The sequence below is a fragment of the Eleutherodactylus coqui genome, chromosome 12 (genome assembly GCF_035609145.1).
Source record: "Eleutherodactylus coqui strain aEleCoq1 chromosome 12, aEleCoq1.hap1, whole genome shotgun sequence".
NCBI classification, from domain to species: domain Eukaryota; kingdom Metazoa; phylum Chordata; class Amphibia; order Anura; family Eleutherodactylidae; genus Eleutherodactylus; species Eleutherodactylus coqui.
In genome coordinates, this window is record NC_089848.1 from 6,554,094 (window position 1) to 6,689,313 (window position 135,220).

Sequence of the window (135,220 nt, forward strand, 5' to 3'; positions counted from 1 at the left end):
GTGCGTCTTTTGTGCCAGTGTCTGTCCACCGTTCTAGATATCCCAGTAGGCAGGGCATCCTCTTCACTTCCTCCTCTAGTCCCGGATAGGGGGGTATTGACTTAAGCTACCACCCGTCACAGAGTCTTTTCTTTTTTCAGAGAAAGTGATGGTCATTCCACTTGTCTCTTGTTTTTCCTGCTAGTCGCCCTTCTCTATTCTGTAGTACAGCATCGGTGTTCTATTCTCTTTTTCAGAGGAAGTGATGTTTATTCCACTTGTCTCATATCTTTTGTCTTTGGGGAGAAAAGTCATGTACATGTCCTATACCTATGCTAATGTATTCTGAATTCAGTTCAGCCTAGCAGAAATCTATTCATGGTTTTGGCCAAAACCACTTCATACACATAATATAATGCCTTACTAAGAAAGTGATATTTTCAGGTGACTTAGAACACTAGAATGGGTTAATCTTCTGTATAAATTGCCGGAGGGTAGGGGCTGTGTTTATATATTTCGCCTTGCACACTCCAAGACTGAGCAGTGTTCCTAGAGGTGAACTGGATTAGTACACTGAGCTATCCTTACTCCACATATTACACTTCCTTGGTTTTTCCCCGTGTCCCACGCAGTGAGACACAGACTCCCTTCATACCCACTGCGCATAACATCTTAACCAGAGTCAAATATAGCGACCATCCAGAATTAACCAGTTCAGTGTCTCACAGGAGTTAAAGTAGTTCTATAGGCCTAGACCCGTGATGGCGTACCGCTGACACGCGTCCGCTCACCCCGTTAGTGAATACTGGCAGGGGCCGCAGCTCCCCTGCTAGTATTCACTAACCAGCGCTACTAGCAGCGCTGATCCCGGCGCACACTGTGATGTCAGTGTGCAGCCGGGATCCTCCTTCCCCCTGCCCTGACGTCTCCTACCTGTTGGTTCCCCGAGAGTGTCCAGGGGAGGAGGCGTCCAGCAGCACACTGACATCACAGTGTGCGCCGGAGATCATCGCTGCTGGAGGGTGCGGACTTCAGAGGAGGAGCGGAGCTTCCAGGACATGGAGGGGATAAGAGCATGGGTCTCGGGGGGCATTGTCACTGCTGGGGGGCACTATCATTGCTGTGCGCCACTGTGAGGTCACTGTGACTGACAAGGGCCGCTGTGAGGGGCACTATCACCGCTGGGGGCCACTGCTTGGGGCCACTGTCCCTGCTGGGGGGCACTGTGACTGCTAAGGGCCACTGTGAGGGGCACTATCACCACTGAGGGTCACTCCTGGGGGGCGCTGTCACATCTGGGGGGCGCTGTCAATACTGGGGACCGCTGTGGGGGGCGCTGTCACTGCTAAGGGCCCGCTGGGGGCCGCTGTCACTGCTGTGGGGGGGGGGGCGCTGTCACTGCTGGGGGCTGCTTTGGGGGGCGCTGTCGCTGCTGGAGGCCGCTATTGCTGCTGGGGTGGTGCTGTGGGGGGCGCTGTCGCTGCTGGGGGTGCTGTCACTACAGGGGGCCACTGTCACTGCTTGGGGCCACTGTGGGGGCACTGTCACTGCTGGGGGCAACTGTGGGGGGCACTGTCACTGCTGGGGGCAACTGTGGGAGGCCGCTGTCACTCCTGGGCGCCGCTGTGGGGGGGCCGCTGTCACTCCTGGGTGCCGCTATGGGGGCACTGTCACCACTGCAGGTTCACTCATCATTACTGAGATAAGTGAGGGGGAGGCAGCGAGAGGCGAGGGCCTGTGCTATGGGTGTTTTGGGTTTATTAAATACAGTTTTATATATTACAATTATACATTTTTGTTATTTAAACTATAAATATCGCAAATTTATGTTTTTTTTCTCAAAGTGACACACCACCCGAGTTATGCTCATTTTTGTGGTGAATTTTGACACACCGAGCTCAAAAGGTTGCCCATCACTGGCCTAGACAAATAAAATTATGCCATGCTGCTTCCCTGACTACCCAGTATGCATTGGTAGTCTAAGAGAGTAAGTACATGGTGCTGTGATTGCCCAGTGCTACTCGCATGGGCAGCACAGCCGAATCAAAGCAGCATGTAGTGTCTGATACTAATGATCCATAATAGTGCACAGTATGCACCAAGTAGTTAGTAAAGCAGGGCGGTCATCTTTGTTTGTCCAAGCCCAGAGGGTCACTTTACTGTTTCTCCTCCAGTTTTTGTGCCACCTTACTAAAAGTTGAATGTGGCTTGCAACCCACAAAAGGTTATGGACCTCTGAAGTAAGGTATGTAGTTAGGGTTGCCACCCGGCTGGTAATCCACCGGCCTGCCCGGTATTTTTTCTGCCAGGCCAGTGCCGATATTTTTTTAACGGCCCTATTACAGGCCGGTATTTTCAGAGCCTGCACTGCCCCCTAGCGTCAGTTAACTCTCCTCCGGCACTCCTGACATCAGGGGAAACACAGACCTGCAGAGCAGACAGCTTCCAGGGCCTCCGATGATGTCATGTCATGTGATACCCTGTGTAGGAGGAGTCGGGGATCAAATGACCACAGGGAGCATATTATCAATTTCGGCAACATTTTTGCCTTAGGAACCAATCAGGTTGAATCAGCCAACCCAAGCAACCAATCAGGTTGAATCAGTCAACCCAAACAGCCAATCAGGTTGCTGGAATTGTGAATCAGAACTAATCTGGTTGCTGGAATTGCTTAATACGGCAGAGGTGTTGCAAAAATTGATAATATACCCTTTGGGAGGCTAAGTAAATGTAGGACTCTGCAGCGTGGTGTGGTGAGTGGAGTGTAGCGGAGCTATGTGTGTGATGTGTGGGGATCAGGATGGATGTAGCGGAGCTGTGTGTGTGATGTGTGGGGATCAGGATGGATGTAGCGGAGCGGTGTGTGATGTTTGGGATTCAGGATGGATGTAGCGGAGCTGTGTGTGTGATGTGTGGGGATCAGGATGGATGTAGCGGAGCTGTGTGTGTGATGTGTGGGGATCAGGATGGATGTAGCGGAGCTGTGTGTGTGATGTGTGGGGATCAGGATGGATGTAGCAGGGCTGTGTGTGTGATGTGTGGGGATCAGGATGGATGTAGCAGGGCTGTGTGTGTGATGTGTGGGGGTCAGGATGGATGTAGCGGAGCTGTTTGTGTGATGTCTGGGGATCAAGATGGATGTAGTGGAACTGTATGATGTGTGGGGATCAGTATGGATGTAGTGGAGTTGTGTGTGTGTGTGTGTGTGATGGTCAGGATGGATGTAGTGGAGTTGTGTGTGTGATGTGTGGGGGTTAGGATGAATGTAGTGGAGCTGTGTGTGTGATGTCTGGGGATCAGGATGGATGTAGTGGAGCTGTATGTGTGATGGCTGGGGATCAGGATGGATGTAGCGGAGCTGTGCGTGTGATGTGTGGGGATCAGGATGGATGTTGTGGAGTTGTGTGTGTGATGTGTGGGGGTTAGAATGGATGTAGTGGAGCTGTGTGTGTGTGGAGTTGTGGGGTTCTGGATGGATGGATGGATTGAGTGAGTGGGTGGAGTTGCGTGTGTGATGTGTGGGGATCAGGATGGATGTAGTGGAGTTGTGTGTGATGTCTGGGGATCAGGATGGATATAGCGGAGTTGTGTGGGTGATGTGTGGGGGTCAGGATGGATGTCCAGGCCGGCCTTGCAGTGACAGTGTTGGGACTCGAGGAGGAGACCGGAGGAGCAGTACATGTGGTACGAGGTATGTACCATGTACTGCATGTAATCTTGTATGCTTAGGTGGTATATGTTATACCAGCTGTATATATAGTTACATACAGGACATATCTACCTTACATCAGCATCACTATATACATTATCACAAAGAATATTAAAAGTAAAAAAAAATTCCCAGTGGTTGCATCACAAAATTTAAAAGCAAAAATGTAAACATTGGTACTGCTACATCCTTAAAAATCCAATTTATTAAAATATCACATTATGGCCTCATGCACACCGCAGTTCCGGATTCCACCTGCAGAATCCCGCAAAGAATCCGGCACTGACCGTGGCAGGTGACTCTGCGTACCTGTATGTGAAGGCAGCCTTCTTTGCTGGCATTCACGCGGACCTGTCTTTTCCCGGCTTATCTGTACTGCGGATGGTCCGCACAGCTCGCTATCGGACATGCGCAGTGCAGATTTTTTTTCTTATTAAACTCCTGCTTTTCCCGGGGAATCCGTGGCCCATCCTCAATGTCAATTGCGGACGGGCCCCAGTCGGACGGCTTCCATTGACTTCAATAGAAACTGTCTCTGCAGGAACTGCAGGAAAATTGAGCATGCTTTTCATCCGTGAGCAGAGACCACAGTTGGTTTCCGCTCGTATGCATGAAGAATCATTTTTCCCTAGCGGACGCCTACTCCAGATTCCGCAGCAAAAATCCACCCGTGTGCATGAGGCCAAACAATCCTGCACAGTGAGTACCATCAGAAATAAGACAATGGATACATAGGAGAATTGCAATTTCTTTTCTTATTTTTGGTCCCCCTGTCTCCAAGAAAAAAACTGAATAGAAAGCGAACATAAAGTCATATGTACCACCAAATGTTACCAATAAAAGCTATAGGTCACGTCACAAAGAATAAGCCCTCACACAACTGCATCAACATAAAATGAATAAAAACCGGATAGTGAAACAGTCTCCATTTTTATAATCTGATTTTATTTTCTCAAAAGTGTGGAAGCAGCCATAGAGAATGAACATGGTTTGGCAGACTGAGATTTAATTTTATATACAAGCTGTAGGAGAAGAGGAAACTCTGTTAGGCCATGTCACCAAAATGACGGCCATTTTGGATTCAACTCTAATTTTTCCAATGGGGAGGTAGCTGTGTGATATATCAGACTAGCAAAGAATTTCACCAGAAAAACAATGCTGTGCTTCATTTTAACATAATTACTCGTTCTCATGCGAACACAATGACTTTTCTTCTGTCATCGTAGATTTCAATCAAGACCACCCAACCAGACCTCCCATTACCCACAGTGCAGTTGCCAAACTTCTTTCCAATTTGCACAAAATAGGTTCTGTTGCTGATAAACCAAACTCTGGATGACCAAAAACCATTACTGATGACGCATCTGCAACCCATGTTCTGGTCTCATTCAGTAAGAGCCCATGATGCAGCATTCATCATCTGTCCCAAGAATGTGAGGTTAGCTGTGCCTCCATAAATGGGATCCTTACAAATTGCAAATGCTGCAACACCTGACGGAGGATGTCCCAAACCGTTGGGTAGAATTAGCAGAATGGGTGACACACCAATGTCACTTAAATCTCATTTTGCCCATCAGGAGCCAATCAGTGATGAACCTAATTTCTTTATGAATGGTGAGGTCATCACACAGAATCACCACTATTTGTCAGACACAAACCCTCACTGGACTGATCCATCTAACATGGTTGCCTCACCAAAAGTGATGGTATGGTGTGGTGTATAGGGTACCCGAAATGTGGACCCTTTCTTCACTGAGAGAACATTAAAAGTGGACAATTAAATTTTCTTTATTGGATGGCACATTTTCTCAAATTCTTCTTATAAAATTGCACCTCGCCTCATTACATTCACGTTGTTAGAGACTATCTTGATGTGCAGTTTCCCCAAAAGTGGATTGGTCATAGGGGGCCACTCTAGTGGCCACCACGTTCTCCTGATTTGACACCTTTCAATCTCTATCTGTGGAGTTATGTCAAGACACTTGTTTGCTCTGAGTAAATATGGAATGTAGCTCATCTGAAACACAGAATTGCTGATTCTTGTGCTTAGCATTCAGATGATGTATTGGTGATAGCTCAGGAAGATTGGGTGAAAAGGTTAGGGTTAACATTCGAATATTGGCAGCATTTCGAACATATTCTGTAAAGGTTATGTTCACTTTTCTGATTTCATATAAAATCACTGTTAACCCCTTGATGATCAAACCTGTTGGCGCCTTAATGACCAGGTTAAATTTTGGAAATCTGACATGTGTCATTTTAACATAGAATAACTCTGTAAAGGTTTTGCATATCCAAGTAATTCTGACACTGTTTTTTCGCCACATATTGTACTTCATTTAGGCGGTAAAAATAGACCGATAGAATTTGTGTATATTTATTAAAAACACCAAAATTGGGAACATTTTGTAAAATTTTTTTTTTTTTTCACATTTTCAACTGCAATGTGTCAAATATGTGCAAACATACTGTACAAATTTTTGATGAGATATATATTTCTATCTGTTTACTTTATTCTGAAAGTACATTTAGTTTTTTTTAACCATTTAGGAGACGTACAAATTTAGCATTAATTATTAACATTTTGAGAAACATTTTGCTTTCCTGCACCAAGCCAACATTGTATAGGCTCATAGATGTCAGAAAGATAGATACCCCCACAAATGATCCCATTTTAAAAAATACATATCTTAATATATTCACTGAGGGGTGTTATGACTATTTTGACCACACAGTTTCTTTTCAGGAGTTAATGCAATTTAGAGTAAAAAAAAAAAAATCATATTTTCATTGTCAGGGTTTTTTTTTTACTATAATGCACCTTTGGTAGCTGGGAGCAAGAGGATTTTACATTTCCCAGGCCCTCCCCAGCTTCTAAGCATGTGTCTGGCAGTTTACTGGCGGGCGCATGCGCAGAAGCCAGGGAAGGTCCATGGAGGAGGATCGCGTTGGGGTTCAAATGTGGAGGCCGCCAATAAGAAGTTTCATCTCCCCTCACCAATTGCATTAGAGAGGTGAGATGAAACTTTAGAGAATCACAAAACTGCTTTTTTACTCTAACTTTGCTACTTGTGAAATAACAGAGAATGAGCTATCTGTTGATTGGCTGTTTCCTATGCTGTGGTGTGACCCAGCAGTTTTCGCAGAGCCTTGTGAGGAGTGAGCTGCCCCAGTGCTACCAGATAGCTGGGAGAGAAAGAGAGACTCGGATAGCTGGAGTAGTGCTACCTACCTGTTGCTCCCCCAGAGGGGAAGGTCTGCCAAAGAAACTGTCAGCAGTAATTACTAACCTCAAGTGGTGAGCTTTAATCGGGAGAGAGACAACTGGAGAGAACAGATAAACCGACAGCTAGTATCTGGATATTCAAGCTTGGTGGGGTGTAATCGTGAGTATCGTCACCCAGGCTTACCACTAATAAAACTGCTTGCTTTCACCTCACTACTATACAGCCTCCGCAAAGGTACTGCATTAATATTTTGTTCAGGGGACAAGGACTGTATATTTTAGTTAGCAGACTTAGGGCTCATTCACATCAGCATTGGAGGTTCCGTTCAGAACAAAATCACATGGACCCTATTGTAGTCAATGGAGGTCCATTCGGCAACGTACAGTTCCATCATAAGATGGAACCATCCAGACAGGGGGTGCCATTTTCCTGCTCCCTGAACGAAGCAGAAGATTAGAACTCCTAGACACTGATGTAAGTGAATCCTTAGCCATTTAGTTAATCCTCCTGCAAGAAAGTCTAAGTTACTTCAGGGGAGACTCCTATTTTCAAACAGCATCTGTGGAGCTACTTACCTCTGGCCAAGGTAAACCATTTATGGACTGTTATAATTCTATATTCTGTGCACAATATTAAGGACACCTTTTTCGTAGGGTACGTACCAGATGGATATAGTGTTAATCGAACGCTAGTAAACTCTTTGCATTGTATCCAAATAACTTTTGTATGTTCTTGCCGTATTATTCTCTATCATACATTCAGTAAAGCATTGTTTGTTTAACTGATCTGGTGTCAAGCCTCTCCATCGCCGGCGTCCTATTCCACACCTCTCACCTGTAACCATACAACGGGTCATTTGCTAATGACATTCACATTCTGGACGAGGATCTTGAACATTGGACCCCCTCTGTTGACTTGATTCCTTATTGGGTATTTCAAGATGGGTTCTGTAAACTGGAAACCTGTAGACTGGGTTCTCATGGGACCGAAATCCAGCGGCTTGGCCGCACCAAAAAAACTGGGGATTTCCGCGGGATAAGCGCACCTTAAAAACTCGCAGGTTTTGGAGTGTCTGCATCTCTGCTGCGACCGTCTCTCCCCATAGAGAGGAGAGAGGCCAACTGCGGAAATGAAAAAAATTGACATGCTGCACCTTTGTTTTCCACATGGCATGTCAATTTCCGTGCCACATGGCCGTTTCCGCATGGTTTGGCCGCAACGGATAGGCCGCAGCCTTTGGACGAGATATTTGCAAAATCTTTGTCCACTTAGCTGGCTAATCCCGGGATTAGGAGCCGCGGGTGGAATTGCCGCATGGCAATTCCATCCCATGTGAACCCAGGCTTAGACCCATTATTGGCAGGAATTGACGTGAGTGATTACATTCTTTGTACATAGCTGTTGATTAGTTGGTGCTATACGACTTTCAGAGATGTCAATTTATAAGAGCCCTCCACACGGTGATGCTTGAACAGCAGGTCAAGGCAAAATAAGAGTAGGCTTTCCAAGGCATGTGACTTATATAAAAGGGCAAAGCTAAATATGTACAGAACCCCTATAATAATATCAAACTCCATATCAGACTGCTACATTAGTTTCACACCTACTAAACTTATTCAGACTATCAGAGCTCTTAGATTAAAGTCACATCTGAGCTGGGGATTCCATTATGGGAGCAGGAAAACAATCCCCTGGATGAACGGATCTGTTTCACAACTGAACCGAACTGTGCTGAATAGACCCCTTAGACTAGAATGGTTACATTCCGTTCCTGCATCTGTCTAGCATTTTTACCGGGCGAAAAAGTCCTGTATGCACAACTTTTTCGCCCCAGCATTTCATACCAGATCTGTGCCGGAGATCTGAACGGAGCTTTCAACGCAGTTGTGAATAGAGTCTTACTGTATATTATCAGACCCCAGGCCAGACCCTCTGAATATAGTCAGACACCAAACCAGACTTTCTTCAAACCCCAGACCTAACACAAAATTGATATACATTTCCCAGACAGAACTATATATTTACTGTCCTCACACGTGTTCAGCTCTGGGAACTGCTGCACTGTCTTGATGCTGTCCATCTCCAAACACTACTGTACAGATTTACTATTCAAAATTGTGCCAGAAAACTGTTGCGGGTTTTGCGTCGCATTTATTATGTTTTTATACCCTTTTTAAAACTTGCACGAAGAAGGAGCATTGCCTAAATTGTGCTAAAATTTGCACCAAGTTCATGAAAAACTGCACTTAAAGGGGTTGTCCCGCGCCGAAACGTTTTTTGTTTTTTTTTCAACCCCCCCTCCCCCGTTCGGCACGAGACAACCCCGATGCAGGGGTTAAAAAAGAACACCGGACAGCGCTTACCTGAATCCCCGCGCTCCGGTGACTTCTTACTTACCCGGTGAAGATGGTCGCCGGCATCTTCTCCCTCGGTGGACCGCAGGGCTTCTGTGCGGTCCATTGCCGATTCCAGCCTCCTGATTGGCTGGAATCGGCACGTGGCGGGGCGGAGCTACACGGAGCCCCATTGAGAAAAGCAGAAGACCCGGACTGCGCAAGCGCGTCTAATTTGGCCATTAGACGGCGAAAATTAGACGGCAACCATGGAGACGAGGACGCCAGCAACGGAACAGGTAAGTGAAAAACTTTTTATAACTTCTGTATGGCTCATAATTAATGCACAATGTACATTACAAAGTGCATTAATATGGCCATACAGAAGTGTATAGACCCACTTGCTGCCGCTGGACAACCCCTTTAACTTTTGGCACAATTTTTGTCATAAACTAGCCAACTAATAGGTGGCATCACTTAAACTAGATAGTCTTAAAAGTCGACTGATTTACTATCCAGCTGTGATTTAACTTTTAAATAGTATTAGTGAATGCACTGCTTTGTCTTGATGATGGATGGCATCAGGAACCAGTGAAGCGGTGCCAAGAGCTGAGCAGAAGCTGGAAGAGAGAAGAGCAAGTATATAGGCAGGAGCGCTCCTACCATGAGACAGCCTGAACCTGTCGCCTCAGATGGCAGTTTGCAGAACCTCAGAGAGGCAGTGCTGGGTTTGCCACCCGGACGGTAAGTCACCTGTCCCGCAGGTAATTAAGTCCAAAGGCCAATGTCAATGAAAAAATAATGGTCAGAAGGCAGCCAGCCAGGCAGCAGCCCAATATCATTAGGAATTTAACTCACTCCGGCGGCGACTGTGACCCCTGACTTCTCCCCCCCTTCCCATCCCCCAGCATCTTTGTACCTGCATGCAGACACGGGTGGAGAGATTAGTGGTGACAGTCTGATTATAGCAGCGACCACCGTACGGGAGCTACAGGCGGAGTAAGGCTTTATTCACACGAGCGTATATCAGTCATGTTTTCACGCCCGACCGATATACACGGCCATCTGAGGCCTTGGTTTCCAAAGCATTCGCTCATACAGGCGAATATACGGAGCATAAAATTATTGCACCTTAAATAATGGAATGTACGTAACTGAAATACGTGCCGACGCTTATACAGTGGCTAAGAAGATAGTTCTGGAACTATCTTTTGACTGATATACGGCAGCAGCTCCCATAGACTCCTATGGGAGCTGGGGAAAAAAGGGAGAGGGAGGCATTTTAGGCACCGACGAGAGAACATAAAAGCACATACGCTCATGTGAAAGAGACCCGAGTTAAATGCCTGATGGTGTCAGGTTGCCATCAACTGCAGGTCCATCAAGGAGGTTATTATTATTACTGGGGCCACTATCACTACTAGAACCACTAAAAGGGCCACTATTACTACTGGGGTCACTATTACTTTTTTTGGGGGGAGCTGCCATTTCACACTTTGCCTCTGGTAGTATAAAGTTTTAGGGCACCACAGAATACAAACCACGATTTACTGGATAAATCCATTAGGTAATGGCTGATTTTGTGTTTTGCTTCTTTTCCTGCTGCTAAAAAATATAGGTCTTGCTCTATCTTTGGGCTGAAAAACGCTGGAGTCCACATAGACTCCTATAGGAGCTGGGAAAAAAGGGAGGGGGAGGGAGTTTAGGTGCGTGCAACACTGGAAAAAGATGGCAGGTGCCTCTATTAAAGTCATTTGGAGGATTTTTGTGACCGAGGGAATTCTGATCTGCAGTTCATTTTTTTTTGGCAAAACATCGCACCTGGCTGTGTGAATGGGCGAGAAAACACTAATTAAGCTCAGGACTTGTTTACGGAAAATCGTTCATTCATGCTATTTTCGGCAGAGATCGCTGCGATTTTATTGCCGGCTAACTTAGGCACAATATTGATGCCTAAGGCCTCTTTCACACCAGTGTCATTACATGGCAAAATTAGCTGTGCAATAAAATCATTACCATCAGAACCAATGGTTTCCTATGGATTCATTCAGACGAGCAATTTTTTGGCACGCAAAAAAAAATTGAACTAAAAGTATAGTACAGAGGCCTGACTTCAGTGACCGAAAATCCATGCTGCTGAAAAATATAGGTCTTGCCCTATCTTTGGACTGAAAAATGCTGGAGGCTCCATAGACCTCTATGGGAGCCATCAGAAAAAGGGAGGGGGAGGCAGTTTAGCAGTGGCTAGCGCTGCTAAGTACTGACGGGTACCTCTAGTGAGGCATTTAAAAGTGGTTACTAGTAGTTCTGCTGACTGAGGGATTTTGGGGCTGCTGCGTAATTTCCTTGCACTACGCCGCAGCCAGTTCCGTGACTGAACAGAAAAATCGTGAATGGGTATTTTTCGTTCAACTGATTTTCGCATCTGTCTGTAGCAACAATGTATCTGTCTGAAATGACTCTCGTGTGAAAGAGGCCTTAAAGTGAACGGAATTAAAGGAAATCCTTTTGACATATAGAAGACAAAAAAAGTTCCGGATTTTCTGCTGTAACTGTCGTTTTGCTGCAGAAATTCTGCAAAGCATGTGACGATTAGACTAAAAAAAAATCCCATGTGAATACACCTATTTAAACAAATGGGTTGAATTGTCATCTGATTTTCGGCCTGAAAAGTTGGTCCAAAAATCAGACTGAAAAATTGTGTACATAAACCTGAAGTTAACTTCACATGGGCGAGCACAGTATGGGGCCATGAATCCTGCCCTGATATCGCGCTTCCCACCATGTGACTTCCCAGGAAGGCGAGGAGTTTTCAAGGGAAAACAGCCTCGCATCACTTCGGGGATGCAGAGATGGGGGTTTGCAGAGTTTCTCCCATTGATTTCGCTGCTGCCACTGACCTCATTGAAGAGAATGCGGCTGTGATGCGAGATCCCACACAAGATAGAACGTTACGATTTGTTTCCCGCATCGCGGTGCCGTGCAGAAAGACATCGCTCATGTGCATGACCCCATTCAAAAGAATGGGGTTCATATTTGTGCCAGGAGTTGTGTGCCTCGCAATGCACATATCTCGCCCGTGTGAAGCCGGCCTTAATGACTCTTTTACACGGTACAATTATAGTTCAAAAGGGCTAAAATGAATTATAATCGTTCAGTGTGAACACAGACAGCAGATAATGAATAATAAATCATTTGCTTTTCGTACATTTCATGCAGGCATAGAAATCAGCGTTGCCTTGTTTGCTAATCGTTCGATTTAAATAGCGATTGTTCTGTTGTTTTTAGTCACAGGCCGTTTACACCAAACAATTTATCATTTGATGAGTGCGCTCCTGCAGCCTGATACATCGTTGGCTCGTTCACACGAGAAATCGTTCACTCATTATTGTTTGCTGTATAAGTGACAAAACGATCAATATTTAAACTGAGCAATTAGCGAACGAGCCAACGATGATTTTTATGCCTGTATAAAACGAAGGATGAGAGAAGAGTGTTCGGTCATTGGCTGCGGTTAGATTGAAAGATTATCTTTCACTTTTGCTACTTGGAATCATTTTTTGAACGCTCATTGTTTTGTGTAAAAGGACCTTTCAGTGAATGTGAACGATTGCGCAACCGTCTGCGGCAACAGCGCATCTGTCTGCGGCGACAATCCATCGGTCTGTAACAATAATGCATCTGTCTGTGGCAACAATGTATATATGTGTAACAACAAAGCATCTGTCCATAACAATAATGCATCTGTCTGTGGCAACAGCGCATCGGTCTGTGGCAACAGCGCATCGGTCTGTGGCAACAGCGCATCGGTCTGTGGCAACAGCGCTTCGGTCTGTGGCAACAGCGCTTCGGTCTGTGGCAACAGCGCTTCGGTCTGTGGCAACAGCGCTTCGGTCTGTGGCAACAGCGCTTCGGTCTGTGGCAACAGCGCTTCGGTCTGTGGCAACAGCGCTTCGGTCTGTGGCAACAGCGCTTCGGTCTGTGGCAACAGCGCTTCGGTCTGTGGCAACAGCGCTTCGGTCTGTGGCAACAGCACTTCGGTCTGTGGCAACAGCGCTTCGGTCTGTGGCAACAGCGCTTCGGTCTGTGGCAATAGCGCTTCGGTCTGTGGCAACAGCGGAACTGTCTGTAGCAGCAGCGGAACTGTCTGTGGCAGCAGCGGAACTGTCTGTGGCAGCAGCGGAACTGTCTGTGGCAGCAGCGGAACTGTCTGTGGCAGCAGCGGAACTGTCTGTGGCAGCAGCGGAACTGTCTGTGGCAGCAGCGGAACTGTCTGTGGCAACAAGGCATCTGTCGGTGGCAACAGCGCATCTGTCGGTGGCAACAGCGCATCTGTCGGTGGCAACAGCGCATCTGTCGGTGGCAACAGCGCATCTGTCGGTGGCAACAGCGCATCTGTCGGTGGCAACAGCGCATCTGTCGGTGGCAACAGCGCATCTGTCGGTGGCAACAGCGCATCTGTCGGTGGCAACAGCGCATCTGTCTGCGGCAACAATCCATCTGTCTGTAACAATAATGCATCTGTCTGTGGCAACAATCCATCTGTCTGCGGCAACAACGCATCTGTATGTAGCAACAGCGCATCTGTAGCAACAATGTATATATGTGTAACAACAAAGCATCTGTCCATAACAATAATGCATCTGTCTGTGGCAACAGCGGAACAGTCTGTGGCAACAGCGGAACAGTCTGTGGCAACAGCGGAACTCCCTGTGGCAACAGCGGAACAGTCTGTGGCAACAGCGCATCTGCCTGTGGCAACAGCGGAACTCCCTGTGGCAACAGCGGAACTCCCTGTGGCAACAGCGGAACTCCCTGTGGCAACAGCGGAACTCCCTGTGGCAACAGCGCATCTGTCTGTGGCAACAGCGCATCTGTCTGTGGCAACAGCGCATCTGTCTGTGGCAACAGCGCATCTGTCTGTGGCAACAGCGCATCTGTCTGTGGCAACAGCGCATCTGTCTGTGGCAAGAGCGGAACTCTCAGTGGCAACAATGTATCTATGTGTAACAACAATGCATCAGTCTGTAGCAATAGTGGAACTGTCTGTAGCAGCAGCGGAACTGTCTGTGGCAGCAGCGGAACTGTCTGCGGCAACAATCCATCTGTCTGTAACAATAATGCATCTGTCTGCGGCAACAATCCATCCGTCTGTGGCAGCAGCGGAACTATCTGTGGCAACAATGCATCTGTCTGTGGCAACAAAGCATCTGTATGTAGCAACAGCGGAACTGTCTGTGGCAACAATGCATCTGTAGCAACAATGTATATATGTGTAACAACAAAGCATTTGTCCATAACAATAATGCATCGGTCTGTGGCAACAGCGCATCGGTCTGTGGCAACAGCACATCGGTCTGTGGCAAGAGCGGAACTCTCAGTGGCAACAATGCATCAGTCTGTGGCAGCAGCGGAACTGTCTGTGGCAGCAGCGGAACTGTCTGTGGCAGCAGCGGAACTGTCTGTGGCAGCAGCGGAACTGTCTGTGGCAACAATGGATCGGTCTATAGCAACAGCTTAACTGTCTGCGGCAACAGCGCATTTGTCGAAAACAGCGCATCGGTCTATACCAAAAATGCATCTGTCTGTAGCAATAGCGGAACAGTCTGTGGCAACTGCGCATTGGTCTGTGGCAACAATGTATCTGTAGCAGCAGCAGAACTGTCTGTGGCAACAATGCATCTGTCCATGGCAACAGCGCGTCCGTCCGTGGCAACAGCGCATCCGTCCGTGGCAACAGCGCATCCGTCCGTGGCAACAGCGCATCCGTCCGTGGCAACAGCGCATCCGTCCGTGGCAACAGCGCATCTATGTGTAACAACAATGCATCTGTCTGTAGCAATAGCGGAACTGTCTGTAGCAGCAGCGGAACTGTCTGTGGCAACAATGTATCTGTGGCAACAATGCATCTGACTGTGGCAACAATGCATCTGTCTGTGGCAACAATGGATCGGTAGCAACAATGCATCTGTCCATAGCAACAGCGGAACTGTCTGTGGCAACAGCGCATTTGTCGCAAACAGCGCACCGGTCTATCCCAACAATGCATCTGTCTGTAGCAATAGCGGAACAGTCTGAGGCAACAGCGCATCTGTCTGCGGCCACAGCGCATCTGTCTGCGGCCACAGCGCATCCGTCTGCGGCAACAATCCATCCGTCTGCGGCAACAACGCATCCGTCTGCGGCAACAACGCATCCGTCTGCGGCAACAACGCATCCGTCTGCGGCAACAACGCATCCGTCTGCGGCAACAACGCATCCGTCTGCGGCAACAACGCATCCGTCTGTGGCAGCAGCAGAACTATCTGTGGCAACAATGCATCTGTCTGTGGCAACAAAGCATCTGTCTGTAGCAACAGCGGAACTCTCTGTGGCAACAATGTATCTATGTGTAACAACAATGCATCTGTCTGTAACAGTAATGCATCTGTCTGTAGCAGCAGCGGAACTGTCTGCGGCAACAATGCATCTGTCTGTGGCAACAATTGATCGGTAGCAACAATGCATCTGTCCATAGCAACAGCGGAACTGTCAGTGGCAACAGCGCGTTTGTCGGAAACAGCGCATCGGTCTATACCAACAATGCATCTGTCTGTAGCAATAGCAGAACAGTCTGTGGCAACAGCGCATCTGTCTGCGGCAACAGCGCATCTGTCTGCGGCAACAGCGTATCTGTCTGCGGCAACAGCGCATCCGTCTGTGGCAGCAGCGGGACTATCTGTGGCAACAATGCATCTGTCTGTGGCAACAAAGCATCTGTCTGTAGCAACAGTTGAACTGTTTGTGGCAACAGTGCATCTGTAACAACAATGTATCTATGTGTAACAACAAAGCATCTGTCTGTAGCTATAGCGGAACTGTCTGTGGCAACAGCGCATCGGTCTGTGGCAACAATGCATCTTTAGCAAAAATCTATCTATGTGTAACAACAATGCATCTGTCTGTAACAATAATGCATCTTTCTGTAGCAATAGCGGAACTGTCTGTGGCAACAATGCATCTGTCAGTAGCAACAGCGGGACTGTCTGTGGCAACAGCGCATCTGTCTGTGGCAATAATGCATATGTCTGTAGCAATAGCCGAACAGTCTGTGGCAACAGCGGAACTGCCTGTGGCAACAGCGCATCTGTCTGTGGCAACAGCGGAACTGTCTGTGGCAACAACGCATCTGTCTGTGGCAACAACGCATCTGTCTGTGGCAACAACGCATCTGTCTGTGGCCACAACGCATCTGTCTGTGGCAACAGCGGAACTGTCTGTGGCAACAGCGGAACTGTCTGTGGCCACAACGCATCTGTCTGTGGCCACAACGCATCTGTCTGTGGCCACAACGCATCTGTCTGTGGCCACAACGCATCTGTCTGTGGCCACAACGCATCTGTCTGTGGCCACAACGCATCTGTCTGTGGCAACAACGCATCTGTCTGTGGCAACAACGCATCTGTCTGTGGCAACAACGCATCTGTCTGTGGCAACAACGCATCTGTCTGTGGCAACAACGCATCTGTCTGTCGCAACAACGCATCTGCCTGTGGGAAGAACGCATCTGCCTGTGGGAAGAACGCATCTGCCTGTGGCAACAACGCATCTGCCTGTGACAACAACGCATCTGCCTGTGACAACAACGCATCTGCCTGTGACAACAACGCATCTGTCTGTGGCAACAACCCATCTGTCTGTCGCAACAGCGGAACAGTCTGTGGCAACAACGCATCTGCCTGTGGCAACAACGCATCTGCCTGTGGCAACAGCGGAACTGTCTGTGGCAACAATGTATCTATGTGCAACAACAAAGCATCTGTCTGTAACAATAATGCATCTGTCTGCAGCAATAGCAGAACTGTCTGTGGCAACAACGCATCTGTCTGTGACAACAACGCATCTGTCTGTGACAACAACGCATCTGTCTGTGGCAACAACCCATCTGTCTGTCGCAACAGCGGAACAGTCTGTGGCAACAACGCATCTGCCTGTGGCAACAGCGGAACTGTCTGTGGCAACAATGTATCTATGTGCAACAACAAAGCATCTGTCTGTAACAATAATGCATCTGTCTGCAGCAATAGCAGAACTGTCTGTGGCAACAATGCATCTGTCTGTGGCAACAATGCATCTGTAGCAACAATGCATCTGTCAGTAGCAACAGCGGGACTGTCTGTGGCAACAGCGCATCTGTCTGTGGCAACAGCGGAACTGTCTGTGGCAACAGCGGAACTGTCTGTGGCAACAGCGGAACTGTCTGTGGCAACAACGCATCTGTCTGTGGCAACAACGCATCTGTCTGTGGCAACAACGCATCTGTCTGTGGCCACAACGCATCTGTCTGTGGCCACAACGCATCTGTCTGTGGCCACAATGCATCTGTCTGTGGCCACAACGCATCTGTCTGTGGCCACAACGCATCTGTCTGTCGCAACAACGCATCTGTCTGTCGCAACAACGCATCTGTCTGTCGCAACAACGCATCTGCCTGTGGGAAGAACGCATCTGCCTGTGGCAACAACGCATCTGCCTGTGGCAACAACGCATCTGCCTGTGGCAACAACGCATCTGCCTGTGGCAACAACGCATCTGTCTGTGACAACAGTGCATCTGACTGTGACAACAACGCATCTGTCTGTGACAACAACGCATCTGTCTGTGACAACAACGCATCTGTCTGTGGCAACAACCCATCTGTCTGTTGCAACAGCGGAACAGTCTGTGGCAACAACGCATCTGCCTGTGGCAACAACGCATCTGCCTGTGGCAACAACGCATCTGCCTGTGGCAACAGCGGAACTGTCTGTGGCAACAATGTATCTATGTGCAACAACAAAGCATCTGTCTGTAACAATAATGCATCTGTCTGTAGCAATAGCGGAACTGTCTGTGGCAACAATGCATCTGTCTGTGGCAACAATGCATCTGTGGCAACAATGCATCTGTGGCAACAATGCATCTGTCTGTAGCAATAGCGGAACATTCTGTGGCAACAGCGTGTCTGTAACAATAGCGGAACAGTCTGTGGCAACAGCGCATCTGCCTGTGGCAACAGCACATCTGCCTGTGGCAACAACGCATCTGCCTGTGGCAACAACGCATCTGCCTGTGGCAGCAGCGCATCTGTCTGTAGCAATAGCGGAACTCTCTCTGGCAACAGCACATCTGTCTGAGACAACAATGCATCTGTCTGTGGCAACAGCGCATCTGTCTGTGGCAACAGCGCATCTGCGTGTAGTATTAATATATCTGCTGTAGTAACAATGTATTTGTAGGCGGTAACAATATCTGTTTGTAGTAACAATGTAGCTGTGTGTAATAACAATCCATCTGTCTGTGGCAACAACGTATTTAAGTGCAACAACAAAGCATCTGTCTGTAGCAATAGCGGAACTGTCTGTGGCAACAATGCATCTGTGGCAACAGCGGAACTGTCTCATCTGTCTGTGGCAACAATGGATCTGTAGCAACAATGCATGTCTGTAGCAACAGTGGAACTGTCTGTGGCAACAGCGCATCTGTCGCAAACAGCGCATCGATCTGTACCAACAATGCATCTGTCTGTAGCAATAGCGGAACATTCTGTGGCAACAGCGCATCTGTCTGTGGCAACAGCGTGTCTGTAACAATAGCGGAACCGTCTGTGGCAGCAGCGCATCTGTCTGTGGCAACAATGTATCTGTGTGTAGTATTAATATATCTGCGCCTAGTAACGATGTATCTGTGTGTAGTATTAATATATCTGCGCCTAGTAACAATGTAGCTGCGTGCAGTAACAATATAATCTGTGAGCAGTAACAATGTATCTTGTCTGTAGCAATAATGTATCTTGTCTGTAGCAATAATGTATCTTGTTTGTAGCAACAGGCTGCACGGTGACTCTACCCCTGATCGGCCGGTCTAGCAGCGCTAGTGGGGAGGCAGGTGGTCGTGCGATGCCTTGCAGGGGGAGTGCCGGCCGCCACCTCTCTCCTACCCCTTCTTCCTCGGAAGCCTAGACAATCGTGGACTACCCGCAGCGCCTGCCCCCTCCCCGCCATGTGCCGCGGTGGGCGGTGTGTGTGATAGGACCATGGAGCCGGCTCTACTTCCTTGTTTCGGGCCCGGGTGACTCCGCTTCCTGGTCCGCCGCCAATCAGCAGTCCGCGGCATGCTCGCACGTCTCCCGCAGCTCACATAGGAAGTTGGCGAAGTGCAGAGCGCCGAGTCGGAGGATTATCGTGCCGCCAGCGGGCGCCGACCATGGGCTGACAGGCGGCTACAAGGGCGCTGCCAACCGCTCGTAGAGGGCACCATCCGGCGAGCGAGCGCACAGCCACAGCACGTAGCAGAGCGGGGGGCGGCCGGCCGGGATGTTCTCCCCTCTATGCCCCCCGATGCAGGGGAGTTCCGCGCTCACCCAGCCGCCCGGCCCGGCGCTGTCCACCTCCTCCTCAGCGGCCTCGTCCGTGTCCGGGCAGCACCCGAGGCCCCGAGACTCCTCGTGGAGAAGGCGCCGAAGGGAGCAGCACAGGCGCAAGCGGCGCCGGCTGCGGGAGCAGGAGGCCGGCGGGGGCCTAGTGGAGGAGGGAGAGGTGCCGGTCGTGCCGCGGGTGGAGAGGCGCCGCAAGCCCAAGAAGAAGCGGCAGCGGGACCGGCGGAAGGACATGCTGCGCCGCATCGGGGCGCTCGCCGCCAGCACCGTGGAGTACGACGACGTCAGCTCCCTGTCCGAGGGCGCCCTGTCCGGGGCTGAGCCGGGGCCGCCGTTCCCCCCGGTGCTAGGCCTCATCCCGTCCCCGGCCTCCGACAGATGTCCTTCCTCGCCGGGGCTGCAGCAGGCGCCGCTCTCCCTACTACGCCAGGCCGGGGACGGCAGGAGGAAGCGGGGCGGCCGCCGGCAAGAGCCCGGGCCCCGGCGGAGGGAGGAGGCGCGGGGCGGCCGCAGCGATGACCGGCGGAGCCGGCTGGGGATCGGAAACCTGTTGCTGCCCGAGCCGCTGCTGCTCGCCCCGACCTGGAGGCCGCAGGAGGAGGCCAAGAGACCGGCGTACAGGCCGAAGGAGGCCGCGCAGCACGGCAAGCAGCCGCCCAAGGCCTACCGAGGGGAGCGGGCATACCGGGCGGCCTCCCCGGGCAACCACCGCAAGAAGTCCGTCAGCCCGGCGCGCTCGCCCAGTCCGGGCTACAGCGGGCACCGAGCCGGCCGCCGCTCGCCCAACTACGGAGAGACGTCCTCCCCGGCTGGCCGGCGCCGGTCCCGCAGCCCCTACAGCCCTGTCGGCAGGTAAGCAGCTGCGTTCACACAGTGCGGTACGAGGGGACGCGGCACGGAGCATTCGCCTGTGTGAGCGCCCCCTGCTGTAAATGGCGCGGTCACACAGTGCGGTACGAGGGGACGCGGCACAGGGAGCATTCGCCAGTGTGAGCGCCCCCTGCTGTAAATGGCGCGGTCAGGGAGCGTTCACACAGTGCGGTACGAGGGGACGCGGCACAGGGAGCATTTGCCTGTGTGAGCGCCCCCTGCTGTAAATGGCGCGGTCACACAGTGCGGTATGAGGGGACGCGGCACAGGGAGCATTCGCCAGTGTGAGCGCCCCCTGCTGTAAATGGCGCGGTCAGGGAGCGTTCACACAGTGCGGTATGAGGGGACGCGGCACAGGGAGCATTCGCCTGTGTGAGCGCCCCCTGCTGTAAATGGCGCGGTCACACAGTGCGGTACGAGGGGACGCGGCACAGGGAGCATTCGCCTGTGTGAGCGCCCCCTGCTGTAAATGGCGCGGTCACAGGATGAGGTATTACTAGGATGTGATATTACGTCACCGCCTCCATTGCACCGCGGGCGTTAGTGAAGTGGACGGCACTTTGGCGCCGGACAAGCGTTCGTTTCCATTATACATGGAGTGTAGAATTGCGCAGTTGCTGCTTTATTCTATACGCCAAATATAACGGAATGAAGCGTAATGCTCAGCGCACTAAGATGGCGCCCGTCTCCCTGCCGTTGGTGATTGGCCCCTTTTCCGTTTGAGGGCCCCATCATGGTGACGTGTCGCGGTAAAACCGCCGTGGGGACGCTTTTTCAGGGCTCTTTCGTCCGGCCTTATTGCGTGTTTTGGTCCGTGAATACACAGTGTAATACAACAATTCTCTGCCCGTCACTGGCGATTTCTATGCGTAAAACACACGGGGCGGGCGTCGGGGTTTTTTTTTTGTAAAGTTTTTCCCGGAAGGCCGTGTGAATAAACCCGGTGAATGAATGGCGCTGTCAGCTGGCTGGAAGAGCCGCTATACAGTGGTGGGGATGAGCTGGCAGCGGGGGCGTATTCGTACGAATGAGATTATTGCGCAGGTCTTGTGTGATGCGCGAATATGACATTCCGTTCCTTTAGATGCATTTGGTGACACAAGTGGCGATATACGTAGATTTTATTGCGCTCCCTCGTGGCGCCGCTGCGAAGAAGATAATCATAGATTTTCTATATTTTGCGTTCCCTTAGCGCATCGCTCGTTCTCAATAGGACCTTAACATAAATCTCATGGCGCTCGTGGGCCGCGCTGTGCACGTTTTTCCCATTGAAGACGATAGCACGCGGTCTCCATCTTTTCATGCACTTGCGAGCATGCGATTTTCACGGCAACGCGTTTTTGCGATGTACAGTATAAATAAAATTTGCATGGCTTCTGTGAATCCGCGATGTTTGCACGTGAAGGGATCGCAGGTGCGCCGCATCGACTTGAAAGGGAAAAATCCCGTCGCACTCACCTGCACATCTTGAGGTACGCGAGCGCCATGTGATATTTATTTACTTTGCAAGATCCCACAGGAAACAACGGGCGACTCCTCCCGCAGGAACCCCCAAAAATAGAATCTGCTCCGATGTAATTTTATCCACCCCCAAAAAAGAAGAAAAAAATGTCTGTGAATGAATTCATTAGAAAGAGTAAACCTCATACCCGTGCGGTTTTGTCTGCATCGCACCAAACTTGCGCAAGTTTCTCGTTTGTGTGAATAAGTCCTAAAGAGGCTGAAGAACCTCTCTGTTACCGCAGAGAACCAGTGGTGTGGATATATGGGTGCTATGTAAAGTAACATGGTGGCTCAGTGGTTAGCACAGTTGCCTTGCAGTGTTGGGCTTCTAGATTGAGACCTGCATGCAGTTTGTATGTTCTTGCCATGTTTACGTGGGTTTCCTTCGGGTTCTCCGGTTTTCTGCCACATTCCAAAAACCTAGTTGGGTGAATATAGACGTAACTCGATGATCCCCAGTGATGTAATGTGTGTGCGCTGTATAGAGGAGGCGATTGCTGCAGTGTGTGCCGGGTGTACCGTGATCCGCAGCACAGCCCCCTTCATGCCGCTTTTATATCAGGCAAGTAAGGAGAAGCGCGCCCGCTCTATACACCCATCCGGTGGAGTAGGGGTGTGTGCAAATATGGTGGATCTCCAGCTGATTTCACTCCTTCAACTTAAATTCAATTGAAGGGGTAAAATCCGCTGGAGATCAGCTGAGGTGAGCTAGCGGAGCTACTCCTAGTTGGCCTTGCACTCCCATTATACAGACTGGACAGTGTAGAGGCGAGTGGAGTAGCGGTGCAGGAAAGTATTGGTTTTCAGTTGTTCTTTTTTTTTTTGGCATTCTGGAATGTTGTTACTTGATTAATGTAAACTAGGCGTCGGAGTGTTGTGTAAGTAGTCCTTGTCTGATACAGTCCCGACTTCGCATACGGTGGCTTCTCCAGGAGGATGTAACTCGCTTGCTGTTTCCCCATCATTGTGTCAGTTGGCTTCTTACTTCAGAGAAGTAACCTTATGGTGTGTAAATGGTTAATGGGGCCGTCTGGGTACCAGACATTTCTTCTATGGGTCCAGCTGGACCTCATGATCGAGCGCTGCAGCCCCACTGTCCTCGTGGCATTTGCTGTGGGTGATGTCACCTGACTGCGGCGCCATCATTTTGAACTCTTGGCATCAGCGCTAACATCCCGGGCGCCATGATGCCAGGAGCTGAGGACTATGACACTGGTGGCGGACAGTGGGGCTGGATCGTGGGAGCGGAGGACAGGAAATTACAGTTTCTTGTTCGTTTGGCATAGCTGTACCCATAGAGGGAATGTCTGACAACTGGACAACCCCTTCCCGCCCCGGGACGTAAATGTACACCCTGGCTGGGAAGGGGTTCCCACGATTAGGCGTACACTTGTTTCCAATGGATGACATGCGCCCAGGAGCTGAGCGCGCTGCGACTGACAACCGGTCTCTTGCTGCAACTGCATGCATTGGCGACAGCGCTGATGAATGTTGATCACGGCATGTAAAAGGCTCACAGAGGGAGGGCGCTCTTTCTGATGTCGTTGGCCCTCCGCCATGTAATTGCAGCTGTGTTGCCGTGGCAGCCAGATACCAGTCAATGGCTTCCAGGTCTGCCATGGCCTGTGATCGCTATAATCCATAATACACTGCAGTACAAATGTAATGCAGTGCATTATCAAAGTGATCCCAGCATTACATGTTCAACTTATCTACCGGGACATAAAACTTAAACAAAAAGGGAAAGTTAAAAACATTTTTTTGCTTAAAGTTGTTTTTTTAAAACATTAAAAGAAACCCTCGCCTGGTATAGTTGCCTTTGTAATGACCCATACAATAAACTGAACGGATTTTTCATCCTGATGGGAGAGACTTTGAATGCCGTGATGCAAAAGAAAGGATTTGTATCCTGCAAAAGTGTGTGTGGGGGTGGGGGGGGGGGGGGGGGGGGGGTTAAATTTTGGTATAGTTATTGTATAACCAGAAATAGTATATCATGTCATTGAGGCTGCATGATTAACGCTGTGAAAAAAATGGCAGAATTGATGAGTTTTTTTTATTTGTTATTTGTAGTAATTTATAGAGTACTAGCTTACCCGTCGCGCGTTGCTGCGATGACAGACATACATACATTCGTTTTTATATATCTAGATAACCAATCACAGCACAGCTTTCATGTTACCTCAGCAGTATAAGAAATAGCAACCAATCACAGCGCAGCTTTCATGTTACCTCAGCATTCTCAACATCCAGCAATTGTCTTGTGATACGTTCGGCGGATGCATCATTTTGTAGTTGAACACGCATCCCGTTGCTCGTAATGGCTTTTGCTTTCGTGCTTGAGATGGAAATCAAACGATCTTTGTCTGGGGGGCATAACTGTCGACGACGCTCGCACGCGCGCCACCTATCGTAGGATAGATGTACTATGCCAGTAATCTTCCCAGGAGTGTACTCAACAACTTCCCAAAGTTTCATGGCGATTGGATGAATGGTGTAGTAATGCATGATGGACGAACGGACGGATATATATAGATGACATCAGGAAGTGAGAGAATTAGATTACGTACGTAAAATTTGGACGCTAATTCTTTTGCGCTTAGAATTGAATAATGGAGTTGGGACCCATTAACTTTTCCTATTTATGACATAATCAATGCTCGTGCCAAATTACAAATTTCTATGACACCGGAAAGTGAGAAAATTAGTGGCAATGATGGAAATCGAACGATCTACGTGGGGGGGGGACGTAACTGTCGACAATGCACGCGCGTGCGCCATTTATCGTAGGATATTTGTACTATGCCTATAATCATCCCAGGAGTGTACTCAACTTCCCAAAGTTTCATGGCGATCGGATGAATGGTGTAGTAACGCGCGCGCAGGCACGCACGCAGGCAGGCCCGCCCGCAGATAGACAGGCACGCACGCAGACACGCATACATTCAATTTTATATATATAAGTATCCAAAATAAATGGTAGGAATAAAACGGCAGCTCGCCACGCAAAAAAACAAGCCATCATACCGCCATGTTGACAGAAAAATGTTATGGCTTTTGAAAAGTGGGAATGAAACAACCCCCTGGGAGGTGGGGGGGGGGGTGGAGATTGCTGCTTCCTTTGGTCCATAGTAGGCAGCGTCACTAAGAGGTTAATAGCTTGAAGCGGTCACCTTTTGCTGGTATAGTAGCATATTGCAGTCAGATGCCCATACACATCGCGGTTGGTGAGCTGTGCTAACTGCCACGGATTGCACTAATTACTGTGGCTACACGTACAACACAGCGGTTGGCAGCAAACGGTGTGCAGTTATTGCACTTGGCACCAACATGTGATCATCCTCCTGGCGAATGCTGAATGTATATTTACCTTGGCAAGCTCGGCTTGTAGGCAAGAGCAGCCGCGCGTCTCCGAACAGCAAGAATACCGCAGTCGGTGTTATATGTTGAGGGGGGTACGTTCGTGGCCACCATGATGTCTGCTGATGGTGCCTTGAGAAGAGCAGCTGCAAGTAGTACTATTTCCTCTCAGCTGCTTCCTATTAGAATAAGAGTGACCGATAAGGGTTAAAAAGGAAAAAAAAAGGGGTTACAAAATTGCCCTCAATACGTCCATTTATGTAAGCGGTTATAAAGGTGGAGCTTCCAATTATATCCTTGTGTGAACCAGATGAGCCGGAAATACACGGAGTCATTAGATGCTTATTAAATGACTCGTCAAGCGCTGCTGCGAGGTGACCTGCGGAGATGTATGTGTCAGCGCGCTCTCCGTAGGACTTGGGTGTTGGGTCTGTGGGGTTCGAGTCCAATGTGGTGGAGAGTTGGCAGAAGCGTACCGACTCCGGCTTAGAAGATATATATAGATGACGTCATTTGACGCAGAACGTGTTGCTTATTTCTTTTGATAGGAATTTAGGACAGGTTGTTTTTTTTTCTTCGTGTTCTGAAGGTTTTCCGCCATTCTTTCTATAGCTCGATGCTTTTATCCTGTGGATGTCACCATATTAATATGGTTGGCTGCTTTCACATCTGCGTTGGGGAGTCCCCTTTCCTCCTATGTTCGGGGAGTCTATGGATGGAATCTTACAGCGCCGGATAGACTCCACTGACTATAATGGGGTCTGCCCACTTTCTGCCATCTGCCCAGTTTTGGACAAAAGGAAAAGCTGTGCATGCAACACTTTTTCTTCCGGTATTTTCAGCCGGATCTGTGAGCGAACCTCCAGCCGGAGGATCCAACGCAGCCCTATACGAGGGAGTCTGAAGTTTGGCTTACGGACCCTCTATTCGCGGTTAGGAGGGGAATTGTAAATCTTCAGTTTTCAGGCATTGTTGGGGCGGGCTCACATAAGTGTATTACGTGTATTACCACCGCATAATGGTGAATAGTCAGTGATGGGACATTATTTGTCATGGATCCATTCACATTTGCGTGCTTTGATTGCGTATTATACACGCTTAAGAAGAACGCAGCATCTCGTTAAAATATGCTGTAACGTGTTCAAAAACGCCGCTTGTGGGAGTGGCCTATTAGTACAATGCATAGCTCTAGGAAACGCTGCTTCAGAATTATTTAAACCCTTAATAACAAGGCTGTTTTGGTCCTAAACAGACACTTTTAGGGGAAATTGCCCATTGCTGCCTCCATGATTTATTTGGGTAAAAAGCTAAAAGAAACCAATCTTTTTAAATTTATAGTTTATTTTTAAAATTTGTATATTTACACTAAAATAAAGCACAGCAAGAAGTTCCTCATTTTGTTTTGGCCGTTTTCATATATAATTGGTGCAGTCTTGCAGTACAGAGCGCACACGCTGATGGTTTGGGTTGGCGGTTGGTTGTTTTCTTCTTTATACACATAGATTTAAAAAAAAATGTACACAAATTAACAGAACAAATGACACCATAAAATATATATGTCCCCATAACGTCACATCGGACAAATGTGAATGACCCTCAGGCATTGTTTTTGAATGCCACACTTTTCTACTGTAGCTGGGGCATCCACAGGAGCACAATCTTTAGGAGCCCCAGTCACAGGGGGAAACCTCCTCTGCAGGGACAGGAGTCACTAACAGAGCTGATCTGGGTCTTCTAGAACCCTGCAGCTCCACCGCGGAGCTGTCATCGCTGGGTCGAATAGCAGAAGTGGCACTTTCACTTTCTCTCTTCATTCCTTAGCACCCATTGAGCAATTTGTAGCATGTAAAAGAGGAGCAGTTAAATAGATATACTTGTGTTTTTGTTTTTTAATACTTTTGGACAATAAAAACTCGCTTTTAAAGAAAAGTTGGCTCTGCAATATCACATCCTAAGGCCTCATGCCCACGGCCGTGACTGACTCTGCCAGCAGAATATCACGGCGCCCCCCAAAGATCCCATACTCGCCCCTATCGCAGTACAGCGCATGACGCGGTGACGTGTAATCACGCGATACCGATGCTGTGCTCACAGTAGAAATATCGCATGACGGCCGGCTCCCATTGACTACAGTGGAAGTCGACCGTGCTTTTTTTTTCTGCGGCAATTAGAACATGCCACGGTTTCTTTCATGCTGCAGAATTCGGCAGCATGAACATCGAGCTATTAGGTTAAACAGAACCAAATAGCTGAGGGATAACGCCACAGGATAATTAGCCCTAAGGCCCATACTACATTTTCTGGCAGCGACGCTCTATGAGGCTTGTATTTTGCGGTAAGAGTTGTATTTTTTGTTGGTACCGTGTTAGATAACTTTTGGACAATTGGAATACTTTTTATTGCATTTTTTGGGAGGTGAACAATGTGCTTTGCGTATTTTATTTTTTCCCCCACATGGCGCTGCGGGAATCAATTCGCGACATGTTCTATCTTGTGTGTGCCAGCGCATTGCCCACTGTTAACAATGGGGCAGCGCGGCAGCATTGCACCACGTTAGGCGCACGCGATGTGATTCGAGGTCTTCCATTGAAAACGATCAGCAAACTTCAGCCATGGCCGACAGCCGCGCTGGAGGATCCCTACATGCCCGAAGGGATGCAAGGCTGTTTTCACATAAAAGCGCCTTGCATCCTCGGGGATTTCACATGGATTGCGAGGGCGATATGCCGGCGGGATTCACAGCTCGATATCGCCCTCACTCGTGTGAAGTTATACAACAAAATATTTTCATTGTCGGGTCGTTAGGAACGTGGTAATACCCATTATGTGTTGCTTTTTTAAACATTTTTTTCGTACTTTATGGATTTAAAACTTTGTATTTTTTTTTCTTTTTGTGGGTAAAAATGCATTTTTTTTTTTCTTTTTTGTAAACTACATTTATCTTTTTTCTTTCAATGAAACTTTTATTGAGCTTTTTAGATACAATTTTTTTTTTTTTTTTTGATCCCTGAAGCCAGCCACTAAATGAAGCGGTCACAAGGACCAGCGTCGTCCTGACAGCTGCTTCGGAATTATGGGCACGCCGACCTCAGATAGAATATCACCAGTCAAAATAAAGTGAGATCTCAAGCCTGATGTGCCAGTCGAGGGGCTCCCAATGATCTGCTTGTTATAGTCTCTAATTAAGTTGACATGTGTTGATATGGAACCAAGTGTTAACCCCATAGTGACCAATCCTGTTTGAGCATCAATGACTGAGCCAGAATTTGGACATCTGGTTGTGTTCCTTACTAGAATGACTTCAGAGTTCCTTCAGGCAGTTTTGAGACTTCTAAACAAAACTCCAGGAATCTCCTGCAATTTCTTTAATTTTTTTTTTTTTTTTTTAGAATTTCTCAATAAAGAAAATCTGGAAGCATATTTGCAAAACTTTAATTATAATTTTTTTTACACAGCAGGGATCAGAGTTCTCTCCGATCCCAGTTGCTGCGGACAGATATCGTCTGTCGGAGGCCGCGCACTTGTAAGGGGGGCATGTCCATAAAAGTACGTTTGCTAGGGAGACCGTCATCTGCACAGGCAAAGTACTTTTCCCCCACATTTGAGTCATCGTTGTTCTGCTAGAGGGCCACAGTATTAGTGTATCTTATCTCACCGGGCGCCCCACTGCAGCTGTTAGGTCCCCAGCGGTGTGTTCCCAGCCGCTGCTGCTTCTCACGAACGGTCTGGCCCTTCCGTTGTGTCCTGTGAGGCGCTTATGTCTGCGGACTGCCCACGTGACCTCTTCTGTCCCGGCTCACTTCGGCGGCTCCCTGGCCCTTACATCTGCTTGCCGCTTATGCTGCTTTATCCACGGCCGTTCGCCAATGCTACCTCCGATCAGCAGTGAGGCTGTCTGTTCTTTCACCTGCGCCGTGGCGGGGGAACAACGGCACTGCAAGAGAGGTAATCATGGCTCCTCTAGATATTGATTGTTTGCAACCGTGGCTGGTTAGGGATGATTTTCCTTTTAGCATAACATCATTAGTTGTAAATACTTCCATGTTACAACATGCAAGTATGTACAACTAATTATATAAGGCTAGGGGGAAAATAATCCGTAACGCTAACTGGCCACAGCTGGCAGCAATCAATATACAGTGTCCTGCTAGGACCTTTCTGACGTCAACTAATAGGTAGCTAGGGGTGTGACAAAGGCGTTACTCCTGTCAAACCCCTAGCTTCCTGGTGGCGTCAAGATACACTAATACCCAGGCCCACTCTGGGGAATTCATCTTTCATGCGTTATTTGATATTTACACCTGCAGAAACCGAACTAATTATCGTTCGTCATTCAGTCACTGCCGGCATTTACATTGCATCGTTATGGGTCAGAGTCTGCCCATCCAGCGAGAATCTGAAGAAGTATTGCTTGGTGTAAAAGGGCCGTGAGGCTGGTTCCACACGAATGATCATGATTTTGCTGCGAGAAAATTGCATCTTCGTTTCAGCCATTGTTGGTGCATCAGCACTGCCTTTTTTTTTTTTTTTTTTTGAATAAGCCCGCATTGCTGCCGCCAGCGTTAAAATCGCACTTTCTAATGTTAAAAACGCAACACAAGTTAGTTGCGATGCTATAAAGAGGAGGCTTCATAGGGAAACAAGGGAGATTTTAAAAAAATCACACATCGCAGAAAGATGGAGCATTCCGCCTTTTTTATTCTTTTTGCTCATCGCATGAGCGGGAACATCGGAAATCACGCGATGTTCTTGCCCATGTGAAACCAGCCTTGGAGCTGGACACAGACGCTCCTATCACAGTTGCTGTTGATGATTAGAGGCACCTGTCACACAGTTATCATGAAGGAGATCGCAGCTCATCCTCCTGACTGTTTATGGTTTGCGGAGAATATAATGGCAGTGTTTTCCCAGCAGGCAGAGATGGTACAGTCTCGAGCTGCTGTTGTAATGCTGTGCTGATACATTATGGGATTGCTGGCACAGAATAGGGAAAGCAGAAATCTCAGAATAAAGATGGTGCATGAGAAACATTAGACAAGGAAGTGGCTGCAGTATACAGAGGAGACCCCCAGAGTGACAGGCACTGGGGTGAGGGGGCCAACATGGAATAATGTCCTTTCACCGGAGTGGCCCTGCAACTGTATTCTGGCACCGTGTATAAGTTATAGTCTATACATTGTAGAGAAACAGAAGACTAGTGGGAATGAACATGCAGGCAATCTAGTCTGCGCTCTTACCATTTCCTATTTCACTTGGGGGTGTGAGCCCACCTGAATGCGTAAATCCCTGATGGAGTCATGCAGGGTCTTACCGCTGTGGAGTCGGCCTAGGGCTGCGTATATTAGCGATATTGTACTGCTTATGACAGCGTATCTCTCACACACTGTCATGCGCGGTTTAAATTTCTAGAGCAGTCGCTTCGCATCGGTGCATGTATACGCTGACCATAGAGAATAGGCTTTTGTGTGTAATATGCAGCAAAATACAACAGGCTGCGGTCTTTTTTTTTCACTTGTGTATTACGCAATGTATACACGCAAATGTGAGTGAAAAAGCGCAAGGCCATGTATTTGCCTGTGACTTTGCGCGTATTACATGGTAAACTTGCGCTAGTGTGAACCGGCCAGGTTGCATAGATGTAGGTTTATCCCAGGTGTTTAAAAGTTTGTTCTACTCAGCAAAATATTATTTTTCAACTAGGTGATATACCCGTTTGTGTAAATTTTATATATATATACACATACACATACACATACACGGTCAGTGGTGGCACACCTGCGGCACGCAGAGCTCTCCCTGCTTGCCGCTAACCACGTTAGTGAATACCGGCAGGGGCCGCGGCGCTGTGACGTCAGTGTGCAGTTGGGATCCTCCTCCCCTGACGACTCTTCTTAGGTTCTACGAGAGCAGGGAAGGAGGCGTCCGGGGTCAGCGCTGCTGGCAGTTGTGCTTTTGCGATTTTTATGCGATGTGATTTTAACATTAGAAAGGCCCATTGAAAAAAAACGCAGCAATATCACAGCATTTAAAAAAAAAAAAAAAAAAAAAAACCGCTAGTGGGTAAAAGCCCTCAGAGCTCATCTCCACGGCCTTATACACATTTTCCAGCATTCTGCGCTGCTGGCAGACATGGCGTATGACGCTGCACAGGCCTGCAAATCACACGCTCATGGACATACGCAATGTTTTTTTTTTTTTATTCCCTGTTCAGTGATGCGTATGGGAGCGCTTCCGTACATCATGTATTGCATATGGCCAGCATATAGCCCATGCAAGTATATAGCGCTCACGCGGCGTACGAAAGCTGAGAAATACATGCTGCGATTTATTTCTCTTGCGTATCAACATGCAGTGTCTAGTATAACAACGCCCATGGGGGGTACGGGTGGGGAACGGCTCGCCCAAAGAACAATTACGCCCCCATATAGGAATAGAAATAACCACTTTATGTGACCCGTTCCTAAGAAACAGCGATGATAAATGCAAGTTTTAATTACAGGGACACGTGGGGGTCTGTGGAATAGACAGATGGGCAGGGCTTCTGCACAATAAAAGTTGTTTGTGAGGGATCAACTCCCGGAATGAACTGCTGGGAAGAAGAAAAAAAAATAAAAAATATTTATAAATAAATATATATATATATATATATATATATATTCATATTCATTCAAGAGTTGGTTACATTTATTTCTCGGTCCAAAGCAAACACAAAAAAAAACTACAATTTACCGCAAAGAAAATTTCCCTGTAAACTAAAGGGTTAACGGGAAGAGACTCCCCACAAGGAACAGGCACGCTGCAACATCTAACGCTAGATCCCCAGCAGTGTCTGTGTGATCTGGTATATAGGACAGCTGCAGACTTAGCAATTAGCTGCACTTGTATAATGTAGTCTTGCATAATGGCCATTTCGAGCATAATCCCGGAATAATCTGGGTCACGGAGAGAAACGAGGTAATAATGGAGCTGATTATACTGGCTGACTTTACCTAGTGTGCAGCTCCCATTCCTCACTGTGATGCATCTCCTATAAGATATTGTGATTGCGGTTTATAACATAGTAAGTTAGACAGTATTAGTGTATCTTGACGCCACCAGGAAATCCTGGTGAAGACAAGTGACGGGGGGGGGGGGGGGGGGGACGCCCCCTGAACCTGATTGGCTGCATACAACTCTCCCCTGCAGGTTCTGGTAGCCCACTACAATTGTAATGTGCTGGCTGCCGTCCCGGCTCCAGGGGCTAATATGATCTGATCGATGCTGCCCGTCAGTCTGGGCCGGCTGCAGGGCGTTATTGATGGTCATCGCTGCTGGCGTCAGTAAGCAAGGCTCTCAGGCCTTACACTGGGGTTGCGGATGGTGGCGTTGGTTTCCCTGTACTTTTCCGCAGCTGCTCAACATCCCCGCTGCAACTACATGGAACATACGGCTAGTCTATAAGGCTCCCATTCCCTTTCCCAGCCTACCCGTTGCGTTTTTTCCAGCCTGTAGCGTGCCAGCTCTCCTCCTTATAGCAGCGCAACTTTGGCCGGTCAACCTCCTGAACCAAGGTAGCACTGACCGCAACCGGTCGCCACCTGTCTACGCTAATACACTCCGTGCGCCAAGTAAAGCACTGTGGGAGAAGGCAGGAGATACACCTGCCCGGTTAGCATTTTGGAAGAACACAGCCCATGCAACCGGCGGTGCCCACATGTGACAGCTGATTCCACAGCTTGCAACCCGTCTCTGGATTATCCCTTTAATAAGCTTAGCGCATGCCTGGCAAGTCCGTGGCTAATATCCATGTCCTCTACAAGCTGCTGCGGATGTAAATTATAGTTGAAACCTACATCTCGTGTAAATTAGACAAAATCCAATGGCCCACGAGGTCATCCCTTTAAGCCTCGCCCAAAAATGTCTGACTTTTTAAATGCCATAAAACTGGCTTGAGATTTAATTTTAAGTACTAAATCGCATGGTGATCGGTGGTCCGCACTGGGGTTCAAATCGGACCAAGGACAACATCTGCAGGGAGTTTTTTTATGTGTTCTCCCCATGTTTTGGAGGAAACTGGAGTACCCAGAGGAAACGCACACATTCCAAAAATATGCTGATAGGTAAATTTAACCCCTAAAGGATGCAGCAATTTTGGGGAGATTTTCATTTCTACCATTCAAAAGCCATAACTTTTTGCTTTTGTATAAGGCCCCATGTCCACTGGGAAATTCGGGCTCGCGCGGATTCTCCATGCGGGTGATTTACCGCAGGTGCAATCCGCGCGGCAGGGGAAAAAATACATCCGTAGGTATTTACTTACCTGCGGGTGTCCAATACATCCCTCTGGGCGCAGATCACGCGTGCGGGACACACGCGCAGATTTGGTAAATCAATTTAGCTAGTGGACATGAGGCCTAAGGGCTTGTTTGTTTTTTGTTTTTTTTTGTGGCAAACTTTAGTTTTCTATTCGTACCCTTTTAAAAGTAAGTATGGCTTTTTCAATCTTTTAGTGAGTTTTTTTGGGGGAGGCAAAAACGAACAAAATAAGCCTTTGCCTTTTTTAAAAGATGTATTTATTTTTACAGTTGTCATGGAGGATAAGTAGTGTGTTCAAATTATTGTAGAGGTCATTAGGCAATACAATGATGCCAAATATATGGGTTTTCTTTATACAAATAGAGGAAAGTGCACAAAAAGTTTTTGTTTACATGTAAAAAAAATAAGTGTTTTAAACCCCCCCCCCCCCCACCCCCCAAAAAACTGAACATTTTTTTATATCCCTGTAGAGGACTTGAACCATAACAGCTGTGATTGCAATAATGATGCATTGTCACTTACAATAGCAGTCATAGGCAATAGCAAGCTGAAACACCAGAATAAGGTGTCCTTTTGCCATGGCAACCCGCCAGCCATGATTACAAGGGCCATTTACGTAGCTCCCTCTGTGAACTTTTTACATGCCGCAATCTACATAATCTCAGCATTTAGGGGGTTAACAGCGCTGTTCTTGTATATCCCAGCAGTTGCAGTGGCTCCCACTGTGGGATGGCGGGGCTCTGCTTCTGATCTTGTGCCTTCCACAGGATGTAAGTATATGTCCGAAAGTTGATCTCCAGTAACAGAAACCAAGTAATTTTGTAGATATAATACCTTTTAAATGGCTAACAAAAAACCAGGATGATATTCTAGCAAGCTTTCCAACCTACTCGGAGATCTTCCTCAGGCTTAAATGGAATAGATCCGAAGAGGCAATATATACACACATAGATTTGACAAGCCACTGACAAGATGTGATTAATTTGCACTTAAGGCCTCCTTCCCACGGACGGATTTCCGCCGCGTTGCCCGCAGCTGTTAGGTTCTGTTGAACCTAATAGCTCAATGCTTACGGTGCGGAATTCCGCACCGTAAAATCTCCCGTCCTCATCCGCGGCATGCTCTATTTGCCGCAGGTGTACGCGCGGACGGCTTCCATTGCAGTCAATAGAAGCCGTCCGTTCACGCTATGATAGCGTGAAATCGCCTACTGCCGCCGCGTCATGTGACGCGGTGGGCGTGTCACATGACGCTGCGGCGCGTCATGCGGGAGCGAGGATGCCGGATCCGCAGGTAAGTTTGGGGTCTCGGGGGGGCGCCATGACGGGCTCCGCCGCGGAATTCACTGTCACGGCCGTGTGCAGCCGGCCTAAAACAATAACAGGATAAGCAGAGGAGTAAATACTTAATTAGTCCACTGATAAGGGATGTGAAAGTTTTATGGTCTCTAAATTGGTGTTAACACACTGGCCTGGTGACCCCCTTATCTCTGCTCCAGATTTCTCATATTCTCCAGTGATGCAAGAAGCCCCCTCAGAGGTTCATTCCAGTCCTGACAGCGTCAAAGGTTGTTATAAATTTGTACTCCCAAATTCTTCTGTGACATTATATTAAAAGGCAACTTCAAATCCCAACGTCACAAAAGAATTTGGGGGTACAGATTTATACCAACCTTTGACACTATCAGGACTGGAGTGATTCTCTGAGGGGGCTTCTTGCATCAGTGGTGAATGAGAAATGTATAGCAGAGATAACACACAGACCCGGTGACCCCCTAGCACAAATTCAGAGACCATAAAACTTTCACATCCCTTATCAGTGGACTAATTACATTTTTACTCCTCTGCTCATCCTGTTCTGGTATTAAGTGCAAATTAATCACACCATGTCTGTGCCTTATGTATGTGCGATATATATTTATTCTCTTCTGATCTATTCCATTTAAGCCTGAGGAAGAGCCCTGCGTGGGTTGGAAAGCTTGCTATAACATCATGTTTTTTTGTTAGCCATTAAAGAATATCATATCTACAAGATTACTTGGTTTCGCCTGCTAGGAACAATCACATTTTACTCTACTGGTTACAACTGTACCCAACTTTTCTCTTTGTTTTTTTTTTTTTCGTTTTACCTTATGAACTTTTTAAGTAACATCTGGCCATATCGTATCTTGTAGCATGTCTGCGGCGAGAGATACGCGTGAAGCACGCTGCGAGTACACAATGATACTGCACTGGCTACGTGCTGCCAGTCGCTATGTACTATCTTTGCGCGTGTGTGTGTGCACGCGTGTAATGCGCTCCAAGTTAAACATGTTGCGTTTATTCTTGCTTGCGTAGTTCATGCGAATTGTGTGAGCGCTAACATGGCTGCCTAGGAGAGATTACTACAGCGTATTCCTCACGCAAAACACGGCCTTAAGAAAAGAAAAAATGGCATAAGATGCTTTGTGTCAATCCAACCTTAGGGAAATGCTGTAAATACGAATAATACAAATGTTAGAGATTATGTTATAATTATATATGTATAGATTGGACTAACAACTTTTACTTATTGTTTCCCATCAGGCGTAATGCAAGATCCCGGAGTAGAAGTCCTTACAAGGCGCGGCGCTCGCGCTCTCGAAGCCGTCATCGAGTTTCAAGGTCCAGAAGCCGGCAGTCTAGCATTTCACCCAGTACTCTCACCCTAAAGAGCAGCCTAGCTGCAGAACTGAACAAGAACAAGAAGGCCCGGGAAGCGGAGGCCGCCAGAGCTCTAGCCAAGGCCTCCAGCACCTCCACTCCTACTAAAGGGCATTCAGATGCTGCCAGCAATGTCCAGCAGGCAAACCATGCTAAGGAGCAGAAGAAAACAAAAGTGGACAGTGCCGCCTCCCCTACTGCAAAAAGTGACAAAGGTAAAGTCAAAGCTTCGGCGCAGACATCCGCTGCAGATAACTCAACCGCAGATAAAGTAGCCAAGACAAGCGCAAAGCCGAGCAAGGCGGACGCGGCCAAAGAGGACGCATCTAGTCAAAAGGAGAAAAGTAAAGTCCCTAAGGTAGCATCAACAAGCGCTGAGAAGGCTAAAAGTTCAGGCTCGCCACCAGCAACTATGTCAGCACTACCTCTTCCCATCGTTCTCTCCAATGATGCCAACAGGTAAGTTTTAGGCTATGGTAATTTACAGTGTTTCCCCAAAAAGACCCTGTCTTATATTTATTTTTGCTCTAAAAGAGGCACTAGGTCTTATTTTCAGGGGAAGTCTTATACTTACCCAGCACGCTCGGTCCAGGGCCCACCCACTGCTCTCCGCAGCTCCGACGCGCTTCCTGCAGTCCTCGACCGCTCATACAACATCACTTCCTGGCTATGGTATTCATAAATCCCGCCTCCAGAAAGCGATTGCTGTGATTGGTTCATCCAGCACTGCATTGATTGGCTGAGTAGCGGTCAAAGAACCAATGCGATAGTTGTGATTCGTTTATCAAGTGCTGCATTGACTGGTTCTTCTACCACTGCTAAGCCAATCAACAGCAATTGCATTGTAGAGGTGGGATTTATGAATTGGCTGAGCCACAGCCATCGCATTGGTTCATCCAGCGCTTCTTAAAGGGAGGATTTATTTATGAATCTCGTAACCAGTAAGTAATGTACAAGCGTCGAGGACTGTGGGAACCGCGCCAAACCTATAGAGAGCAGCGGGAGGTACCTGGACTGAGCCTGCTAGGTAATGTATTTTTTTTTTAATGTAGTGTAACTAGGGCTTATTCTTAGGATAGGGCTTATTTCAAGCCTCTTTGAAAATTTGGCTAGGGCTGAAATCCGGGGTAAGCCTCATTTTCAGGAAAACGGCGTACCAAGCTTGGCCACGACCCATCACGTGGTCAAATATCACTGCATTTCCGTGCAACATCACGACCTAATGCCGTCACAAGTAAGAAATGTTGCATGTCTGTTGTAACGCCTAATAAATGTTAAAGGACGTTCTGCAGAAACTGCTGGCAGCCATGAATGTAGACTGTAGGTTGCCTTACAGCAGGGGGCACAACTCCCATCCTCGGGGCACCCCCACAGGTCGTGTGTCCTGGATCTTTACCGTAATGATTGTCAGCGCCTCAGACATTGATACTATAGGATATCCTGAAAACATGGCCTGATATCGCGCTTGTCAGTTGTGCGTTTCACCAGCAGATGTGACTCCTCACATCACTTCTCTGAAATTCCAATCTTCTGGGACTTGTTTCATGTGTGTTGGAGGATCGTCACGTGTTTCTCGTTGATTTCAAAGGAAAGTATCACTTCGCACGGCCAGCGTTGTGTTTGACTGTCTCATTGACAACAATGGGCGATGCTTTTTGAGTGACGTAAAAAAATAGGACATGCAGCAATTCTTTACCCACTGTGAGAGAAAACATCGCTCGTGTGAGGCTGTTATTCATGCGTCTTGCAATGCACAAAACACGCGTGAGATTCACTTCCTATGCATGTACCCTTAGCCCGGCTGCACACAGGTGGATTTTGCATTGTGGAAACTGGAGCCGGCGTCCCCGCCTATAGCATGTTATGGAAAAGGGATTCTCCTTGCACAATTAATTGTGATTTCCGCTTGCAGAGGAAAAATTGCAGCACGCTTCATTTTTCTCGGGATTCAACATTGGTATTATCGTATCTTGTCCGTGTGGGTGGTGACAAGATACAGGCTGATTGACAGCCCCGTCAGGCCCCCAGGATGTGATTTGGCTGTAATGTCTGCTGCAACCAGCAGACACCAGCCCTGCGGTGGGGGACGGAGCTGTAATTGGCCATAGCATGGCAGGAGGACGGAAGTGACAGCTGCCGGAAGGGAGCAGTGAGGCGGCGGTGGCAGCAGAGAGATGGCGGACATCGGGCTTGCAGAGTTATGCGCGCGTGGGATGGAGCTGTTGTTGGCAACACAGCGCGTGCTGTGTAAGGAGCTGGGGAGATGGTGGGGGGGACGGTGGCGGCCGGGGGGTTTAAACTGGTAGAGACGGTCTCTGACACCACTGCCGGCAGGATCGTGACGGCAGCGGCGGCGCCGGGAGTGCTTGCGGTGTGACCAGTGGAGGGAGCCTCTGAAACGGTTTATTCTGGGATGGAGGGTTAGGGTAAATTAAACTGTGAGGCTTACAGAGAGACAGAGGCACGAGCGGGTGGCTGAAGGGGACATAGGAGCAGCGCAGGGGCCGATACCGGCGTCGAAGCAGGTGCGGGGGCAGTAAGGTGAGACCGGAGCAGAGCAGTAGCCGTCGCCAAGAGGCCACCAGGAGTCCAGCGCCAGCAGCAGCGGAGGGGACCAGAACGGAGCAGCAGAGCAGCTGAGACAGGAGGGCAGAGTGAGCGGCAGCCGGGAGAGCGGGTGACGTCACCAGGAGGAGTGGAGGAGCCGCAGGAGCCGATAAGTATCTTCTGTGTGTGTTTGTGAGCTAAGTGTGTGTCTTCTGTGTATCTAGTGTGCCCTAGTTGTGTGTGTGTGTGTGTGTGTGTGTGTGTGTGTATGTGTGTGTCTAAGTGTCTGTAAGGGGGGGGGGGGATTTTTTTTGACTGGTTGCGCATAAGTGTCAGCGGGTAAGCGGTTGCGCGAGAGAGGCAGCGTGTGAGTGGTTGTACAGAGGCAGCAGCGTGGCAGGGGTTGAGCGGAGGCTGAACAAGTCTATCTTCACTACTTCCACAAGTAAATTGTAGATCCCCATTAGGATGAGCTCCATGCCTGGCAATGTCATCCAGTGTGCTACTTGTGCAATGTATGCGGTCCTTGATCAGCCGATCGAGGGTGCATACTGTTGCGCAAGATGCGTGCACGTCGCACATTTAGAAGCCCAAATTCTGGATCTAAATGAGCAACTGGCAACACGGAGAGCCATTGACAACATGGAAAGGAGATTGCTGCTCACCGAGCAGGCACTCGCTGGGGTAGAGGCGGGGGCGGATGGTAGTACGGAAGAGCAGGGGGAGCAGGCAGTAAGCTGGGTGACAGATAGAAGGAGGCGTAGAGGGAATAGATCCAGGGAGGCTAGTCCTGAACTGGCACAACCCAACATGTCTGCAATGTTGGCAGATGAGGGCGATGCCATAACAGAGCCAGCACCGCTGCAGCACGACATGCCCTCTGAACGCCAGGGGGATGACTGCTCCGGTGAGACGGGGACTGGGAGCGCAGGGCAGGCTAGACAGGTTCTAGTAGTGGGGGACTCAATTATTAGGGGGACAGAGAGGGCAATCTGCCATAAAGACCGGGATCGTCGAACGGTGTGTTGTCTTCTTGGCGCTCGAGTTCGACACATCGCGGATCGGATTGACAGATTACTGGGAGGGGCTGGTGATGATCCAGCGGTCATGGTGCACGTTGGCACCAATGAACAAGTTAGAGGTCAATGGAGGGCCCTCAAAAATGATTTCAGGGACTTGGGGTCCAAGCTTAGGGCGAGGACCTCCAGGGTAGTTTTCTCGGAAATACTACCTGTACCTAAAGCCACACTAAAAAGGCAGCAGGATCTTAGGGAGGTAAACAAGTGGCTCCGGAGTTGGTGTAAGAAGGAGGGATTTGGGTTCCTGAAGAACTGGGCTGACTTTGCTGTCGGCTACAGGCTCTACTGTAGGGACGGGCTGCATCTTAATGGGGAGGGTGCAGCTGTGCTGGGGGATAAGATGGCTAGAAGGCTGGAGGAGTATTTAAACTAGGGACTGGGGGGGAGGGTAAAATGAGAAATAGTTGGGTAGCCAGTGTAACTAGCGATCCGGGTCCAAGCAAAGGGAATAGGGGTCGAGCTGGGGGTGGGGTTAGTACAGTCAGAACTGATAGATCAGCCATAAGTACGAATAGCAACAAAACAAATTTAAAAAACAAAAAAATGATATAAATTGTATGACCACGAATGCAGGAAGTCTGATTGGTAAAGTAGGTGAGCTTGAAGCGAGAATGACTGATGAAAATTATGATATAGTCGGAATTACGGAAACATGGCTTGATAAGTGCGATTGGGCGGTGAATTTGCAGGGGTACAATCTCTTCAGAAGGGACCGAAGGAACCAGAAAGGGGGAGGAGTATGTCTGTACGTCAAATCGAACTTGAAGCCGAGGCTATGGGAGGATATAGGGGTAGGAGACGAACAGGTGGAATCTCTGTGGGTAGAACTACAGGGAGGAAAAAATAGCAAAATCCTGATAGGGGTCTTCTATAGACCACCAAAAGCAACACAAGAAACTGAAAACTTACTATTAAGGCAGATAGAAGAGGTGTCAAAGCGCAACAAAGTAATTATCATGGGGGACTTTAATTATCCAGATATAACATGGGAGAACGAAACCTGCAAATCTCACAGGGGTGATAAGTTCTTGAGAATAATTAAAGACAATTACCTGAACCAACTTGTGCAGGAACCAACAAGAGGGAGGGCCATTCTGGACCTAGTACTAACCAACAAACCGGAACGTATAAAGGGGGTGCAGGTTGAGGGGCACTTGGGGAACAGTGACCACAATATAATCAACTTCCAGCTTTCAATCAATAGGAAGCCTTATCAGGGAGCGACAAAGAAACTAAACTTTAGTAAAGCAAAATTTGATGAGCTTAGAACTACTATCGGTAACATTAATTGGGACAACATCCTCAAAAATATCAGTACGGAGGAAAAATGGGAAAAGTTCAAAAGGATCCTAATCGCCTCATGTGAGCAGTTCATTCCCTTTAAAAATAAAAGAAACTCAACTAAAAGGAAACCAATGTGGCTCGACAAGACGGTACGAGGGGCAATAAATGAAAAGAAGAAAGCGTTCAAACTACTAAAGCAACAAGGCAGCGAAGAAGTGCTAAAATCATACAGGGAAAAAAACAAAATATGCAAAGATCAGATCAAAACTGCCAAGGAGGAAGCAGAAAGACGGATCGCCAAAGAGAGCAAAAACAACCCGAAGCTATTTTCCAACTATATTAGCAGCAAAAGGATTTGCAGGGAGAGCACTGGCCCTTTAAAAAATAATGCAGGAGAAATCATTGATGATGACGAAGGGAAAGCAAATCTACTAAACAGTTTCTTCTCAAGTGTATTCACAAACGAAAAGGAAATGCCACACGAGATGCAGGGGAATAAAATGAACCCCTCACAAAATATCTCATACCTAACGCAGGAGGAGGTGCGGAAGCGACTAAAGAAGACTAAAATAGCTAGGCCGCTATATCTAATATTTCTAGACACTATCAAGACCGGTGTAGTACTATTGGATTGGCGCATTGCCAACGTGGTTCCAATTTACAAAAAAGGGAGCAAAAGTGAGCCTGGTAACTACAGGCCAGTAAGTCTCACTTTAGTAACGGGAAAAATTTTCGAGGGGATTCTGAGAGACGCCATCGATGAGTACCTCAAGGAGAATAAGGGAATAACTCCTCACCAGCATGGGTTCATGAAGGGTCGCTCATGTCAGACAAATCTGATCAGTTTCTACGATGAAGTAAGCTCTAAGCTGGACCAGGGAGAATCTATTGATGTCGTATATCTGGACTTCTCTAAAGCCTTTGACACCGTGCCACATAATAGGCTAATATACAAAATGAGGCAGCTCGGACTGGGCGAAAACGTGTGTAAGTGGGTAAAAAAATTGGCTCAATGATAGAAAGCAGAGGGTGGTAATAAATGGTTCGTACTCTGATTGGACCACAGTCGCTAGCGGGGGGCCACAGGGTTCAGTATTAGGCCCCACTCTGTTCAACATATTTATCAACGACCTGATAGGGGGGCTGCACAGCAAAATATCAATATTTGCAGATGACACAAAATTATACAATATAATTAATGCAACAGAGGACAATGTGCGGCTACAAATGGACCTGGATAAGCTGGGGGCTTGGGCAGAAAAATGGCAAATGAAGTTCAATGTTGATAAATGTAAGACTATGCACATGGGCAGGAGGAACGGATGTCACAAATATTCACTTAATGGGGTACCACTAGGGAAAAGTGATATGGAAAAGGATCTGGGGGTATTAGTGGATAGTAGACTAAACTGGAGTAACCAATGCCAGTCAGCTGCTGCAAAGGCAAATAAAGTCTTGGGGTGCATTAAAAGAGGTATAGGGGCGAAGGATGAGAACATTATCCTTCCATTATATAAGGCACTTGTCAGGCCTCACATGGAATACTGCGTACAATTCTGGTCACCGGTGCTCAGGAAAGATGTCACAGTGCTTGAGGGGGTTCAAAGAAGGGCAACTAAACTAATACATGGAATGAATGGACTGGAATACCCAGAGAGGCTATCCAAATTGGGACTATTTACTCTAGAAAAAAGACGGCTAAGGGGCGATCAAATAACTATGTATAAATACATGAGGGGACAACACATGGATCTCTCCCGCGATCTGTTTACACCCAGGACCACGACGGTAACAAGAGGACATCCGCTACGATTAGAGGAAAGTAGGTTTCATCACCAACATAGAAGGGGATTCTTTACTGTAAGAGCAGTTAGACTGTGGAACTCTCTGCCGGAGGAAGTGGTGATGGCAAAATCCATAGAGGAGTTTAAAAGGGGACTTGATGTCTTTCTGGAGAGGAAGGACATTATAGGATATAAATCTTAGGTTAATTGTTAATCCGGGTATACAGGCAGGTAGGAACTATTAGGGGTGGATCCAGGGAACAGTCTGATTGCCATTAGGGAGTCGGGAAGGAATTTTTCCCCCAAAAGGGCTAATTGGCTTCTGCCCTTGGGGTTTTTTTTTGCCTTCCTCTGGATCAACACAGGAGGATAGACAGGCTGGACTAGATGGACATTGTCTTCATTCGGCCTTACATACTATGTTACTATGTTAATGGGTGTACATGATTCCATGTGAGTGTCGGCTGGCACTCACATGGAAGCATTTACACCCATTAGGCCTCATGTCCACGGGGAAAATCAGATCCGCTGCAGATTCTCCATGGAGAATCTGCAGCGGGTCCCTCCTGCCCCGCGGACATGAGCGCTGAAAAGGAGAATAAATAAGAATTAACTCACCTCCCATCCGCTCCGTTTCTTCTCTTCGCTGTGGCGTCATCTTCTCTCGTCGCGGCCGGATCTTCTTTCTTCAGCTCGGCGGATGTGCATGATGACGTCGGTGACGTGCCCCGCGCATGCGCCGGGCCGAAGCAAAATGATCCGGCCGCGACTGAGAGAAGATGGCACCGCGCCGAAGAGAAGAACCGGAGCGGGTGAGTAAAATATGATTTTTGTCTCCCGCGGATCCGGACGGCTTCCATAGGCTTCAATAGAAGCCCGCGGGAGCCGACCCCGCGGGAGACCCGCATGAAAATGGAGCATGGTCCAGATTTTTCCATGCTCCATTTTTTTTAAAATCCCTTTTATTGACGATCCGCGGGTATTTATCTACCCCGCGGGTGGTCAATGCATCCCTATGGGGTGCGGATCCCCGTGCAGGAGAAGAGTTAAAATCCGCTGCGGATTTTAATTCTTATTTTGCCCGTGGACATGAGGCCTTAATGTAAGCCTCACAGTTTAAATACCCTAACCCTCCATCCCTGCACAAATTCCTTGTCCGTTGCTGTCGGCCTTAGAACTTTGGCTAGGGGTGTGGCAGGGCCGTCCCTCCATTCAAGCCCTGTCAAACCCCTAGCTTCTGGTGGTGGCGAGATAAAATAATACCTCCCATGTTAAATGCTTCCATTGAAGTAAATAAAAGCTCTTCAACACGCGGCCCTTCTGCAGTTAGCATTGCGGAAGGGTTGCAGGGCCTGTGTCCTTGCCTAGCGACAGCGCTGGAAAATCTGTACTGCGCATGTCCGACGGCGAGCCGTCAGGACCATCCGCAATACAGAGGATAATGGCCTTACACACTCGGATGCAACAGCAGCATGGAGGATATAGTAGAGGAATGGTGAGCAATCTAGATGTGATTCTGGTAGCAGGGAGACATGAAAACGCTCACACAGGTGCTGCAGCAGCGTAGGGCATCCATGCCTTGTCATCCTCCCCTCCCCCAATCTCCATGAATGTCTATGGGCTGTGGCTGTAATCTAATCCCTGGAAGGACTTTACTCACTGGGAATGTGCAGCAGGGAGGAGAAGTGGCTGATAAATGTAATCTGCGTATCTCTCTAATCAGATGTAAAGTTCTTACCTAGGCCTGCTAATATATGGGCATTGCTGCAGCTACTTCCCCACTAGTCCCACCCGCAGGAGCTAATAATAAAAGTGAGGATCATGTGGGATTAAGGGTCCTTTTACACGTGACGCCTATCTGATGCTGAAGAGCCCGACAGTCGTCCCAGCGATAATGACCCCATTGCCTTCATACAGGAGTGATGATCGCTCAGTGAATGGAGACGAAGTAGGCTGGAAATTATCCGTCCGCCTTCATTCACAGTAAACAAGCGGTCGCTGGATGAATGACTGCCTGCTTCCACGGGCCGATCATTGTTTGGATTTATGCCTGCTGAAATTGAATGATGAATAAATTACCATTGTCATTCGGTCACCACCGGCATTTACACCGAATATCGTTCAGATTCCTGCGAACCAGCGAGAATCTTTACAATAGTTGTTCCGTGTAAAGGGGCCCTAAAACAGTGAATTAATCCCATTACTTGGATTAGTCACTCAACCCTGGTTTACATTTTTGATAGTTTCTTCCTAAAACAATAGTATAATTAATCTTTTAAAGGGGTTTTGTCAGACTGTCAAAACTTCTCCAGCAGCTCCGTTATAAGATAACCACTCCTGGCATCATGGCGTCCAGGATGAGTGCTGATGCTAGGAGCTTCCACCAAGCAGTCTACCCAGAAGCTGGGGCAGTGATAGCCGCTTAGCTCCACTTCATTTTTACTCCTGTCTAGAAATGCTGCTTGGGTCATACCATATCTTTTGCTTTTCCCCCTGTGTTTGAGATCTGTACTTTCAGCTTGTGGTTAAAGTTCATCTAAATAATTCTTGCTATTATAGTTCTGGGTCATTCCAGGACAAATCGCCCCAAGTGGAACATCTCCAATTTTTACCCAACTTTGCACACTTGTTTGTTACTAGAATGTTGCGGTTATTTTTTTGAAGGTCGTAGAGAATCCTAATTGTTAGTCATTCATGTTTTGGAAGCTGTCAGGCGCAGAGAGATGTGCGAGTTATCATTCTCTTCGGAATAGGAAACCTCTTTTGTAAATCCACATAACGCTGTAATGTCAATACAAGTTGAAGTAAAATTGAAACCAAAAATTTAAATTTTTATTCTTTTGGAACTTAAAGGGGTTGTCCCGCGAAACAAAGTTGGGGTATACACTTCTGTATGGCCATATTAATGCACTTTGTAATGTACATTGTGCATTAATTATGAGCCATACAGAAGTTATTCACTTACCTGTTCCGTTGCTAGCGTCCCCGTCTCCATGGTGCCGTCTAATTAGACGCGCTTGCGCAGTCCGGTCTTCTCCGTGTTGAATGGGGCTGCTCGTGCCAGAGAGCGGCTCCTCGTAGCTCCGCCCCGTCACGTGTGCCGATTCCAGCCAATCAGGAGGCTGGAATCGGCAATGGACCGCACAGAAGACCTGCGGTCCACCGAGGGTGAAGATCCCGGCGGCCATCTTCGCAAGGTAAGTAAGAAGTCACCGGAGCGCGGGGATTCGGGTAAGTACTATCCGTTTTTTTTTTTTTTCAACACATGCATCGGGTTGGTCTCGCGCCGAACGGGGGGGGGGGGGGGGGGCTATTGAAAAAAAAAAAACCGTTTTGGCGCGGGACGACCCCTTTAACCATTAGAGAGAGAGAGGGAGAGAGCGGAAAACATACGTGTGTGTGTATATATATATGTGTGTGTGTAACTCGCGTACAGACTGGATATAAAAAGTCTACGCGGCCCTGTTACACTGCCACGTTTTTGTCCAACACAGAGGAATCGTTTCAGAATTATTGCCACCCTATGTGACCCATTATCTGGACAATTCCACTAAAAACAATCCTTGAAATCTGGTTGCATAAATCTGCACACCCTAAAACTAATACTTTGCTGATGCACCCTCTGACTTGATGACAACATTCAGTCTTTTTGGGCAGGCACATCCTGATTTGGCAATCCCTGTCCGCTCTTCCTTGCAAAATCACTCCAAGTCTGTCAGATTGCAAGGGCATCTTGTGTGTAGCGCCCTCTTTATGTCAACCCACAGACGTACAATCAAGTCTAGGCTCAAAAACCTAGATTCCCTTCTGCTGAAGCCATTCTCTTGGTGATTTGTCAGCTGCTTTGGGTCGTTGTCATGATGAAAGGTGAAATTCCCTTTTCATCTTCAGCTTTTTAGCCGAGGCCTGAAGGTTTTGTGCCAAAATGGACTCCCTACAGTTCCAGTAGCAGAACAGCCCCCGCATAATGCTGCCCCCACAATCTTCACTGGGGGTCTTCTGGCAGACTTGATGGAGTTTTTGACAGAACTGTTGACCAAAAAAGGAAAATGTTAGGGGTCTTTGAATGCAACGATAATCTGAAAAGGGAGGGGGGGGGGGATTATTTTAAACTGAGGGTAAAAATTGTAAGAGAAAACTTATAATCGGCCTGCAGAGTATAATTGTAACATTTAAGCTGCACTGTGGAAAAAACAACAAACTCCAGAATTGCAGATTTTGTGAATCTTCCCTCTATGGAAATAATAGAATAAAAAGCAACCAAAATGTTGTCCTTTACCCAATTTTTCGGACTATGATTTCATCCCCCCCGTACATTTCCCTACGCACAACAGTTGCCAAGATATGGATTATTAAAAATGTTTTTCTGACTTTTGGAAAATGTCACGCGCCGTACAATATCGCTGCCATACACATACGGCCTAATCATAGGATAACCTACACCAGACAGCGTTCCATCATGGAAGCGCTGCCTCATAACATCTACTGCATTACTGCGCTAACTGAACAGCATTACATGGGAATTCCTTTTTATTTGAGGGGGATTTTGCTACATACTTGCCAATTTCAGCTTATGTCTTTTAGTGATCCGAGCTCCATTTACACACAGTTTTATCCTTGAACCTATTTAATTTGCCACCCTTTTTGCTTTTTGTCTCCTAGTTTCCGAGTCTGTATACCAGGAAAGTCTGTGAAGGAGATGGAGAGAAAACTTCGGCACTTGCTCTCTGACTTGCCTCTCCCGCCCGTCCATACCGGTGGAGACCTGTCTTGTAGCCCCGAGGGAAAAAAATCCCAAGCGAAGAATAGAAAGAGACCCAGGTATGATAAAGTCAACAAATTGAGAAATAAAGTTTTTACAGCTATGAAAGTCATGTTTAATGCAAAACTAGTATGCCCAGTTGTGTGCCAGGAGTACTGCTGAAGGCTCCCGGCGGAGGTCACCATAATGCGTCTACAGGAATCATTGGCACCTACACAGGGAAATGTACACAGCGGCCTCATGCGTACTTGTACACGTGAGACTGAGCTGTGCCTAAGCACCGAAACTGATAATGGCCCCGCCCCTGAGAGCACAGATAGATGGCCCCGCCCCTGAGAGCACAGATAGATGGCCCCGCCCCTGAGAGCACGGATAGATGGCCCACGGGGAATGCGGGGCGCTTGGTCAGTGTAGGTGATGGGTGCGTCGAGAGACTGCGATACAATACACTGTAGAGCTGATATAAAGGTCTGCGATGTTGTTGGTGGCTGCTGTGCGGCGCTTCCATGGGAGTTCTAGCAGAAGTCTGGACTGTCCTACAGATTGGGGTCTCCGTCGCTGACTGCCGTGGTAGGGATGAATAGGGACCTGATCCTCCACATCAGTTCGCAGCAGCATTTTACGAATGGTGGACGATCCGCAGTCAAACATGGGCATTGAAAGACATGCATTTTCGAATTTTCCTTCACACTTGTGGATATGAATTGCGTATTCCACAAGCGAAAGAAAAATCGCAGCAAGCTCTATTTTACCGTGGAATATAATTGATACCAATGGAGGCGTGCAACCTGCAGCCCAAACACAATTAACATTGCATACGGGCTGCGAGTACCTGCATCATCATTAGGCACCAGAAATACAAACTGTACTGCGCATGACTGCCTGCGAGCCTCTGTGGTCATACGCACTACAGTACAGTGCCGTACGCTCAGTCACCGGCCAGGCTCACAGCCAGAATCTGCTGTGGGCCTCCCACATGCAGAATCCGACTCGCTCTTGTGCGCCCGGCCTAAGGCTACATTCACATTGCATTTCCTCTGCCGTCCTGGCTTACATAATCAGAATGGAACCCTTGCACATAATCCACGTCGGCCATTATTGACACTGAGACCTAGCAGTCTGTTTCAGTAGCTGTTCATATTTGCTGAGATGGATTATGTCCAGGGATTCTGTCCCAATCCCTGTTTTGGATGGGACCACTGGTCGGGAGGAGGAGACAGTGTATATGAAGCCTAAATATTTGCCAATCACTGCAGCATTTGAGGAACCAATCTCAGCCATTGCATTGAATGGCTGTGACTGGGTCGTGGAGCGCTGGCTCTGATTCGCTGAGCTGCGGTGCTCAAGAACCAATCAGGACCAGCACTTCCTGGACGCAGGGATTTTAAGCCTCCAAACCAAGAAGCGCTGGCTGAAAACTACAAGCAAGTCTGCCGGATCTGCAGAGGAGACGCGTGGCGGAGCTGACAGCGCCTGTTAGGTGATAAGTGTTGTGGGGTTTTTTTGTTTGTTTAATGCAGTTAGGGCTTACTGTAGGACTCCATAGGGAAACATGGGCTATAAAACATCGCAAACCGCGGCAATATTCAGCATCCCGCGATTTTTTCTTTTCTTGCAATATAGCAGCCTACAAAACATCGCTAATGTGAAGGAAAGTATGGGCTTCCTCACATAGTGGTAAGTGGAAATTACAGGGACGGCGAAGCGAGCTGCACTATATCAGCAGCTCAAGTGAAAGCAGCCGCCTAGCTGTGCAGCGTTCTTCTAAATCCCATTCACTTCTATGTGGGTTACAGAAGAGTGACGCCTACAGACCAGCACACAGCTTTTTTTGATAAGTTGCACAAAGTTCCAGCCTTCTGTCAGTGTGTGATGGACAATAGGGTAAGAACTCCTGAGCCTACAGTTACATCGGGGTTTGTATGGAGGGGGATCGGGCGCTGATACTATGTGTGTACCGGCTGTTTATTAGAGCTGACAGACGCTAGCAGCATTACGCTTATCGCAGTTGTTGAGCTATTCTGACAATGGCATTTCAATCCCCCCCCCCCCCCTTCCCCATTTAGATTTTGGCGGCAGAAGATATTTTTATTTTTTTCCAAAGTGATATTGTTTTTGAAAAGCAGTACAACAAAAAATATATATAAATTTGCTATTGTCGTGATCGTGCCGACCCGCACCCCAAACTTATGTCATTTTTGCTGGAGTATGTACACTGAAAAAACAAGACCCGCCCAAAGATAGCGGAATTGCGTGTCTTAACATCGTTTTTTTATATAAATAAAACACACATTTTAATGACTGTTACATTCTAAAGGAAGGGCACGCGGCTCTAAACATTACAACAGCCTAAATGGTTAAGAAAACGTTTTTTTAATGTGTTTTTTTTTCTTCTTCTAATTGCCCTAAAGGATCTGCGGTCCTCGCTGCGGTGAAATCCACGAGAATGAAATAGACTGGGGCAAGCGCTGTGTGGACAAGTTTGACATCATTGGTATCATTGGGGAAGGCACCTACGGACAGGTGTACAAAGCCAGAGATAAAGATACGGGTAAGAGGCCTGAACAACTAGTTTGGACGCAGTCTCCTATGTGTTTCATTATGGACTTGATGTAGACAGGTTTTCTTTTTGACTTGCTTATGATGGAGATCCCAGTTCAGCCTTCCCGACTCTTTGGGGAAAATGACTAAATCCAGTATATCTGATGCTGGAATTAGTATAATTTCACCAGCTGTACAGTGCGCCGAATACATGAGGAGGCACCAGCCCGGCAGCTTCATGCATCTTCACAGAAATATACCTCTGGTCCTGACCAAGCACATACTTTTGGCACAATATACTCTACTTTTTATTGTGAATTACAGATCTGTTGGTCCGCGGCCGCCACGCACCCTCTTAGCAAGCCATGCCCACTTTTCATGAAAGTGGCCCTTGTGTCTAATTTTCTCACTTGTCCACGCCAGTTTTCTAGCATTAAGTCGCCTTAAATGGCCCCTAATATTTTCTTTGTTTATTTAGGAGAATATAGAGGGAAGGATGCTTCCAGTGTCCTCCCAGCAAGCAGAGATGTTGCCTGCGCTAGCTGTCCATGTGATGCTGTACTGAGATGTTCTGGGATTGATGCCATTGCCTATGATCGCTACTGGAAGCAATAAAGCATTGCAGTACAGAAGTTCTGCAGCGGTTATGGCTTTTTAATGTCCCTAGAGGGACATAAAAATAAATGCATAAAGCTCCCCCATTTGTATAAAAATATTAAAATTCCCACATATTTGATATTGTATCCATAATGACCTCTACAGTAAATTGAACACACTATTTACTCGGCACGGCAAAAACTGTGCTTTAACAAGAGGATAAAACAGAAAAAAAATAAAGCACAAGGTTTTGTTTTTTTAATTTATAAATTTTTTTTTTTTTTTGCTCGTTTTACCTCCCAAAATAAGTAATAAAAGTGATCAAAATTCATGTACCTTTAAAATGTTGCCAATTTATACCACAGCTCGTCACGCGAAAAAAACAAGCCCTCACAGAGCTACATCCATGGAAAAAGTTATGGGACTTTGAATGCAACAATGAAGAAAAAAATGTTCTCTCCAAAAAAAGGGTGTTTTATTGTGCAAATAATACTAATTTTGGTATTGCCGTAATCATACCAACCTGCAAAAACGATGTAGCCTGTCAATTATGCTTTATGATTTAACGCTGTAAAAAAAAAGGCAGAATTGATGTGTTTTCTCTCCCTGCTGCTTAATGTCCACGGGGAACATCAGGCCCGCCGCGGATTCTTCATGCAGAGGCTAAAAAGTAAGCATTACTTACCTGTCCAGACGCTGCGGATCTGCCCTCCGTCGCAGCCGGATTTTCTTTCTTCGGCTCAGCAGATGTGCTCGGCACGCCAGCAGCGTGCCGCGCGCATGTGCCGTGCACTCTTATTTTTTTTTTTTTTAACTCCTGCTCTCCCGCGCTCCCGGGTGTGCCGTAGATCCGGAGGGATTCCCTAGGCTCCAATAGAAGCCTGCGGGAGCCGTCCCCGTGGGAGCCCCGCACTAAAATGGAGCATGCTGCGGGTGTTTTCCCGCACACGCAATCTGCGCCTCAGAGGAAAATGACATCCGCAGGTATTTAACTACCTGCGGGTGTCCAATGCATCCCTATGGGGCGAGGATCACGCGTGCGGGTGACCCGCTGTGGATCTGTCCCCGTGGACATGAGGCCTAAAAGTTTTACAATCTAGTATAGTTACCCAAAAAAAGTATCAATAAAAACTAGTTTGTCGCGCAAAAAACTAGCCCTCACACAGCCATGTTTTATTAATTGCAAAAAAAAAAAAAGTCTAAATCACCCCCCTTTTTATATTTCTAATAAAAGATTCTAAATCCTAAAACAAAAATACATATTTGGTAACGCCGCGTCAGATCTATCAAAATAACGCATTATTTACCACACATGATAAACCTCGTCATAAAAAAAAAAAAAAAAAAAAAAAAACACAACAGAAATGCACTTTTTTAGTCACCCTGTCTCCAAGAAAAAATGCAATAAAAAGTAGTTTGTATTCCAAAATGGTGCCACACAAACTCCAGAGCGTCCCACAAAAAATGAGCCCTCACACAACTATGTCGATGGAAGAATAAAAAAGTTATTGCGCGCAGAAGATGGCGGCAGAAAATATTTTTTTTTACATTATCTTTAAAAGTAGTACAGCAAAAAAACCAAAGCTATGTTTGGTAGCGCAGCAATGGTACTGATCCATAGAATAAAGTGATCAGGTCATTTTTGTTGCCGTTTGTGGCCTGTAAAAACAAGATGCACCGAAAGATGGCAGAATTTCATTTTTCTATTTCCATTTCTCTCTACTTAGAACTTTTTCAGTCCATTATATGGTACTTTAGCACCATTGAAAAATACAACTCGTCCCACAAAAAACAAGCCCTCATACAGCGACGTCGATGGATAAATAAAGGAGTTAGGTTTTTTGTTTTGTTTTTTTTAAGCGGGAAGGGAAAAACTAAAATAGAAATAAAAAAAACTGTCACTAAGGGGTTAAGGGACCTTTAACCCCTTAAGTGGCGGGTTTCCTACCACCCCGTCGTGCCCACCAGGGCAGGTTTTTTAAAATGGTCTAATCATTGAATTTCAACTAGTTTTGCAGTTGCGTCTCAAGAGCCATAACTTTTTTATTTTTCCATTGACATGGCCATATAAGGGCTTGTTTTTTGCGGGACAAGTTGGGATTTCCCTTCGACATCATGACAGCATACACTTGGAGGTTGCTCACCTGCTGACCTGATGGGACAGGAAAAGGCAGAGCATAAAAGAAACCTCCCCTCCACCAAACACCAGTGCTTTTCCTGTCCCTTCAGGACAGCAGCGGCAGAGCTCCAGCGATGCTGTCCCATGCTGGAGGTTCCAGGGCTTACCGGTAAGCGGCGGCATCTCTCCTGGCAGCCCTGGTTGCCCCAGTGGGAAGTACCTCATCTGGGAGCTAACCGGGGACTGCTTGGGCCTGGGTCCAAGTACGGGCTTTCCGGCACCACTGCGGCCGTCATTTAGGCGGCGGCCGCCATCTCTGGGTCCAGGGCCGAGCAGCAGCATTCCTCAAGGGGGCGTGGCCTCGGCGCAGCACTGGGAGTGACGCGGTGACGTCAGACGCTACACAGGGGGTGTGGCCTATCGGATAGGGGGCGTGGCCTAGCAGGCTGGCGCCGAATTCAATTTTTGAAGCTCCTCTGCACCAGGGAAGCAGCTGGTGTTTCTTCACGCCGGGGAAATCGATCCTAAGTACAGGAGTTTATCCCACAAGCGCAGGATGTCGGCCAGAGAGAACCCAGAGAATCTCCAAACTGTAAGTGGTCCAGTGGGCCAACCTACAGACACCTGCACTACATACACTTCCTTACTAACAGAGTTCTCCCTTGTCATTTCAGGACAGGGATACTCAAAAACCTAGGGAGGCTAAGAGGAGGAGTAAAAAGTGTCTAGTGCTTGGCCAAACTCGACGACTCCTACACCAAAACATTATGTGCCATTTGTTCTGCAAAAGTTCTGCAGGAGGAAAAATCTTCCCTTATGTCCGAAATTCGGTCGGTCGTCCGGGAAGAAGTTCAGTCCTCCCTCTCGGACCTCCAACCTGGGCCCTCGGGGGTTACACGAAGGTCTGCTCCGGCTGTGTCAGAGTCCGACTCTGACATGGCGGAAGATTTGGAGTTTGATAATCTTGGGGAAGTGTTGCAGGAGGAGAAAAAGTACCTTTTTTCCACCGCTGACATGGATCAACTTTTAAAAGCTGTACGTAGAACCATGCAGGTGGAGGAAGATGTGCAGCAACCCCGCACGGCGCAAGACGATATGTTTGCGGGATTGCTTCCACAACGGAAATCTTCGTTTCCTGTAAATGCCACACTCAAACAACTAATCCTGAACGAGTGGGATTGTGTGGATCAGACTCCGCTAATTCCTAGGGAGTTCAAGGAGCGCCTTTTATTTGTGGGAGACAAGGTGGCGTTTCTGGACGAAATGCCGAAAGTAGATGCGGCTATCGCTATGGTGTCCAGGAAGTCTGGACTACCATTTGAAGATACGTCCCACTTAAAGGAATCCTTGCACAATAAAGTGGACATGAGCATGCGCAAGGCCTGGTCCACGTCCAGCCTTATTATAAAATCCAATATCGCAGCCACTTCTGTGGCTCGCTCCATGGCGGTCTGGCTGGATCAGCTCGCGTCCCTAATTGATCAAAAAGCCTCCAGGGAAGAGTTTGCGAGCGGCATCCCTCTGCTACAGATGGCAGCGGGGTTTCTGGCGGATGCCTCTATGGAAACGGTCCGCTTCGGAGCTCGCATGGCAGCCCTATCCAACACCGCCAGAAGGGCAGTCTGGGTAAAGGAGTGATCGGGGGACTTAACATCCAAAAACAAGCTGTGTACCCTACCCTTTCGGGGCGCACGCATTTTTGGACCGGACCTGGATCGCCTGCTGGAAAAAGCAGCCATCAGACCGCCCAAGAGACCCTTCACTCCACGTCCCTCGTCTACATACGCTGGGAAAGGGAAGACCGGAAGATGGTCTTATCCGAAGGGCGGAAGGGGTAAGACTCTTATTGTTGTCCCTCAGCCCGCATCTTCGTGCCCAGTGGGCGGTAGACTGGCTCGTTTTGCCACTAGTTGGCGTAACATAACGACTAACGAGTGGGTGCTACACCTGGTGGCGGAGGGGTACAAGATCGAACTAGAATCTCGCCCCCCTGACAGATTTATTGTAACCTCAATCCAGTCTCCAGGCCTAGAGCAGGCTCTGTTGAGAGGTGTACAGAACCTGCTGGATCTTGGCGCGGTTATCCCCGTCTCCAAGAAGGAACGGGGGAAGGGATTTTATTCCTCCCTTTTTCTGGTTCCCAAACCAGATGGTTCCCACCACACAATAATTAACCTCAAAGAACTGAATAAATTCATTGAGTATAGGAAATTTAAAATGGAGACTATCAGAACTGCAACTCCCCTAATTGCCAGGGATAATGTAATGGCTACAATTGACCTAAAGGATGCTTACTTTCACATCCCCATTTACGCAACTCGCAAAAGTTCCTGAGGTTTGCGCTGAGAATGGAAGGGGAAATCTGTCACTTTCAGTTTATTTGCCACCCATTTGGAATTTCCTCTGCTCCGCGGATTTTTTCCAAGGTGGTGATAGAAATGGTTGCCTTTTTGCGCAATCGTGGGATTATTATCGTCCCCTACTTGGACGACTTCCTGTTGGTGGCAGATTCCCCGACTATTCTGAGGTCACACTTGGGTTCCACGCTTCAACTGTTTAAGGACCTGGGTTGGATTATTAATGATCTAAAATCCAACATGGAACCAGAAACCGGGAAAAAAATTCCTGGGAGTCATTCTGGATTCCAGTCTCCAAAATTCGTCCCTTCCTCCTCTAAGGAAACAGCTTATTTTAGAGGAATGTTCCACTCTCTATAAAAAAATCTAGAGTAACAGTAAGAGACGCAATGCGGATCCTGGGGCTAATGACTTCGTGTATTGGTGTGGTTCCCTGGGCCCAGTTCCATAGTCGCGGTCTCCAGTCACTAATCCTTCAGAATTGGGACAAGTTACAGTCCTCACTTGACCAGACAATCTCTATTTCTGCTAAAACCAGATCTTCACTCCGCTGGTGGTTGTCATCGGACAACCTGTCACGGGCATCCGAATGAAACTTGGACCCTGCAATAATAATCACAACAGATGCCAGCGCCAAAGGGTGGGGGGCCCACTTTAAAGGCGGTCATATACAGGGTACTTGGGACGCTCATGAGAGATCTGGTTCATCTAACTTTAGAGAACTTAATGTGGTCTGGAAATCCCTACGTAGCCTGCAATCGCTCTTGGGGATGAAGCATGTGAGGATCTTTTCAGATAATATTACAACAGTGTCACTCATTCGCCACCAGGGTACCACCAGGAATCCTCTACTGCAGCAGTTGGCAGGAAGGATCCTTCAGTGGGCGGAACTCACAACCAAGTCACTGTCCGGCCTTTCACATAAAAGGAGCCGAGAATTCAGCCGCAGACTTTCTAAGCAGGAAGAAAGTGGACCCAGGAGAGTGGGAACTCCATCCCGAGGTGTTCAGCCTGCTTGTGACGAAATGGGGGGTACCAGAAATAGACGTCAAGCGCAAATACCAAGTGCCGGCTTTTCTTTTCCCGAGGCGCGGAGAAACAGGCCTTGAGCACGGACGCTCTCTCTCACCCCTGGGTTTGGGACTTAGCGTATGCTTTTCCCCCTTTACCATTAATTCCGCTCCTACTAAGGAAATTACTGCGGTCAAGCCTGTCAGTAATTCTGGTAGCACCTTATTGGCCCAAAAGACCTTGGTTTCCCCTCCTGAGATCTCTGTCAGTAGGAGAGCCTTTCCACCTTCCACCAAGACCGGACCTATTGCTGCAGGGCCCTCTTCTTTACCCGGAGGTTCACAAGTTCAGGCTTACGGCCTGGATCTTGAACGGGTAAAATTCTTGGGGAAGGGTCTTTCTCCGAACGCAATTTCCACTATTAGCGAGAGCCTTAAACCCTCGACAAAAAAGATCTATTCCAAAGTCTGGAAAAAATTCTCAGAGTGGATGGGCCAGGACATCCAGCAGTTAGATCAGCCAGACATCCGCAAAATCCTAGATTTTCTCCAGGCGGGCCTGGATAAAGGGTTGAGTCCGAATACCCTCAAAGTCCAAGTTGCGGCTTTGGGGGCTTTCTTTGATCTCGCGCTTGTGGAGCACAGGTGGATTAGGAGATTTCTTAGAGGGGCAAGTAGATTGCATCCATTTACAAGGCTTACGGCACCCCCCTGGGATCTGACCATAGTCCTTCAGGCCTTCTGCGATCCCCCATTTGAACCTATTAGAGATCTATCCATCGCCTTGCTGACGTATAAGGTAGCCCTCCTTGTGGCAGTCACGTCGGCTAGACGCGTGGGTGAAATCCAGGCCCTCTCACGAAGGGCCCCAGATATGACTATTCACCCAGACAAAATAGTATTTTCTTTAGACCCGTCCTTTCAGCCTAAAGTCTTGTCAGATTTCCACAGAGGCCAGCCTATAGTCATTCCAGCCTTCTGCCAAGATTTCAAAAACGAAAAGGAGCAGAAGCTCCATAATCTAGATGTCAAAAGAGCTGTACTAGAGTACCTTGAGGCAACGGAAAGTTTCAGAAAGACTGATAAACTTTTCGTTCAATTTCAGGGGCAGGCCAAAGGAAGGGCCGCTTCTAAAGATGCGATCGCCCGGTGTCTCAGGAGAGCTGTCCAGGAGGCTTACAAGGCCAAGGGCATCCCTCCTCCAGAAGGATTGAAGGCCCACTCTGTGAGCAGTGGCATCTTCTTGGGCAGAAAGAGCGCACGCGTCAATCGAGCAGATTTGTAACGCAGCCACGTGGACTTCTGGCCATACTTTTATTAAACACTACAGGCTGGACTTTAAATGTAGTCAGGACGCAACGCAGTAATCCCTCCCTAAAAAAGCCCATGCCAGTTATTTGGTATTCCTCCAGATGTATGCTGTCATGATGTCGAAGGGAAAACGGGTATTTTTCTTACCGATAATTCCCTTTCTTGAAGGCATCATGACAGCATACGGGCTTCCCCCCCCCCCTCCCTCACCAACATGGTTACCCTTGTTTGTCTAACACATGAGGTAATGTGTATGCTTATGATTTCTTTGTCTGAGGTGTGTGATGCCAATAAAAACACACCTTCTGGTTAAAGGGGTTGTCCCGCGGCAGCAAGTGGGGTTAAGTACTTCTGTATGGCCATATTAATGCACTTTGTAATGTACATTGTGCATTAATTATGAGCCATACAGAAGTTATAAGAAGTTTTTCACTTACCTGCTCCGTTGCTAGCGTCCTCGTCTCCATGGTGCCGACTAATTTTCGCCGTCTAATGGCCAAATTAGCCGCGCTTGCGCAGTCCGGGTCTTCTTCTGTTCTCAATGGGGCTCCGTGTAGCTCCGCCCCGTCACGTGCCGATTCCAGCCAATCAGGAGGCTGGAATCGGCAATGGACCGCACAGAAGCCCTGCGGTCCACGGAGGGAGAAGATGCCGGCGGCCATCTTCAGCCGGTAAGTAAGAAGTCACCGGAGCGCGGGGATTCAGGTAAGCGCTGTGCGGATTTTTCTTTAGGTCCCTGCATCGGGGTTGTCTCGTGCCGAACGGGGGGGGGGGGGGGGGGGTTGAAAAAAAAAAAAAACCCGTTTCGGCGCGGGACAACCCCTTTAAGTATTCTGTCACTGTGGTTATTTGGAACGCACTGGTGTTTGGTGGAGGGGAGGTTTCTTTTATGCTCTGCCTTTTCCTGTCCCATTAGGTCAGCAGGTGAGCAACCTCCAGATGTATGCTGTCATGATGCCTTCAAGAAAGGGAATTGTCGGTAGGAAAAATTCCCGTTTTTTTTAAACGGGGGAGGAAAAAAAGAAATGGGGGAAAAAAGAAAAAAAGGGGCCATGTCATTAAGGGGTTAAATGTATTAACTTCCCTCTCTGGGTCATTACGACGCAGGGATACCACATGTGTGATTTTATTTTTGATGTTTTACAAAGTAAAGGGAGACAAGTGTTTTTTATTTTTTTTATAATTTTCTTCTTTTTTTTTTTTTCTTTTTTTTTTTATTGTCCCTTTAGGGGACTTCCACAGGGACCCATCAGGACCCCCTGATCACATTCCGGGGGTCCGATGGTGACAGCCCTTTACATGCTGCAGTGACAGCCCTTTACATGCTGCAGTCACATAGACTGCAGCATGTAAAGGGTTAACACAGCAGAGATCGGAGGTTTTCTCTGATCTCTGCTGTAAGAGCAGGTACCTAGCTGTCCTCTCACAGCCAAGCACCAAGCTCTCCCTGCCATAGAGACCATCGGCTTGCTTCTGACAAGCCGATGGTCTCTATGGCAACCTGTAAACAAAGCAGGAGATTGCCGGCATATCGGCAATATCTTCTGCTGGTTTTTCAAAGCCCTTGCTTTGTTCTCTGTGGGTCTGTGCAGGCAGAGCACACTGCCACAGCTTGTGGCATTGTCCTCTGCAGCTCCCATAGTGATACATAGCCCGGAAATCTTCCGGGCTATGTCGCTATGAGCAATGGAGCTCGTCCCGGAAAATTTCCGGGCGTGCCACTCAAGGGGTTAAGACAGGCAGAGTATTTCTGCTGGGTTGCAGCAGAATTTGCCTCAGCCGAATTCTGCATCAAAAGCTGCAGGGCAAACACTGGCTATTTGTGCGGAGTTACTGGCTGACTTGAGCCATTTTCATTCCACATCAGTATGTACAGTGCTGTGCAGAACGTACCGCGACTTGCTGTGCGGAATGTGGAACGTTGCGCCTTTGTGAAGGGTTAAGAAAAAAAAAAGTGTACTCACAAAAACAGTAAGGCCTCATGTCCACGGGGAAAATCAGGCCCGCCGCGGATTCTTCATGGAGAATCCCGCAGCGGGTCCCTCCTGCCCCGCGGACGTGAGGCTAAAAATAAGAATAAACTCACCTGTCCGGACACTGCGGATCTTCCCTGTGTCGCAGCCGGATTTTCTTACTGCGGCCCGGTGGATGTGCTCGGCACGCCGGAGGCGTGCCGGGCGCATCCGCCGGCCCAAATAAAGATCCGGCCACGACGAGGGAAGATCGCTGCGGAAGTATCCCAGGATATGTGTCGCCCCGAGCGCCAGCGATTACTGCGCATGCGCAATGAAGTGCCGGCAGATCCGCAGTGTGTGCAGAAGACGCTGGACAGGTAAGCTGGAGTCACCGGGTGGTCGAACTCCGCTGTTATACGCCGCAACTCGGGTTGTGGCATATAACAGTGTACAGCCAATGCTCTGAGAGCCCTGACAGCACATCGGGTACCGCCAGGATTGAGAGCTGTAAGGGAAGAGGCTGTCTGTAGAATAGAACGGCTTCCCTTCACAGTGCCCGGGAACAGCGGCTGCATATGGTGGGGAGAGCTATACAACACATGGTTGGGGTTGGGGAGGGGGCACAGCGTTAGCGAAAATACAGTATATCTAATAAAGACCCTTCATACCTTGTTATACACAACAGTATAGTATTGTCATCTGTTCTGTAGAGAACACTGCAGGCTCATCTGGGTGGAGTGCCCCCTATTGTTGTACACCTGTTGAGGTTCTCAGCCCCGCCTTCCCCTAGCTGCATAGCAGAAGATAGTACTACACCCAGCGTGAGAAATGCTGGGCTTGGTAGATTTACACCAGTAGGCGTTTTCCTATATGTTGCGCCCCCCATTATCCTCACCGCCCGCCATCTCCACGGATCGATTGTCGATGTAAAATATAAATAAATTGAGTTTTGGGGTGTTTTTTGTTTTTTTTTTTAAAGAAAAATGTACTAAATAGTTTGATAAAACCTATTGCAAAAATGCTGAGAATCGCCTATTCTATACATGAAAGTGCAGGTTACCCTTTTTAAGGTATTTAAAATCTGCTTTTGGTTGATGACCTAGGCTCATGCTGTGAGCGGACCGCACCTCCTGGAGACCAGTTTTCAATTCAGTTTGGGGTGAATATCCCAGAGGTTTCATTGTATTTATTTAAAGCTTTTCGATTTAGAAAAACTTCCTCATTATTAATAATAGTAATAATAATAATATTGAAGATTGGGTAAAAACGTGCAGGATGGCAGCAGCTGTATGTTTGTTGCCCACCTGTTTAATTTTGTGGGGCTTTGTTTTTTGTCAGGAGAGATGGTGGCTTTAAAGAAAGTTCGCCTGGACAATGAGAAGGAAGGTTTCCCCATTACAGCTATACGCGAAATTAAAATTCTTCGACAGCTCACACACCAGAGCATCATTAACATGAAGGAGATCGTCACGGACAAGGAGGATGCTGTGGACTTCAAGAAAGATAAAGGTTTGGGCCCTTTAAAGTTTACTCCAAACTTTCTGCTGCAAAAAAAGAAAAATAAACCTATTATCTCCTGTTATTGAATTGGTCAAAAAATGGATTGCAGGGGGTATACTAAATCAGATGAAGAACAAGCAGGCAGACTAAAGAGAATAAAGAACACAATGTGTTGCACTTTAATCATTTACAACCAAACTTATTAAAGGTGTTGACGGCTGGGGGGGGGGGGGGGGGGGTCTGTAGTAAAGCCAAGTCTACCCATAATTGTCATCTATAGGGACATAAAATCATCTAGATCACCTGCATAGAATGCATTTTTGGGACACACCTGACTCAGAAGACAATATACATATACAAAAGCAATGATGGCAAAGAAAATATTTACAGTGAAAAACAAAATGGGGGGGGGGGGACCTTTTCTCTCTTTATATGAACAATAAAAAGGGACGTCTTCCCGTCTAAAAAGTGAACCATTAAAAAAAACAAAAAAAAACAAACTATTTTGGCTTGCATGGTGAGTGCCAAAATTGCTGCTGTTTGGTTACTCTCCAAAAAAGTGAATTAGGAAAAGTCACATGTACCCCACAATGATGCCAATAAAAAGTATAGCTCTCCCTGCAAAGTAACCAGCTGTCACACAGCTACAATGACAGAAAAAAAAAAAAATAAATGTTTTTCTCTTGCGATATTTTGACTCCCATTTTTTTTTCCCAAGAAAAAAATTCTATCACCGTAATCATGCTGACCTACAAAATAAAGAGCGCGAGTCATTTTTATTACTCCGTTAATGCTGTAAGAACAAAACCGAAAAAATGCCTGCAGAATTGTCTTTCTATTTCACCCCATTTAAAAAGGTTTTCAGCACATTCTATAGTGCCATTAATAATAGAACTAGTCCTGCAATAAGCGAGTCCTCACATGGCTGTCGACAGACGAACAAAAGTTATTGCTTTCGGAAAGCGAGGATGACACTGACAGAAAAATGGCTGACTGGAAGAAGTTAATGGAATGGCCTGTGGTTCACATAAGAGATGTCAAGAGTGATACGGTACCCAGATAAAGCCATGATAGAGAAAAACAGTATTAGCATAGGAGTATAGTTTAATGCCTTTATCTGGGAGCATCTATGAAAGTGCATGCAGGATTCTAGTTCCACAGACCACAGGGCATGCTGCAATCAGTAGTTCTACAGACAAGTCATGCTGATAGAGAAAAATAGCAGAAATGACATGCTAGTCATCTGTACTATGTATCGGTGTGACTTGTGGAACTACAGATTCCAGCATAAGCTGGCAAGGCCTGCGTAACTTAACCACAGATGGTCCTGAGCAGCAGCAGTAACATGCCTTCATGCCCACCTCCCAAATATAGTCCTTTTTCAGGATGCGTTCACACTTGGCAGATTTTAGTACGGATCCACACCAAAGTCTGCAGCTCTTTTTCTGCTTTGGATTTTAGTGCAGATTTTGACACGTATCTCTAGCGGAGTTCAGTTTTCAGCTGGAGGGGTAAAGTCTGCTGTGGATCCGTGTCAAAATCTGCACCAAAATCCGTCAATGTGATTGTAATCCACTGATGCCCTTTCTGTTACTCCAGGTGCGTTTTACCTAGTGTTCGAGTACATGGACCATGATCTGATGGGACTGCTCGAATCCGGACTTGTGCATTTCAACGAACTTCACATAAAGTCTTTCATGAGGCAACTTATGGAAGGTTTGGACTACTGCCACAAGAAGAACTTTTTGCACAGAGACATTAAATGTTCCAATATTCTACTAAACAACAGGTACTTCCCGCTGACATCTGCTGTCGCTTCTCTATAATCATATTCTAGTACTCTGAGAATAAAAGATCTGCACTTACTTCATTTGTGTGCAGAGGAAATTTAGCGTTAAGCTTTCTTATTTTTAAGGCTGCCCATACGCCCTGCGGTGACCCTCTCTAACCATATGGGGGTCACCACTAAATGACGGGCGGCACCTGGACCTAAAAGGGTTTTTCAGGGAGAATAATATTGATCTGCGGTATCCTCAGGATAGGTGATCAATAGTTGATCGGCCAGGGTCCGTCCCTTGGGATCTCGACTGATCAGCTAATTGTGCGCCCGCTGACAGCGCCACAAATACTTATGGATCAGAGTGGTAGCCTCCGCGCCGACCTATGTAGTGGCCGACGCTTGTAATTGCAGGCAGAACTGGTATTGATTTCAATGAAAAGCCATGCCTGCAGTTACAAGCGCCGGCCACTACACTGAGGTTGGCGCAGGGGCCTCCGCTGCTTCAGCTCCGACCTCTGTGTATTTGTGGCGCTGACAGCATGTGCCCGCTCAGCTAATCGGTCAGGGTCCTGAGTGACTGACCCCAGCCGATCAATTATTGATGACCTATAGGATAGGTCATCAGTAGAATTCTCCCTTGAAAACCCCTTTTAAACAGCAGGTCCCGGTTCTGCTCAGCAACTATCGGGGATCCACATACAGTTATAGCTGATCAGCTGAAGTGTTTACGGGGATCGCGCGGTGCAGGAAACTGTCTCTTTTCGGGTTCCGATGTGTGCGATCTCCTATATGAGTCTATGGGACAGTGTGTGCACGGGACTCCAAAAAGTGTCAGATTTTCCTGCACTGTGTAACAGCGCTGGATGGCGGGGGCGGGCCACTGTAAAATAATACATTACCCGGCTCCCTGTCGCCTCTCCTAGCCGCAGCATAACCTAGTTTATAGTGCTGTGAGGATGGGACGGGTTCCCTTTTTAATGTGATTTTGAGATCTAAGCTCCAGTCCTTACTCTCTAGTCACAGCGCCAGCAAGCATTTAACATCATGACATTCCATCTGTCCTTGCAGCGATTGGTTATCTTCTCCTGTTGTATCGTTTGTGAAGGTTTTATTAGGGTTCTTTTTAAATCATCAAGATTATAATATAGATTTTTGGTTCTCCTTGATAATTGTACTTTTTAAGAGGCTTGTACCAAGATGACAGTTTATCACCTATTCACAGGTTAGATAAGTCTGAGGGGGTCGATCTCACCTCTGCTTCCCTAGAAGTAGTAATCAGTGATGTACACAATATACTAGTAGTATATATATATATATACTAGTAGTCACTAACCATATCTAGTAGCACAGTTGTATTTTCGGATTGCGGACATTACTTCCACTTACTGCAGCGGACAGGACACCTTCCTTCTCCTGTACTGATGTGACCGAGAAGGAAGAATGATGGCTGACGTAACGACCTCTTTACTATTGATTCACATTAGTATACCGGTGTAGTGTGGAATGGTTACCGCTAAATTAGTTTGATGTAATCTTCACTGTTTTTAGTTTTGTTTTTTCTCTTAATTATTTTTTCAGCTAAATAAATTTAGTGATCGCTTCCAGACCGTCGTCTTTCTTCAAAAGTTGATTCCTTTTGCTGTAGGAACAGTGTATTAATACCTTGCTATGTTCGGCATCATTCTGTTTGAATGTAATGTGTGCTCAAACCCTCCCATAATGTATATTCTCATCAGTGTGTGTTTTCCACTAGGGGGCAGATCAAGCTTGCTGATTTTGGACTTGCTAGACTGTACAGCTCAGAAGAAAGGTGAGTTCTTGGATGGTACTAACCAGTGATTACTTTTAAAGGGTCCTTCTAGGTTGCAGTAATTCTAACTGATCACTTAGTAGTTTAATTTTGGGGTCCGCTCCCACCCACACCAGTCGGCTGTTTGAGAATAGGCCTGCGGTGCTCGGATGAGATCTGTGGTCTCTTCCTTATATACCGGACACCACACCTTTTACCGGGTAATGCAGCGTAATCCCAGGCTTTGGATAGATCATGGACCTGACATCCACCGGCTAATGAAGAGGCCATACTGTTCCCCCTACGTGCTGTGACCTCTTCAATTAGCTGATGGTCGCGGTCCCCCCACCCAGCTACTAATGATGACCTATGCTAACAATAGGCCGTCAGTAACTGCAGGAATCCTGTTGTCGATGACTAAAAATTTATCTTGGGGAGATTATTGGACAGGCGGTTAGTACTGCGCTAAGTAAATCAGTGGTGTTGCTTTCAGGAAGATAAATGGCAAGCTTTAGAGACCTAAGTAGTCTTGAAAGGTTGCTGTTTAACATGCCTTTTAATCGCTAACAAAAATTAACCCTATCTGCAAGGAGGCATTAACACAGGCTGGTTATTGGGCACGAACGTTCATATCCCAACTGCCATCCTGTGTACATGTGCAGCCGACTAGCTGGGGAGTGAGAAAATCCCCACTCATCCACTTGTTTGTTCCACGTTTCGGCCGTGTGTCTCAGGGGAACTGAGAGATTACTGCTGATCAGTGACTGGTCACTTGTTCGGCTTTATGGGGACGAATTTGTATGTTAGTACAATCTGCTGTGTGAACAGCATTGAATGGGTGGCACTCCGCATGCTTTGTGGAGCTGCACTCTTTACAGTAGGCCGGTTCTCTGTTTGTGGAAGTAGGTCCCAGCCGAGCGCAAGAACGCTTTTTTTTTTTTTTTTTTCTTCACTTTTTAAGAAGTTGTTGGATTCACTGAAGGATCCATTTTCTTAGTCGTTGCTGAGTCACAAGTTCGTACGTGCTGGAATTCTTAACCCTTTTCTCATTCTTTGCATGTTTAGTCGCCCTTACACAAATAAGGTGATCACGCTCTGGTATCGCCCGCCAGAGTTACTGCTTGGAGAAGAACGTTATACACCGGCTATTGATGTCTGGAGCTGCGGGTGAGTGGAAGCGTCCCTTATGAAGTAGTCTGACTTCCCTGTTCTTATATGCATAAAGAGTTTCTGGATTGTCAAAATAGATGTAAAACTTCCATCCTGGCCTATAGAAGTCCATTATGACTGAGCCTCGTGCTGCTGCAAAATTCTTATCCCTTTTCTGCGACTTGTAGGGCTAATTGAAGGTATCGCAGACCTTTTAGTATAGCATTCAAATGACTTAAGAGTCAGTTTATTACAAGTTACCATGTAGTACCGTGCGGCAGGAAGAGGCCGTCGACATGGAACCGGAACTTTCTGTACAGAAAAAAGTGCGCTGTGATATTTCCAGACTGTTGCAGAAATGCTCCGGGTCTTTACTGGATTTCTCTCCTTCAGGCCAATTTCACACAGTAGGCGAGTGCGATCACGTGCGATGAATCATGGTTTTATCTCAAAATCGCTTGTGTTGTAGGGATCCTTTGCTGCGGCTGTCAGCCTGCAGTGGAGGATCACTGTGTTTCTCTCATTGCTTTCAATGGGAGACCTTGCATCGTTTGCACCTAGCATGCAGTATGATGCTGCCACCGGCCCCATTGGGAATAGTGGGCAATGTGAGGGCACGCCCCAAGAAAGGACGTGCCGCAATTTGTTTCCCGCATTGTGATGCAGTGCAGGAAAAATTTGCTTATGTGTACGATCCCATTCTCGAAATGCACAAATCTTGCATGATTTTTTCGGCCGAGTGAAATGCCTCAGTATGAAATCAACAGTGAATCCTCGGCACCAGCTGCATGTGAACGTGACTAGAGCGTTATCGCTGATTTGCTGCGAAGTCTAAGGACATAAAATCCCTCCGCCGCTGCCCCTAATACTTTGTTTCACGGGACCATATCTGAAACATTAACAGATTTCCGCAGCTTCTCTGTTGTCCCGGCGGCTTTGTAGTCCGACTTGTTTCTTATCTTGTTGGTTATAAGACATTTTGGCCTTTTGTAAACTTCAGCGAAAGGAAACCTTTCCCAGTTTAGTCAGTGAATGTATGTGAGCTGCTCCGCATGAAAGGCTGCAGTAACAGAACAAGATGTTCTCTTCAACAGGTGTATTCTTGGGGAGCTATTCACAAAGAAACCCATCTTCCAAGCCAATCAAGAATTAGCACAACTCGAACTGATAAGGTGAGGGGGCCGTATATGTAGAACTATTCTGATATGTACCGTGTGGTGACATTTATATGTGGACAGAGTTGGATATTCCACGATCAGTTTATAAGTGTGTTCAAACTGGAACAATCCACATCCATATTGCTATATTAGTGCATGCCTTATTTATTGGTGTATGGAGAATGCTGCAGCCATCTCTCCATATATTCCCAGAAGCCAACGCTCTATTCATTCACAGTCCCCATTCTGCTTTCATAGGGAAGCTGTCACGTTGAATCGTCAGTCTGATCTGTCAGTAGCGCGTTTGTAGAGCTGGAGGAGCTGAACAGATTTGTTTTTGAGAAAGGCTTCAGTATAAGGATTTGGTCACATCAGCGCTAGGGGTTTCGGGTTTTCTACTCCATTCAGGGAGCAGGAAATCTGCAACCCCTGGCTATACTGAACCGTCGTATGATGGACCTGACTGGACAGACCCTACTGACTATAATTTTGCACGATTTGACACCACAGCGCTGTATGCTGCACTGCTTCATCTTTGGTTGTTAACTGAAATCTGCGACCGAGGTTCTGAACAGAAGCTCCAACACTGATGTGAATGAGCCCTAACTTGAATTGTGTTCATTTAAAGTTTTTGCTAGTTCTTGGCTTGGTCCAGCAAGTGGTTCACATAATTAAAATGTGGGTCCCAGAAGTGAGACCTGTTGCCATCAGATCTGTATAGCATACTGTGGGTGTGAACCTTTTTAAAGGTTTGTCCACGTGTCTGCTTTTGATGGCCTAACCTTTTGAATAGGCAGCCTACAGGAGATCAGCTAGGGTTCACCACCCAGCTAATCAGCTGGTCGCCAGGCTGGTATGTTCATGCACTCAGATGAGTTCTGACGGCTCCATTCTCACTGCAGTGTTGAGTCTTGTTATTGCATCCCTTCACTTTATTGGGAACCGTGCCTGTGATACCAAGCTTGGCCACTGCACTGGAAACAGTGATTACGTCCTGCAGAAATCGACTCTATGCATGAGCACACTAGTCCAGAAAACGGCTGATCAGCGGGGGCCCCAGGTGGCAGATCCTTGCTAATCTTCTATTAGTGGCCTATGCTAAGGATAACACTATCAATAGTTCACAACTTGACAACCCCTTTAATTACAGTCTTTAAATGGGTTTTCTGAGTTACTGATTTTAGACTGTTTTGGCCTCCCGTGCCTGAAACTATATAAAATCAATATAGTTGCTGCTCCAGCACGCTAACACCACCAGGCCAACAGCCCTGGGGATGTCCTGTAAACCTATCACGTAGGAGCCCCGAGGCAGATTCACTTGACATCCCTACCGGCCTTCTATAAGCTGTAGCGGTCACATTGGTTAAACAGTCAATGTGACTGCTGCGCCCCCGATGTATTCAGTGACCCAAGCAGCCGGAGGTAGTGAGTATTAGTTATGTTTACAGCCAGTGTGTTCTCGTCAGCCCTTCGCGCCCCCCCTCTGGCACCAATGTCCGGGGTTCTCGAAAAGCCGCTTTTAAGTTGAAGGTGCATAAAATAGACTGCAATGTGCATTTTCTTTTCTTTCCATGTCCCAAATTGCTGCAGGCTTCTGGTTCAGACTTGCATGAACACTTACCCTTTGTGTCTTTCTCTCCATAAGCCGCATGTGTGGCAGTCCGTGTCCTGCTGTATGGCCTGATGTGATAAAGTTACCATATTTCAATACCATGAAACCAAAGAAGCAATATCGCCGAAAACTCAGAGAGGAGTTTGCTTTGTAAGTATATCTTAGTAGATTTGTATAGCATTGTTACAGACCTTCCGTAGGTAAAGAGAATGCATCACCGCAGCTGTGCAAGAAAAAAACTGCGATATAACTGTTATTAAATATTATAATTAATAGAGAATAAAACGGTGATTATTTTGCAGCATCCCCACTGCAGCATTAGACCTGTTCGACCACATGCTAGCACTGGATCCCAGCAAACGATGTACGGCTGAACAGGCGCTGCTGTGTGAGTTCCTTCGGGACGTGGATCCATCAAAAATGGCGCCACCTGAGTAAGTAATGCTTGACGTTCCCTTCAACTGCTTTGATCGTTTGTAGTTTAAGGAGTATCCCGGTGATGGGTCACTTTTTTTGTTTTCACGTATTCACTGGATGGTTGAAAACTGATAGACCACTTGGGACCCCCACAATCCTGAGAATTGAGGACCTGTGCTCGTCTATTTTTGTTAGCCTATTGAAATGAATGGAGCGGCTATTTGTCTGCACCATGGAAAGGAATGGAGCCACTTGCGTATGTCTGTCCAGAGGCTCTATTCCCCACTACACTACAGAAATGGGAGAATGGTGAAATTTGGGAACTTGATGCACAAGCCTTCCATTCTCCGGATCGGTGGGGGTCCCAGCGTTTGGATCCCCACCGATCTATCCGTTTTCACTCATCCATCAGATAGGTGAAAAACAAAACGACCCATCACCCGGAACACGACCTAAATTTCTTGTGACTTTTGAGATCGTAATGGAGCCTTCAGAATAGGAACGTACTGCTATGTCTTCACACTGAACTTTCAGGTTGCATTATTGGTGTAATATCTATTAGTACTACTTGATTCTACCACATTGAACCTTTGTTTCTCCAATTGGCCCATCATGAATAATGGATTTAAATGCCACCGTTCGTAAACATCTTAAATTTTCAGGATTTTAGTTTATACAGAATTCAGACTTAATGAGGTTTGCCTGCTTGTTTGTCTTACAGCCTTCCTCTTTGGCAAGATTGCCACGAGTTATGGAGTAAGAAACGCAGAAGACAGAAACAAATGGGCATGGTTGATGATGTAACAGCACCAAAAATACCAAGGAAAGACTTATCTGTGGGGCTGGACGACAGCAGGAATAGCACACCCCAGGGAGCACAGGCGTCTTCTCAGAAACCTCAGGGATTTCCTGGTGTTGGATTAGGTAAGAATCAGCATGGAGCTGCAGATACTAGAAACCTTCTGTAAATGGGGGTACAAGTTAAAAAGGAAATTCACTTCTTATACACAGTGTGCTGGAAAGATGGTGAAGACTCCCACTTTTGTGTTGAACCCTGTTACCACCATCTATCTGCAGCGGATAGGGGGATTTTAGACCGAACGATTGTCATTTAAACAAGCAAAGTGACCGATAATCGTTTGGTTTAAACGCAAGTCAACGGCGAATGAAAATAGTTTGCTTCTCGCTTGTCGTTCAGTTTATGCAGGTATAAAAATTATCGCTGCCTCGTTCAATCAACGATTCTGCCCATCTTAACCGGCTGCACGAGAGCGGACAAGCTAATGATGACGGCACCGACTCCTTCACTGGTGCAAACAAGAATCGTTCAGTTTAAAAGCAGCATAATGTCCCTGCCTGAACAAGAGGAGATAAGCTACACTTTTAGTCTGCAGCTATTCCTCCAGGCGCCTCCTGCCATCCTTATACCAGTGCGGTCTGGGCAGAGCACACAGGTATCCTCATTGGAGGGGTGGGGGGAGAAGCTGCCGCCAGACATTCTTGGCGGCGGCTTATCTCTCATGAGAACACATAATCAGGCATGTTGCAATCCAACGTTTTCGATCTCCCTTTTTGTGTATTCGCCTCCACACACATTAGATGATTGCCTTGTCCGAACAATGATCATATGATGTATATGGGCCCTGTAATTGGAGCTCTGATCATACTTTATTTTGACAGTTTTTAAAGATGATAGCTGAGTTGTTTGCGTGTGCCTCTCTGTGTCCAAGGTGTGCTCCCTGAAAGTTGCTTTTTGGGGAGCCTTTCACCCACATACTACATTCCCAAAAAAGCTTTAGAATGTTTTTGGTTTTTTTTTCAGTGGGCAAAGTTATGTCTTACTTCTAGCTTTTAGTATGCAACAACTTGTATGTTGGGAATACAGAAGTGTTTTTTTTGTTGTTTGCGGTCTCATATTTAGACAGTTCTGTACTTTCTGCACACATCAGAAAGCTGTTCTGCCAATACAGCCCTTAGCGGGGCTCACAGCAGCATCGCTTGTCTCTTCATTACATGCACAAACTGGAAAGGCAGTTAAGGGGCTGTTAATTAACATCACGTGTCAGCGGTGCATTGAGTGTTTGAATTAATAAGTATTCAAATGTATTCAATGTTTTCATAGACTACTTCTGGTTACATGTTAGTCAGAAGTGCGTACTTTTGATATTTCACCTCTCTTCCACTCGGCAAAGAAATAAAGTTAAAGCCCTTACATAAAACGTAATAGAATAGCGCAACGTATCACGCTTTTCTGTTGTCTATGAAAAATAAAAAATTTAGCCAATGTTTTTAGTTTTTTTTTGTTTTGCAGCAGAATTATACGAAATGTTTTCCCACAAATTATATGTACAGCTTGTTGTTTATTCCTGGACATACTGGAATCAGGAGTCCAGTGGGCGGTCCTACTTAGTGATCGCCTACCCTGTATGAACAGCCATACTAAATGGGACCGCCCACTGGACTCCTAAGTTCAGAATAAGCAGGGATGTAGAGGAAAAAATGACAAGTTATACGAGTTGTAACAATTATTACACTTTCTATCTTGAGGTCACGTGAATACTGGGCAGCAGCTGAATCAGAACCAAGTGGCCATACTGCTGAATTTACTGCAGTCTCAGACCAGCGTCAGCATGGCACAGTTCGCGCAGGTGATGAACATTAAGGTGAACCCTGAAACTCTGCAGCAGTTGAATAATCTGAATCTTCCAGCTGGTATTCTAGCATCAACTAATAAACCGCCAGAACCTAAAGAAGAACCACCGCTTCCAGCTGCTGCGCCGGCTCCTTCAGAGCTGCCTTCCATCCCATCATTGACTTTACCGAAGGCCACGACAGAAGCAACTCAAGCTACTATTCAAAGCACCTTTGGAGTCTTATTGTCTCAGCTGTTAAAGGAACAGGAACTAAAACAAAGCACTGATGTAGCACCAGCGGTTCCTGAGAATACCGCCAGTGAGGAGCCAGTAAAGCCCAGACGACCACCCAGCCCTGCGCCTATTGGTATGTATGGTGGCTGCTTGTACAGGGAGGCTAGAAGCCTGGGATGGGACCAGCTCTTGGTTATCTGACAACGTATGTACCTACTATAAGCCGTGCTGCTTGCGTTCACACTTCAGGAGCTCCTTTCACACTATATTTTTGTGATCTGCTTGGTATATGGGCCAGGAAGATTCCAGGTGCTTAGATCACATGGCTCTGTAGGCCCCCATTTGGTCTCCAACTTGAATCAATAGATTCTATTACTCCATCCAGACAAATGCTGTAACTAAACATATCTGTTACACTGGTATCGCAGTAGTCTATGGATGCTAGGAACTGTTGTATGGGTGTGTTCGCATGTAGCAGATTTGCTGCAAATTTTTCTCAGCTGGAAAGATTTACACTATTTTGCTCCAGATTTTACCCCTTCAATTGGAATTCACTGGGTGAAATCTGCTGCAGATCTGCAACAAAATCTGTGTCAAATTGTGCACGAAATGGAGCAGATTTGTTGTATTCCGCAGCAAATCTGCTATATGTGAACGCACCCTATGGGTATCTATTTGATAGATTGTGGAAGGCTCATGACGTATATACTAGATAGCTACCATTATAGCCAATGGGTGACAGGTGGGATAAACGGATGCCTAATAGTGACAATCGCTCATAGGCTATAATGGCATCTACTTACAGATGGGATGTTGTACAGAATGCTATTATTTCCTGCAGGTGACCAGATCCTCCCATGTAGCCCTTAAGGTAGTTTCTATAGACTAGACTATCGCCCCTTGAGTAAAATAAGTTGCTCTATTTTACTGCGGAAGCCATCATGATTGAGCCCATTGTGCTCTATGGTCAGTTATACCCACAGCCTGTACGCAATTACATTGCTTATGGGCTGTGGCTACCCGCGTCATTGCTAAGCGACAGCGTGGGAAATACAAAAAAAAAAAAAGCTGTACAGCACTTGGCCAGCCAATTATGGGATGTACGCAGGGTCACCGGCCGGGCTCACAGCACGAATCCCATCCGTTTGTGTGAGCCCGGCTTTAGTTTGTACAATTAAGCAGTTTGCAGCAATTTTCTCATCTTCTGAAGAGTGACATTTGCAGTGAAAATCTCTAAGTTTTGTACGTGTTGAGTGTGTTGTGGGTTTGTGAATCGGCAGGCTCTTATTACTGCGCACATAACTTCTGCTACCTGTGGCTGCGCAGTGATGATCCTATCCACATGCATTGGACTGTAGACGGTTGGGTTATATGATGCAGAATCTGCACAAAAAAAAATTTGGCTGCCACACCCATCTGAATGGGCCTGAGTTCTAAAATATTGTGGTTTTTTTGTTTTCGTTTTTTTTTTTTTTTCTTTCCTTCCTCAGTTGAAACCGCTAGCGAGGCGAGCCTGGAGCCGACTCTCGAAGATCTACCAAATGAACAAAACCTTCCTCACATCTTGCCTCCAGATCAGCGGCCGCCTGAGCCACCAGAACCACCTCCCGTAGGTGAGGAAGACCTCGATTACCGGACAGAGAGGCAGCAGGTACAAAGTACCGGTATGTCGGCTGGTGACCCTCACGCACAAGTGAAGGCAGCGCTCTTACAGATTATTGCCCAGCACCAGGCTCAGGAACAAGACGACGTTGGGACAGATTACACTGGGGGGACATCATCATCTTTTCTACAAGCACCAGACTGCACTGAAAAGTTTGGACAAACTTTCCTGCCAGCCACATACAGCAGTGACCTAGCTGCTAACATGCCTGGCGTCGCCGTTATGGAGGGACATCTTGAAAATCAACCTGTTGACAACTACAGTACTTCATCTCAGATTAGTAGCCACCTTCCGGCACATACAGCTTTTCCTGAGCCCTTTTGTAACTCTGCCACCACTTACAGGGACAGCTACCTCAGTGCTGGCTCCATGTTGTTCAGCGGTGACAAAGACCACAGATTTGAGTATAGTCAAAGCCCTACGATACTTTTAGGAAACAATCTCTCTGCAGGGTTGGACAGTCGAAACTTGCCAACAGAAATGTCGAATTTTGGCTTCAGCACTAATGTACCAGAGCATCTTGGTTTACCCGCTATAATGCACAGACCTGCGTGGGCTTCTCCTCATCAGGGTCCCCCCTTCCCTCACGGACATGGAGGACACATGGGCACCTATGTCAGAGGACGGGGGAGGGGTTTACCATTCTAATTTTTTTTTTTGTTTTGTTTTATTTTTTTCCCCCCCTCAGGCAAAATATTTCTATCTGGAATGACTTTTTATTTTTCAGCATGGTTGCATTTTACAGCAGCCGTATAGTAGACTTGATTGATTGGACAACATCTTTATTTTTATGTAAAAAAAATAAAATAAAATAAACTAAAGTCTTGCAATACAACAGCAAAACAGTAGGGGGCGGTATGGGGGGGGAATAACTGCAATTGATTCTGCTTTTGAGAGCTAAGTAATTTACACATTGACAAATACTAGCGGAAATCTTTCTTTTGTACTTTCACTTTTAGTTGGATATTTATCTTAAGGACATCCATCCTTTTTAGTTTTCTCCCCCTCACACTTGCCGAAATTTTGAAGAATTCAGCACACTCGTGCATATTTTTTGTACATTTGGACCAATGTTTGGTAACGCCAGGGCAGCGCTTTAATTCCTTTATCTGTTTCTTTGTACAAAAAAAAATCTACCTTTTAGTCAAAGGTCACTGTCAATTCTTCCACAGCTTTCTGTGTCATTGTGAAACTTGTGCTCATTTCAGACAAAAAAAAAACACATTTTCCTTGTGATGCAAACAAACGTTTTATCAACTGTTCTTTCTATCAAGCGTAAGGAAATAAACGTTGATTAAAACGCTGGTGATTCTCAAGTCTGATCTTACGTGAAATGTTACTCTCCTTGCGCTGCTCGACACCCATCCACTACAGAATGGACATAAAGGCCGTTGCAGCTCGTTAGGTCTTGTGTGGATATTTTATAGAACATCCTTTTTAATAAAGCGTTACACTGGGAGTTTAACAAGGACATTTTGGGATTATATACTCTACGTTATGCTGTGACATAGCAGCACTTGGGGTACTTTTACACGTAGCGATACACGATTTTTGTTCCTGGGTTATAAATGTCATTTTCTAATTGGTTCTATCATAAAAACATGGAAAAAGATTATTAAACTGCAAAACTTTGTCTGCACATTGAAAGGTTTACATATTTTCATTAACCTTTGGGTTTCAGGTAATAGGAGGATAAAAAACATTTATATATCAAACCAACCATGTATTTTAACCAAAATGCTACAAATGGATGAAAAGGAACCTAGAAATCTAGTTTTTCACCAGAGTCTCAACCAATTCAACATAGTATTCAGCTTTATGATTTCCAAGGAAGCATTTAACTACTTTAACAAAACTGATCCATGCTGCTGCTTGTTCTTTGAGGAGTTTGAGAAACTCTTGACACTCAATAACTTTCTTGATTTGAGGTCCAACAAAAATGTCTGCTTTAACTTTTGCTTCAGGAAATGATCTTGTACAGAAAGCACCCTACTTATTAACGGGTTCCATTCTAGGAAGCTGTTCGTAAGTGCATTTGTTTGTATGTCCAAACAAATGCCTATATGGAAGGAGATCGTGGGGCGATCCCACTCCATACAACACGGCTGCAGGCTGTTTCTTACAGAAGACACCCACCTGTAACAGCTCCGATAAGCTGCACCGCTCATCAGAGCTGTTGCCTCTTTAAATACCGCTGTTAATTTTAAAGGGTTATTTAGCGTTAACAGCTCAGATGAGCTTACCAGAGCTGTGGCAGGTGGGTGTCTGCTGTAAGAAACAGCTGGCACCGGATGTTTGGGGGTCCTGCACTGCCCCTCACGATAAGATCACGGGATGCAGTGTTGTTGCCATGGGAGCCAGGGGCTTTCTGCAAGGCCCCAGGGCTGCCTAGGCAGAGTGCCTATTAAGTAATGCCATAGGCCCGGCTTGATAAAATGCCTATCCAATCACTGTACAGTATGATGTAATGCTACGGCATTACATCATGCTGCAATACAATTATTCTATTCGTATCTAGCGCAGTTCGTAATTCGAATGTTTGCAAGTAGGGGACCATCTGTAAATACTTGAATGCCACTGATTCCTTGTCCAAAGCATTGACAAATTTGCTTTATGAGGCCTAGTTTGATGTGCAAATGTGAAATTTAGTACAAGTAGTTCCCATTTAATGTTATTCTTTCCCACAGAAACACTGTACATTCAGGCCAATATCATCTGTGGTAGCATGCTCTGGTGTCTCTGCCATCCCAAAGATAGCATGGGACATTAGTAAACCCTGGGAGTTCTTCTAGAATGTTACTGATGCCGTCAAGGTGTATGAGGTGGCAGCAGCAGCGGGTTATTAGTACAATTTACACACATAGCATTACTTTTACACTTGTACTAAATTACTAAGGTGTTGTGTCACACCATTACCAATCAACCTTATACAAAGGTGTAAATGAAAAAGTGCTCTCATAACTTGCTCCAGAAGTTACATTTTGATCTCAAGCTACATAAATAGACAAGCTTGCATCTAGTACTCGGGCATTATGATATCCCCACTATAACTCTGATCACCCTCTACAGACTACCAGGATCATCTGACAAGCAGCTCCAACCATTTAGTTGTTTGCCATCCAGAGACAGGTGACATTATTGGTACAGGCCCAGTGTCTGTTGGAACAATTTTAAGAAACTTGGCTATAAGATATTTGGTCTTATGGTGCCTATTACATGTACTGCCTTTGATACTCACCATCACCTCTGTTTGCAGTGGCGTCACGAAAAATTAAACTGAACTACAGAGTGAAAACAGGTTGTCTTCAGCGACAAAACCAGGTTTCGTTTGGGCACTAATGGCAGCCATGTTCATGTCAGGGGCGAGCACCTCAAATTTACATTGGATGTGGAGCAGTACCCTGCCCCTACGGCTGGTGTGATGGGCTAGGAGGGCATCACATACGACGGTCACCCCTAGTAGTGGGACAAGGACATGCTGCAGCTATATGTGTGTTGCCTCTCATGGCAGGGCTTCCAAGCGGCATTTTTCTACAGGATAATGCTTGGCCACACACGCAAGGGGGGGGTCACAGGAATACCTCTACAACATTGGCATATTTCTACGTTCTCCAGATTTATTGCCAATAGAACACGTATGGGACCATCTGGGACACTAACTTAGACAACCTCTCAGTTTGCACAATCTAGAGAATCAGTTAACGCAAATGTGGACAGATATGTTGCTGGATACTATATGAAACAACTAGTGTATTTTGGGCTGACCATCTTTGCAGTAGGGTTTGATTAAAAAATGTCTACCAGTTGTCTTCTGCAGCGTCTACATATAAATGTATATAGACACTGCAGTCCGAGTCTCAACAGGCGAGCAGGGAAGCTGGACTGACAGTTCTCTCCTCTCCCATACTACCGTATCAGCTAATTTATGACCAAAACAATGTTCTGTTATTGTAGCCATAAATTAGATAAGTGACAGAGAAGAGATAATCAGTCTGGATCTCCTATTGAGAGTTAGGGCTCTTGTATTGTCATATTCCTTATTTCTGTCTATTGGCATTTTTATTTGGATATATAAAAAAAAAATGCACAAAATCTTTTTGATTTAATTCGTGATTATGCAGGTTTTCTGTGTATCCACGCACGCCCATTGATTTCAATTTGAAATCCTTAGGCCAAACATGACAGAAGTGAATTGAAAGGTGTTTGTGGTTCCTAGAGTACTCGCTGGCATGATCGCCAAGACACAGGGCTGGCTGATTTCCACTCTTTTAATTCTGCACTTTTTGCCAGATGAAGCACAAATCATGTCCCCCAAACAGTTCTCGCTGCCACCACTGATCCATTTACGGTAAGGTCAGTCATCCTCCTGGATTCCACTCACCTACTGGATACAGGCTTCCCCCATTTCTCCAGTAGTGAAGATTACAACACTTTCGGGGTTAATGTGGTCTTTATAGAGCAGCAAGGACTACCAAGTAACAGCACTGACAAAAGTTATTAAACGGATAATATATAACGAAAGGAAAAGACGGTATAAACAAGACAGTTATGAAAATAAAAAGGTTACAAAAAAAAAAAAATACGATGCCTGTTCTTACAGACTGGATCGGTACGAAGCTGATTTATGAGGAGACACATAGGGGAACAGACATGCAGTCCCCTGGCATTCTGACAAATGACCTCTCTCCATGCAGCAGTTTTACAATGTCCCAGCCACACTTCAGACCTCCCACCTATGACATCAGGGAGAGGCAAGCAGGATGGAAATACACTTCCATATTTGGATCATATTTCCCTACAAGAGAGGTTCTATACAACTGCATTTGGATAAAAAAAGTTATCTTCATGTGTTTTCTACATTTTGTATGTCAAACAATAGACCACGTGAAAATTCAGGAGTACCGTGTTTCTCCAAAAGTAGGTTTTCGGAGGAGGGTTGAAATATGAGGCCTCCCCCTGAAAATAGGACCTACCTAACAGGCCCCCCCCCCCCCCCCCAATAAAATCTATACTCACCTGGTCCGCGGCGTCCCGATGGTCCCCGGCGGCGCAGCGGCAAACATCGGTCCTCCCTGTCTGCCATTTCAGCTTTGCTGGTAACGGGGCTCTGAATACCCCGCCCAAGCAAAGCGAGCGCTGTGATTGGCTTATTGAGCGCCAGCAGCCAATCACAGCCACTCAGTGATGTCATTCATGGAGACCATCGGGACGCCGCAGACCAGGTGAGTATAAGCCACCCCCCACAAAAAAAAAATAAATAAGACACTGTGCCTCTTTTGGGACAAAAATAATATGACCGTGTCTTATTTTCGAGGAAACACTAGGATTTCTGTTTGTTTGGGAAAATGGTATTGCAGGATTAATTGATCCAGAAGCTTATTCGCAAAGCAAGAGTACAATCAAAAGGCAAGGACAAACTGAAAGTAACACATTTCAAGAGCCAACTACATGCTCCTTTCTCAAGGCAATGGAACAAAATAATATCCTCCATACACAGTTAAATACACGAATGACATGCGACTTCGCTATCTAGAAACTGTAACAAATCCCAAACTACGCTAAGCCAACCGTCGCCCAGCGGAACAGAGGTGCATTCCACTACGACCAAATACCAAAAAGGCGTGGCGTTCCACCATACAATTCTGGCTTATGTCCTAGCACACGGTCCTGAATACAGGAATTGCGGTGTATTATACCGTAGACTACTGGTTTGCGTTCCAGCTAGAGATGAGCGAGCATACTCGCTAAGGACAATTGCTCGATCGAGAAAAGGTTCGTCTGCCGCCGCGGGTGACAGGTGAGTTGCAGCAGTGAGCGGGGGGAGGGGGGGGGGGAGAGAGATCTCCCCTCCGTTCCTCCCCCGCAGCTCCCTGCCCACCGCCGGCAGCCGAATCTTTGCTCCCGAGCGGGCAGTTACTCGATCGAGCAATTGCCCTTAGCGAGTATGCTCGCTCATCACTAGTTCCAGCACAAATAAACATAAAATCACACCAAAAACTAATTTGGCAAACAATATCTAATAAGCAATACCAGTATATCTTATATAAAATACAAAAATGAAAAAAGTCTAATACAGAATTGAAGAAAAAAAAGTGAAAAATATAGGAATAGAGAATATTAGGGTATGAAAGGGAGGAGTGAGAAAACATAGAATCTTACAGGGGGGAAAAAATTGCAAAAGTTGAAGCATCTTTTGCAGAGATTACAGCCTCTAGTCTACTTGGATATGATTCCAGAAGGTTTGCACATGTGGATTTGTGGATTTTCTGCAATTCCTCTCTGCCTAGCCTCTCAAACGCTGTCTGGTTGGATAGGGGCTGCCTGTGAACAGCCATTTTCAGATTTTTCCAGAGATGTTAGTCTGACTTCAAGTTAGGGCTCTGGCTGGGCCACTCAAAGACATTAGCAGAGTTGTTCCTAAAGCCAATGCTGTGTTGTCTTGGCCGTGTGCTTATGGTCATTGGCTTGTTCGAAGGTGAACCTTCTAACAAGGTCTCTTGCTCTCTGGATCGGTTTTCATTTAAAATATCTCTGTACTTTGCTCCATACATTCTTTCATCAACCCTGACCAGTCACTGAAAAACACCCCCACAAAATGATGCCACCACCTAACTTAACCGTAGGGACATTGGGCAGTTGATCAGCAGTGCCCGATTGCTTTCAAACATAATGCTTAAAAATAGGGCCAAAAAGTTAAATCTTGTTTCTCAGTCTAAGTGACCTTTAGTTACTTTTTGGTAAACTCCATGTGTCTTACTGAGAGGCTTATTTCTGACCATTTTGCCATAAAACTCAGATTGGTGGAGGCTGTAGTGAAACCTGGAAGTTTCTCTCATCTCCATACAAGATCTTTGAAGCTCAGCCAAAGTAGCCATTGGGTTCTTGGTCACCTCTTACCAAGGCTTTTCTTCCGCTTATTTAGATTGGTGGGTATGTAGCTCTAGGAAGAGTCCTGGTTGTTCCATGCTTCTTCCATTTAAGAATTACAGAGGCAACTGTGCTCTTGGGAACTTTCAGTGCAGCAGAAAAAAATTCCTAGCCTTCTCCAGATCTGTACCTCCACACAATCCTGTTTCTGACCTACACAAGCAATTCTTTCCTCCTCATGGCTGTTTGGCAGATATGTATTGTGAGCAGAGACCTTATATAGACAGGAATATCTATTAAAATTATTTCCAATCAACTGAATTTACCACATATGGACTCCAAGGTGTAGAAACAGCTCAAAGATGAGCAAGGGAAATGGGAGGCCCCAAGCTAAATTTCAAGCATTATTCCAAAGGGTCTGAATACTAATATCAATGCAACATGTTTGTAAATTTCTGTAAAAATGAAAATCTAAGATTTCAAATATTCTATTTTCTCTTAGTTATTATGGGGTATGGAGTACAGAACGATGGTTAAAAACCTGATTTTTTTTTAAAATATAACAGTGCCACAAAATGTAAAAAAGTGAACGGATTTGAGGACTTTCCAAATGCACAGTACAATTGCCTGAGTACCCTGTTTCCATAAAAATAAGCCCTAGCATGATTTTCCAGGATTTTTGAGGATGCTTGAACTAGAAGCCCTACTCCAAAATTAAGCCCTGCTTAGTTTATTTTAAAAAAGTCCATTTAAATACCGTATTTTCCGGCGTATAAGACGATCCCCCAACTGTCAACTTATATGCCGGAAATACAGTGTGGGGGAAAAAAAAAATACTCACCTCTCGCGGTGCTGCTACAGGCTGTCGCTCCCTTCTCCATGCCGATAGAGCATTGCTTTCTGGATGCGGGGCTTGAATGCCCCAGCTTCAGGAAGCTAATGCTCTGATTGGCTAACTCAGCGCGGCGTCAGCCAATGAAAGCCGGCGCTGGGTTAACGAATCAGAGCATTAGCTTTCTGGAGGCGGGGCATTCAAGCCCTGCATCCAGAAAGCAATGCTCTGCCAGCGTGGAGGAGGGAGTGACAGCCTGCAGCAGAGCCGCAGATCATCGCAGAACGCTGCAGGAGGTGAGTATTGATTTTTTTTTTTCTACATCATCACAAAAGGTTATTCCCAGCATATAAGACGACCCCCTAATTTTGGACAAGATTTTCCAGGGTTAAAAAGTCGTCTTATACGCCAGAAAATACGGTAATGTCCAGGCAGCTATACATGTAAAAAAGTGAAATCTTTTTCAGCAAAAATTAATATAGAAGACACGGTCTTATTTTCGGGGAAACAGGGTAACTATAAAGTACTTCAAGAGGGTTTCCAAGCAGCTTTAACCATATAAACTGTAGGCAGGGGAGAGAGACGACAGCTGATGGACAGCTGTAGCGTTTTCCTGATCGGATACTACAGCTGTTAAAGGGGAAGCGTTGTGAAATAGTTTAATGGAGAGAGTAGAGGACACTTCCCAGAGTGGTGTGCAGGAGCATAAAACATATTATCCGAGTTTTGGTGCCAATAAAAGAAACAATAAAAAGGTATGTATAATCCCATCTCGCATGCCCATACCTAGCACCGTCAGCAGTTTTGAGATGCCCTTTAAGTGAGCCCTTGAAACAGAAATCCAAAATAAACAGCCCTTCAAAGTACCATAAGGCTATCAATACATTCTCTGTGACACCAAAGTAAGAACCCTCCTCTTTGCTTTCTCCTTGTATCGCAGCTCCTACTTCTGCTCACACAGGCATCGTAGCAATGTTTTTGTGCTAGAGTGCCATAATAGGACACAGGATGAAACTGGTTACAACAGATCCCGCACTCCAATGTGTGTGGATAGATGGTTGATGGAAATTGTGTGCAACAGAATGACTTACTGGAGTTAGGGATTGGCAGTTCTTGGCAAACCTCCACAATAATCCAGGATCGCCTCTCAATTACCACATATTATTCTTCCAAGTTTTCTTTTCCATAGCATTCACAGTTGGAGTGAGGTCAATAAGATCCAAGGCTCTGCAAAAACAACATGGCACCCAAAAACCAATGCAGCAAAATCAGCAATTTAGAAGCTACGGGGTTGTGCTCTCCTCCTGAGCACAGCCTCACAGATGACGCCTCCATCAGACTAATGCATTAAAGTCAATTGTGAGTCAAACTATAAAATTCAAGGAAACCTATTATCACCTTTAGGCTAAATTCAGACGACCGTATATCGGCTCGGTTTTCACACTGAGCCGATATACGGTGTCCTTATTTCCAGGGGGGGAGGATGGAAGAGCCAGGAGCAGGCTCTCCCCATTGCAAATAGTGCAGAGGGGCGGAGAGGAGCACTGCTCCTGGCTCTTCCAGGCTCCCCCCCAGCAGAGAGAGATGACGTATATCGGCTGGGCGTGAAAACCCAGCCAATATACGTTCGTCTGAATCCAGCCTTAAGCTAAGCTCTCTGAGGGCAACATAAGGTAGTGACAGGCACACTGATTTCAGTGGTATGTATGTCTTATGTATCTAAAAGTGGTTTGTCAAAAAATTACATTTTATCAATAGCAGCAGACAGAGGACTACAGGAAGTAGTCTTGGATATCCATAAGCTGCAGGGCTAGCCCTGTCCACACCGCCATCCAGCCACTGATTGGCAGCTGTACATATGTAGAGACAGCTGCCAATCAGTGGCAGAAGAGTTAGATGCACAGGACTAACCTGTCGCTCATCAATATTCAGGACTACTTCATGTAGTCAGTCCTCTAGGTCTCTGCGGCTACTAATAAAATGTAAAGGCCCATTTAGACAACGATTATCATTCAAAGAGCTGGAATATCAATCAGGAGGCTGGAATCGGCACACGTGATGGGGCGGAGCTACGCGATGACGCGTAGAAGGGGGCGGAGCCAGAATGCCACTCGTGCCGGTCGAACAGATGGAAGAAGACCCTTCTGCGCAAGCGCGTCTAATCGGGAGATTAGACGCTGAAATTAGGCGGAGCCATGGAGACGGGTACGCCAGCGCAGGGAAGGTAAGTGAATAACTTCTGTATGGCTCATATTTAATGCACGATGTATATTACAAAGTGCATTAATATGGCCATACAGAAGTACTTAACCCCACTTGCTTTCGCGAGACAACCCCTTTAAGTATATGATGAACTCAGCGTGTCTGTCACTATCTTATGTTGTCTTCATAGAGTGTAGCATAAAAGTGGTCAAGAAAATAGCATATCTGTGAAAAAATTGCAATAATTTTGCACAATTAGCAGATTGTTTTCTTAACCCCTTTATCACCTTTTATGACCAAGCCTGTTTGCACCTTAATGACCAGGCCAAATTTTGGAAACTGTCACTTTAACATAGAATAACTTGGAAATGTGTCACTTTAACATAGAATAACTTGGAAATGTGTCACTTTAACATAGAATAACTTGGAAATGTGTCACTTTAACATAGAATAACTCTATAAAGTTTTTTTTTCCTGCCAGATATTGTACTTCATTTAGGTGGTAAAAATGGAGCAATAGAATTTGCCTATATTTATCAAAAGCGCCCAAATTGGAAAAATTATGAAAAAATGTCTTTTTTTTCACATTTTCAACTGCAATATGTCAAATATAGGCAAATATTCTAAACAAAGTTTTGTTGATATATATTTCCATCTGTTTGTTTTATTCTGGAAGCACATCTGAAAAACTTTAGGTTTTTTTAACCATTTATGAAACGTACAAATTAAACATCAAAATTCTAATAATTAAGTAACATTTTGTTTTCCTACACCAAGCCAAGATTGCAAAGGCTCATAGATGTCAGAATGTTAGATACCCCCACAAATGAAACATTACACTCCACATATTCTCTGAAGGTTTTCCTGAGCATTTGACCTCATTTTTTTTCAACAGTTAATGCAATTTAGGAGAGAAAAATAAAATGTCATATTTGCAAGTTGTTTTTTTTCCATAGAGCCCATGAAAAGGAAGATTTGCACCCCAGGCTTGTAATAGAATTAACACCCTTTGGCTTTCAGGGCACAACTGGATAAATTCCAGGTCCCATTGAACACTTAGAGAGCTATCAAGTTGCCAAAACGATAGAATGCCCCCCACAAGTGACCCCAATTAAGAAATCTAGACCCCTCCCTTAGCCCATTTATCTAGTTGTGTAATAAGAATTTTTTAATAATTGAATTTTTATTAAGCTTTTTCATAATAAACAAAAAATTGCTTTGACGTATGAAATACAGTTGTGGTTAGGCAATAGACATATCAAAGCAGAAACAATACAAAACATAACATTAACATCGGAGGGACCTTTCAAACAATAATTAGGAAGATTATTTGAGTTTTATGCCTATTGTTAGGTGTAGTACAGATCTGGTCTTGATATTAGGGAAGATGGTGGTAGGTTTGAGGGAAGAAGGGGGTTTTGGATTTATTTGCGTTTAGTTGGAGGGGAAATTGGTGTCAATGACTCGTAGTTACAGTGGTCTTATCTGTTTAAGTAGCCCTCTTCCCTTATATGGGGTTCCTGGAGATATAGTCTAACCAGGTTCCCCAGAAGGATGTCCGTGGAGACTTAGTGGCGAATCTACGTGAGTAGGCTTGTTCCAAATGAAAAGTGTGGTCCACTGAGTTTCTCACTTCTGATATAGGAGGGACTTCTTTTGATTTCCAGTGCTTGGCAATTACTAGACGTGACGCAAGAATAATGTGGGAAATGAGGGCCGAGTAAAAGATAATTTACCAGTGTTCAAGAAGCAAAGGGCCAGGGTTGGGTCAGGGGACACGTACTGGTGGGTAACAGTGTATATGAAATTGAATACTAAATTCCAAAAGGACCGTACGACTGGGCATAACCACCACATGTGGTAGTAAGTTCCTTTTGCACCACAACCTCTCCAGCAGGTCTCTGGGGTAAGGGCATTCATCTTAGATACTCTCGCTGGAGTGAGATACCAGCGAAGGAATAACTTCTGGGATAACTCCCAGTGAGAGATGCCATGAGAAATCTTTTTTGTCCATGCGAGAGCACGGGTCCATTCCTCCAGGCTAAATGCTTGCTTAAAGTCAAGCTCCCATAATGTCATGTGAGCTGATTTAGTTTGGGCAATCTGGGTAACAGAGTTCTCGTAGAAAGTAGATATGGCTCCAGAGACATGTGCTGAGAGTGAGAAAAACGTAAAGGCCGTTTTAGGGAATATAGGCTTGTGAATATCTAGGCATTGTAATGCAAATCTCAGTCTCAAGTATGAGAAGCCTAGTTTAGTAGGGAGGTTGAATGTTTTGCTTAGTGTGGAAAAGTCCATTATGACCCCTTCTTTGCAGAGGTCTCTGATCTTTTTAACCCCTAGTTTCTCCCATGTTCCATATTCAAAGTCTGGAAGTATGGAGGATAGGAATCTCAAGGGGAGGACTATTTCCAGGTTTGAGGAGACTAGTTGATTCCTTGTCCTAACCGAGACCTGGAGGCTTGGTAAGGAGTGGGCTGAAAGTGTGGGGGGGATTAACTCCAAGGAGGGAGATCAAGGGTGCCCCTAGTGCTGCTGTTTCTATGTTCACCCATTTCTTGGGGGACGGGGTGGCCCACCAGTGCTTGATTTGGTCTAATGTGGCAGCAGCGAAATATCGTTTAATGTCGGGGGGCTTTCATACCTCCTAGTTCGTAAGGTCTAACGAAGGTGGAGAATTTTACTCTGGCATGGGCTCCTCCCCAGATGAATTGGTTGATGATAGCTTGGAGTTTAAGAATGAAATGATTGGGAATTGGGATTGTTACTGTTCTGAAGATATATAGAATTCGAGGAAGGATCATCATTTTAACCGCTGCAATTCTGCCTGCCCATGAGATGAAGGGTTTACGAAATTTGCTTAAAATATTTGGGATCCGGTTAAGAAGTGGTAGGTAGTTTTTGGAGAAAGTAAGGGAGCTTGGGTACGTTATGTTGATGCCTAGGTATGGGATGGAGCTATTACACCATATAAAGGAGAAGGATTCAGTGATGGTCTGGACCGTCTTGGCGTCTAGGCCAAGATTTAACATTTGAGATTTTGCATTGTTAATCTTATATGAGACATCGCCAAATAGAGTAAGGGTGGACTGGGCGTGAGTCAGGGAAGAAATAGGGTTTGTAATGGCCAGTATAACGTCGTCCGCATATAGTCCAATTTTATGCTCCTGTGAGGCTATTTTGATCCCTTCAATGTTCTGATTATTTCTGAATTTTTCTGCCAGCGGTTCCATTATCAGAGCGAATATTAAGGGCGATAGGGGACACCCCTGTCTTGTGCCATTTGAAATGGCAAATGGGGAGGAAAGGAATCCTGAAGAGAAGACTTTTGCTGATGGGGCCGAGTACAGTGACATTATTGCGGATTTAATGGGCCCCGAGAAGCCAAACCTTCCCAGGGTGGCTTCCAGGAATCCCCAGTGTATTCGGTCGAATGCTTTCTCAGCATCCAGTGCCAAGAGTAGTGCCGGGGTTCCATTCCTTTCGGCCACCCTGACAAGGTCCAGGAATCGTCGGGTGCCGTCAGGGGCCTGTCTTTAGGGGACAAAACCCACTTGGTCCGTGGCCACCAGGAGTGGGAGGACTGTGAACAGTCTTACACTAAGAAGTTTTGCGTAAATTTTTACATCCGTATTCAAGAGGGAGATGGGCCGGAAATTCGCCGGAGATGTGGTCTCCTTTCCCGGTTTGGGGATCGTCACGATCAACGCTTCCAACATCTCGGGTGGGAAAGAGCCATTTTCCATCGCCCCATTGAACACGGATGCCAGGTGTGGGGCCAAGAGTGGGGCAAATTCTTTGTAATAACTGTTGGAAAAGCCGTCTGGGCTAATCGTATCGAACACTTCTTGTGTGGAGATTGGTGTAGATAGGTTGTCTAATTGCTCCGAGGAAAGGCAGGGAAGGTTTATACTTTGCAGGAAGTTCTGAATTTCTTCGTTGTGAGGGTGGTGGATGTTTAGGTTGTCTTTCAAGTTATATAGGGAGGAATAGTATGTAGCAAACGCGTCAGCTATGTTTTGCGGATGGAATATTTTCCTGCCTTGAGAGTCCAGGAGATATCTAATTCTTTCTTTAGCTCTAGAATGTTTAAGTTGTTTTGCTAATAAGGTCCCTGTTCGGTTATCGTGTGCATAAAATTGAATTTTAAATTTTTGAAACGAAATGTCGTGTTTAATGACTAACAGATTTTGGAGTTTCGCCCGGAGATTAAAGAGGTCCTCTGTTTTTTGTGGGGATGGTTCTTTTTTGTATAATGAGTCTAAGGATTTGATTTGATCCATTAGATTGTTAAATTCCTCATCTCTTTTTTTCTTTGCTCTTGCTCCAAGTTTTATGAACATGCCCCCCATGAAGGCTTTATGCGCATTCCACACTGTGGATATGTTCGGGACTGAGGCTACATTGTTCGCAAAGAATCTCTCTAGTTCCTCTCTGAGAGGCGGGTCATGCTCAGGGAGATTTAGGACATATTCATTTAATCTCCACGGGAGTGTTGGGGAGTTGCTAGATTTCTCCTGGAGAGACAAAGATATGGGAGCATGGTCCGACCATAAGATTGTTCCAATTCCCGCCTGTAGGGTTGCCTCCAGGCCCCTCCGCAGCAGCAGAAACATATCGATTCCGGAATAAGACGCGTGTGGAGCGGAGAGGAATGTATAGTCTTTCTCTGACCCGTGTAGACATCTCCACACATCATATAACTCCTCTGAGTGCATAATCGGGACTATAGGTGACATGCCTCTACCGCTCGCGGTGGAGTCCAGCTCGGGGTTAAGCACCGAGTTTAGGTCTCCTCCCATCACTAGGTTACCCTCCTGAATTTTGGCTGTTTCTGATAGGACATGTCTAAAAAATTTAGCTTGTCGTTTGGGGGGAAAATAAACATTTACAAAAGGTGTAGATGGATGCATTGATCTTGCAAACTAATATCAGAAAGCGGCCAAGTGGGTCTGCGTACAGATTCCTTTGGGAGAATGATGCTCTGTGACTTATGGCTATCATAACTCCTCTTTTCTTTTTCTCCCCCATTGGATGCCAGGAAAAGGTTTGGGAAGTTAGGATGTTTGCAGGGGGGATGTTTGTCTCTCAGGAAGTGAGTCTCCTGGGCAAAAAAAACACCCGAGTAGGATTTAAGGACCTGTCTCCAAAGCATGCTTCGCTTATAGGGACTGTTCAGACCTTTTACATTTAAAGAAGAAATATTAATAGGCATGACTAATGGGAGGTTTGTATGCTAGACTATCGTTTCATCTTGGAATATTGTTAGGTGTGGGAGTAGGTTGGGGGAAGGTCCTCCTAGAGAAATTTTTATAACTAAAGTTAACATGTAAGCAAACTTGAACAATTAACAAAATCAAAATATTGTTCATCCAGCGCCAGTATGTACTGGATGAATGGAGGTTGGGGGGGATAGCATTCCAAACCATCCACTTAGGGCTCCATATCAAACAACAATGGAAGGGAGCCAAACCCCTTAAAGGCACCAGGTTATGAATGTCTACCATGCTTATCCGCTATTTGCCAGTCCTGTTTAACTCTAGGTGGGGAGCTCTCAGTCGTCCTCGGGGACTTCCTTTGGGCAGGAACTTCCCAAAGTTTCAGGAGAGAAATGCCTTCCTCCACTGAAGTTGCCACATGAAGAGTTCCATTTCTGGAAATCAGTAGCTTGGTTGGGAATCCCCATCTGTACTTGATGTGGGCTTCTCTTAGAGCTGATGTGACTTCTGCGAATTGTCTACGCGCTTGTAAGGTAGCAGCTGAGAGATCCGGAAATACTTGCACTTTTTCGTATGGGGCCGGCAAAATACCACTGTGTCTTCCAACAAAAAGGATTTCTTCTTTAATTTTGTAGAAGTGGATCCTTGCCAGAATATCTCTTGGTGCGGATTCGGGGACAGAGCGGGCTTTCAGGATCCTGTGGGCTCTGTCAATCGCGTATTCCATTTCAGGGATAACCGGGAGGACCGTCTGGAGCATTTTAAGTAGATATTGTGGGATCTCAGGAGGGAACACAGCCTCCGGGATTCCCCTGAATTTGAGATTGTTCCTTCTGGATAAGTCTTCTAAGTCTGTGACCTTGTCTCGTAAGCGGGCTACTTCTTCTTCTAGATTACCATGGGCATCTACTAGCTCGTTATGGGCTGTGGTGAATTCTCCCAATTTTAGTTCGATGTGATCAGTTCGAGTGGCCAGATGGTCAATATTCGCTTGTAGTTGTCCAGAGAGGTTCTGAATATCGTTGGAGATGTCTTTTTGTAGCAATATCAGCAGGTTCTTCAGTGCATTAATAGTTACGGGGCTCTGAGTCTGGATACGCTTGTAGGTTGTTGATAGAATCTGTCTGTAGAGGAGATTCTTGCGCTTTGCTGTTTTGACCCTTCTTTGCTGCAGGCCCCTTAGAGGAGGGAGACGTTGGGGAGGTTTCTTGGGCGTTTCTTTTGCCCTTGTTTCTGGAAGGAGAATTAGGGCTGCCCGGGGGAGGGCGAAAGAGAGCTGGAAGACGGACTCTGTGATGTAGCTGCGGGGCTTTGCATAATAGGTGTTTCTTCGGTGTCGAGTTTCTTTGGGTGAGGTGTAGCAGGTTTGTTTCGAGGGCCAGGGGGGAAGAACTCTGAAAGTCTCTTTGGGACAGTCGTTTTAATGCGGCGTTTGACCATCATGCATAGAGAAGTAGTGCCTGGTTATGTGCGTTAAGACGTTCTCTGTTAGGGAGCGGTTTCGCCCGAAGGGGAGTTCTTTATGGAAAGCATTGGAAGACGGGATCCGCGTACTTGAGGGTCTTTAGAAACTCATTGGTGCGGGGTTGTCTTGTTGTGAGCTGCTTTGGAGCCGCTAATTGTGGATGGAGTTACGTTAGTCAATCATGCTATTCCATCCTGTGTGACGAGGAGCAGTTCTTCTCGTGTTGTTCTGGATAGTTAATTGAGTGAAGGTTGCGCCTGTCGGGGTTCTTTTCTGTGCCTTGGTCTGAGGCTAACTGCCACAGCTCCCTAGGGCAGGCTGAGGTGGGGAGGATGGTGTGCGAAGTTAAAGGGTTCCTCAGAGGATCATGGATATGCGAGGATTATTCTGAGAGGCAGGCGACCCAGCCTATTAGGAGTGGGCAATGGCGGAGAGGGGGGTATTGAGAGTTGGAAAGTCCAACGGGCCCTTCAGAGGCTCTAATATTTTCTACCGGAGGTAGGCACAGAATTCCCCTCTCAGCGGGGGAGAGAAATAGTATGGGGGTTTAAAGAGGGTCCTCCTTTTCAGCCTTGGGATTTTTTTTGTGCGGAGGAGGGTATGCGCCAATGCCTGTCAAGATTTGTATCACAGCAGGTGTGATTAATGTAGCAGTGATGCTGTGCTGGGAGTTGCAGCTACTTCACTGATGCAGGGATATTCCTCACTTAACGCTTGGCTGTGTTTTCACCTCCTCAGGGTGTTGAGGTTTGTTTCCCCTTGTGTTCTCCTCAGTTGTGCCTCATTTACGGGAGAGGGGGAGTTCCTTGTGGTTCCCTCACCCAGGGCCCTCCTCTCTGGGGGGAACTTGGCCTATGCAGGGCCGAGGTGTTATGGGGACTCAGCATCCTTTCCAGGCTCACTGGTCTATGTGTCAGTATGGAGGTAGTAGGGGGGGGGGGGGAGGGTCTCCGCCGTGCTCAGGGGGGGGGAACGGGGGTGTCCGGGTCCCACCAACTCCTTACCCTGTGATCGCGGGTCCTCCTCGTCTCTCCGGGCTGCCACTGCTTTCTGGGTCCGGATTTCCCCCTTCACCGCGGGGTCCCGCCTGCAGCGTCCTGCACTCCGTCCGCCGCAGCTTCTCCTCTGCTTCTCCGTGCCCGGCGAGTCCCTCTCTGATGCGGTGGGGTCCTCCGCTGCTTTCTTTCAGCCCGCTACGGCTTCCAGACGGCTCGGGAACCACTTTCGGCTGATGACTCCCGGCACTCCAGCCCGCGGCTTCCACTGGGAAGGTAGGCCTCACTGTACGCCGGGGTTGGAACGGCCGCGGAGCTGCTCCGTCTGCTCCTTGTGTCTTGGGGAAGGTCGCTGTGCCTTTCACGATGCTCTCCGACGCTTTCTCCTGCAGGTATGGGTCGAGAAGAGAGGGTCTCTTGCGGAGCTCTTTTCTCTGCGGCTTTCCCGCTGCTCGTCAGGCCACTCCCCCCCGTAATAAGAATTTTGACCCCACAGTTGCAAAAATTATTGTAAAGCAGATAAAAAAATGTAATTATTTTTTTTACAAATATGCCACTTTAATGACCATTTTCTTTGTTTCAAGCAGGGGAAACAGGGGAGACTCACCCCAAATTTTAGAGCACTGGTTCTTAAGTGTTCATCAGTACCCTCATTGCAGCCCCAATCTATTTATAAGACACATGGCTAGGTCTATAGCAGAGGGAACACCCATTGAATTCCAGGGCACAACTGAATAAATTCCAGGCCTCATTGCACACTTGTGCAAAAAAAAAGTAAAAAAAAATTGACTCCCCAAAAAGAGCCTCCCCATTTTTTGGCATTCTCTAAATTGTAGATAAAATTACTAATATAAAATTGTGTGGTATGACTCGAAATGGGTAATTACAAAGGCTGGTTGGGATGGGCACACTGGGTTATAAAACCAGGTATCCCTTCTCCTCCCATGCCTGCTGCAAACATTTCTTTTTTGGGGGGTGGGTGGATTTTTCTTGACCTCAGTCGCAAGAATGGGGTGTAAACATTAGCATTCTGTGAGCCTTTACACCTCCTCAGACTCGTAAGCTTGCTGAGCTGCGGTGGTCTCAAACAGAAGACGCTCAACAAGCTGCTCCTGGAACTGAATGAAGGTGAGCGTTCCCGGGGACGACTTGTAAATTATGTAGGCATTACAGGTAGTGATCTGAATAGAGGATATCACTACCTTTTTATAACAATGGATAACAGTGATAACGTGATCGGGGCCGGCTCTCTGTGGTCCCCGGTGATAGCTCCAGGCTGTTGGCTACCTTTGGTAGCTGGGAGCAAGACGATTTTTAATTTCCTGGGCCCTCTCTGGATTCTGTGTCACCATTTTGCCAGCATCATGCTTGCGAGGAAACCAAGGACGTTACATTCAGGAAGATTCCATCGGGGGACATTGCCAGAGGCCTTAGGGGCGATGAAACTAATATTTGAAACTTTTTTCTTTTACTTTCACGTGATCACAGTTATTTGTTAATTAACAGCAATCACATGACTGGGGATGACACCCTGTGGTCCCCAGTGACAGCTCTAAGCTGTTAGTTACCACCGGTAGAATATAGCCCAGGCACCCCTGAGAGTTGTAGTTTGCAAAATAGGGTCACTTTCGGTGGATTTCTATTGTAGTGCTACCTCATAAATAAAATAAATCTTCGTATTTGTATAGCGCCAACTTATTCCGCAGCGCTTATTACTTATTACCCCCCACCAAGCTGGGTTCTCATTTTACAAACCTCGGAAGGATGGAAGGCTGAGTCAACCTTGAGCCGGCTACCTGACGCATGCGGGGATCGAACTTGCAACCTTAAGGTCGTAGGTGAGAGCTTACATTCTGCCCCACACGAAGCTCTCAGGCTCTGCAAAAGCATTGTGGCCAAATATTGCAGTGAAAGTCCTTGGACTCACCATGCACCCAAACACAACAGCAGCTCGTGATCACATAAAGTATTTCGGTACAGAGGAAAAATTGTGGAGTAAATTGAGGTTTTTTTTCCTTGTGAAAATGAAAAATTCGGGGCTATAAACTCAGGATCACTTAAATTTTTCAATTCAACTTCCCCCCTTCTACAAAACACCTGCGAGTTCAAAATGATGACAGCACCCCTGCGTGCATTACTTGAGTCTAGTTTCCGAAAATTGTGCCGCAGTGGAAGATTCCATGGTTGGGAATCTTCCACTGCACTGGCGGTGTAGTCTGGGGCATTGCATCCAGAAACTATTCCTGCAAAGTTTGCAGTCCTGAAGCCAAGTAGCGCTCCTCCCATTCTGTACCCGGTTATGCTTCCAAACAGTTCATGGCCACATAGGAGGCATTTCCGTACTCTGGATAAATTGTTTAGCAAATTGTGTGGCGATTTTTCTGCCAATTTCACCTGTGAAAATGATAAGTAATGCATCTATAAGTAATTTCCAAAATTGGGTCTTTTGGGTGGCTTTTCCTCTATCTTGGCATCTGAAGTGCTTGGCAAATCTGAAATGTCTAAAAACAATGCTACAAAATCCACAATATGGTCCTTTATTTCCAAGGACTGGCTTTGACTTCTGTTGCACACTAGAGCCAAATGTGGGATTGACCTTGATTAAAAAAAAAAAAAAAAGAGAAAAAAACAACAAATAGAACTGCTGAAACAAGGTCATAAATATTAAGAGGAGTTTCAACTTTTAACTGAAAAAAAAAATGGGATTAAAAAGAATGGAAAATTTTACAAAAGAAATAATTTACTTTTACCTCCACATCGCTGTGAAAGACCTAAAGGGCTTTATAGATTTCCTAAGCGCCGTCGTGCACACTTTGAGGGGGTGAAGTTTCAAATTTGGCTGTTATGGGGGAGGAGTTTTCTCATATTAAGGCCCCTCAAAAGCACTGCAAAACTTAACTGGTCCCTCCCACCTCCTCCGAATTAAATTTAAAGACATACTTTGTATTAATCTTTAAAAAACATGGAAATTTACAAAGGATACAAATTTTATTTGCGTGTAAGGCCCTTTTACAAGAGGAAAGACTCTGAAAATGGCAAATTTTTTAAAACTTTTCTATTAATTTTGAACTGCCATTAACACAGACTGCAGTGTATCTATATATGTGATATTGTGGAAGCTGAAGACAAACTAACATTTTTAGTTAAACTGTATTGCAAAAATGATTGTAAGCCCAAAATACATGCATATAACAGGAGTCTGTCAGTTCAAACATGCTGTCCAAACTGCCAGCATTATATTACAGAGCAGGAGGAGCCGAGCAGATGGAGATCTAGTTTTATGGGGAAAGATTCAGTAGAACTTGTGTTTTGTTTAAACCTTTTGCTCATTCTGAGCTTTTGTTCCAATGGGCGGTCCTATTAGGCCTATTTCCCACGAACGGATTTCCACCGCGTAATCCGCGGCGGAAATCCACTGCGTTGCCCACAGCTATTAGGTTCTATTGAACCTAATAGCTCAGTGCTCACTGTGCAGAATTCCACCGTGGAATTCCGCACTGTGAATTCATCCGTCCTCACCCACGGCATGCTCTATGCCGCGGGTGTACGCGCGGACGGCTTCCATTGCAGTCAATGGAAGCCGTCCGTTCACGCTATCTTCCGCTGTAGCACAGGGGAAGATAGCGTGAAAACGCTTCCCCGCCCACCGCGCCATATGACACGGCCGGCCGCGTCATGTGACACGGTGGGCGTGTCACATGACGTGGCGGAGTTGGGCGGGGAAGCGTCATGCGGGAGCGAGGACCTCGGATCCGCAGGTAAGTATGGGGTCTCCTGGGGGGCGCCGTAACGGGCTCCGACGCTGAATTTCGCGGCGGAACCTGTCACGGCCGTGTGCAGCCAGCCTTAGTGATTGACATCTACCTCTCTATCATTCAAATAGCTGTTAATTACCAATAGGACCACCCACTGGATTGTCCAGCTCAGAATGTTAAGTGTCCAAAGTTCAAATGACCATGTAATACTGAATCTTTTCCCCATAAAACTGTATCTGAATCTGCTCAGCTCTTCCTGCTCTACAATATCATGCCTGAAGTTTGGACAACATGCTCCAGCTGAAAGATTCCCTTTAAATTGAAGACAAAAAAAAACAAAACACCTTTGCGCCCCTCCCAAAAAAGTGTAGCCTTCATAGCCTTTAAAATCTGCCAGACAATTGGGATACAGACTATTATATACTATGTTGCGTTTTATGGCCCCCAAAAAGCCTTCACATCAAATTCCTTGCAGCAGCTGTTCTAATGTTGTCAACAACATGCAAGTGCTGTTTTCTTGCAAATACAAGAAGATTAAGCCACTGCCTCCTTTCTGATAGAGAATTTGATTCCCTCTTGTATTGGGGGTAAGTATGCTAAAGGCCAGTTCTAGTTCCTCCTCCTCCAACAGTACCATGTCTGCCATTCGCTGATTACAAAGACTCACTTTTAACAGCCAGCATCACATCTGTAAAATAGTGAGGGGGCAAACTGTCACAGGTTAATCTCCATTTGTTGTATTAAGTCCTCAATTCTGTGCCTATTAGTTTCTTAATATATCATTATAACAGTTTTTTTCTCATACAGAACTCTAAATATCCTACAAAGAAGTAAATGTAAAAAGTAACTTGCCTGCCCTGTACATGTAAGGCCTGCGGACATTGCAGTGGATTTATTAATAGTGTAAAATTAGGTCCTAAGTGAATCCACCCTTCTGATCCATTATTCATAAGTTTTATGCATGAATTGGCACTATTGGTAGTAAACGGAATTCACCTTTGACTTACCTTGTGTAAGCTCTCAGTAGAGCATACTCCGCTTAAGAGACACTGAGAAATGCAGCCTAAGGTGTCATATTCAGAGGGCCGTAATCGGGCTGTAAGCCGCAGCCCAACCAACTAATGACCCCAACTAGCAGCATCATAATTTCAGGACTTGCAGGCATGATGGACACTGAAGTGCGGCTGGATTACAGCCCTTAGTATAAGACTTTAGGCTAGCTATGAGTTGCATTTTAACATCCAAACTATATGGCTATAGGACACTTCGCATGCACCCCAAACAACCCCCCCCCCCCCCAACCTACTGCAGGCCTATGGAATGGGATCATAATACAGATACGAAAATGTGTGAATGTGTGAAATTAGCTGCAGACAATGTTCAGGTGTTGTCTCACAGCTTATATACCATGTTTTTAAAGGTTATTTTGTTGGGTAACCATACCTTGGGAGAGTTATATTGAGCAACTATATTTCTTCAGAAATCTCCTTAAACCTCTAAAATCTCAACAGAGAAGACTCCCATGTTATTGTAGACCTGTCAGCCCGAGGTCTCATTCACTTTATTCCATTAAAGGCAACCATCAAGTTACACAGCAGGAGGAGCAGAGCAGCTTAATATAGTATTGAGTAAAACAAGATTTAGAAACTTGTACTTTATTCAATTTTCTTTCTGCTGATCCTGGCCTTAGGAGTCCAGTGGGCGGTCCTAATCAATGTCTGACAGCTATACACAGGGAAGGCGATCATTGAGCCCCACCGCCCACTGGACTCCCAAGCCTACAATAGGCAGGGATTTCAATCGATACGTTAAAAGTAAACGTAATCTTTTTGTACAAAACGGTTTACCAATTTGTATAGTTACTCCCATAGCATGATGCCAGCAGATTGGACAGCATTTTCATGGCGACAAGTTTTCTTAAAGCTTGTAATCCTAGAGGTGGGGGCGTAACTATAGGGGATGTGGTTGCACCCCATGCCCAGGATTCTTAGGGGGCCGATAAAGCCTCTCCTCTCCTCTCCATACAGGGAGCTTAGTATTATGAATAAAGCATTACAGTTGGGGACCCCGTTACAGGTTTGCATTGGGGCCCAGAAGATTCAAGTTACGCCTCTGCCATCTTACTTTTTATGTTTCCTGACAGACAACCATCACTGCGAATTATCTGACTTTTATGTGTGCATTTTATGGTGAATTGATGCAAGACTTCTTACAAGTATAAAAAGGGCTACTCAATCTTGTATGCAGGGGTCATAACACCTCTTACTGCATCATTTATGCCTGTATAGTCAAATTTCAACTTGGAAATCAGCCTCATGCATATTTCTAGGCACGAGGCCGATCTTGGCATGTATAAAGAAAAACCCTACTCACCTCTCCCCCATCATTCAGTTCTGGTCCTTTAATTCTGAGCAGCGCAATCATGTGCTAGATGGCACGTGACCCACTGCAACCAACCAGATTCTGAGCAAGGGGTAAGTATTTTGTCATTTTTATTATTTTACAGCATAAAACGGCATTGCTCCCGATGGGAGAATACGAGATCTTTGCTGTGTGGTGTCTGAACAGGCAACATTGTGTGCATTTTCCTAATAAAGGTTTGCAAAATAAAAGCCGTTAACTGACCGGTGGCTATGTGCAGCCAACTGTGGCAACCACTTTTCCTACATTCATTTTAGGCAACATTTACCTACGTAAATTCATGCATCTTTTTGGCGCGTTCCACAACATTCCCCAGATTCTCTACGTACACAAAAGCAAGCATCGTCAGACATTATAAGACCGGCTTCCCTGCAAAAATTGCAAGTTTTTAAAACCACCTCTGCCGTTGTATTGTTAATTTGAATTATTGTAAGTTGTGTACTCCTCCTTTGATAAAAATACTCCTGAAGGGTGATGGAAGTTGTATTTTTACTCTTCTGGAAAATATGTAGTGTGACCTCTGCTTGTTCCGTTGCATTGGGCTGTGGTCATTAAACGCAAAATCAATCATTGCACAAAAACTGAAACGGACACTTAAACAGGAGGCAGACGTCCCGGGGACGGCATCCACTTCTGCCAACTAAACTCTCAAACAAGTTTTTCTTATTTTCAAATTAACATCTGTTGAGTTTTTTTATGAGGGATTTTTGAGTATTTTTGTTCACTTCTAAAAAGCTTCAAAGTTAAAGGGAAGTTTTACCTTATAACAGAAAGCCTTTTTTTTTTTTAATATAAATTAAAATGCCAAAAAGGACAAAATATATACTGTAACCACATACATGTAGAGCTTCCGTCTAGGGCTCTTTTATAACAAAATAAGTACAAACACTGACAGTGTCAAGATGTGCAAAACGTGGCCTCTACAAAATGATGAGCAACAATGCGTACATGCCATCTTTGAGACCAATTAAAATATAGAAACTTAAAAGGGGTTGAGGGGAAAAAAAACAACAACAAAAAATGACACCAAGGGATACCTATGCCATGTGACATACCATAAAACTATCACATCCAAAAATCGCTTACAAATTATATACTTGCAGCATAAATGACGTTACAAACCCATTTTGTATTTTGAGCTTTAAAAATAAAACGGATTTACGGAAAAACCAGTAAAGAAATAATAAGTTAGGCTTTACAAACAAGCCTACTCAACGCCGAGTAGTGACAAGTCTTAGAATCTGAAACTCCTGTGTAACAGTCACAAGACATACGCTGGTGATAACAGAACTTAGTCTTCATTGCTGGTTGCCTTTCTGATTGTTTACCACAACTCTATAGACTTCCAAAAAATTGTGTTATTTCATACAATAAAAAAATAAATCTGATAAAAGATTTTTTTTCCCCAAAATTAAAAAGTTGCGCATCGGTATCCTCGACCAACTGCTTTGTTTTAGTCTAACCGGAAAGGCTTTGGATTTTAGGTGTTAACTAAAATAGCGCCCTTTTTTGCCAGTGTAAGTTGTCTGCTCATTGCTCTTTGGTTGCTCTATATCAGCTAAGGATAATGGCTTTAGGTCAGCCCAGGGGTCCTCAAGCATTGAAGGTCTGTAATAGTTTTCCACATTAGACAATCTTTTCTCTCTGCCATGCGATGCACCGTATGGTGAAGATGTCCTGGGGGAACCCTTCGGAAAAAAAATCATTAGGTAAATGAATAGTCAATATATATTCTCCAGTTTTAAAGCACAACTAACCGAAAATACGTGTATCATTTATTATGCTCTATATGTATGAAAAGATACTAAATTTTTAATTTGTTACAATTTATAATAAAAATGATAACAATCAAATAGAGGAAAAACAAAGTGTTCAGCTGCCCAAAAATGTCTATAGTGCATTGCAAAAAAGGTCTACTGCACATCTATTGTGTAGCTCATCTTACATGAGAAAAACAGTTTGAAGTTTTTAAAATTATATAGACAAAAGAATGCAGAACTGTCTTTGAACTGACAATTTACATCTCCGCTTACTAATGTACACAACAGTTTACTACAAGTCAGGTGCATACTTTTTTCTTCTTTAACTGATTGACTCCACTTTGCACCCAGACAAATCACTAACCTCTGTAAGAGTTGAAAAAAAGCACTTGCCTACCCCCTGCATATTTCAGCCCTTCTTTTCTTGCGCATGTAAATACGCAGTGAATCCACAGAAAATCTGCCTCATTCACTTCTATGGCCTATTTCAGGTCTTAATACTTTTTGAGAAGGAGGGTGATCAATGAGTGGAACAGGTTACCACAGGAGGTGGCGAGTTCTCATTCAATGAAAGTCTTGACAGACTGGACAAATATCGATCTAGGATGATTTAGTGATCCTGCACTGAGCAGGGGATTGGACCTAATGACCCTGGAGGTCCCTTCCAACTCTACCATTCTAGGATTCTAAAAGAACATTTGCTAGGGAAGTTGAGAGAAAAACATGCAGAGGTGAACGCAATCTATTCACTGCATAATATGCAGCATATTTACGCCTACGTGAATGAGGCCTAAGGCCTCTTGTCTACGGGCAGGTCGATTTCCACAGGTGGGAGCCCGCAGCGGAATCCCACCCTGCCCATGGCAAGAGGCCAGTACTTACCTGTCTGGATCCTCTATGCAGGTCCCTCAATCTTCTCCACTGCGGATGTTGGTGGGCGCACCGCCACACATGCATAGTGGATTTTTCTTTTTAATCTCCTGCTTTTCTGCAGCACGTCCGCAGTGTCAGTTGCGGGTATGCCGCAGATCAGATGGCTTCCGTTGACCTCAACAGAAGCCGTCTTTGCGGGACCGCAGAAACCTACATCCGTAGGTATTTAATTACATGTGGTTGCCCAATGCTTCTCTATGGGCTGATTGAACTGCAGATCACACGCGTGGGTTCAGCAATTCAATTATGCCTGTGGACATGAAGCCCAAGTGTCCTCCCTTCAAGGTCCAGCAAACATACTGCAGCCAGACTATGCTTCATTAAAGCCTGGATTCAGGTGAACAGTCATGAAAATTCCTGGTGCTCACAAATCAAAGCTTTGCTGCGATCGGCACTCTTCGGCCATGTTCACGCAATGGAATTTGCCAGGGTTTCTACCATGTGAACACTGGCTCTATTTTGTTTCAAGCTGTGCTCTACTTTCCTTAACTGGCAGATTATTATCCTAACTGACTTTCTAGCAACTTCTAGCAATCATTTTTATTAACCGAGGAGCCATTATTTAGACATACCGATAGAATACTCCGCATTCAAAACTCCAGATGGCAACCAAAATGGTCACCAACGAGTAGAAAGTTTAGCAAATGGCAACAAGATTTTTAAGCCTGTTCCCCATTTTAGACTAACCACGCTACTGTAACTTTCCTCTGCACCTAGCAGCCATGCCGCACATTGCGAGAAGACCTAACCCCAATATACAGTGTCCGCCAGGAGCTGGAGAAGGGTTGCGTCTCTGATAGCTGCGACACTGGCCGCCTGCTTAAAGACAAAATAAAATGTAATATGATGTGATTACTGAAGGGGCAGGCTCAGCTCCTGTTAGTATAATTATGAGCAGAAGGAACCCTGCAAGTGATTATCCCGATGGGGAGCTTTGACTGCGATTATACTGCAAGGGGAAGGGGGCAGATTGCGATCATCCTGATGGGGAAGGAGGGGAACCTCGCCATCTAATTATATTGCAAGAGGGGAGAGGAAGCTCTGGATGCAGCTCTACTGTGAAGGGGTCTCTGGCTGTATAGTAGGGTAGGGCACCGTGTACATTATATTTTTGGCACCCAACTCTGAATGTGTAGATTACAGACAGCTGCGTTAATTGTTCCATTTCCTATATACTCCCCTGTGGCGTTTATCTTAAAGGGGTACTCCAGGCATTTACAATTTCCAGAAGCAGCCCACCATTGTGCTTCAGCCAGTGTATGGGTGGATGCACAAGAGCAGTCTGTAATCAGCTTGACAAGCAGATGTCAGGTATGCTTACATGTAGCAGAAATACTGCGGTCAATTCCACATCCAGAACAGTCAAAATCTGCTGCACATCTGCAGCTGTTTTCAGAAGCTCTAACCCTCCCGTCACCGCCGAGGTATTTGCGTTGTCAACGTCTCCCGGTAGTCTGCAGCGAGTGCCGTACCGCTAGTCAAGTGACGCAGAAGTATAATCACCTGACCAGCAGCGTGGCGCTCACTATGGCCGCTGGGTGCCAGATGTGCTACCAACGGGAAGATCTCAGGTGAGGGGAGCGCTAGGTCTGAAAACAACTGTAGATACACTGCGGATTCTGACTCTGTTTTAGATGCAGAAATGTTCTGCAGCATTTCCTGTACGTGTAAACATACACAAAGTCCGGCACATCCAAAAGTCCATAAAAACTTGCTTTATTATACCATTTTACAATCAATGCAAGAGAGCTGCCGTGTACAGGGATCAAACTTACACGCTTCTGACTAACAAAGTCCTTGATCACAGCATAAGGGCTTATTCAGATAGGCATATATCGGTCGGGTTTTCAGGGCCAGCCGATATATGCTGTCCCTCTCTGCAAGGGGGGAGGCGGGCCTGGCCGGGAGCTAGTGCACTGAGCTCCCACCCTTCGCCACTGTTGGCAATGTGAGGGGTCAGGACAGAAGCGGAACTTAGCTCCGCCCCCGTCCCTATCATTGCAAACAGTGGCAAGGGACAGAGACAGGGAAGGAGGTCAGTGCACTAGCTCCCGTCCCGTCTCCTCCCCTTGCAGAGAGGGGCAGTGTATATCGGCTGGGCATGAAAACCCAATCGATATACACCTGTCTGAATAAGCCCTAAGGCTGGGCTCACATGGCCATATGCGGAATCCACTCGGCCGCCCGATATCAGACATCTTGTAATTTAACCCCTTACCGCTATAGGACGTACATTTACGTCCTGCAGCGTCAGGGTATGTATGAAGGTAGATCACGGGGCGATATCTCTTCATACAACAAGGGTGCCAGCTGTTTCTTACAGCAGACACCCGGCGGCAACAGCTATGATAAGCTGCATGGCTGATCGGAGATGTTAACCCTTTAAATGCCGCTGTCAATTCTGACAGCTGCATTTAAATCCTTTGAAGGATGTTCGGGGGTCCCATATTACACCCCACATAATGAGATCACAAGGAGTTGTGCGGTTGTCATTACAGCCGGGGGCATCTTGATAGGCCCCAGGGCTGTCACAATAGACTGCCTGCCCGATCGCAGTATGATGTATTACATCATACTGCAGGAGCGATCAAAGCATCGCAAGTTGTTGTCCCCTATGGGGACAAAAAAATGAAAAAGTAAAAATAAGAATAAAGTTTTACTAATCATTAAAAAAAAAAAAAAAATGGCAAAGCCGAACCCATAACTGGTGTATAAGAAACCATTCACATACATCAGGTGCTGCAAAGCACCACAAACATGGAGCCTCCCTACCAGCTTTTGTTTAAAAGGTATTGAAATAGTTAAGAAACCGTCTACGGAGGTGACTGGAAGAGACAATTAAGGCCCATTTAGACAACAATTATCACTCAAAAGCCATCTTTTGAATGAATCATTGAGTGTAAATGTGCCCATCTTTCAGTTTTCTGCTGAACGATCGATTTTAGTTCAGCTTGAAATCCGTTGTTCAGCAGAACAGTTCTGGCCGACCGCTGATAACATTGTCTTAGCTGTCAGCCCTGCCGGCAGAGCAAAGAGCATTTATTCAGAGAACAGCGGGCAGTCCCGACGGCTCACACGCTACTAATAGGCACTAGTACCAATTAGTAGATTATGCAAAATGATCGCTCAAAAGCCATCTTTTGAGTGATCATCTTTGTGTCTAAATGCACATTTACTTAGAGGCATTTTGGATAATTATTTAAGAACCATATTTCCGTCAGGAAGAATCATAACTATTACATGTATTAGGTACAGGAAATGGTTAATGCCCTTTTTTTGCTGATTTAGTATGTGAATTAGCTATGCAAATCTTCACATTAGAATTGGTTTTCCTGGTTATTAAATAGCACACTGTTCCTATAGTCTTTCAGGCTGTGAATGAAGACCATGTTGGTCAGAGACGCACGAGCAGTGATCCCTATTCACGGCACGTCTCTGGCGTGGATTCTAACGTTAGGATAATAAGCAAGACATCTTTGTGGAATTTGGGATGTGCCGAACTCTTCTGCCGGTGTTCTACGACTCATAACTTACTCTCTGGATCGGTTGGTGATTTTTTTCCTTGGACTTCGATGGGGAAGCCAACACCCACAATCAATCCAAATTGTTGCATATAATACCGCAAATTACCTGTGGATCTCCATACTAGCTATAGGTAAGAGACAAAAAACAAAGGCTTCAAACTCTCCTCCTCATCGCTTGGTACAATGACGACGTGCCATATAGACATGTGCCCGCTAAAGTGATCAGATCGATCAAGAGGCGATCGCTAGAGACCAAGAAACTGCGGCGGGGAAGCAACGGTAAAGCGCGAGGAAGCAGGGCGGACGGGATGAAAATCTATTTTGTCCCACTCTACAAATCTGTACCAGAGCGGTGCAGACTCGCTAATGCGGAAAATCGGCCTGAATTTTCGACATCAACACAGTGAGAATATAACTATAAATTAAGATTCATAACCACCTTGAGACATATGACCCAGATCACCCTGAGCCGGGCGCACACCAGCGTATTTGAAGTGTATTACACACGCGGTAAATGGCGTCAATAAAAGTCCATTGACTTATTGTTCCACTCCCTCTCGCGAGCAAGAAAAAAAACGCACCATGTCCAAACGCAAATGCCCTCCGCAAGTGCAAAATTCAGTTTAATTGACTGCAGATGGCCGATGATTCCCTATGGGCAAAATTTCACCCGCGGAATCCACACTTCAATTTTGCTAGCGGACATGAAGGCTAAGGCCTCCCTCACAAAGACAGTTTGTTTTTTTACAGCATTTAGCACTGCCTTTTCAGCGCAGCGCTACACACTGTACAACACTCCCCTTCATTTCAATGGGGCTGTTCACGCAAGCATCAAAGCGATGCATGTCCTATCTTTGGCCGTTTTCAGCCTTGCGGCGCCCATTGAAATGAATGGGCAGCATTGGCAGCGCTGCTGAGAGGGTGGCACAACTTGGTACTGCGTTCTGGTCAGCGCTGAACGCAACGCTAGCAGCCCTAATAAAGTTTAAAAAAAAAAAAAGTTACTCACTGATGCTAGCGCTGCTTTCCGGGGCTCCGGGCACTCGTCAGAGGATCTTTTGCTAGTGACGGTGTTTGAAGACCACGCCTCCAGCAAGAGATTGCTCTGATTAGCTAATCCAGCACCAATCACAGCCACCGCTGGATGCGCCAATCACAGCCATTCAATGAAGGTCTCGCAGCTCAGCCAATCGGAGCAATCTCTTGCTGGAGGCGTGGTCTTGAAACCCCATTACCAGCTAGAGATGCTCTGCAGGCGCAGACAAGTGCCTGGAAGCCTGCAGCGACGGCGCCTACTAAGCGAGTATTTGATTTTTTTCCCCCGCTTCCTTGGCTGCGTTATTAGCTGTTCTGAAAATGCAGCCAAAACATTGGAATAACGCACGCCAGCGCTGCTGAAGTTACAGTAAACGCAGCATTTACTGCAAACGCTTGTGTGCGCAATGCCCACGGCCAGATTATCGCTGCAGAATTCGTGGCCAGACAGCCCCTGCGATTCCATAGACATGCTGTGTTAAATGATCCCCCTCGGCCCACGTGTGGAAATCAACTGCGATTGTCCGCTCACGGGGGAGAACCGCAGCATGTTCTATTCTGTGCGGAAAATCGCATGGATGTCTTCCATTGCAGTCAGTGGAAGCCGGCCGTCCCGCGATACTCCACTGTGAGCACCGCAGAAGTATTGCGGGAATCCACGTCATAGCCCGGCGTGGCGCATCTTGCCCTGCGTGCCAGGAGAGACACGCATGGCAAGTTTGTGCAGGTGAATATAGCTGTCTGGCAGTACCGGCGTCCTTTCTGTCTTTTCTGCTGTGTTGCCGTCTTTTCTATGCTGCAGATGGACCCGGCGGCTCGCCGTTGCACATGCACAGTACAGATTTTTTTCCCCCTCACAGATGAGCCTCAGGTCAGTCCATGTGGAGGCAGCATAAAAATGGAGCACGCTGCGATTTTTCCTCCGCGAGCGGAAACCACAATTGATTTCCGCTCGTCTATAAGAAGCAATAGATCTCCATAGGAAGTAACGGGTAATATTTGCTGCAGATTCGCGGTGCAGACGCCAATTACGGATTCTCCGCAGCAAATATCCACCCGTGTGCAGGCCGCCGCAACGCGGGCCGGCGGGGCAGCTGCAGGGCTGCAGTAACACGGGCCGGCGGGGCAGCTGTAGGGCTGCGGTAACGCGGGCCGGCGGGGCAGCTGCAGGGCTGCAGTAACACGGGCCGGCGGGGCAGCTGTAGGGCTGCAGTAACACGGGCCGGCGGGGCAGCTGTAGGGCTGCAGTAACGCGGGCCGGCGGGGCGGCTGTAGGGCTGCAGTAACGCGGGCCGGCGGGGCAGCTGTAGGGCTGCAGTAACGCGGGCCGGCGGGGCGGCTGTAGGCCTGCAGTAACACGGGCGCTCGCTGTAAGGACGCTCCCCCCTGTTACCTGGTAGTTGCCGGGATGCCGAGGCGACGAGTAGCCCCTGCCGTGCTGGCCGCTTCCTCCGGGAGACTGGCTGTAGGGAGACGAGCTATAGCGCGGGCTGGGCCGCCGAGGCGGAGTGTTACCCGGGGACTGCCCGCCGTAGCGGCCCCCGTAGGGGCTCTGAGAGGGTGACGACTGCCCCCCTCCGCTGCCGTAAGGCCTCTGCGGCCGGTGTCCATAGCCGGGAGTGTGCGGTGAGCCGTATCCCCAGGCCGGCAGCGGCGGAGGAAGCATGGGGGCCCCGTGGTAGGGCGAGGGGCTTCGGAAGGACCCCGGGCTTCCACCGCCGCCGCCCGCCGCTCCGGAAGGGTTCGGAGACCTAAAACTCTGTCTGTACATCCTTAAAAACAAGCGGCCAAATCTAGCGCGACACGGCGTACCTACAGGAGCGGAACTTCCGGCAGTGCGGCACCCGCTTTTCCGGCCTGCAACACGACAGAACAAAGGTTCCGGGTAACAAAGGGGCCCCTCTATTAATGACTTCCCTCCCTGCAGAAAACGGGCGCAACCCCGCCCTCACCGTGAGGGTCCGTGAGGGGGGCGGCTTCCCACCAACGGATTTGCGTATGCAAAATTTACGCTGAAAATAGAATCCGTTCATTTTAAGGAGTTCATTTTTGTGTCCGCAAAAAAAAAAAAAAGTTCTATTTTTGGGCTCAGGGAAAAACAGACAGCGGCATGCCAACTAGGCTCGTGGTTACAGAGCGCTGGCACGTGAACAGGGTTTTATTTTTTTCTTGTTGGAGTTTTCAAACTCCCCGTTAGTGCGCAGAAGTTTTAAAAAACAATTTGAGAAGATAAGTCCCGCCCTGTCTTTTACTACGTTCAGGAAAGATGCGGCAAGTCCTGTCTTTTCTCACCCGTACTATTAACGGGCGAGAATACCGCTAATGAAAACGCAACCATTGAAATCAGTGGTTTCATTTTGCCCCGTTACGCGTCTGTGATTATCATGGCCGCATAACGGGATAGAATCACAACCATGGGTTTAACCCTTAGACAAACGTATGCGCAAATCTGCTCGCCACAACGGAGCATATGTAAACATGAACAAGGGTTGGCCGGAGGGTTGCAGCCTTCGCCTTGATTTTTTTACCCTGCTATAGACGTCTATGGCAGCTTTCTGCCTGACACACAGAAAAATAGCGCAGGTCCTATCTTATCTCACGTGATATTCTAGGCGCAAATATGTTGCGCTAATATGTCAATTTTTTGCGCGTATGCCCATGGGAAACTGCCCTATGGGCTCTTTCATATGAGCGTAAATACGCATTATGTAGTGAGAAGAGCACATTGATTTCACACACAGTGCGAGAAATACCATGTTTTCCCGAAAATAAGATCCTGTCATATTAAGTTTTGGCCCAAAAGAGGCATAGGGTCTTATTTTCAGGAGGTGTCTTATACTCACCTAGCAGGCGCTGTTCGGGTTCTTCCCGCTGGTCTCTGGCAGGCTTCCGTGCAGTCCTCAGCACCGACAGAGGACCGTGTGCTGGTAACAGGGTATGAAAACGCGCTTGAAAACCAATCAGAGCCATTCAATGTGATTCTGTGATTGGTTCATCAAGCGCCGTCTCTGATTGGCTGAGCCATGGCGCTCAAGAACCAATTAGAACAATCGCTTGCTGGAGGCGGGGTTTGCACACCACATTACCAACAAGCAATGTTTTGTCGGTGCTGAGGACTGCACGGAAGCCTGGCGGGGCGCTGGAGACCAGCGGGAGAGACCTGGATGGCGCCTGCTAGGTGAGTATTGCTTTTTTTGCCCTCATGTAGTGTAGCTAGGGCTTATTTTTGGGCTAGGGCTTATGTTTGAAGCCGACCCTGAAAATCATGGTAGGGCTTATTATCGGGGTATGCCTTATTTTCGGAGGGACACGGTAAGCGTGCAAACAAGATTGCAGCATTCACTATCTTGGCACATATTACGCGTACATAAAAAAGCCAATATTGGATTATTGGAACACTGCAAGTACGCATGTCATTGCATACTTTCTGCATGCTCGCACGTGAAGCTCATTACGCCCATTTGAGACAGGTATTATAGTCTATTGAAATTAATCAATGTGTTGAAATATGCAGGTAACCTGTGTGTTTACTGCATATTTACAAAATCGATGGGATTTCATGCATTCTTTTTTTACACACACTTGTATTTAAAAAGACTTGATAGGTAGATAAATGCAAGGCAACAGTGTGTTACAGCCTGTGAATACATTGTGAAAAAGACTTGGATATACTAGTACAGTGGTGGTGAACCTATGGCACACGTGCCGGAGGCGGCACACAGAGCCCCCCTGCTGGCACGTGCCGCCATCTGCCGCTTACCACATTAGTAAATACGAGCAGGGGTACCGCGGCTGGGATCCTCCTCCCCTGATGTCTCCTCTTAGGTTCCGCGAGAGCAGGAGAGGAGGCGTCCGGCAGCTCACTAACGTCACAGTGTGCACCTGAGATCAGCGCCAGCAGCAGTGCCGAGCAGAGTAGGAGGAGGGAGTAAGTATATGGGTCTCCAGGGGGGCACTATTACTACTGGGTGCCACTGTGAGATGTCACTATTACTACTGGGGACCGCTGAGAGATGTCACTCTTACTACTGGGTCCGCTGTGGGATGTCACTATTACTACTGGGGCCGCTGTGGGGTGTCACTATTACTACTGGGGGCCGCTGTGAGTTGTCACTATTACTACTGGGGCCGGTGTGAGATGTCACTATTAGTGCTGGGGGCCGCTGTGGGGTGTCACTATTACTACTGGGGGCCGCTGTGGGATGTCAAAATTACTACTGGGGGCATTTGTGGGATGTCATTATTACTACTGGGAGCCGCTGTGGGGGGGTCACTATTACTACTGGGGGCCGCTGTGGGGGGTAACTATTACCACTGGGGGCCGATGTAGGGTGTCACTATTACTACTAGCGCCGCTGTGGGGTGTCACTATTATTACTGGGGCCGCTGTGGGGTGTCACTATTACTACTGGGGGCTGCTGTGAGATGTCACTATTGCTATTGGGTCTGTTGTGGGATGTCACCATTACTACTGGGGCCACTGTAGGGGGCACTATTACTTCTGGGGCTGCTGTGGGATGTCACTATTACCGCTCTGGAGGGTCAATGTTACCACTGGGGCCGCTGTGGGGGGGTCACTATTACCACTAGGGTCGCTGCGGGGGTCACTATTACCACTGGGGTATATTTACATGTGGCAGAAATGCTGCAGTATGTCCTCAGCGGAAATTTCTGTGGCAAATTCTGCAGCTTTTTCGCATCCGAAAAGCAGTTAAAATGTGCAACCTGTCTATTTTTAAACAGCCCTGTCCTTTTTATAACGACTGAGGTAAAATCATACGTCGTGATAAGCCCCGCCCCCTGCCGTGTTGGCACTTTGCAATAAATAAATGGGTTTTGGGTTGCAGTTTGGGCACTCAGCCTCTAAAAGGTTCACCATCACTGTACTAAGACCTCCTTCACACGGGCGACACCGCATCGCAGCGATATCGCTGCGATTTTCTTGCAGCAATACCGCGATTTTGTAGCGCTACAAAGTCGCATATGACGCTACCAAATCAAGCGTCTTTGTAGCATCTGCTACTGTCAAAGTTGCATCGCATTGCATGCAAACCGCGTTTTCATGCGATGCGATGCAACAGAGAGGAAGGTTCCATAGGGAAACATGGGCTACAAATCCTCACGTGTCACGGGCATATTGCCGGACCTGCGAGGTTTGTGTGTCGTTTTGTAGCATGCTACAAAACATCTCATGTGTGAAGGAACCCATAGGAAACCACGGGCTTCTCATACATGCGATTTGTAGCATCTAGCAATGCTACAAAATCGCGCGACTTTGTCTCCCGTGTGAAGAAAGCCTAATAGATCACATACTGAACATGAGTCAACAGTGTGATGCAGCAGCAAAAAAGGCAAACACAATTCTGGGATGTATTAAGAGAAGCATAGAGTCTAGATCACGTGAGGTCATTATCCCCCTCTACTCTTCCTTAGTCAGACCTCATCTGGAATACTGTGTCCAGTTCTGGGCACCCACTTTAAAAAAAGACATAGACAAACTGCAGCAAGTTCAGAGAACCAAGATGGTAAGTGGTCTACAAATCATGTCCTATGAAGAACGGTTAAAGGATCCGGGAATGCTTAGCTTGCAAAAAAGAAGGCTGAGAGGAGACTTAATAGCTGTCTACAAATATCTGAAGGGTTGTCACAGTGCAGAGGGATCAGCCATATTCTCATCTGCACAAGGAAAGACTAGAAGCAATTGGATGAAACTGAAAGGGAGGAGACACAAATTAGATATTAGACAAAACTTTCTGACAGTGAAGGTGATCAATGAGTGGAACAGGTTACCAGGGGAGGTGGGGAGTTCTCCTTCAATGTAAGTGTTCAAACAAAGGCTGGACAAATATCTGTCTGGGATTATTTAGTGAATCCTGCACTGATCAGGGAGTTGGATCTGATGACCCCGGAGGTCCCTTCCAACTCTACCAGTCTATGAGTTTATAAGAATCCTGCATGCGCACCTAATGACTAGAGGTCCCTTGCAACTGTACCATTCTGAGTCTATTTATGGACCAAAATACACATCTGCCTGTGTAAATGCACCTTTCGGCTGGGGTGCACTGTGGGCACATGTATCAAAACTGCCTAAACGAAAAATTGTCTTTGTTGCCCATAGCAACCCATTACAGTGTAACTTCATTTTACTACAGCAATTTTAGGAAATGGAATTTGTGCAGGACTCCATCCCAGCACTATGACAATTGGGAATACCGTGACCGCCAGTTACGTGTTTTCACAAGGAAATAGTTGCCAGTGACCTAGTAACTATTGGTAATATTTTATCACAAATGCAGAACCTTTATTCATGGCTAGGTGCTGTCATGGTAAGGACCACTGCCGATGAGCGTGATATAGCCTATGTTATTTTATCGGTTTCTAATGGATCTTTTTTTTTTTTTTAAATTTAACCCTTTCCAATCCACTGTCTGACGTCTGAAGACATTCTGATTGAAGGCTGTACAGCTCCGATGTCGGAAGACGTCCGTCAGGTTATACTTACTGTATATTACTGGCCGTTCGGTTGTCGAGGGGCCTCTCCAGCATGTCCCATACCGCAGTACTGGCTCTTACCAGCAGATGGCGCCATTGTATAATGGCAGAAAGAGAAAGCCCCCTAGGAAACCCTGAATCCAAAATTGGATTGCAAAGGGTTAAACTGGTGGTTCAAAGACTACTACTTATCGCCTATCCACACAATAGAGGACAATATGCAGATCAGTGGGGGTGTAGCCGCTGAGACACCCGCTGATCTTGAGGATAGGGGTCCAGTGTCACAATCTTCCTCATTGCTTGGTTACTGCACCCCCTGTAGAAGGAGGAGAGTAAATGAAGCTCTGATCATGCAAGTGCGCTGGCTCTCCATTCACTTTCAGTGGGATTGCCGAGATATTTCGTCAGCATCCCTGAAATGAATGGAGCACTGACTGCGCTTGCATGGCAAGTGCTCCATTCATTCTGATGTAACTGCAGGGGTGAAGTGACCGCACAGTGACAAGCAGAGGTGGACACAAGGTCCCCGTTCTTGAGATCGGCGGGGGCTTCAAAGAAGAGACCTAATAATAATAATAATAATCTTTATTTGTATAGCGCCAACTTATTCCGCAGACCTCCACCAAATCAGCAAGTTATCCTTCATCCATAGGATAAAAACTGCAGCATGATCTACCTTTGGGTCTTCCCTCGGAACGCCTTGCCTATTGTTTTCAATTGGACCTTAAAAGACATCGCATGGCACTTGCAATGTGCATGCAAGTGCAATGTGATGCTTCCCATTGAAATCAAAGGGAAACACTTGCGATCCTCTGATGCGTGTGAAACACGTGCCTGATGATCGCAATTGCACAGAAACGATGCAAGGCGTTTTTTTAATGAAAAATGCTGTGCATCGGTGTGAAAAACGCACATCGGCAAGTATGATATTGGGCTGAGTTTCTTGGACCAATATTGCGCTCGCCCTTGTGAATTTAGCCAATGGGATTTGCTTCGGCTCTGTCATAAGAAAGATCTGCTATGCCAGAGGTTAGAGAGAACAGAAACTCCAAGCACTGATCTGAATTAGCTGTTAAACATGTCATTTTGTGTTACATGTGTATCTATTCATACATACACACCCACTTACATATGCTCATACAGAGACAAAGCCACACATATGTATGCAAAATTAATTGTCTAACCGCGATAATTTGTGATCAAAACGCAAATCTTGAGAATTTGGTATGTAAATAGGGAAAGTAAAGGGGTCGCAACTTGATTATCTACCTCAACGCTATGTGTATATACTGAGGAGAATCTACCTCACCTCTGTGTATATACTGAGCAGAATCTACCTCACCTCTATGTGTATATACTGAGGAGAATCTACCTCACCTCTATGTGTATATAATGAGGAGAATCTACCTCACCTCTATGTGTATATACTGAGGAGAATCTAACTCACCTCTATGTGTATATACTGAGGAGAATCCACCTCACCTCTATGTGTATATACTGAGGAGAATGTACCTCACCTCTATGTGTATATACTGAGGAGAATCCACCTCACCTCTATGTGTATATACTGAGGAGAATGTACCTCACCTCTATGTGTATATACTGAGGAGAATCCACCTCACCTCTATGTGTATATACTGAGGAGAATCCACCTCACCTCTATGTGTATATACTGAGGAGAATGTACCTCACCTCTATGTGTATATACTGAGGAGAAACTACCTCACCTCTGTGTATATACTGAGGAGAATCTACCTGACCTCTATGTGTATATACTGAGGAGAATCTACCTCACCTCTGTGTATATACTGAGGAGAATCTACCTCACCTCTATGTGTATATACTGAGGAGAATCTACCTCAACTCTATGTGTATATACTGAGGAGAATCTAACTCACCTTCTCTCTATACTGAAGAGAATCAACCTCACCTCTAGATGTATACACTGAAGAGAATCTGTCCCATCTGTATTTGCATATACTGAGAATCAGCGTCTGTTAATATTGAGGAGAATCTTCCACACCTCTATGTGTATATACTGAGGAGAATCTAAGTCAGCTTTTGTATATATTGAGGACAATCTACCTCACCTATATTTGTATACTAGCTTATATACCCGGCGTCGCCTGAGTTAATTTCGTACTGGTGTTTATCTCTGGTGTTATACCAAATCTCCTGACCTAGTCCCTCGCCCCTCTCTATGGTGCCCCACCCTGTTTGCCTTCTAATAAATGATCTGTACATGAAATTTCCTATTGCCTGTGTTCCCCACCCCCTGCACCTCCTGTACCACCCCCAACCCATTTGTGTCTAACCCAATGTATCTCACATTGTAATTGTTGCAATTGTTGTATTGTTGTGCATTTATCCATGCCTGAAAGCGCTGCAGAATAAGTTGGCGCTATACAAATAAAGATTATTATTATTATTATCTGGTGTTCACACGGAAAATCTTATGAAGTCGTGGTTACTTTAGAGATACCGAGGAAAAAAATATGTTCACCATTTTGCATGGTTCTTTGCGTTACCCAGGAAACACCACGTGGAGGTAACCATGCGATGTTTCCTTTATATAAAATGACATAAGAAAGTGAGAGAATTAGATTACGTATGTGAAATTTGGACGCAAATTTTTTTGCGCTTAGAATTGAATAATCGAGTTAAGACCCATTAGCTTTTCCTATTTATGACATAATCAATGATCGTGCCAAATTTCAAGTTTTTATGACATCGGGAAGTGAGAGAATTAGATTCTGTACGTAAAATTTGGACGCTAATTCTTTTGCGCTTAGAATTGAATAATCGAGTTGGGACTCATTAACTTTTCCTATTTATGACATAATTAATGCTCGTTTCAAATTTCTATGACATCGGGAAGTGAGAGAATTAGATTCCATACATAAAATTTAGACTCTAATTCTTTTGCGCTTAGAATTGAATAATCAAGTTGGGACCCATTAGCTTTTCCTATTTATGACATAATCAATGATCGTGCCAAATTTCAAGTTTCTATGACATCAGAAAGTGAAAGAATTAGATTACATACGTAAAATTTGGACGCTAATTCTTTTGTGCCTAGCATTGAATAATCGAGTTGGGACCCATTAGCTTTTCCTATTTATGACATAATCAATGATCGTGCCAAATTTCATGTTTCTATGACATCGGGAAGTGAGAGAATTAGATTCCGTACGTAAAATTTGGACGCTAGTTCTATTGTGCTAGATTTGAAGAATCGAGTTGGGACCCCTTTACTTTCCCTATTTTGGAGATAATCTATGCTTGTTGTAAATTTCATGTTTCTACCACATCGAGAAGTGGGAGAATTAGATTCTGTACGTACGTAAAATTTGGACGCTAGTTCTTTTGCGCCTAGAATTGAATAATCGAGTTAGAGAGAGATAATCTATGCTTGTGCCAAATTTCATGTTTCTACGACATTGGGAAGTTTGAGAATTAGTGGCGAGTCAGTGAGTCAGTCAGTGAGGGCTTTCGCCTTTATATATATAGATAGTGAGGAGATTCTAATGCAGCATGGCTAGGTTTCAGCAGAGGAGTTATCAAAGTCCTGGATAGCCTAAGGCCTCATGTCCACTAGCTAAATGGAATTGCAGATTCCGCAGCGGATTTCCGCCGCGGAATCCGCCGCAAATTTTGCCCATAGGGAATCATTGGCCATCCGCGGTCCATTAAATTGATTTTTGCACCAGCGGATGGCATTTTAAAAGAATTGCGTTTTTCACGCGCGGGAGAAAAAACACGGCATGCTCCATTCTTCCGCGGATTCCGTGCGGTTCGGCAACATTCCTATCACATTGATAGCAATGTGTGCGGATATCTGCATGCAAAAAAAATACCATTTAAAGCAAATCCGCGCGGAATCCGCTGCGGAAATCCGCGGTAGATTCTGCGTGGATTGTATTTTTCGAGTGGACATGAGGCCTAATGGAGAGCAGGAGTTCGCAGGTTTGAGCTCTGCCATCTTCTCTATGTATATAATCAGGAGAATCTAACTAATTTTCTATGTATACTGAGGATGAATCTGCCTCACCTCTATGTGCATATACTGGGGAGAATCTACCTCACTTCTCTGTATATATACTGAGAAGAATCTATCTCACCTCTCTGTGTATATACTGAGGAGAATCTACCTCACCTCTATGTGTATATACTCAGGAGAATCTACCTTAGCTCTATGTGTATATACTATAGAGAATCTAACTCATTTTCTATGTGTATATACTGAGGAGAATCTGCCCCATCTGTATTTGCATATACTGAGGAGAATCTAATGCTCCTCTATGTGTTTATACTGAGGAGAATGTAACTTACCTCTCTCTCTATATACTGAGGAGAATCTGTATATATGAAGTATATATAAATGCAAAAGTCCTCACTGATTCACTGACTGACTGACTCATCATTAATTCTTCCTGGTGTCGTACAAACTTGAAATTTGCCACAAACATTCTTTAGGCTCTACATTGAAAGAGTAAAGGGGTCACAACTTTATTATTTAATTGATTTAATTTGAAGCGCAAAAATCCGCATACACTTTGGTCAACGCATGATTGGTGTAGGATAGTACAGAAAAAACACCTATGTGAACTCACCTACTCGTATTTCTGCCCTCTGCTAACCAACCTCATCCTGACATCTCCAGCTTAGTGTATGGTACCATAACTCCCAGATAGCATGCCCGCTGCCTTGGGGTTATATTCAGCCCCGATCTCTACTTTACCCTCTACATCCAATCCCTTGCCAAAACATGTCACCTGCACCTCAAGAACATTGCAAGAATCCGCCTCCTCACCGTGGACATGCAAAAAATGGTCACTGTTGCCCTCATCCACTCTCGGCTCGAATATTGCAACTCACTGCTGATCAGCCTTCCCTGCCCCAGACTCTCCCATCTTCAATCCATCCTGAATGCTGCAGCCAGGCTTATCTTCCTGTCCAGCCGCTACTTTGAAACCTCTGCCCTGTTCCAGTCACTGCACTGTCTGCCTGTCAAATACAGAATTCAATTTAAACTCATTAGCTTAATCCACAAAGCTCTCCATAGCACTGTGCCGCCTTACATTGCTTCCCTCATCTCAATCCACCGCCCAGCCTGGGTCCTCCACTTTACCAACTAAATCAGATTAAACACCCCTTTAACTCGAACCTCCCATTCCCGCCTCCAAGACTTCTCCAGAGCAGCACCAGTCCTACCAAAATGTGCTACCCAAAACTATTAAGGGGAATCTCTGACTCACACATCTTCAGGCGTGCTCTAAAAATGCACCCCTTCAGGGAGGCATAACATATTCCCTAAACTATACCCCTCTGTACTCCTCCTGTTAACATGCTCCATGTCCTGCTGACTGCAATCCCTGCTAGCCGCCCCCACTATACGTCTCAATTTGACCATTGTCTATGTGTATAGCATCCCGCACTCTCCACCTCGCCATACCGTGCACATCTCTATCCCCTTTACCTTCTGTATCACCCTATTATTTGTAGTATGTAAGCTCATTGGAGCAGGACACTCACCTCTACTGTTTCCATTAATTGATTACTACATGTAACAGTGGTTTTGCTTCTGTTCTCCCTGTCTTCTAAGCATTGCGGAATATGTTTGCGCTATATAAATAAAGATTATTACTATTATTCCTGATAACATAGTTTCTGATAGAGATGTTCAGTTTACATCAAGATTCTGGAAGAAATTCTGTACAGGCTGCCATAGCAAATTGCCTAAAACACAGTATAATGTAATGCTATGGTATTACATCATACTGTAGGAGCAATCAAACCATTGCAGGTTCTTGTCCCCTATGGATGTGATATAAGATATCTTGTGCCCCCCAACTATCCATAGCAACTTGCTGCTCAGGATACTGGAGAAGATGAATTCAATGTGTTAATCTCCCCTTACTCATCTCATATCCCTGATATGCATCAATGTGGCAATAAAGTTAAGGCAGTGACAGGTAGATGTAAATTGACCTCTTGCTGGTAAGGGTCCACAGCTCGGATATTTGTCATAGACGTGCTGACACCACGACTACTAATGTCTGTATCAAAGAAGAATTTAATATTGGAGATTATGGGTCACACGGATACCCCAGCTCAACGTAAGGTACATTTTCAGAACCAAGTGGACACTGTGGACCCGGTGCAGTTACTCCTGTCTCTTTGCGACCCCCAGAACCATCAGAATTGCCTATCATGCTTAGTATCTATGGAAAGGTAAATTCCTAATATTAAACATGACAGCCATATCTTCTCCATTGTAGTCTGGGTTTCCCTATGGATCTTCCCCCGCATATACTCAACCCGCCTTGATGACATCAGAAAAAGGCCCTCAGGGTGTGGTTCTGCAGAGGCTTAAAACTATCCAATTTGCCAGACCACAGAGATATGCTGTGGCATATGAACTGTCCCTTTGTTTCCAGGAACTCCACCAATCAGAACCCTGGGCCGGATATCCAAAATCTGGTATCTTTTGTTTATTTTCCTCCGTGTTTTATTTCTAAATACTGTCTTGTTGTGTATATCCTTTGCGTGTGTATATATCTATGTGTGTGTATATATATATATATATATATATATATATATATATATGCGCACTGTTAGTTTTGTAGTCGACCTTGTCTGTTTTGAAAACTAACCATAACTCTGAAGATTGTGTTCATAATTCCTAGTCTGGGTCCCAGCTTCCCTTAACAGCTGGTGGTGGCAGTGTATTTGTGTGGGTAATTGCAGGGCACTGGGCCATTAGAACTGAGCAGGGAGTGATCTGAGCTTTTGGTCTGCATGCGTGTAGAAGCTGGGAAAGCTGGGTACAGATACACCTGTATTCCAATTACTCCACACTTGCAATCCTGCTAAAGTGATCGCAACTCTGCTGTGACAAACGGTCATAGCGGCGAGAGCGCTTGGAACAGTCAATCGGTCAAAAATCGGTGATAAAGGCAGATCGGTTGGGGTCCCCCCTTTCCCATCTGTGACAATGGGGACTAAAGAAAAAAGTAAAAAAAATAAAGAGGTAATAAAAGTAAAAAAAAAACATATTTGGTATTGCTGCATCTATAAAAGACTGATCTGTCAAAGTAACGTATTATTTATCTCGCACGGTGAATGTTGTCAAAACAATAAACAGAATTGCGCTTTTTGGGTCACCCCGTCTCCAAGAAAAAATGTATTAAAACGGATCAAAAAGTTGTAAGTATTCAACAGAAAAAGAAAAACAGTTATGGCTGACAGAAGTTGATGGTAGAATATTTTTTTAGCTTTTTCCAAAGATATTTTATTTCTTAAGTAGTACAGCAAAAAAAATATATAAATTTGGTATAACAGTAATCATACTGACCCATAAACCGTAACAATAAGGCCCCCCCCCCAAAGATGGCGTTGTTTTTTTTTTCCATTTTACTCCACTTAGAATTTCTTTTAAGGCTTTTCAGTCCATTATATGGTGCATTAAATAGTACCATTGAAAAATACAACTCCTCCCACAAAGCACAAGCCCTCAGACAGCTACATTGATGGATAAATAAGAGTTATGATTTTTTGCAAGTGAGGAGGAAAAGCCGAAAATGAAAAAAGGGGGCGGTTCTTAAAGGGTTAAACAACAAACTACTGACACTACACTGAAATAAGAAGCAGTACAAAAATATCTGTTTTTCAATACCGTTGTATGAATAGCAGGTGAATTTGTACAGATACAGTACGAAGCAGCGACACAAGTGGGAATGAGGACTTAAACTGGCCATTTGCAGTATATCCGAGTCAGCCGACAATCCGATGTATACAGGGCAGACGGACAGCAGATGTCAGTGGAAAATAAGAATCAGACATGCTGGATTTCAACATACCCAATGTTTTGTCTCTGCAGGAAATAAGAAGTGCCAGAGGTGTCTGGAAGAAGCTCAGCCTCTCTTCTTAGTGAAATAAACATGTCCGTTAGCAGTGTTTAACTGATAGCTATCTGAGGGCGGAATCTCACAGGCAAGTGTGATAGCCATCCAATATCGCGCTTGTAAAATTGCGATGTTCACTGCGACTACGTAGAGATTAGCGAGAAAATAGCATCACATTGCATCGTTGAACATGCGATATTCATACATGTTTTTCACAGGTGGGAAAATCGTATTTATTTTCAATAGGAAAAATTAAAATTTGCACTCGCATGTACAGACCGCACAAGTGCAATGCATTTAAAAAAGACAATGGATGAGATGTGTTGGGCAAGCTACACTTTTTCTATCTCAAAGCATGGCTTCAAGAGAAAAATCGCACTTGTAAAAAGATCAATGGGAGACACTCAGGGATCTTCCCAAAGCCGGTTTTAATATAAAAACGACTCGCTTCCGTGGGATAATCGCATGATTTACGGCCTAATATTGCACTCGCCCATTTGAAGTTAGCCTAAGGGCTTATTTAGACGACCGTATATTGGCTCAGTTTTCACGCCGAGCCGATATACGGTGTCCTTGTCTGCAGGGGGGGGGGGAGGATGGAAGAGCCAGGGGCAGGAACTGAGCTCCCGCCCCTATTTGTAATGGAAGGGGTGGAACAGGGGCGGAGCTAAGCGCCAGGACGTAGCTCCGCCCCCTCCATTTGCAAATAGCGGCAAGGGGCGGGAGCTCAGTTCCTGCTCCTGGCTCTTCCATCCCCCCCCCCCACCCTGCAGACAAGGACACCGTATATCGGCTCGGCGTGAAAACTGAGCCAATATACGGTCGTCTAAATAAGTCCTTTGGGTGCATTATTAGGAGTGAGTTTTGTGTTGCGAGACACATAAAACTCACTTAGAGGGCAAAAACACATGGGTGGATCTGCCAATATGGTTGCGTATTAGCGCATGAACCAAGTTTTTTTTTCTGCAAGTCCGCAGAAATCTCACCCCTTGGTTACTTGTACATGCAAATTTCACTTGAGCACGGTTTTAAATTTTTCCTATTAAAAATATGCACGTGAAAAATCGTATGTTTAGCAATGCAATTTTCTCGCAAGTCACATCGCACTGAGGGTAGATTCAGACAAGCGAAGTTTTATCACGAAGATTATCACGGCCGCATAGCCGAACAAAACGAATCTCCTAATATCAATGGATTTCAGTGGTTTTGTTCTCACTAGTGGAATTCTCGCCCGTTATTTAGAAAAGATAAGACTTGCCCTATATTTCCCGCATGTAGTGAATACATCGTGGGGGAAAGATCGGCAGCACCTGTCTTCCTGCGGCTTTTTTCAAATTCCTGCTCTCTGGTGTGGACCAGCAAAGGAGAAGGGATTCCCCTCGTTCAGGCGCAACTATGCTCCATGCCAGCGAGGGAATAAGCCCTGAACATCACAACTTTAACCCCTTTCTGCTCCAAGACGTATATTTACATCCTGAAGCGTCGGGGTATGTATGAAGAGAGGTCGCAGGGCTGTTTACTACAGCTGACACCCGCGGGCAATAGCTGCGATCGGCAGTGCGGCCGATCGCGGCTATTAACCCTTTAAATACCGCTGTCAGAATTGTATTTAAATCCCCCGAACGATGTTCCCTGTGGGGTGGCTGTCAAATTGCATTATGATGTAATGCTGAAGCATTACATCAGACTGCAGGAGCGATCAAAGCATTGCATGTTGTAGTCCCCCAGGGGGACTTAAAACTAAAGTAAGAAAAAAAAATCAATAAAATTTTTTTAAATTGTAAAAAAAAAAAAGGAATAAAAGTTTAAATAACCTCCCTTTTGCCATACCTGTAATTAAAAAATCTAAATTATAATATAAAAATACATATTTGGTATCGCCGCATCCATAAAAGTCCCATTTATCAATTTAGCACATTATTTGTCCCGCACGGTGAACGTCGTCCGAAAAAAACATAAAGAACGCCAGAAATGCAATTTTTCGGTCACCCTGTGTCCCAGAAAAAGCACAATAAAAAGCGATCAAAAAGTCGTATGTATTCAAAATCGGTACTAACGGAAACTACAGGACATCCTGCAAAAAATGAGCCCTCGCTCAACCACATCGACGGAAAAATAAGAAATTTATTGCGTGCAGAGGATGGTTGAAAAAAATGAAATGTCTTTGAAAAAAAAAAAAAAGTAGTATAGTAAAAAAAAACTATACAAGTTTGGTATCGCAGCAATCGTACTGACCCACAGAATAAACATATCATGTCGCTTTTGTTGCAGGTTGTGCGCCGTAGAAACACGACGCACTGAAAGATGGCCGAATGTTGTTTTTTTTTTTCATTTTACTCCACTTAGAATTTTCAAAAGGTTTTTCAGTACATTATAGGGTACTTTAAATAGCACCATTGAAAACTACAACTCGTCTCACAAAAAACAAGCCCTCATACAGCGACGTCGATGGATAAATAAAATGATTTTTTGAAAGGGGGGAGGAAAAAACGAAGATGGAAATAAAAAGGGGCCGCGTCATTAAGGGGTTAAAGGCACTATAGAGGTTAGAGTATGGGTGCATTCATGTGGTCAAATATGCACAGCGTATTATGCATACAATTTGTACCTGCATGGCACGCAGTGAATAGAAACCATTAATTCAATGGGTTCGTTCACTTAAGCGGTCACATGAATAAATATGAAGCAGGTCCTAAATTGTTGCGTATTACGCCCCGTTGAAGCCCACTGCACTTTAATCACATTGCGTTAGTTCTTTTTTACATACGTAAATACTCTGCACATGTACGCAAATAAAAAGTCTGCTGACAGGCAGATAATGCTCGGGAACTGCGAATTTTGGCCTAAGAATACGATGCACATTCACAGACTGAAATACACATATGCCCGTGTAAGTGCACCCTTTTAGTGTCTGACGGGGACCTTGTGTCCTGACAGTAGAATGGAGTATGACTGACTCAGATAGCATTATTTGGCGGCGCGCACCATATACCCCAACAGGTTGTGAGAATACAGCTTGTGCTAGACCAGCCATTATCCGAACGCTGCAACTCTTCTGTGACTCGGCTTTGACAGACGAGCACATATGCAAATAAACTTGCCGCTACCGAGCGTATTTGCGCAGGAACCAGTCAAAAGTCTTTTTTTTTTAACCATTTGAACTCCGCGCTACTGCGCCTGAAATAAAAAGAAATCTGAAAGATAGGGGAGGATCTATCTTTACTAGCACATATAAAGACTTCATGCGAGAAAGATAAGGCACGAGAAAACGTGAAAACGAAACCAGTGAAACCAATGGCTTTGCTTTATTACGTTTTGTGGGCGTGAACGTTCCGAAAACATGTTGCTGAATACTTGCACTCTCTACGTGCTAAAATATACCAATATTACGGACCTGTGAAACTAGCCTAAGGTCACTCACACCGGAGTGTATGTGAATATGGGTACTTTCTGTTCCTTTTGTGGAGGGTGTCAAATTAACCTGGGACGAGAGAGTGTGGAGTCAAGAAAACATAGAATCTATTGGATTTATACCAACTCATTTAGGGTTTTGCGTCCATACTGCATTGTGCGATTACTTGGGATCACGTCACTCAATATCGTTGTTATTAGGGCTTAAACAACAAATCACGGCCACATAACGGGATAAAACAAAACCATCGATTTCAATGGTTCCGTTTCCGCTATCGGGATTCTTGCACATTAATACTACGTGCGAAAAAGATAGGGCAGGACTATCTTCCCAATTTTTTTCAAACTTGCGTGCACTAGCATGGTGTTTGAATAGTCTAAAAGAAAAAACCTTGTTCATGTGCTATTACACTCCGAAGCAGTGAGCGTATGAGCCCATCTGGTTTTTGCCCCTAGGTCCGTGATGGAGAACCTATGACACGCGTGTCAGCACTAACACGCGTAGCCATAGTCGTTGACACGCGGACGCTCCCCCGTTAATGAATACAGGCAGGGGCCGTGACTCCCCTGCTGGTATTCATTAACCAGCACTACTAACAGCGCTGATCCCGATGCACACTGTGATGTCAGTTTGCACCAGGATCCTCCTCCCCCCCGTCCCCCGACGTCTCTTACCTGTTGGTTCCGCGGGAGCGTCCAGGGGAAAAGGCGTCCTGCAACACACTGACGTCACAGTGTGCGCGGGAGATCATCGCTGCTGGAGGGCGCCTGGCACAGGAGGAGCGCAGCATCCACGAGGTAAGTACGTGGGTCTCGTGGGGGGCAGTCACCGCTGGGGCCGCTGTAAGGGGGCAGATAATGCTGGGGGGGCCCGCTATAAGGGGGGGCAGATACTGCTGGGGGGGGGCGCTGTAAGGGGGGCAGGTAATGCTGAGGGGGCCCGCTATAAGGGGGGGCAGATACTGCTGGGGGGGCGCTGTAAGGGGGACAGAAACTGCTGGGGGGCGGTGTAAGGGGGCAGATACTGCTGGGGGGACTGCTGTAAGGGGGGCAGATACTGCTGTGGGGGGGCTGTCGCTGCTGGGGGGCCCGCTCTGGGTGGTGCTGTCGCTGCTGGGGGGGCCGCTCTGGGTGGTGCTGTCGCTGCTGTTGGGGCCGCTCTGGGTGGTGCTGTCACTGCTGGGGGGGCGCTCTGGGTGGTGCTGTCGCTGCTGGGGGGGCGCTCTGGGTGGTGCTGTCGCTGCTGGGGGGGGCGCTCTGGGTGGTGCTGTCGCTGCTGGAGGGCCGCTCTGGGTGGTGCTGTCGCTGCTGTTGGGGCCGCTCTGGGTGGTGCTGTCGCCGCTGGGGGCTCATCATTACTAAGATAAGTGAGGGCAAGGCTGGGAGAGGCGAGGGTCTGTGCGATGGGTGTTTTGGGTTTATTAAATACAGTTATACATTACAATTATACATATTTGTTATTTAAACTATAAATATCGCAAATTTATGGATTTTTTTCTCGAAGTGACACCCCCCCCGAGTTGTGCTCGGTTTTTTGGCGAATTTTGACACACCGAGCTCAAAAGGTTGCCCATCACTGCCTTAGGTTATCGTCTCTGGGAAGTATTTGGAGAATGATTGGTATACAATTATTTTTGCAACTTTTTTACACCTGATTTTAGTCGATAACTCTACCCTTAGGCCACATGCACACTCGCTCAAATATGAACTCCACTCTTTTGAATGGAGTTATTTACATAAGCTATTTTCTTCGCTGTATGTCCTATTTTTTTGCACTTTCTCGGAGTACCTCACACATTGTTTTCAATGGGACCTTAAAAACATCACATGGCACTCGCATGCTGCATGATGCATATGAGTGTAATGCGATGTTTCCTATTGAAATCAATGGGAAACAGTTGCGATCCTCTATAGTGCGTAAAACATGTGCGACGATCGGAACTTCATAGAAGCAGTGCCAGACATTTTTCATGCAAAAAGCCTTGCATTTACGGGTAAAGCACAAGTTAACAAGTGTGATATCCTGCTGAGATTCTTGGCCCGATATCACACTCGCCCTTATGAATGTAGCCTATGGATGTATCCACAGAGGCGAACAAGAAACTTGAACCGATATTGCAGTCTTAGGGTGAATTCAGACGACCGTATATCGGCTCGGTTTTCACGCCGAGCCGATATACGGTGTCCTCATCTGCAGGGGGGCGGGGGCTAGGATGGAAGAGCCAGGAGCAGGAACTGAGCTCCCGCCCCTCTGCAATATTTGCAATGAAAGGAGGCGGGGCTACGTTCTGAGAATTAGCCCTGCCCTGTCCCGCCTCTCCCCATTGCAAATAGTGCAGAGGGACAGAGAGGAGGCATAGAGGGGGCAGGAGCTCAGAGCACTGCTCCTGGCTGTTCCAGCCACCCCCCCTGCAGAGAGAGAGACGACGTATATCGGCTGGGCGTGAAAACCCAGCCGATATACGTTCGTCTGAATCCAGCCTTAAACTTCGGATTCTGACTTCAGAGGGTGGACTCGGAGTAGTGACGCGGGAAGTATATGCTGGTAGTTACCACATGGGGAAAAACATAAAAAAACAACTCAGACAACCCCTTTAACATGTCCTTTTTGCAGCACCATGTACACCATAAAAAGGCCCCCCCAAAAGGTACAATAGTGTTTTTTTCCACTTTACTCCATTTTTTTAAACGTTTTTCAGTACGATATGGTGTCGTAGAAAAAATACAACTTCTGCCGCAAAAAATATGCCCTCACATGGCTATGTTGAGGGAAAAGTAAAAGTTAGGATTTGCAGTGAGGAAGCGCAAACAAAAATTAAAAAATAAAGGCCGTATCAAGGGAATAAAGGATACCAGCCGTAATAACCCGAACTCCAGGGGACAGTTCACATGGGTTGGAATTGTCCGTAGCACACAGCACGGATGCAGATATTTTCAATTATTCTGGATTTTATTGCATTTTGCACTGTAGAATCCATTCTGACGAATGTCTTCCAAAATTTCTTGTGTTTTTTCCCCACAGACTTTAACCCCTTAGTGACGGCCCCATCGGGAAACTACGTCATCCCTGAGTGGGCTTTAATCCTAGAGGAGTAGTTTTATGCGTCCTCTTAGGATTAATGCCCCTCAGGGTCTGGACGTGACATCTCCATGCTGTCGGTGCCCGCAGGTAGCCGACAGCATGGAGCTGTCATCCCGGGCTGCGGGCAGTCCCCCCTGGCATTGCGATCGGCGCTATCCAATGGACAGCGCCGATCGCAATAAAGTTAAAAAAAAGTTTAAAAAGTTAAATATAACCGGCTTCCCCGATGTCTGACGCGGTGAAAGGGTCCTCCTTGACCCGGCGCGGCTCTTCTGCGCATGCGGACCAGACGAATGACGTCACGCGCATGCGCAGAAGACTGGGAGACCCGGTGAGTTTAAAATCTCCTGGTTCCCGGCTCCTGAAGGTAGCCGGGAACCACGAGATGTCCCCGGGGACCACGGCGAGCGGTGATTGCGAAAAGGTTTTTAAAAAAGTAATGTTAATTTCACCTCCCCTCATGGATCGGATCCATGAGGGGAGGTGAAAATACTCACCCCTGGTCCTCAGCGGTGTCCCGGTCTTCCGGAACCTGAGTCCCCTTCTGCGAATGCGCGCCTGATATCAATCATCGGGCGCCTGCACAGAGGGGCTCAGGTCCCGGGAAATTTAAAATCCCTCTTCTCCTGGCTGCCATGTGTAGCCAGGAGCAGAGGGATGTCACTGCAGAGATGATTACTGTTATCCAATGGATAACAGTGATCATTCAAAGTAAAAAAAAAAGTGTAAAAAAGTTTTTTTTTAAAAGTGTAAAAAAGAAAAAAAAAAAGTTTGAAAAAGTAAAAAAAAAAGGTTAAAACGCTTACATTTGATCTCCCCTCACGGATCATATCCGTGAGGGAGGATGAAATTATGTACCTAAGGCCCCCGGATTTATCCGCGGACCTTACCACAGCTTCTGCGCACGCGGCTGTTGCCAAAGCGGCAGACGCATGCGGAAAAGCCGTGGATTGCCAGGATAACTTAAAATCTACCTGCTCTTGGCTACAAAACTTAGCCAAGAGCCTGGAGATTTCACGGGGGGCCGCGGTGAGCGTTTCCTGATCACGTGTTCGCTGTTATCCAATGGATAATGGCGATCACATAAAAGTTTTTTAAAAAGTTAGTTTCATCTCCCCTCACCGATGCGATCGGTGAGAGGAGATGAAACTTTTTACCGGAGGCCTCCGTATTTGAACCCTGACGTGTTCCTCCTCTGTGTACCTTCCCGACATTCTGCGCATGCGACCGCCGGCAAAATGCTGGACACATGCGCAGAAGGCATGGAGCCCAGGAAATCTAAAGTCTCCTTGCTCTTGGCGACCAACGGTCGCCGAGAGCCTCGAGCAGTGAGCGGTCCCTGGTCACGTGATAAAAAGGTAGCGATCTACCTTAGGCCGGTCTCACATGACCGGATAGGAATTACGGATTCCGCATGCGTCTGATCCGTGGTAATACACAGATCTATCGCATTGGATTACACAATTCCGCTCACATTAGTGGGTTGGAATTGCGTAATCCACTCACAGAAAAGAGAACGCAGCAGGTTCTATTTTACCGCGTATATCCTCAGCATAGAGCCTATTGTGCTCCATGGTCGCGGATATACCTGCAGCCCATACGCATCTACATTGTGTACGGGCTGCGGGTACCCGTGTCATCGCTAAGCAACGGTGCGAGAAATACAAACAAACAAAAAAAGTGTACTGCGCATGACCGCCTGCGTGTGTAGGCAGTTATGCGCAGTACATTACGTGTCCGTATGCAGCTTCATGGCCGGACTCACAGCTGGGATCCGCTGCGGGCCTCCGCAAGCAGATTCCACTTACGGCCGTGTGAACCCATCGTTATTGAGATCGCTACCTGTAATCTGTAATTTACAAGAAGCTCCAGGAACGCTCGCCTTCTTGCAGTTCCAGAAGCAGCTTGTTGAGCGGCTTCTGTGTGAGACTGCTGCACCTCCGCAAAAGAGACTCAGCACCACTTTTTAGGCTGGGTTCACACTGGGCAGATTTCGGGCGGAAATCTCGCGGTTTGGCCCAAGTGAAGAACCGCAAGATTTCTGCCGGGAATCTGCTGCTTCAAAACCCGCGGCACTTAGCAGCTTGGCTGCTTGCTTCCCCGCTGCGGCCGGTGCTTTGATAGAGGAGAGCCCGGCCACAGCGGAAGAAGCGGGACGGGTTTGCCGTCCCGTGTGGACGAGATTTCTGAGAAATCTCATCCACATGGCTGGCGAAGCTAAGGATTAGCGGCCGCAGGCGGATCTGCCGCAGCGAAATTCCGGACAGAATTTACGCGGCAAATCCGCCCAGTGTGAACCCAGCCTTACACTCCATCCTTGGCACTGAGGTCAGAAGTACCCCACAAAAAGCATGAGAGGAGGGGGGATACCTGGTTTTATTGCCCGATGTACCCATCCCAACCAGGCCCCCTTAATTACCCATGTCTTCGAAAAAAAAAACCACACAGTTCACATTATTACTTTTATCTAAGATTTGGGGGAACACCAAAAAGGGCAGGAGTGTGTGTGTGGGGGGGGGAATTTTTAGGGAGTCAATTTTTTCCCCTGCACAAGTAAGCAATGGGGCCTGGAATTTATTCAGTTGTGCCCTGCAATCCAACAGATGTTCCCTTCATTACAGGCCTTGCCATGTGTCCTGTAAGTCTATTAGGGCCACAATGGGTATGTTTCTGAACACGGGAGAAACAGGGCTATCCATTTTGGGGTGAAAGTCTTCATTCCTATGTACACTGTACAAAAAAGACTGGTTTTACATTGACAGAATTGCCAAAAAAAACGAAAATCACAATTTTTTCCTTCTGCTTTGCTTAGATTAATTCAAATACTGTGGGGTCAAAATACGCAGTACACCCCTAGATAAATCCGTTAAGGGGTCTAGTTTACAAAATGGGGTCATTTGTGGGGGTCCTCAATGGTTTTGGCCGCTCAAGAGCTCTACAAGAGGGCTATGGGGCCTAAAAGGCCTTCAAGGAAAATTTCTGCTCTGAAAACCACCGACTACTCCTTTCATTTAGGGCCCGTTGTGCATCCAAACATAAGATTAGGGCCACAATGGGTATGTTTCTGAACACGGGAGAAACAGGGGTATCCATTTTGGAGTGTAAGTCTTCATTTATATGTGTGCAGAAGAAAAAAGCTGTTTTTAAAATGACAGAATTGCCAAAAAAAGAAAATTACACTTTTTTCCTTCTGCTTTGCTTGAATTCATTCAAAAACTGTGGGGTCAAAATGGGCTATGCACCCATAGATAAATTCGTTAAGGGGTCTAGTCTTCAAAATGGGGTGATTTGTGGGGGTTTTCTATGGTTTTGGCCGCTCAAGACCTCTACAAGTGTGCTATGGGGCCTTAAAGGCCTTCAAGGAAAATTTCTGCTTTGAAAGCCACCGACTACTCCTTTCATTTTGGGCCCTGTTGTGCATACAAGCATAATATTAAGGCCACAATGGGTATATTTCTGAAAACAGGACAAACTGGGGTATCCATTTTGGGGTGTCACTCCTTATTCTCATGTGCACTATAGAAAAAATATGTCTTTAAAATGACATATTTTCAAAAATGTAAATTTTTCTTTTTTCTCTTCTAAATTGCATTAACTCCTGAAAAAAACTGTGGGTTCAAAATACTCATGACACCTCTCAGTGAATACATTATGGGGTGTAGTTTTTAAAATAGGGTCATTTGTGGGGGTATCTATCATTCTGACACCTATGAGCCTTTCCAATCTTGGCTTGGTGCAGGAAAACAAAGTGTTCCTCAAAATACTGAAAAGTAATGTTAAATTTGTACGTCTCCTAAATGGTTAAAAAAACAAGAAAGTTTTTCAAATGTGCGTCCAGAATAAAGTAAACTGATGGAAATATATACCTTAGCAAAAATGTGTACAGTATGTTTGCACATATTTGCGTAATTACAGTTGAAAATGTGAAAAAATGACAATTTTTTCAAAATTTTCCCAATATTGGCACTTTTAATAAATATTCATAAATTCTATCAGTCTATTTTTTTCACCTATATGAAGTACAACATGTGGCGAAAAAACAATGTCAGAATCACTTTGATATGTAAAGCCTTTACGGAGTTATTCTATGTTAAGTCCAAAAAGAAGCAGGGTCAGGCAGCAGATGAGGTGCTTAAAGGTTTTAATGCATAAGCATCAGTTATAAACACCTCATAGCCATAAAAATAGCAGCGTTTCGACTCTATATAAAGCGGGTCTTTGTCAATTCCTGTGGATTCAATCCCTTTTTCAGGCGAGCAGCAATTTCCTTTGGAAGGGTCCCCCTATATGGTTGGTGAGTGCTGCTGTACCCCTCAGTCTTCACGTGTATTCTATGTTAAGTGACACATGTCAGATTTTCAAAATTTGGCTCTGTCACTAAGGGGTTAATTGCAGAATTACATCCTCTGAATGTTAGAAATCTCCAGCAGCAATTCCTCAAGACATCCTTAGGTCCGCGACAGAAAACCTTTCTGTTAAGGAATTTACATAGTAGCATAGTAAGTAAGGTTGAAAAAAGACCTCTGTCCATCCAGTTCAGCCTATTACGCCCCAATGTTGATCCAGAGGAAGGCAAAACACCCCAATGAGGTAGAAGCCAATATTCCCCATTTAAGGGAAAAAATTCCTTCCTGACTCCAATCTAGCAATCGGAATAATCCCCGGATCACCGACCCTCCTGAAAGTAACAGTGATTATAATTATTTAACCTTGCAGTTTTAAAGTAAAGACTAACAATTTGTAAAGGTAACATTGTGACGCAGAAATGTCTGACTGGACTCATTTTGTCCCGTGTGCAAGGTCTCTTACAGAACCAAACTTGGGTCACTCCAGGTTTCTATGTAGGTTTAATTATAATTTGGATTAGCAGATCCACAGGGGGTCCAGTTTTAAAGGCTCATTCACACAGGTGCATATGCGCTGCGTAATATGTGCACATTTTTACACACGTAATACACGGAGAATAGAGCATATTGTTTTCAATGGGTTCATTCACAGCTGCGCACTTTTCACACAAGTTTCGGTCACGTGAAAAAATAAAAAACAGCATGTCCTATCTTGGTGCATATTATGCATCACAATAGCCCACTGAAATCAATAGGCTGCGTAAATATGCAGGAAAATTGTGTTTTTGCTATGTATTTACTCAGGAAAGCAACAGGATTTTGTAAGTTTTTTTTACACATATTAGTACGCATAAAAAACCTAACGATGGGTAGAAACATGCAAGGAATCATCGTATTTTGTGAAAAAGCTGTGTAGTCGCTTGCGGAAAAATGCAGACTCTGCGTACACACTTGTCCTGAGGGTGATCAATGAGTGGAACAGGTTACCACGGGAGGTAGTGAGTTCTCCTTCAATGGAAGTGTTCAAACAGAGGCTGGATAAATATCTGTCTGGGATGATTTAGTAAATCCTGCACTGAGCAGGGGATCGGACCCGATGACTCTGGAGGTCCCTTCCAACTCAACGATTCTAGGATTGTGATATCTCCGAGAAAGGGTGCATTCACACAAAAACAGAAGACGCCGCGAACCTTCTGCCTGGCAGCGTCGCTGCGATAGAAGAATCGTCCGTGTGAATGCACCCATTACAAATGGGTACGTTTTTGGTGTCTCACAACGCACAATTTTCTCACCCGTATAAATGTGCCCTTAGGACCAATGCACACAGGAGTATTTGCATTGTGGAATCCGGAGCGGGCGTCCGCCCCTAGATTCTGCAGCAAATTGCCCATAGGGATAAAAATCACTTTGCCCTGTCCACGAGCGGAAATCAATTGCGATTTTTCTGCTTGTTGAGGGAAAATCACAGCATGTCCTATTCCAACTCGGATTCCTAGCGGACAGCTTCCATTAAATTCAATGGAAGTCGTCCGATCCGCAGCTGACACTGCAGACGGGCCACGGAATCTGCACCATGCCTAGCGACGGTGTGGCATAATCTCACTGCGCATTTGCAGGCTGACATATCCACAATACAGATCTGTAGAGGTACGCAGGAATCACCGGCCAGGCAGATTCCACTGCAGGATCCAGCATGAGGAAACTGACCTAGCCGTGTGCAGGCGGTGTTACTCGGTCCGATACCACACTTGTAAAATTACGTTTCTGGATGGGAGCGCAATGCGTTTTTCCTTAAAGGGGTTCTGACAAACAAAAAAAAATGTTTTTACTTACCTTGCCTGGCCAGGACCGATCGCCAGGCATGTCCCCTCCGTCGGGCATCTTCTTCGGTGGCTTCTAGAAGCAGAGCAGGTGCGGTCAAAATGACGGCTTCCTGCTCCGTCCATCAGCCACTTCCGTGGTGAACGGACGGGCCGCCCACAGCAAGCACGTCACAAGCAGTGCTTGCTGTGGGCGGCCTGTCCGTCCTGGCTGAACTCCGAGATTCTGCGCGTGCGCAGTGGAGAGGCGGCCAGTCCTGACTCCTGTCAGAGGGCACCTCTCCACTACGCATGCGTGGATTCCCAGAGGGGGGCAGCTTGTCGCAGGAAGAGGACGAGCCTGCTGGGAGATGACCCCGCTGCACAACAACAACAGGATAAAAGGTAAGTGTAAGATTTTTATGCTTTAGCAGCCATTAATCGTGGGTTCCCTGTGTCCATTAGGCAGACCAGGGAACAATGGCTGATAAAGCATAAAAACCTGATTCGTGTCAGAACCCCTTTAAGAAACGCATCGCACCGATGTTCTGGCATTTTACATGAGGGTGAAAAAAATGTAAAAAGTCGCAAGCGCTTTCAATGGTGAAAATCAACAATACGCAGGACGGCCAGCGTCGCTACGAGAAAACCCGCTGGTGCGAAGAAACAGATTGAAATCATTGTTACTAACCGCAGGCTCCAGTGGCACCGCTACAGGACTAACGTGTGTGAATACACCCCGAGGATGAAATAAGGGCACAACTACCGCTTATATAATACCCGCTCTGGAAAATGCCAAGAAGCGGGACGTTGTGCGGGAGACACGGCGGGCATCAGTACTCTGGCCGGTACCTCAGGCCTGTCACAGCCAGCGGGTATCAGTACTCTGGCCGGTACCTCAGGCCTGTCACAGCCTGCGGGTATCAGTACTCTAGCTGGTACCTCAGGCCTGTCACAGCTGGTATCAGTACTCTGGCCGGTACCTCAGGCCTGTCACAGCCTGAGGGTATCAGTACTCTGGCCGGTACCTCAGGCCTGTCACAGCCTGCGGGTATCAGTACTCTGGCCGTTACCTCAGGCCTGTCACAGCCTGCGGGTATCAGTACTCTGGCCGGTACCTCAGGCCTGTCACAGCCTGCGGGTATCAGTACTCTAGCTGGTACCTCAGGCCTGTCACAGCTGGTATCAGTACTCTGGCCGGTACCTCAGGCCTGTCACAGCTGGTATCAGTACTCTGGCCGGTACTTCAGGCCTGTCACAGCCTGCGGGTATCAGTACTCTGGCCGGTACCTCAGGCCTGTCACAGCCAGCTGGTATCAGTACTCTAGCTGGTACCTCAGGCCTGTCACAGCTGGTATCAGTACTCTGGCCGGTACCTCAGGCCTGTCACAGCTGGTATCAGTACTCTGGCCGGTACCTCAGGCCTGTCACAGCTGGTATCAGTACTCTGGCCGGCACCTCAGGCCTGTAACAGCCGGTGGATATCAGTACTCTGGCCAGTACCTCAGGCCTGTCACAGCCTGCGGGTATCAGTACTCTAGCTGGTACCTCAGGCCTGTCACAGCCTGCGGGTATCAGTACTCTGGCCGGTACCTCAGGCCTGTCAGAGCTGGTATCAGTACTCTGGCCGGTACCTCAGGCCTGTCACAGCCGGCGGGTATCAGTACTCTGGCCCGTACCTCAGGCCTGTCACAGCCTGCGGGTATCAGTACTCTGGCCGGTACCTCAGGCCTGTCACAGCTGGTATCAGTACTCTGGCCGGTACCTCAGGCCTGTCACAGCTGGTATCAGTACTCTGGTCAGTACCTCAGGCCTGTAACAGCCGGTGGATATCAGTACTCTGGCCAGTACCTTAGGCCTGTCACAGCCTGCGGGTATCAGTACTCTAGCTGGTATCTCAGGCCTGTCACAGCCTGCGGGTATCAGTACTCTGGCCGATACCTCAGGCCTTTCAGAGCTGGTATCAGTACTCTGGCCGGTACCTCAGGCCTGTCACAGCCGGCGGGTATCAGTACTCTGGCCGGTACCTCAGGCCTGTCACAGCCTGCAGGTATCAGTACTCTGGCCGGTACCTCAGGCCTGTCACAGCTGGTATCAGTACTCTGGCCGTTACCTCAGGCCTGTCAGAGCTGGTATCAGTACTCTGGCCGGTACCTCAGGCCTGTCACAGCCTGCAGGTATCAGTACTCTGGCCGGTACCTCAGGCGTGTCACAGCTGGTATCAGTACTCTGGCCGTTACCTCAGGCCTGTCACAGCCTGCGGGTATCAGTACTCTGGCCGGTACCTCAGGCCTGTCACAGCCTGCGGGTATCAGTACTCTGGCCGATACCTCAGGCCTGTCAGAGCTGGTATCAGTACTCTGGCCGGTACCTCAGGCCTGTCACAGCCTGCAGGTATCAGTACTCTGGCCGGTACCTCAGGCGTGTCACAGCTGGTATCAGTACTCTGGCCGTTACCTCAGGCCTGTCACAGCCTGCGGGTATCAGTACTCTGGCCGGTACCTCAGGCCTGTCACAGCCTGCGGGTATCAGTACTCTGGCCGATACCTCAGGCCTGTCAGAGCTGGTATCAGTACTCTGGCCGGTACCTCAGGCCTGTCACAGCCTGCAGGTATCAGTACTCTGGCCGGTACCTCAGGCCTGTCACAGCTGGTATCAGTACTCTGGCCGTTACCTCAGGCCTGTCACAGCCTGCGGGTATCAGTACTCTGGCCGGTACCTCAGGCCTGTCACAGTCTGCGGGTATCAGTACTCTAGCTGGTACCTCAGGCCTGTCACAGCTGGTATCAGTACTCTGGCCGGTACCTCAGGCCTGTCACAGCTGGTATCAGTACTCTGGCCGGTACTTCAGGCCTGTCACAGCTGGTATCAGTACTCTGGCCGGTACTTCAGGCCTGTCACAGCCTGCGGGTATCAGTACTCTGGCCGGTACCTCAGGCCTGTCACAGCCAGCTGGTATCAGTACTCTAGCTGGTACCTCAGGCCTGTCACAGCTGGTATCAGTACTCTGGCCGGTACCTCAGGCCTGTCACAGCTGGTATCAGTACTCTGGCCGGTACCTCAGGCCTGTCACAGCTGGTATCAGTACTCTGGCCGGTACCTCAGGCCTGTCACAGCTGGTATCAGTACTCTGGCCGTTACCTCAGGCCTGTCACAGCCTGCGGGTATCAGTACTCTGGCCGGTACCTCAGGCCTGTCACAGCCTGCGGGTATCAGTGCTCTAGCTGGTACCTCAGGCCTGTCACAGCTGGTATCAGTACTCTGGCCGGTACCTCAGGCCTGTCACAGCTGGTATCAGTACTCTGGCCGGTACTTCAGGCCTGTCACAGCCTGCGGGTATCAGTACTCTGGATGGTACCTCAGGCCTGTCACAGCCAGCTGGTATCAGTACTCTAGCTGGTACCTCAGGCCTGTCACAGCTGGTATCAGTACTCTGGCCGGTACCTCAGGCCTGTCACAGCTGGTATCAGTACTCTGGCCGGTACCTCAGGCCTGTCACAGCTGGTATCAGTACTCTGGCCGCTACCTCAGGCCTGTCACAG

At 46.4% G+C, this 135,220-nt stretch overlaps 2 protein-coding genes across 2 annotated transcripts; one reads left to right on the forward strand and one right to left on the reverse strand.

The window, feature by feature from the left end:
• The first annotated feature begins 19,263 nt into the window (after window positions 1-19,263).
• On the forward strand, window positions 19,264-74,937 carry CDK13 (cyclin dependent kinase 13). Its single transcript, XM_066585077.1, has 14 exons — window positions 19,264-20,496; window positions 36,237-36,812; window positions 47,710-47,868; window positions 50,221-50,360; window positions 61,038-61,208; window positions 62,799-62,988; window positions 64,733-64,789; window positions 65,834-65,935; window positions 67,012-67,089; window positions 68,720-68,836; window positions 68,989-69,120; window positions 69,825-70,027; window positions 71,651-72,103; window positions 73,461-74,937. Exons 1-14 carry the CDS (start codon window positions 19,583-19,585, stop codon window positions 74,279-74,281), a joined length of 4,113 nt encoding a protein of 1,370 aa, XP_066441174.1. The 5' UTR covers window positions 19,264-19,582; the 3' UTR covers window positions 74,282-74,937.
• A 21,349-nt stretch (window positions 74,938-96,286) lies between these two features.
• On the reverse strand, window positions 96,287-106,447 carry MPLKIP (M-phase specific PLK1 interacting protein). Its single transcript, XM_066584476.1, has 2 exons — window positions 106,035-106,447; window positions 96,287-99,077 (listed from the first exon to the last, which is right to left on the reverse strand). Exons 1-2 carry the CDS (start codon window positions 106,410-106,412, stop codon window positions 98,877-98,879), a joined length of 579 nt encoding a protein of 192 aa, XP_066440573.1. The 5' UTR covers window positions 106,413-106,447; the 3' UTR covers window positions 96,287-98,876.
• Window positions 106,448-135,220: the final 28,773 nt, after the last annotated feature.

Coding starts and splice junctions, on each gene's coding strand:
- MPLKIP (XM_066584476.1), bottom strand. CDS start 106,412: ATGTACAGACAGAGTTTTAGGTCTCCGAACCCTTCCGGAGCGGCGGGC. Junction 99,078..106,034: donor GGCATCCCGGCAACTACCAG/GTAACAGGGGGG, acceptor TTTTTTCCGAAG/GGTTCCCCCAGGACATCTTC.
- CDK13 (XM_066585077.1), top strand. CDS start 19,583: ATGTTCTCCCCTCTATGCCCCCCGATGCAGGGGAGTTCCGCGCTCACC. Junction 61,209..62,798: donor GGACTTCAAGAAAGATAAAG/GTTTGGGCCCTT, acceptor CTGTTACTCCAG/GTGCGTTTTACCTAGTGTTC. Junction 65,936..67,011: donor ATTGATGTCTGGAGCTGCGG/GTGAGTGGAAGC, acceptor TCTCTTCAACAG/GTGTATTCTTGGGGAGCTAT.